The 144,179-nt window shown below is 23.1% G+C and overlaps 10 protein-coding genes across 12 annotated transcripts; 4 read left to right on the top strand and 6 right to left on the bottom strand.

Moving 5' to 3' along the window:
• Positions 1–77,711: 77,711 nt before the first annotated feature.
• LOC128952455 (uncharacterized) lies at positions 77,712–79,207 on the bottom strand. The gene is made up of 2 exons (XM_054297856.1): positions 78,982–79,207; positions 77,712–78,032 (listed from the first exon to the last, which is right to left on the bottom strand). Exons 1-2 carry the CDS (start codon positions 79,018–79,020, stop codon positions 77,742–77,744), a joined length of 330 nt encoding a protein of 109 aa, XP_054153831.1. The 5' UTR covers positions 79,021–79,207; the 3' UTR covers positions 77,712–77,741.
• Positions 79,208–81,396: 2,189 nt separating this feature from the next.
• On the bottom strand, positions 81,397–83,654 carry LOC128951490 (UDP-glucuronosyltransferase 2A2-like). Its single transcript, XM_054296738.1, has 3 exons — positions 83,162–83,654; positions 82,291–83,086; positions 81,397–81,406 (listed from the first exon to the last, which is right to left on the bottom strand). The coding sequence occupies exons 1-3, from the start codon at positions 83,652–83,654 to the stop codon at positions 81,397–81,399; spliced, it is 1,299 nt and encodes a 432-aa protein (XP_054152713.1).
• Positions 83,655–85,348: 1,694 nt separating this feature from the next.
• On the bottom strand, positions 85,349–92,581 carry LOC128951489 (putative glucosylceramidase 4). Its single transcript, XM_054296737.1, has 11 exons — positions 92,578–92,581; positions 90,872–91,398; positions 90,263–90,438; positions 89,715–90,177; positions 88,994–89,398; positions 88,461–88,470; positions 87,757–87,804; positions 86,763–87,274; positions 85,985–86,157; positions 85,404–85,681; positions 85,349–85,356 (listed from the first exon to the last, which is right to left on the bottom strand). Exons 1-11 carry the CDS (start codon positions 92,579–92,581, stop codon positions 85,349–85,351), a joined length of 2,604 nt encoding a protein of 867 aa, XP_054152712.1.
• Positions 92,582–92,791: 210 nt separating this feature from the next.
• On the top strand, positions 92,792–93,773 carry LOC128952273 (uncharacterized; the record flags this gene model as incomplete). The annotated part of the gene is made up of 2 exons (XM_054297633.1): positions 92,792–92,888; positions 92,956–93,773. A coding segment is annotated over exon 2 (804 nt), but the record flags the coding sequence as incomplete, so codon positions are not given.
• A 290-nt stretch (positions 93,774–94,063) lies between these two features.
• LOC128952923 (negative elongation factor D-like) lies at positions 94,064–96,676 on the bottom strand. Its single transcript, XM_054298395.1, has 5 exons — positions 96,271–96,676; positions 95,588–96,199; positions 94,793–95,488; positions 94,348–94,714; positions 94,064–94,223 (listed from the first exon to the last, which is right to left on the bottom strand). The coding sequence occupies exons 1-5, from the start codon at positions 96,439–96,441 to the stop codon at positions 94,189–94,191; spliced, it is 1,881 nt and encodes a 626-aa protein (XP_054154370.1). The 5' UTR covers positions 96,442–96,676; the 3' UTR covers positions 94,064–94,188.
• Positions 96,677–101,602: 4,926 nt separating this feature from the next.
• On the top strand, positions 101,603–106,297 carry LOC128952822 (baculoviral IAP repeat-containing protein 2-like). The gene is made up of 4 exons (XM_054298272.1): positions 101,603–103,045; positions 103,895–104,275; positions 105,097–105,700; positions 105,805–106,297. Exons 1-4 carry the CDS (start codon positions 101,839–101,841, stop codon positions 106,220–106,222), a joined length of 2,610 nt encoding a protein of 869 aa, XP_054154247.1. The 5' UTR covers positions 101,603–101,838; the 3' UTR covers positions 106,223–106,297.
• Positions 106,298–118,545: 12,248 nt separating this feature from the next.
• Positions 118,546–120,382, bottom strand: LOC128952265 (interferon-induced, double-stranded RNA-activated protein kinase-like). Its single transcript, XM_054297625.1, has 4 exons — positions 120,173–120,382; positions 119,726–119,857; positions 119,071–119,656; positions 118,546–118,800 (listed from the first exon to the last, which is right to left on the bottom strand). Exons 3-4 carry the CDS (start codon positions 119,616–119,618, stop codon positions 118,548–118,550), a joined length of 801 nt encoding a protein of 266 aa, XP_054153600.1. The 5' UTR covers positions 119,619–119,656; positions 119,726–119,857; positions 120,173–120,382; the 3' UTR covers positions 118,546–118,547.
• A 152-nt stretch (positions 120,383–120,534) lies between these two features.
• LOC128951488 (RCC1 and BTB domain-containing protein 1-like) lies at positions 120,535–121,433 on the bottom strand. Its single transcript, XM_054296736.1, has 2 exons — positions 120,688–121,433; positions 120,535–120,538 (listed from the first exon to the last, which is right to left on the bottom strand). Exons 1-2 carry the CDS (start codon positions 121,431–121,433, stop codon positions 120,535–120,537), a joined length of 750 nt encoding a protein of 249 aa, XP_054152711.1.
• Positions 121,434–124,058: 2,625 nt separating this feature from the next.
• LOC128952640 (uncharacterized) lies at positions 124,059–126,539 on the top strand. 3 transcript variants are annotated; one of them, XM_054298064.1, is made up of 2 exons: positions 124,059–124,182; positions 124,932–126,539. In XM_054298064.1, exon 2 carries the CDS (start codon positions 124,953–124,955, stop codon positions 126,420–126,422), a length of 1,470 nt encoding a protein of 489 aa, XP_054154039.1. In that variant the 5' UTR covers positions 124,059–124,182; positions 124,932–124,952; the 3' UTR covers positions 126,423–126,539. The 3 variants fall into 3 exon arrangements, with proteins under 3 accessions (XP_054154039.1, XP_054154038.1, XP_054154040.1); XM_054298063.1 differs by having other exon boundaries at positions 124,130–124,182; positions 124,922–126,539; XM_054298065.1 differs by having other exon boundaries at positions 124,142–124,182; positions 124,926–126,539.
• Positions 126,540–141,550: 15,011 nt separating this feature from the next.
• On the top strand, positions 141,551–142,567 carry LOC128951487 (GATA zinc finger domain-containing protein 12-like). Its single transcript, XM_054296735.1, has 3 exons — positions 141,551–141,705; positions 141,779–142,165; positions 142,296–142,567. Exons 1-3 carry the CDS (start codon positions 141,603–141,605, stop codon positions 142,565–142,567), a joined length of 762 nt encoding a protein of 253 aa, XP_054152710.1. The 5' UTR covers positions 141,551–141,602.
• The last annotated feature ends 1,612 nt before the right edge of the window (positions 142,568–144,179 follow it).

The raw sequence follows: 144,179 nt of genomic DNA, 5'->3' as shown, positions 1-144,179 counted from the left end.
TGTATTTAAAAATATTTGTTATACATAATTTTTAATTATATTTTTTAAAATTTATAATATTATAGTAATAAATTATAATAAAAAATTTAGTGTCTATCTAAATATTTATTTTAAAAACAAACTTTTTTTTAATTTTAATTAATTATGTTTTTACATTTATATGTACAATATATATATTGTTTTCAACAACAAAAAATATATACTCAAATAATTTTTATAAAAATACTAATAATAATTATAAATATTAATAAATTTAATACATAAATAATTAATAAGTTATTATAAATACATAAAATAAACATAATAAAAATAATTTAATATGTAATGATTTTTTTTGTTGAAATAACTATTAATATTTACATAATGTATAAAATTTAATTTATATATTGTTTTACTATGTATTTTACATATATTGTTATTAGTTAAATTATATTTACATTTTTACCAAACTAATCTAATAAATATAATTACAAAAAAAAAGATTATAAATATATTTTTATGTTATAGAAAATTATTATTTTTAAAATTTATTTGTTTGTCAATACAGTTAAGTAATAAATAGTAAATTAATTTTTTTTGAATGTGAAACAATACGTATAGTATAGTAAAATAATAATAATAATAATATGCATCAATTAAACGGTTTAAATTATTTAATTAATTTACACAAAATTATGGGAACATCATATATGGGTGCCTCAATTGAGACAGTTAATAGAAAATATTTAAAACTTATCCAGATAATATGGAACATGGTATTTTTTCTAATAAGCGCCAGTAATTCTATAAATAGTTTTATAATAGTATTTAATGGATCAAGTAACAATAACAACAATAATAATAATAATACTAATGGATTAACAAATCAAACTGGCTTAACCAATAGTTCAACAAACAATGTCAACAATCAATTAATTAATTTTATTAACTATGCTTGCTGGTTTATCTATGCTATCGAAACTACCATGATGATTGGCTATATGCTATTTTATGGTAAACGTCTATTGAAATGTATAGTTAAAATTAATCATTGTTGTCCAATTAGTTTGAAACTTGAATGGCAAATTGGTTTTACCATATTCATAATACATTTGTCACAATTGTCAATTTCAGCATTATCATTTTTTACAATATATTTCTATTCCATTATTATAAAAAATAGTTTTTATGTGGCTCAATTAATTCTAGTATTTTATACAGGTACCATTGATTTTACTATTATATCAATAGTTGCCTATACGTGTTTGTTAATATCCAATCAAATAGCAAATGTTTTAAATACATCAAATTTAATCAATGATAAAAATTTGAATAGTATTTATCAAAAAATTTATATTATTTATCGATCAGTTCACAGATTTAATAAATTAATAACAATTTATTTATTATTACATTTAACAATCAAATCAACAATAATTATATCGTGTGTTTGTAATCTAGTGCTGTCTATCTATGGATCTATTTTTGAACCGCTTATGCCATTAATTTACTCGTTATTAGATTTATTTGTAATCTGTTTATTATGTAATCTAATACCTAAAAGTTATGATAAATTTTTGGAAAAATTATCGGATCAGTCGATTGTGAGGACATCGGCCGCCAATCGACAAGTAGTGTCACAAATGCGTGAATTGTCACCAAAAATGTCGTTAACAGCTATGGGTTTGTTTAGCGTTAATAGCAATACATTTGTGTCGTGTTTGGTATATATTGTCACGTATTCAGTGATACTCATACAGACATCGCAACCAAATGTTACAAAATAGTCATTTTTTGTTATATTTCTTTATTATTATTACTAATTTATCAACAATTTTTGTCAAAAATTTATATAATTATTATTATTACTAATTTATCAACAATTTTTGTCAAAAATTTATATAATTGAATAAGTATTTAATTATGTTATAATGTTATAAAATAATAATTTGTATTATACTTTACTATCTTATAAGATAAAATTTAAATAAAAAATAATTATTCATTTATAATTAGTATATATGTATATTTTATACTTAATGTTATTTTAATAAACAATATTTTCAACTTATGTATACCTTAAAATCCACATAAACTGAAAAATAATATTATAATTTATATTTATTTTTAATATTTATTAATTTTAAATATACTTTTATAATAATAATCAAGTTAATAAAATTATTTTTATTTATAATATTGATATTAAAATATAGTTAATATAAATAATTAATGTTTTTTTTTGGTTAAAATGATGTTTGAATAATAACTACACAATAGGAGACAATTAGTGCCAATAATGTAAATATTGTTTGTCTATTAACGACAAACACATTCAATGCTTTCAAAGACAGTTTATCGGACAGTCCAGTGATTAATAGCCAATCAAACGGACAGTTATTAGTATTATTTCCGACAATTTGTTGACTACTCAACCGATACTCTAGACTATCCAGTAATCGTTGATAACTACTGGGTATGTAATCGCAAATCATACACAATATGAAAATTGTCGATAAACTAAATAGCAATATAACATCAGTACCAATAGTATTACTGTCGGGAAATAGTTTCATAACTAGCATACAGATTGACGAAACAATTATAAATGAATTGAATACCAGTGCCACAAACAGATAGATAGATATGTGTTTATTAAACTTTTGAATTTGTTGGCTAACCTTTAATAGTTGTTTATAAATTAATTTTAAATTTATTAGACCAACACTACCAATAGTATTATCAATAATATTGTTTAATTGATTGACAACAGTCAATGAATAATAGGCTATCAGTGTTACGATATGATACTGTGTGGTCATCGATGCATAAATCAATAGGCATAACATTAAACATATAAGCGGTGGCCAACTAACTGTGCTCAACATTATGGCAAATAGTGTCATAAAAAATCCGATAAATACTGTTTGTATGAAAACAATTTTTAGGCCAATTTTACGTTCATTATCGGAGTTAATTGATCTATTAGTACAATGACTGTCCACAATGCATGCTATCAGTGATCTACCCCAACATAATAAATAGATTTCGGTCAGCACTGTTAGGCTTAAATAGGATAACGTTCCCAAATAGTAGACCATAGTTACTAGACCTAAACGATTTGATGATTTTTTAGAAAAATTATTGGTAACACTATCGACACTATTAGCCATTTGTTTTAATACTATATAATTGTTGCCAATTATAATTGTTATCCACAAAATGTTCCAGATTGTTTGAATAAATTGAAATAACCATGATAATTTACCATTTAATCCCAATCCCCAATAGGTCATACCATTAATTTTATGATACATTAAAAGCAACTTTAAGCCAGATAATTGATTTAATTTCATTTTAATTATCTTTTTAATTTAAAACATAAAATATTCTGTAAATATTAACAAAAAATTTATAATAAAACTAAATACAAATCAATATTACTTTTATTACCTTAAATAGTGATAAATAATGTATTAATATATTTTGTACTTATATATATATATATATATATTAATAGTGTATGTTATAACTAAAAAAATATTAATATCAAAATATTAGAAATAAAATATATGTAATAACTAAATATTTACTTTAATACAAATCAATAATGTACTAATAATTATATTTAATAAATGCAATGTTTTTATGTTTGAATTTTATAATAAATTAAATAATTAGTTTAGATATTAAGTAAATAAATCGAAATAAATCGTAAAATATTAAAAATTACTATTAATAAAATAACACACTATAAATCCTATAATTTTTTAATGCTAAAATATTTATTATATAATTTGTGAATCATTTAATAAATACTATTATTAAATAATAAATTTTTAAATAAATTGTTATGTTGTATATGTAATGATATTGTTAGATAAAGGGGTCAATTATTTTGAGTGTGGGTCGGTTTAGTTGACCACCAATGGTTGACTACTAGTGATCACCTGTACAGTCGTTATGATGACATAAAGTGATAATTTTATCTACATTTGTGTCCAAAAAATAATTAAAAGTAAAATAAATGCACTAAAAATACAGTACAATTTATTAGATACAAAATTAATGATAATATTTTAATGAAATACTACTATATAAAACATAACAAAATAATTATATAGAATTTATTAAAATATGTTATAAATATATAATAAAATTTAATGAAAATATAATTTTTTTGAATATGTTATTATTATTTTTTCTTTGTAAATATTTACATATTGTATATAAAAGTTTATTATAATATTTTATACAATTGCATTTGAAATGTTTTTAATGTTTTAATACATATGTAGTGTATATATTAAGTTATATACAGTATACTAAACTAAGTACATACAGTATCTCATAAATATAATCTATAATTTTGATTTTAACTATATTAAGCTTAATATAAAAAATAATATAATTAAATAACATTGTTTATATAAAATTAAATATGTCTCAATTAAGTGGATTAAAATTTTTGATTAATTTTCATAAAATTATTGGTATATCATATATGGGCGCCACTGTTGTAGATACAACAATTACTACTGGGTTAGTTTATAAAAAATTATCTAAATCTATCCAGATAATATGGAACCTGATACTATTACTATCGAGCACCATTAACTTTATATACAGTTTTATAAATGTTATTAATGGTTCATTGACTAATAATAATAATAATCAGTATTATGGATTTAAAAATGAAACTAGCTACAATATTAAAACAACAAACAATGTCAACAATCAATTGATCTATTTTATTAATTATGCTGGCTGGTTTTTTTATACAATAGAAAATACCTTGATGATTGGCTATATGCTATTTTATGGTAAACGTCTATTGAAATGTATAGTTAAAATCAATCATTGTTGTCTAATTAGTTTGAAAATTGAATGGCAAATTGGATTCAATATTTGTCTGATACAATCAATACTATTGTTAGTAACAATGCTAACATTTTCTATACATTATTTTTATTTGACCAATATCAAATATAACTATAATTTAGCTCAGATAATTTTAATATTTTTAACTGGCACCATTGATTTATCGATTATAGCAATTGTTGCCTATACATGTTTGCTACTATCCTATCAAATTGATAATTATATATTCAATTCAACTAATCTGAATAATGATAAAAATCTTAATAATATTTATAAACATATTTATATTGTCTATCAATCTGTCAATAAATTTAATAAATTGATAGAAATTTATCTATTATTACATTTAGCAATCAAATCAACAATAATTATATCGTGTATTTGTAATCTAGTATTGTCTATCTATGGATCTATTTTTGAACAGCTTATACCATTAGTCTACTCGTTATTAGATTTATTTATAATCTGTTTGTTATGTAATCTAATACCGAAAAGTTATGAAAAATTTTTGGACAAATTATCGGATCAGTCGATTGTCATGACATCGGCCGCCAATCGACAAGTAGTGTCACAAATGCGTGAATTATTACCAAAAATGTCGTTAAAAGCTATGGGTTTGTTTTGCATTAATAGCAATACATTTGTGTCGTGTTTGGTATATATTGTCACGTATTCAGTGATACTCATACAGACATCGCAACCAAGTGTTACAAAATAATAATTTATAAATATTTTAAGAAAATCTAATATTTATTTATTCAACACAATTCTAATCCTGTATAATAATCTACAGTATTTCACATTTTATTTAGATATATAGTATATAATATAATACATAAACATTATTATTAAATAATATTTTATTTGTTAATTTATTTCAGTAACTAGCATTTTTGTAACTAAAATATGTTATATATTTTTTTAAAAATAAAATATCCTACAAATAAAAGATATGTTTATATTACCAAGTTTATTACTTTTAATATTATTATTTATTATATATTTACAATTTAATTAATTTTTTACAAAGTTTAATTAATACTAAATAAGCTATAAATTAAATATAATTTATAATATAAGTTATAATATAATTTATAATATAATATAATATCATTTAATTTATAATATTACAATATAATACGCGCGCGTGAATCGACTCGGGTGAGCGGCTCTTGAGTCCGTCTGGGCTGACCAACCAATCATAAACGTAGAGCAACTCGCGGGACGACCGCCGATGACCAGTTGGTTTTCGGACACCTTTTGGGCCGAAACTGAGCCCTTCAGGGCTCGGCGCTACCCTACCGCTAGCACGCGTACGGTTGTAGTTGTTGTTTAAGTTGACACAATTTAAAGTAAATAAACTATTTGTTTTAGTTATATAAGTTTTATTCAAGTGGTTATCTAAAACTAGTCTAATAATACATTAGTGAATATATAGAGTCTGAGACTCAACTAAAAACTAATACAAAATACTGAGAGTCTCAGTAGTCTCAGTCGGACGTGTTATGTGAGTGTCATCTCATCTGTGTCTCCCTGAGTTGGTAACAGTAGGCCTTTATATAGGCTGGTATAGTATGCAGTATATACTATATATGGGCTGTACCTAATAGCCAATAACATGCAACAATATAAGTAAAATATTCATTATACTGTAATATAATGTTAATTATATTATATATATACAGTATATATAATATTAATAAATAAAACGCATAACAATAATACAAAACAATAAAGCGTTAAATTATTTATAAAATTTTTGAATATGTAATGATATTTTTTGTTTATAATTATTTACATATTGTATAGAATTTATTAGTTAATACAATTGTACTAATATTTTATTTTTACAAATTTATTTTGCAATATGTATTGTATATTAAATACAATAGTGCATTATTAGTACACAATCTAATAACATTTATCATAAGTTAAAATAACAAAAATAAATAATTGTTTTTCAAAAAAACAAATTTACCAAGGTAACTAAAAATAGTACAGTTAAATAACATTATATAACAACAACAAAAATATGCGTCAATTAAGTGGATTAAAATTTTTAATTAATTTTCACAAATTAATGGGAACATCATATATGGGTACAACAGTTAATACGGTCGGAGTTAATCGTAAAAAATGTTTGAATTATTTACAAATAATATGGAACCTGCTTATTTTACTAATAAGTGCCTGTAATGGTATATACAGTTTTTGGATAGTTTTTTCAGCCAGATCATTGAATAATTATCATGAGGATAATAATAATAATAATAATGGATCAACAAATCAACCTAGCTACAATATTACAACAATAAACAATGTCAATAAATTGGTATTCAATGCAATGAATAATGCTAGCTGGTTTTTTCATACTATAGAAGCTAGCTTGCTAATTTTCTATATGCTAGTTATTGGTAGCCAATTGATTAAATTTTTAGTAAAAATTAATCTAGCTCATCCTAGAATCAGTTTAAAATTGGAATGGCAAATTGGTTTCATAATATGCCTGATACAATGTTCAATAGTATTAATTTTATCTATATTATTTTTTACAATATTATTCTATTGGAGCAATCAACATTCTAGTTTAGGTTTTTATCTAGCTCAAATAGTTATACTATTTTTTATTGGTAACATTAATTTTACTATTATATCAATTGTTGCCTATACTTGTTTGCTAATATCCTATCAAATTGATAATATTTTAAATTCAAATAATAATAATAATAATAATAATGTTAATAATATATATGATAAAATTTTTTATATCTATCAATCGGTTAGAAAATTTGATAAATTAATATCAATTTATTTATTATCAAATTTATCAATCAATTCAATAATAGTTATATCGAGTGTATGTAATCTAATATTGACTAACTATGACACTGTTTATGAAAAACTATTGGCATTAGTCTACTCGTCAACCGATTTACTTGTAATCTGTTTGTTATGTAATCTAATACCGAAAATTTATGACAAATTTTTGGACAATTTATCCGATCAGTCGTTTGTGAGGACATCGGCCGCCAATCGACAAGTAGTGTCACAAATGCGTGAATTGTCGCCAAAAATGTCGTTAACAGCTATGGGTTTGTTTAGCATTAATAGCAATACATTTGTGTCGTGTTTGGCATTTATTGTCACGTATTCAGTGATACTCATACAGACATCGCAACCAATTGTTACAAAATAATCATATTATATATATAATAACAACTAAATAAATATTAATTTTTTCTTTTTATTTAAAATATATATGAGTTGTAATATTAATAAATTGTTTTATTTTGTATAGTAATATTGAAAATTGATTATATAAAAAATATTTGTTAGTAAATATTTGTTATTTATCTAACTTGTAAGTTAATAGCATTTTTTTTAATTAAAATATATTGCTATGTTTATCTAGTATTGTAAACATAATAATATAAAAGTTTTTAATATATAGTAGAATATTTTTATCACTATTTTAAATATTTATTATATTTATTAAGTAAAAAAATAAATATAAAGAAAGTAAAAAATTCATAGATTATTAAAATAATATTTATATTTATAAAAAAATTTTTAATCATAATATTATTATTAATCAATTAAATATGAATCAACTAAAAGGTTTAAATTTGTTGATAAATGTCTATAAAATATTAGGCATACCTTTTATGGATTGTTTTATTCAAAATAAAAAATCCAATAAATTAATTGTCAAACTAGTATTCATAATATTAAAACTTATTGTTATTATAGTAAATATAATCTATACACTGAAATCTATAACATTTATGTTAAATAACAATAGACTTCATAGTAATAAGTCATCAAAACAATTAAATCAACTAGTTCAATTGTTAAACAATATTGGATGGATATGTCATCTAAATGGTACCAGTTTGATTTTATTATATCAACTATTTTGGGGAAAATATTTATTAAAAAATTTATACAAAGCAAATAATAAACATAAAATGGATTTGGAAATTGAATACAAACTAACCATTATTATTTGTTTAGTACAATTAACATGGACAATTATTATGGTAATAATTTTTACCATACAATATAGTTCATGGGCAAATAATCAATTACAATTTTATAATTTATTATTAATTGTAGTATCTCATTTTGTTAATAAAAACATTGAATTATCATTGACATCATTAATTGCTTATAAATGTTTATTAGTATCCTATCAACTAAAACATAATCTAAATAATAATTTTAATGTATTAAACATTAACAGTGTTTATGAAAATATTTACAATATTTGCAAAAGTATTCAAAAGTTTAACAAATTAATCAAAATTTATTTATTATTTATTTTTGCCTTTCAATCAACAATTGTTATGTCATGTATTTGTTCGTTGGCTTTAAATTTTTATACAACTATTTTAGATCTATTAATACCAATAATTAGTTCACTGATTGAATTATTAGCAATTTGTTTATTATGTAATCAAATACCGAAAAGTTATGAACAATTTTTAGATAAATTATCGGATCAGTCGTTTGTTAGGACTTCGGCCGCCAATCGACAAGTAGTGTCACAAATGCGTGAATTATTACCAAAAATGTCGTTAACAGCTATGGGTTTGTTTAGCATTAATAGCAATACATTTGTGTCGTGTTTGGCATTTATTGTCACGTATTCAGTGATACTCATACAGACATCGCAACCAAATATTAAATAATTAATTACTTATTAATATTTAAAAAAAACATATAAAACTATATTAATTGTATTTCAAAAATATTTATAATATTATATTATAATATGTCTTAATTTATGATAAATTTTACAATAATAAAGAAATCATGAAATCAATATAATTTTATTATATTAAAATTTTTATTTAAAAAACTAATTTTGATTTAATTAATTAGGTAATTAATATATAATTGTTAATTAATCATTTATATATTCAACTGTTATTATTAAAATTATAACAAAAATATTAAAATAAAATTATTTCAAAAATGTAAAATTACAATCATCAATATAATTTTAATTGTAAAATATGTAATTATTATTATTTATTTTTTTTTGGTTAAAATGATGTTTGAATAATAATTACAGAATAGGAGACAATTAGTGCCAATAATGTAAATATTGTTTGTTTATTTACGACAAACACATTCAATGCTTTCAAACATAGTTTATCGGACAGTCCAGTGATTAGTAACCAATCAATCAAATAGTTATTAGTATTATTTGCAGTAATTTGTTGACTACCCAACCGATACTCCAGTCTATTGAGTAATCGTTGATAACTACTGGGTATGTAATCGCAAATCATACACAATATACAAATTGTTGATAAACTAAACAACATTATGATAACAGTGCCCATAATATTGTCGGATAATAGTTTTATAACTAGCATACAGATTGACGATACAGTTATAATTGAATTGAATACCAGTGCCACAAACAGGTACGTCGATATGTATGTATTAAACCTAATCAGTTGTTGACTAACTTGTAATAGTTGTTTATAAATTAGTTTTAAGTTGACAATACCATCAACAGTATTGTTGTCCATAATATTTATTAATTGATTGCAAACAATACATGATTGATAGCCTATTAGATTAATAATATGATATTGAGTGCTTATTGAGGTGAATATCAATAGGCATATTAGTAAACATAGTGACGGTGGCCAACTAACTGTGCTCAACATTATGGCATTTAATGTCATAAAAAATCCGGTAAATACTGTTTGTATTAAAACAATTTTTATGCCAAATTTACGTTCATTAGCAGGGTTAATTGGTCTATTATTATTATTATTAGTACAATGACTGTCCACAATGCATGCTATCAGTGATCTACCCCAACATAATAAATAGATTTCGGTCAGCACTGTTAGACATAAATAGCATACAGTTCCCAGATAGTAGATCATATGTACCAGACCCAAACGATTTGCTGCCGATGACGATGATGATATGGACAGTTGGTTGATAGCATTATCAACATTATTGAGCATTTGTTTTAATATTAGACAATTGTTGACAATTATGTTTGATATCCATAAAGTATTCCAGATAATTTCAATAAACTTAATTAACCATGATGATTTACCATTTAAGCCCAATCCCCAATAGGTCATACCATTAATTTTATGATACATTAGAAGCAACTTTAAACCAGATAAATGTTTTAAATTCATTTTATTATTATTGTTATTATTAAAAAAAAGTAAAATATTATTTATAGTATTAGTTTTCTTAAAATGTTATTTTTTAGATTAATACTTTTAAATAAATAATAACAACTAGTACTAATAAATAATACAGATTCCACTTAAATATAATTAATAAAATATATAATAATTGTAAAACTATTGATTAAATGACTATAAATAAATATTATTGTTGTAGTTGTTAAATATTTACTAAAATGTAAGATTATAATATATTAAAATATATTATAGTATATATAGTATATACAATATTAACAAATCAATATTTACTGTATTTGCATTATCTTGAATTTAAATAACTTATTATTTTAGTTTTACAATTAAATATTAATATTAATAAAATACATTATATAAAAAAACATAATTTTAAAAAAATGTTTATAATAAAATAAACATAAACATAAAACATTAGTGATTTGTTAATAAAAAATAATACAATTTTCATATATTAATATTTTTTGGTTTATTTTTTTTGGTTAAAACGATGTTTGAATAATAATTACAGAATAGGAGACAATTAGTGCCAATAATGTAAATATTGTTTGTTTATTAACGACAAACACATTCAATGCTTTCAAACATAATTTGTCGGACAGTCCAGTGATTAGTAACCAATCAATCAAATAGTTATTAGTATTATTTCCGATAATTTGATGACTACCCAACCGATACTCTAGACTATTCAATAATCGTTGATAACTACTGGGTATGTAATCGCAAATCATACATAATATACAAATTGTTGATAAACTAAACAATAATATAATTACTGAACCAATACTATTGTCGGACATTATTTGCATAACTCGAAAACATATACCCGAAACACTAATAAATGAATTGAATACCAGTGCCACAAACAGATAGATCGATATGTGTGACCTAAACTTATCCAATTGTTGGCTTAGTTGTAATAGTTGTTTGTAAATTAATTTTAAATTTATACTACCACTACCACCAGTACTACTATTATTATTAGTATTATTGTCCATAATATATGACAATTGATTGACAACAAAAAACGATTGATAGGCTATTAGTGTTATAATATGATACTGTGTTGTCATAGATGTGTATAACATTAAAAATATTATTAAACGTATTACTGGCGGCCAATTAACTATGACCGCCATTGTTAACAATAGTGTAGTAAAAAATCCCATAAATATAGTTTGTATGTATAAAACTTTTTGTCCAATTTTGCGTTCATCATTCAAAGTAGACACTAGGCTATATTGATGACAGTCTACCAGGCATGCTATCAGTGATCTACCCCAACATAATAAATAGATTTCAGTGAGGACAGTTATGCTTAAATAGCATAACGTTCCCAAATAGTAGACCATAGTTATTAGATCCAAACGATTTGATGATGTTTTAGAAAAATTATTGATAACAGTATCGACACTATTAGCCATTTGTTTTAATACTATATAATTGTTGACAATTATCAATGATATCCATAAAATGTTCCAGATTATTTGAATAAACTTAATTAACCATGATGATTTGCCATTTAAGTCCAATCCCCAATAGGTCATACCATTAATTTTATGATACATTAGTATTAATTTTAAACCGGATAAATGTTTTAATTTCATTTTATTTATCTTATTAGTATTATTATTATAAAAATTAAAATAATTCATTATTATAATAAAACTACTGTAAAATACAGCTCAATATTGTCTATTATAAGTTTAATTATAATAACTATAATACAAAAAATTAATCATAATATAAATAATATATAAATTTAAAAACATATTTTTGTTTATACATTTTGCACTTTTATATATAAGTAAAATAAAATATTATTATAATAAAATAAACAGTTTATTGGATAAATATTTACTTAAATATAAAAATATAATAAAAAAATTATTATATTAATATAATTATTATAAAATTAAATAAATTAAGTTAGAAATGTTTACTATTCATAATTAACTTTAGTAAATATTTAACAACTAAAACAATAATATTTATTTATAATCATTTAATCAATAGTTTTTCAATTATTATATATTTTATTAATTATATTTAAGTGCAATCTTTATTATTTATTATTTCTAGTTATTAATTGTAAATAATTATCTAATATTAATACTAAACATATGCTCAGTAATGTTGATAATGCTACCATATGATTTTTTGTTGTATAAAATAGATCTAATCAGAAATGTTATTATATTTTATTTATACTATGAAAATAAAAGGATAATATAAAATTATTTTTAAGTTTATTACGGATAAATAATAATCAAAATGTATTTTTATTCATGTCATATATACATTACATATATACTGCCAACTATAATAAAAAATATTTATTTATTTTTGTTTATATTTTTTTATATTGCATATTTTAAATTAGCACGATAGTATGTAATTATAATTAAATTTTAGTTTAAATATAAATCTATTTATAATAGTGTAATAGCAGTTTAAGGTAGGAAATAATTATATTTATTAATTTTTAATAATTATCAATAAGTTTAACTAAAAACAAATAGCATCAAAATTGTTCTCTGTTTTATATTAATCATAATTTTTATTAATTCAAATATCCATTATTTACTAATATTCTCTGATTTATTAAAATTAAATAAATAATTAAATTTGATTAATAATTTTTATTGAATTATATAAAATTATATTATAAATTATTAGAATTTAATTATTTATAATTATATTTGATTATATTATCACATTAATATAAAAAGTACACTTATAGTTATATTTATTACAGTATAATTATAGTTTAATTAGATTCTAGCGTTTTATTTATAAATTAAATATAATAGTAAATGTAATGTACTGCTAAGCAATCATAATAATTAATTAATTATAATTTTTATAAAATTAAATAATTAACTATAAGTGTGTAGTAGTTTTTTCAATATTTTCAAAACATATTTATAATATACAGTATTTATAATTCAATATTATTATTAAAAGTCTTTGTTATATTTTAAGTAAAATATTTATATATTAACAATAATTTATTAAATATTATTTTGAAATTAAGTTGTTTATAGATTAATAAATTATATTTCAATTGTATTTTAACAAATTTATCTTATATTATAAATTAATATATCAAATTTGTTATAAATATAATAATTACTTTATATTTTTGATGTAAATTATTTACTACTTATTTATAGATAAAAATGTTTAGTACTGACAGTTATACTGATATACGACCGGCCATTGAAAGCTGTGAATCAATTCTAAACCGATTTTATATATTATTTTATGAAAATTTTGATAACTATATTAGTAGACAACTAAATAAAAGGCGACTAATTATAGTATTGATAACACAGTTAATAATATTGATATGTAGTTTAAAATTTGCCGCAACAGCTATTGTCAATCAGGTATTTAAATTATTTTATTTATGTTAATAATTTTTTTTTCTAAAGTCTCTTTCTCTCTCTCTCTCTCTCTCTCTCTCTCTCTCTCACTCTGTGACTCTCTGTCTCATCTAATTAAGMTATGGWTATGCGACCTATTGGGTGATCCGACCTATATGTTAGCCAATCAAACAWTAGCATCGTTAGGCCTATCATTGTCCAGTTTGGCCGCATTTACTGTATTTTGTGTAAACAATTATTATGAATGGAAACACCGATGGTATTTAGTGGACATTATTGTTAAAATAAAATACAAACTGTTTGAATATCCATAAAACAATCATCAATGAAACGGTTTGCATTGGTGGGCAACTTATTGCTAATTGTTATAAACAAATTAATTTGGATAACATCTATAATATCAATTAGTCTCATATTATATGCCTACTATTTGGCACTGGTAACTGATTTTYATACCGATTCAACMAATTGGTGGTGGTTGGTTAGATTTATTATAKCTAATTTCATACATTGTATWACAATAATAAGAGGYTWTGCCGGAGGGTTTGCAGGTTTTGCTATTTGGTTAGGTTTTGCCCGATTTAGTCGTTTTAAATATAATGAATTAAACGATAAAATTGCAAATTTTATTTTAAAATCAAACAAATGGCATAAAGTATATCCGCGACGTCTAATTAAACTAATTATAATWCACAATGRTTTTACAAAAATTGTTATGCAATTAAATAATTATTTCCGATATCTGATATTTATCATATATTTTCTWTTAACACCAATTGTATTGTTTTGTATTTACGGTACATTTCATAGAGAGTCTATGCCTATGGCTAAAGGAGTATTTATTTTTTTAATAATATTTGTGATTTCTTTTATACAATTTATATATATTATGAATACATGGATCAGCCAATCAGCGCATTTACCTATAAATCTATTGTATAGTTATTTAGCTAAACATAAGACACTATCTATACGTTTAAAGTTTAAAATACTTATATATATTGAGCGACTGTCGGGTCCGACAATTGGTGTCTATTGTTATGATTTGTTTCCCATTAATAGTAAAGAAGTGTTTCAATACTACTATATTTGCGGTCAATTGTTTTTCACTATAATAGGATTTATTTAATTTTATAATAATGTATATTAATTACATACAACGGCAGTATATTAAATAATAGTGATAAATAAATAAAAGTAAATTTATACATATAGTAGAATATATTATATAATTTTGTACATGTATATTAATCAATAATAATTGTATTTAAAATTTTTATAAGAATAAATTAATTTTAATGTATAATATTATTAGTTAAAATTAATTATTATTAAATTGTTTTTATTATTTTTTTTAATCTTAGTTTATAATTTTAAATTGATTTTGTTTTGATATTTGAATGTACATTATATTTAAGTTTTTAAAAAATAAAACTTTTTATACTTTCAAACACTTTATAAAATTATATTTATTTTAACTATTAACTATTATACATTAAAATATAATTTTATTTTTTATTTATTACTATAATTTATTATACAAATATTTATTTTACTTTAAACTCATCATGTTAATAAGAAATAATAATACTGTTTTTATAAAATAGATCAATTATTTTTATAGTTTATTAAAAAATATTAAACTAAAACCTAAAAATGATTTTTAAGCTCATAACGGATAAATAATAATCATATACACTTTTTTTTATTAATTAAAATTTTCTTCTATAAAATAAAAATTAAAATATATAATATAATTTAGATATTTATTTTGATTAGTTTATTCGATACAATAATAAGTATTGTAATTATAATTGCAGTTAATTATTAATGGTAATTTATTGTAGTTTTTATATAGAATTTTTGGGCAAAATTGTATACCCCCTCTATTGGATATTAGTTTAACTAAAACTATACACTGTGTATGTTATACAGTATAACATATACATAGAAAGCAAGCAATAGTAGTTAAGTAATAGTAAATTAGTGTTACCTAACGTTAGCTAACCTGGTGTACGCCCCGCAACCTAACGTAAATTTTAATGGTATTACACCGTAATTAATAATTTCTAAATAATTAATTATATACACAATTAATAAACTATTAAGTGCTTATTATTGACCAATTAGTGATTTCACTTAACTGTATGCTATACTGTGGATGTACTGTATATTTGTATCAATGTGTAGCTTTAGTAGTGCTAACACTTTAGTTACGTTGCAATCAAATAGAGGGTGCAATCACAGCTCATACTTTAAATTATATCCGAATTTTTTAAAAAGTTTTTATGTCATCTATGGAAAAAACCAGCTAAGAATGCTAGAAAGCATTATCAGAAAAAAACTTTGATGGCATAAAATATTATGTTCGCAGATTAATGATCAGTTCGTTTTAGTCATATAGTCAAATGACTCAATATTAAAAAATAAAGAACAATAGTCATGTAGTGTATCTAATGATTCAGTATGACAAAATAAAATCAATTATAGTTATGTAGATTATCAAATGACTGGGCATGACAAAATAAACAAATATAGTCACATGGGAGATCAAATGATTCAGTATAATAAAATAAACAACTACTCATGTGTGGTATCAAATGTTTTAGTATACAAATTCAATAGCTAAAATCATACTATTGCCGCCATTTTTTTAAATAAAATAATAATTTTTACTTATGTCTTATTTTTGATGCTATATACAATTCTAAGCTTTAAAATTTACCTATTTTTTAGTTTTGGCGCTATTTTTGAAAAAATAAAAAATAATTTTGAGCAATTATTTCTTATTTTTGATGCTCTATACAATTCTAAATTTTTTAAAATTTGGCCGCCATTTTGTCTATGTTCCCGAAAAGATAGATGATTTTTATGCAACTTTTCAATACATTATTAGTAGTCCTCTAACCGAATCTGAAATGAGAATTTCAAAATTCGCAAAAAATATGCTATAATACAAACGTACGCACAGACAGACAGACAGACTCAAAAAGTCTTGTATACATTTCAATAAATAAAACTTTTTAATTTTTTTTTGATAAAACTTTTCCAAGTTTTTTTGAAAATATTTATTTTTTATATAATTATATTGCATATTTTATATTAGCACGATAGTATGTAATTATAATTAAATTTTAGTTTAAATCTAAAATTAGCAATAGTAAACTAGTAGTTTTATTTAGAAATAATTATTTCAATATTATTATTAAAAGTCTATGTTTTATTTTGAGTAAAATATTTATATATTAAATATTATATTAAAATTAAGTTGTTTATAAATTAATAATTTATATTCCAATTATATTTTACCATATATATATTATATTATAAATTAATATATCATATTTGTTATTTTAAACATTAAATTATTTATAAATTTATTATTTATAAACGTAATAATTACTTATATTTTTTATTTAAATTATTTACTTTTTATTTATAGATAAAATGTTTAGTACTGACAGTTATACTGATATACGACCGGCCATTGAAAGCTGTGAATCAATTCTAAACCGATTTTATTTAGTATTATATGAAAACTTTGATAACTATATTAATAGACAACTAAATAAAATGCGATTAATTATAGTATTGATAACAGATTTAATAGTATTGATATTTAGTCTAAAATTTGCCGCAACAGCTATTGTTAATCAAGTATTTAAATTATTATATTTTTGTTAATAATTTTTTTTATAAATAAGATTTTCTAATTTTTATTTTCTAAACTCTCTCTCTCTCTCTCTCTCTCTCTCTCTCTCTCTCTCTCTTTCTCTCATCTAATTAAGCTATGGATATGCGATATATTGGGTGATCCGACCTATACGTTAGCTAATCAAACAATAACATCGTTAGGCCTATCATTGGCCAGTTTGGCCGCATTTACAGCATTTTGTTTAAACAATTATTATGAATGGACACACAGATGGTATTTAGTGGACACTATTGTTAAAATAAAATACAAGCTGTTTGAATATCCAATAAAACAGTCATCAATGAAACGGTTTGCATTAATGGGAAACATATTGCTAATTGTTATAAACAAATTAATTTGGATAACATCTATAATTACAATTAGTTTTTTATTATATGCCTACTATTTAGTACTGGTAACTGATTTTCATACCGACTCAACCAATTGGTGGTGGTTGGTTAGATTTATTATATTTAATTTCATACATTGTATAACCATAATAAAATCCTATGCCGGAGGTTTTGCATGTTTTGCTATTTGGTTAGGTTTTGCCCGATTTAGTCGTTTTAATTATAAAGAATTAAACGATAAAATTAAAAATTTTATTTTAAAATCAAACAAATGGCATAAAGTATATCCGCGACGTCTAATCAAACTAATTATAATACACAATGGTTTTACAAAAATTATTATACAATTAAATAATTATTTCCGATGTCTGATATTTATCGCATATTTTATATTAACACCGCTAAATGTTTTAGTTTACGTTTTCTTATTAAATCAATAGTCATATAATCTGATAAACTAATTAATGGTAGAGTATATATTATATTGTTTGAAAATTGTAAATTATTTTTATCTTTTTTTACATTAAATCTACCGATAAATAATTGTTTTACATGACAATCAACTAATGTATATAAGCTATCAGTAAATTGAAAGCGACAATCAATCAATGGATTAATTAATTGTCTCAATCGTCTATTACTAGTGTTTAACATTTGTAAACCATATCTATTAATATGTTTATAAATATCATCAATATTTCTATCCCTATCATCGATAGACAATTGTTCAGCTAATGGTACGATTGAACCAAATATTAATGAAATCTTTGGTAATCTAATAATGTTTTGAAATTTAATTTGTGTTATTGTCTGATAAGTTTTATAAGTTTGAATTATCGACAATATATGCCAACACATTATTACTAAACATATTAAAAATATTAAATAATTAATTAGTTGCTTAATATAATTAAAATATTCATTAAAAAAATTAGACTTAAGTTTTCTGACTAATCTAATAGTTGTTAACAATTTTTTCAATGAAAACATTTCTAAACATTTAATTAATAATGAATAACAACTGTAACCCCAAAACATTGACATAAGTCCTCCCAATTCACACCAATAACTTATGGCTGATATTTTTGGTGAATATATTATATGTAATTTCAATTGCTTTCTAGTATTAAATAAAACTATTTGTTTAAATAAATCGATAAATTGATTGTTAACTTCCGAAACTGTTATATCATATGTATAATGATTACAATCGGGTTTACATTTTCTGTATAATTTCACTAATTTTATAATCGACAATACAATCGTTGATTGAATTATTATTATTATTATTATTATTAAATCTTAATTTATTATAATGTTTAATTAATGATTGAATTGTTGATTGATTTTTAATGGGATATTGAATCCAATAGTAATTATAATTACATTTTCTATACTCTCTATCAGTCATTATGTTTAACATGCATTCCGTACGGGATTTTGGTTTCAGTACTACTAGTGATCGTCCATCAGATGATTGTTGTTTATCGTCATCGATATTATTGTCATAATATTGGCAATCAGTCTGATAGGGAAACGGTAGGTATTGTTGAAGATTTGTTTCAATTAGATAATTAGTTATCGTTTTATTTTTTAAACTATTCATGTGGTGTTGAAAATGTGTGGGTGTATTGCTAGTTGACAATGCTAGTCTTATATCCGAAACATTATACAAAGCTATAAATAGATTTGTTTCTAATTGATTTTGATTTATTGGCAAATTTGTAAAATTACCATGGTAAAATAATGTTAGACACTGTTTGCCCGTATAGGTATAGCGCATATAGTTTTTATTATAATAATTATGACAAAATTGTTCATTTATTTTACAAAAAAACACATTTATAAACGGATCGTCAATTATTGATAATATATTTATTACCTTATTATTAGTTTTATTGATCCATTGATCACTAGTCAAACACATGGTTATCGATGGCATTGATTTCATATCAAAATAATTATAATTAGATTTATTGAAAAATAATTCATTGTCTGTCTTGTATTTCAAATACTCTGTTGAATGCATTAGTATTTTATAGATAAATAATATCCACAATAATAATATGATAATTATTTTAATTTTCATTATTATTATAATTATTACTATTATTTATTAATTAAATGATTTTTTTAAAAATAAAAATTATATTATTTATATTATATTAATATAATAATAGTATATTATTGTTATTTTTGTTTTGTATAACTATTTAATTTTTTATATTTTTCGCAAAGCAGTTTACCGATAAAAACTATAATAATAATGTATTTTAAATATATATCATATATAAAATACTAATGCTTTAAATACTATAACTATTATTAATAAAATTGTTTTTTTTGTCTCATTTTTATGATATAATAATATAGTTAGTAATCTATTAATTTATTTACTATGTGTAATCTAAAGATATACAATAGAAATAATAATATGTAATAAAAAAATTGTACCAGTTACAAAATAATAATACAATTTATATTTTAATAATCATAGGTATACTAAGTATAATAGATTAATATAATAACTAACTAAACAGTTTAATTAGATATTTTATTTATCTAATGTTTTTTTCTGTAAAAAAATGAAAATAATAAAGTTATTATACAGTATCTAAATGACACTGGTACTAATTGTATTTTTGTTGTTTATTATAAATTAATTATTTAATATAATTAGTAGTAATATTAAAAATTTATAAATTATATAAATATTATAGTTAAATATTTATTATTATTATTAGTATACCAATAGTACCCGTATTTTTAAATAATAAAAATTAATATTATATTTATAATTTATGACAATTAATAATATATAGAAAAAAATAATTTTTGATTTTAAAAAGTATATACAAAAAGTATGTTTTATTATTTAGTAAGTAAAGTATAGTCTAAATTATTAGTTAAATATTAAAATATGATATATATTAACATACATTGCCTGATCAATTAAATCAATTTGTTTGATAAGTAATTAACAATCAATTATAAAAGTTTAATGCGATTATTAAATACACAATTAGTTTGCAATTAATTTATCTGCAAAAAAACTGTATTATTTAACATTTATTTTAAATTTTCAAATTAACTAACTATTATGCGGTTCACATTGTATATTAATAAGATTTTTTTTCTCATTTTTATTATATAATACTAAATATAATCAATAATATTGTTAGTAATCTATTAATTTATTTACTGTGTATTTATCTATAGATATATCTAATAGAAACAATAATATGTCAATAACAAATTTGTACCAGTTACAAAATAATAATAATAATATAGTTTATATTTTAATAATTAATTTATACTATTGTATAATTAAATATATATAATAACTAACTAAATAAGATATTTTGTTTTTTTTGTAAAAAATGAAAACAATAATATATATATATATATATGACATTGGTACTAATTGTATTTTTTTTAATAATAACAAATAAATTATTTATTAACTTTTAATAATTTCATAATACTATACAAAAACCAGTTGAGAATGCTTCAAAAGCATTTCCATACGAATTCCTTAACTTAAAAAATCAAAAAAAATCAAAAAAAAGTTATTGACACTATTTTCTTTATGTTCCTAATAAAATAAACTTAAAAAAATCAAAAAAAAAATTTTAATTAATTATTGGACACCATTTTGTTTATTTTCCTGAAAAATAAACTTAAAAATCAAAAAAATAAAAAACAAATCAAAAAAAAATAAAAAACAAATCAAAAAAATTTAAAAAAATCACAAAAAATGTGTAGCTGAACGTGGATTCGAACCTATGTCCTCGTGGGACAGACAGACAGACAGACTTTTAGAATGCATATACGTATTCCTTTCAGGAATTCGTGAAAAAATGTACATGAAGCTAATAAATAATTAATTTTCTAAATTACTGATAATATTATTAATGTTTTATTCAAATAATACTAATAATACTAATAATAATATAGTTAATATTTAATTTATATTATTATATATGTTTGATCTATAGATACAATGAAATACAAAATTTATATAACAACAAAATTTTATCACTTAATACACAATTAGTTTGCCATAGATTTTTCTATTAAAATTGATATATTTTTTTCAAAATAAATTTTTTTATTATTACTTTTTAAATATAGTATTTAACTAAAACTGTAATCATTTCTTAATAGATTATTAATATAAATATTTTTATAAATTAAAAATTGATATATTAGTATCAGAAGAAAGAAGTTTTTTATTTATTATAACAAATATTAAATGTAAATATTAATAATAATGATTTTAATTATTATTTATTTAAAATAAAAAATATTGTCATTAATTAAATTATTATTTTAAATTTTTAATTATTATTAATAAAATACAAAATAATGTTATTATTAATAAAAAAAATTTCAATAGTAAACAAAAAGATTAAGTATTTAAAAAAATAGTAAACAATATTAAAAGTAGATGTGATTTTAAATACTAAATAATTTTTTTTTATAAATTTATATAATAATCTATAGAAAAAAACAAATAAACTTTTAATTATTTCTATATTTGTTAATTTATCAAAATTGATAACAAATAAAATAATTTTAATAAATTATTTAAATAAAATTTAAACTTCTTTAGTGTATGTTAAACTAAATATTTAAATATTATTTTTTTTGTATATTTTTCATAAGTTTATACTATAAAAAACATTTATATATAATGAATATTATTGTGTTTGACAAACATATATATACAGCATTATAATAAAGTGATATTAATATAAATTAAAAAACATTTATAATCAATGTTTTATAAACTCATATAATTATTTAAAAATAGTTATATAAATTTTTAGTTTATTTAAAATAATAATAATAATAATCATTACAAGTAGAGATGGGCAAATAGAAAGTTTCTCATGAATAAATTTCTATATAAATTTAACTTTAATGTTATTCTATGGGATCTGTTACAAATTACACGGATTCTTGTATTAAATATTGCCATATCTCTAATCTATAAAAATATTCTTAAAAAACATTAATTAATATTAATAAAATAAACAAAATATTTTCCCAAAAATAACAATTATTTTTTATTAACAATAACAAATCTTAAATTACAATTAAATATAAACTTTAATAACTGATTAAAACATTGAAACCCATACTAATGACTAGTGTATTGATTAATAATTTTTTATACTCTATTAAATAGTTGTTATAATAGTTGCTTAAAAAAGTCAAATAGTTTTTAAAATAGTTATTTAAACTGTATTAAATAGTTGTATATAGTTGCTAAAAAAGCCAAATAGTTATTGAAATAGTTATTTATTTTTTTTATAAATATTTCAACTGATATATATTCATTTGTTTGCAGCATATTTACAAAAATGATTTATATAAATAAACTAATTATTTCTATTGTTAAAAAAGTAATATGAGTTGATAACAGTTTACACATTTTATATAATTTATATAATTATTACTTTTTGTTTTTACATATATTTGTACTTAATTTTACAATTTAATGCTTATATTTTTCCAAATCAATGAAATAATTATTTATAAGTTTTTATAGTTGCTAACCCAACAAATAGTTATTTATAGTTATAATAAAATTTCGGAAATAGTGTCCACTGGTCAAGTTCGGTGGACATACTAAGTCCCAGTTATAAGCGTTGAACCGACAAAATAATTTTTTTAGTTGAAAATCAAGACACTACTAATGACAATATGTCTTAATATTACAACTACTTTTATAATAAAATACTGTATACAATAATAAAAATATATATGTTGTACAAACCATGCGTACAACATTTACAATTGTATTAAAATAATAAATAATATTAAAAATATTTATAAAATCTAAGTTGCGTAACAGATCCCCATATCTATAGTTATTGTAATACCAGTATTTTAATAACATATAATACTATACATATAATATCGTACAGTATAGTACAGTACTATACAAAATGGGATACCTATATATAAAATAATTATAATTATTTAATAATAATCAGTTTATTATCATTTTATTCATTTTATTATATAAATCATAGTTTAATATAGTTTAATTAATTAATTTTTTTTTATTTTAATTAATAATTAAAATAATAATAATATTTAATGTATTGTTATATGTTAGCAAATATCGAGATAACAAAATTAATCATGGGGATCCCATAGATAGAAATTTCTTTTAGAAACTTTCTAGAAATTTCTCTATTATTTTATAAATTTCTCCTTTTTGCCAACACTAATTACAAGTTATAATTTTAGATCATTTAATTTACTAAATATTTCATTTTTTTGTATAATTTACATAAGTTTATGCTATTTTTAAAAAACATTTATATATAATGTAAATTAATTAACTGTTTATCAAATTGATAACTAATTTATTTAATTATTTATATAAAACTAAAAAACTATTTATTTTGTCAAAAATTTTAATATTGCAAAAAAAATCAAGTTTCATGCGATTTATTTCTAAAATATAGATTCATCATGATAATAAGTAATAATAATTTGTACTTTTTTATAAAATAGATATATTATTTTTCTATTTATTTAATATAAATAATATGAAATTAAAACATAAAAATTATTATTAAGCTTATAACGGATAAATAATAATTTATTTTTAAAATATAGATTATAAATTATTAAGTTTTATGTTGTCTTCACAATTCATAATAATAAACTTTTTTATTTAAAACTTACAATTGAAGACAGTTTTCGGTGACAATCTGTCACACTTTGCGGAACACTCGAGTGTTTTCGGTCTCAATCTGAGACCATTATCAACGCCGAGTCAGACATCACTACTGTATTGACAGTAACAGTGATATCTGTTTTTTGGTCACTTGAGTATCTCATGGGTGAGAGAGAGGCCTCATATAGTTATCATATATCTTATATTATTATATAATTTGTGTAAAACAATATTCAAAATAAAAATTTTAGTAATAATTAAAATAAACAATTTTTTAAAAAATATTTATTACAATTTGAAACTAGATTTTGATTTAGTAAAAATAAATATATAAAAATTTTTATTTATATAAAATAAACATAATTTAGCTGCCAATTTTTAAAAAATTGTTTATTTTAATTATTACTAAAATTTTTATTTTGAATATTGTTTTACACAAATTATATAATAATATAAGATATATGATAACTATATGAGGCCTCTCTCTCACCCATGAGATACTCAAGTGACCAAAAAACAGATATCACTGTTACTGTCAATACAGTAGTGATGTCTGACTCGGCGTTGATAATGGTCTCAGATTGAGACCGAAAACACTCGAGTGTTCCGCAAAGTGTGACAGATTGTCACCGAAAACTGTCTTCAATTGTAAGTTTTAAATAAAAAAGTTTATTATTATGAATTGTGAAGACAACATAAAACTTAATAATTTAATTAAACAATTTGGCGGTCAAAATGGTCTACGCAAGAGTAAAGATTGGGAAAGAGAGAGAGTTAAGTTAATTAAATTTAAAGAACATTTAACTTTTAACATTAAATGTTTTAATTATAAAATATTACCTAAATCTCTTAAATTAAAACCTATAAATAACTTTTATTTAAGTAAAAAAGCTACATTAAAATGTAGTTATGATTATTTAAAAAGTAGAATAGTTATTATTCGTATGAATATTAATAAAATAGAAAAGAAAATTAATTATATATATTATGATTTAAAATCGTTTTTACCTCAAAATCTAATAGAAATTCTTAATAAAAGAATTCTAAATAATTGTAATATTAAAAAATATATATTTAGAAAAATACAAAAAAATAAATTTGATAAATTAATAAATAATAATAGTTATATAGTGGATTCAAATAAATCCACATTAAAAAATAGTTGGGTAGTTAATCTATCATCCAGATCATTTAATGATTATGAAATGTCAATATTGCAATTAGATTCAAAATTTCAAATAACACCTAAAAAAATACAAACTGAAACTTTTATTGCTTATATTGAAAATAAATTAAGTGATATTATTAGTGATAATTTAGAATTAAGTAATATAAGACACAAAATTGTAAATTTTGTAAAAAATCATAAATTACCTAGCTCAAATTTATGTCCCAAACAATATCAAGCATTAAAAAACTTAAAAAATGATACAAATATTATAATTACTAATTCTGATAAAGGAAACAAAACTTTAATACTAGATAAAAATAATTACATAAATAAAATTGAATCTATTTTAAATGATAAACATATTTATAAATTAATAAATAAAGACAATACTATATGTATTGCTAATAAATTAATAAATATTTTGAAATATTTTCACAAAAATAATTATATAAGTTATTCTCAATATTTGAAATTATATCCTGATATCTATAATATACCTGAAATTTATGCGCTAATAAAAATTCATAAAATTGATAATCCTTGTAGATTGATATGTCCTTATTATACTTATCCATTATCTAAAATATCAAAATTTTTAAGTAATTTTTTAACACCTATATTAAGCAATAGTATATATTCTATAAAAAATTCTAAAGAGTTTTGTGATGCTTTACACAAAACTAAAATATGTGATAATGATATAATGATTTCTCTAGATGTAATTAATTTATTTACTAATATACCATTAGATTTAACAATAGATATTATAAAAGTCAAATTAGAAAATTACAATAATCTAAATAATTTAACAAATATTCCAATTAAAAATATTATAGATATTATAAAATTTTGTATGAATAATAATTCATTTAAATTTAATAATAAATTTTATCTTCAAATATCTGGAGCACCGATGGGCTGTAATCTCAGTCCTATATTAGCTGAAGTTTTAATTAGCGACATTTTTGAAAATATTGTTAATAACTATAATATTAAACCTGTCTTTTTAAAATTTTATGTAGATGACTCGTTTATTATTTTAAATAAATATTTATTTGATGAATTTATAATAAATATTAATAATTATTGTCAAAAATATAATACTATAAAATTTACAATTGAAAAAGAAAATGATCAAGGAATTATATCATTTTTAGATGTTTTAATTAAAAGAGAAAATAACAAATTTTTAACTAGTGTATTTAGAAAACCGACCCAATCTCATAGATATCTAAATTTTAGGTCAAAATAAAAAAGCAGTAATACATACTCAAATTAGTAGAGCATTTTCAATATGTAGCAATAATTGTTTATTAGAAAATGAATTAAAATTTATAACTTATATTTTAAAAGAAAATAATTATCCAATTCAATTAATTAAATCTATTATTAATTATTATAGTGATATATACAATAACCAAATAAACAAAAATAATAATGAAATTGATTTATCTAAAACAATTGTTATTCCTTATTATAAAGGATTAAGTCAGCAAGTAAAACAATTGCTTAAATTACATAATATTAATGTTGTGTATAAATCTAATAAAAATATTAAAAATATGCTTAAATTTCGTGAACCAAAAAATTTTTTCAACAATCATAATGTTGTTTATAATTTACATTGTAGTGATTGTAATTTTATTTATGTTGGTACAACTAAACAAAAATTAATTGATAGAATAAAACAACATAAATATGCTTTAAATAATTTTAATGCTAAATCAAATGTTGCTGATCATGCAATTAATTTTAATCATAATGTAGATTTTAATAATCCCACTATAATTTATAATGAAAATAACTATAAAGCCAGGTTATTTTTAGAAAAATGCAATATTGAACATCATAAAATAAATAAAATACCACTTATGAATGATAGATTGAATGCTTCAACAAATTTACCTAGTGAATATTTATCATTATTTAAATAATTAAAATTAAAATTAATATTTTATAGCCATAGAATCAGCTCACATTGAGCTGGTTCTATGGCAGCTAAATTATGTTTATTTTATATAAATAAAAATTTTTATATATTTATTTTTACTAAATCAAAATCTAGTTTCAAATTGTAATAAATATTTTTTAAAAAATTGTTTATTTTAATTATTACTAAAATTTTTATTTTGAATATTGTTTTACACAAATTATATAATAATATAAGATATATGATAACTATATGAGGCCTCTCTCTCACCCATGAGATACTCAAGTGACCAAAAAACAGATATCACTGTTACTGTCAATACAGTAGTGATGTCTGACTCGGCGTTGATAATGGTCTCAGATTGAGACCGAAAACACTCGAGTGTTCCGCAAAGTGTGACAGATTGTCACCGAAAACTGTCTTCAATTGTAAGTTTTAAATAAAAAAGTTTATAGATTATAAAATTTTGAACTATTTTTTGAACTATTTTTATTTTATATATTTTATTTTATTATACAGTAATATAATAATCAATCAAAAATTATAAGCTATAATTTATCTATTTGTAATGATGGCAATGAAATATTACTATAAATATTATTTTTAATATTTATAAATAGTCCATCATAATGTATTATTTATAAATAATAAAAATAATTTATTAAACAAAACACGACAATTAATAATTTATATATATATATATATATATATATATATATATATTTAAATATAATTTGTATATAATTGCATTTAATAACAATAAATATAATATATAGTAGCTTAACAATTATAATAAATATTGTATTGTAGTATATTTTTAATGTATATAATATAAAGATACATTGTAATTTGTTATATATGACTAACTACTTTTTATTAATATTTATAAATATATCAAAAATATTATTTATAATACTCATAATTTATTTAAACAAACAACGACATTAAATAATTTAAATCCTATTAAATTGTTATTTATATTTTATATATCTATATAAACTGTATAAAATTGCATTAATTATATAATTGATAGTTACTTCAAAATAATATAATATTTAATATTGTATTGAATTGTAGTTAAACTAAGATATTATTATATACTTTAATTTGTTTACTGTATAATCATATAATAAAACTAAGCAAATCTTTAAGCAATAGTAAATCAAAAATAAATTTAAAAGTATTAAAATTTTACTAATTCAAAATTAGCATTAAATATGAATTTTTCAAAAATAAAAAAATCATTAATAAATTTGACGGCCAGTTATACAGACGTACGACTGGGTGTTGAACGGTTTGAATCAATTTGGTGTCGATATTATCTATTTATTTATGAAAATACTGATAATTATGTTAACAAACAGATTAATAAAAAACGATTGTTAATAATAATTATAACACAATTAATACTTTTATTATGTTTTATAAAATTTCTCGTCACAGCTGTTGTTAATGAGGTATAAGTTATATTATAAATAAATAAAAGTTATATTATTAATATATATATATTATTTGTTGCCATTATTCATAAGTTATGGATATACGATCTATTGGTTGATCCGTACTATACGTTAGCCAACCCGACACTGGTATCAACAACAATATCTTTGTGCTGTTTGACTATATTTTGTATTGTTTGTGTCGGTAGTTATCAGGAGTTGACTGACCAACTCTATTGGATGATTACAATCAATAAAATTAAATACAATCGATTTGAGTACCAACTAAAACCATCAACAATGAAACGTATGGCATATAATAGTAATGTATTGGCCAGTATTATAGAAATATTAATTTGGATAACATTTATTTTCTTAATAACTTATTTAATATATGCCAACTATTTGGCACTGGTAGGTGATTTTGATACCGACACCATCAATTGGTTGTGGTTAGCTAAGTTAATTGTACTTAATTTTATTTATTGTATATTAATAATAAAAATCTATGGGTTTCTGTTTGTTGGTTTTGCTTTTTGGTTTACATTTGCAAGATTTACTCAATTAAAATATAATGAATTAAATGCTGAAATTAAACAATTTATTTCACAATCAAACAAATGGCATAAATTATATCCGAGACGTCTAATCAAATTAATTGTAACACACAATAAGTTTACTGAAATTGTTATGCAATTTAACAATTATTTACGTTGTCTGGTATTTCTCGAGTATTTTATTACAACCCCAAGTATGCTGTTTTGTATTTACGGTACATTTCATACAGAGTCTACAATTATGGCTAAAATATATTTTATTTTTATGACACTGTTTGCTGTTTCATTATTAAAATTTATTTATATTATGAATTCATGGATCAGCCGATCAGCGCATTTACCATTAAATTTATTGTATAGTTATTTAGCTAAACATCCGACACTATCTATAGATTTAAAATTTAAAATACTTATATATATTGAGCGACTGTCGGGTCCGACAATTGGTATCTATTGTTATGATTTGTTTCCAATTAATAGTATAGAAGTATTTCAATATTTTTATATTTTTGGTCAATTAATTTTTACTACTATGGCTTTGTTTTAATTTTAATGTTCAAAAATTGTTTTATATTATAATAATATTAATTTAAAATTAGTTTTTAAACTAATTTTAATATTGTATATTAATGATTAAAATTATTAATATATTACTGTATATATTATTTTATATAATTTATTCTAAATTTAAAAAATAGATTAGATTACTGTATGATCTTTAAATTTAAAAATTTAAAATTATTAATATTATATACAATTTAATTATTTATTTATTTTATTAGCATTAAAATATAATGTTATAATAGTATTTAACTATCAATAAAACTACATTTATATTAACAATTAACCAAAAGTTTATTTTATTTATTTTATTACATAACAATATTTTATTTATTATATCTGTAAAGATAATTATATATAACAATATTTAATAAATTCAATCATATTTGTTAAACTAATAATAACTCGTGAATACTAAATATAGTGTATATTAAAATTTGTATATTAGATAATGATATGAAATTTAAATTTTATTATATCTCGTGACGTAGTATTAGTGACAAAGTCACAGAAATTGAATGGTCGCTAACTGCGTAAACTGTGACTTTGTCACAGAATCATGTGACCAAAATCAAATTCATATTAACCAATCAAAATTAATTTAATTGTTTAACCGTTTAATTGTTAGTACAGTGTGTGACTTGATATAGTGATCAATTAACGTAATATTATTAAATATATAAAATTGTATATAAAGAAGTTGAGGAATTGATTCAATTATCATCAAATGGTAAAAATAGCTGAAGAAGTTGAGGAATGGATCCAATTATCATTAGATGGTAAAAATAGCTGAAGAAGTTGAGGAATGGATCCAATTAACATTAGATGGTAAAAATAGCTGAAGAAGTTGAGGAATGGATCCAATTATCATCAAATGGTAAAAATAGCTGAAGAAGTAGAGAAATTAATCCAATTATCATCAAATGGTAAAAATAGCTGAAGAAGTAGAGGAATTGATCCAATTATCATCAAATGGTAAAAATAGCTGAAGAAGTTGAGGAATAGATCCAATTATCATCTAATGGCAAAAATAGCTGAAGAAGTTGAGGAATAGATCCAATTATCATCTAATGGCAAAAATAGCTGAAGATGTTGAGGAATAGGTCCAGTTATCAACTAATGATAAAATAGCTGATATGTTGAGAAAATGGTCCAAAACATTGAATTAACTTTATAAAAGTTTTGTAAATTAAGTTATTACTAGTTATTTAAAAATTGATTGTATTTTTATGTCATTCGACATGTCTGACAATCAACAAATGCATAAGTCATCGTTGTCCTTATCAATCGATTAATTCTGCTGTTTAAATGATAATTACCATTTAAATGTTAATAATTCAACTTTTATTAATTAATATTAAAATGATGATTTACTAAACCAGTTACTACAAATACAATCTATAATAACTGGACAATCAATTAGTACAGATTTAACACCATCACTCAAAACATCAACATCATGTCATTAACTTCTTCAGTTGTTTTTACCATTTGATAACTATACTTATTCCTCAGCTTCTTCATCTATTTTTACCATTTGATGATAATTGGATCTATTACTCAACTTCTTAAGGTATTTTTACCATTTGATGATAATGGGATCTATTCCTCAACTTCTTCATCTATTTTTACCATTTGATGATAATTGGATCTATTACTCAACTTCTTAAGGTATTTTTACCATTTGATGATAATGGGATCTATTCCTCAACTTCTTCATCTATTTTTACCATTTGATGATAATTGGATCTATTCCTCAACTTCTTAAGCTATTTTTACCATTTGATGATAATTAGATATTTAAATTTATAAATTATTTTTTTAGTCACATTATTTTTTGTACACACTGTACATTATATCAATAACAATGAAAATTAGAACTCTATTTTGATTGGTTGATAAACGCGCGTGAATAACCACTGGTCAACAATTCGAACACTTAGCTTAAGTCTAATGTATTATTTTTAAACACTTAGGAGATATATAAAATAGTAAATTTGTTTAACGTTATAGTTTATAAATAGATTATATTTAATTATTTAATAAGTTACTGATTATAACAAAATATTTTTTAAAGATTATAATTAAACATATTTTATTCTAAGAATATATATATATATATAAATTTTTATTAAAATTAAAACATAGTTGCCATTAGTTTAATAACAATATTACATGAAAATTTAAATATTTTATAGAATAAAATAATATATATTTATATTATAATTAGAAATATTAGTTTAATATTTGATTTAAATCAGTTGATCGCAATATAGGATAGGCTAACATATAGGTTAAAATCATCCAATAGATTGCATATCCATAACTTATTGTTAAAACTAAAACAAAAATTAGAAAAACTTATTTATAACAAAATTATTTACAAAAATAAATTAATTTAAATACTTGATTGACAATAGCTGTTGCGGCAAATTTTAGACTACATATCAATGCTATTAACTGTGTTATCAATACTATAATTAGTCGCCTTTTATTTAGTTGTCTACTAATATAGTTATCAAAGTTTTCATATAATGATATATAAAATCGGTTTAAAATTGATTCACAGCTTTCAATGGCCGGTCGTATATCAGTATAACTGTCAGTACTAAACATTTTTATCTATAAATAAGTAGTAAATAATTTACATCAAAAATATAAAGTAATTATTATATTTGTAAATTTATAACAATTACTAGGACTTAATTAACGAAAAGTATTAATATTTACAAATTTGAATTATTATTAATAAATCAATATTTTGCTTATTATATTATTTATATGCTATGAAATATCTTAATATTAAAAAAACTATTATACACTCATATTTATATTTATTATATTATAATTATATTTTGTTAAACTTGCTAAACATACTAAAATTTTAACAAATATGATATATTAATTCTATATTAATATATAATATGATATGATATAATGAATTATTATTAATATATCAATATTTTGCTTGCTATATGTGCTTAATATAAATGTAATTAATTATTATTATTATTGATTTACCTAAATGTTTATCAAAATAAAATAAAATTACATTTACTATTTATATATAATTTATAAATAAAACACAAAAAAACTAATCAAACTGTAATTATATTATTTATAATTATAAACTTCATAACTTAACTTTATATTACTAATATAATTATAAACCAGTTGACAATTCTAGAAAGCATTGTCAGAAATGAACTTTAAGTGCAAATATTTTTTTTGTGTTTGCATTTTACTAAAAGTTTACATTTTCTATTAATATTATATATAATTTATAAAAAAAACGCAAGAAACTAATCAAAATGTAATTATATTGTAATCTATTGACTATTATTATAGAAATATTAATTTGGATAACATATGTATTGTCAATAGTTCGTATGTCGTTAACCGCTTACCCCATCCCCTCCCTCCACCACTAAGAAATTAAATATTTAGGTGCGAACGTAATATGTGAACCAACCCTAGAGCAACATACTGTATTATTTATTAAACAAAACACATAGATTTATATCTATTTATGTTTAATAAATTATTATTATAAATAATACAGTATGTTATTGTATTTATTTACTTCTATAGATAAAACTATTTAATAATATTTTATTGTATTATATTATATTTTAATTGCCTATATTTGAAATTATATAATATTCAAGCAATGTTTATATGATATGTAAGCTTATATGTAACTAATTATTTTCAATACAGTAATATCCAAATTAATTGTAATTATAATTAATATTTATTAATTTGTATTGATGTCAATGAAATATTTTAAGATTTATAATACTAATAATAATTTATTAAATAAACACAAAAATAAATAATTAAAATCCAATTAAAATATTAATATATATATATATATATATATATATATATATCAATTTTATATTTATATCATTTTTTACAATTGCATTTAATTTTGTATTGTATTTATATATTGATATAATTTATAAAAACTACATATAGTATAAAGTAAACATGGTTTTGGGTATTAGGAGGGGAAAATAAAGTGGGTAAAATGACATCAATGATTTCAATGAAAAATTATTATAAAATTTATTTTAATATTTATAAATATTTCAACAAACTGTATTATTTATAAATAATAATTTATTAAACAAAACACGACAATAAATAATTAAAATCAAATTAAATTGTAATTTATATATTATATATATACTGTTTATATAATAATTGCATTAATAACAATATATATAATTTATAGCAGTTGTTTCATAATTATAATTAATATTATATTGTATATAAATTCAGAGACAAAAGCTATTGACACGGTTTTTTTTTGTAGATCTAACTTTAAAAGTAAAATAGTTAAAGTAGTATAAATTTTGTAAAATTTTTAATATAGAAGATACTTTAATTTAAAGATACTATATAAAAAACTTTAATATAGATGTTTCAGGATTTTTTTTAAATAGTTTAGTTTTACTATAGTACTAGTAATAATATAGAAATTGTTTAGTTTTAATATTTTTAATAAAAACCAGTTGAGAATGCTTTAAAAGAATTTCCATACGAACTCCTTAACTTAAAAAAAATCAAAAAAATTTGTTTAGCAGAGCCTTAATTCGATCCTATGTACTCGTGGGACAGACAGACAGACATTTAGAATTCATTTCAGGAGTACGTGAAAATAATTTTATTAATTAATTATATTATTTTTCAAGATATTTAGCAAAAATATATCTTGTACCATTTTCAAAAACTATTAAATAACTTTATTAACCATAATTAGTAATGTAGTGTAGATTGAAAATAAAACAATTGATTATACATTTAGTTTGATTATAATTTTTATTATAAAAATTTTTTTAGCTCAAGTGAATTTTGAATCAAATAAGTTTGGACCAAATAAATGCTAATAGTTTTTTCAAATTATATATTAAATTATAAATTGCCGGAACAAATGACTTTTAAACAAAAACAAAATAAATTAATCAAAAATATACTAAATATATATTTATAGAAATTTTATGATCATTTGATCATTAATTAAATTTTTATTGCCAAACACAGTGGAAAATTTATGCAACAAACAGTTTTATTTATAATAATAATTTATTATAAGTAAACACGAAAATAAATAATTAAAATCCAGTTAAATTGTAATTTATATATATATTTATACTGTATATACATCTAGAGTTGAATAGAAAAATAATATGTAATTTATAGCAGCTTCACAATTATATTTAATATTGTATTTTAGTTACAGTATATCTAGAATTTACAGTAACTATAATAATAACTAATATATAATAATATAAATTTTGATTTATTTATTTAAAAAAATCATATAATAAACTAAATCCGTAATTAAATTAAGTTTTTGTTTAAGTAGTAGTAAATTAATAATAAATTTAAAGTATAAAAAAATTATATTAGATTATACTATCAAATTAACTGCAGTTAATTAGTTATGAAATTTTCAAAAATAAAAAAACCATTAATAAATTTGACGGCCAGTTATACAGACCTACGATTGGCTATTGAACGGTTTGAGTCAATTTGGTGCCGATATTATCTATTTATTATGAAAATACTGATAATTATGTTAACAAACAGATTAATAAAAAACGATTGTTAATAATAATTATAACTAAATAGTTATATTTTATATTGTATTGAATTGTAGTCAATATTTACAATACCTATAATAATAATTAGCATATTATTATATACTTTAATTTATTTAATTTATAATCATATAATAAATTAAATCTCAAAGTAAGCAAATCTTATAGTAAGACAAAAATAAATTTAAAAGTCTTCAAATTTTACTAATTCAAAATTAGCATTATATATGAAAATGTCAAAAATAAAAAAATCATTAATAAATTTGAAGGTGTGAGTCAATTTGGTGCCGATATTATCTATTTATTTATGAAAATACTGATAATTATGTTAACAAAAAGCTTTAATTAGCAAATAAGCAAAAAACTAAAATTAGTTTAATAATTAAACATGTTAAAATATTATTGATGATTTATAAATCGAGAAAGATAATCTATATTTTAAAAATAAATAATTATTTATCAGATATAAGCTTAAAAATAATTTTTATGTTTTAATTTCATATTATTAATAAAATAGTACAAAATTATCATTACTTATTAGCATGATGAGTTCAAAATAAAATAAATATTTGTATAATAAATTATAGTAATAAATTTTATACTTTAATATATAATACAGTATTTAATAATTAAAATAAATAGAATTTATTTAGCAATTATTTTATTTTTTAAAAACTTAAATATAATGTAAATTCAGATGACTAAACAAAGTCAATTTAAAATTATAAACTAAAATACAAAAATAATAACAACAATCTAATAATAATATTAATTTTAATTAATAATATTATAATGACAATTAAATTATTATTATAAAAATTTTTAATACAATTATTATTATAAAGTTTTTAAGTTTTATAGTTATGATTAATTATGTAATTCCGTATTGTATCTTACTATACGAATAAATTTACTTAATTATAATGTTGTAGTAATTAATGTATTAAAAAATTAAATAAATCCTATTAAAATAAAAAACAATTGACCGCAAATATAAAAGTATTGAAACACTTCTAAACTATTAATTGGAAACAAATCATAACAATAGACACCAATTGTCGGATCCGACAGTCGCTCAATATATATAAGTATTTTAAATTTTAAACGTATAGATAGTGTTGGATGTTTAGCTAAATAACTATACAATAGATTTATCGGTAAATGCGCTGATCGGTTGATCCATGTATTTATAATATAAATAAATTGTATAAATGAAAAAACAAAAATTGTTAAAAAAATAAAGAATGCTTTAGATATAGGCATAGACTGTCTATGAAATGTACCGTAAATACAAAACAATACAATTGGTGTTAATAGAAAATATATGATAAATACTAGACATCGATAATAATTATTTAATTGCATAACAATTTTTGTAAAATCATTGTGTGTTATAATTAGTTTGATTAGACGTCGCGGATATACTTTATGCCATTTATTTGATTTTAAAATAAAATTTTCTATTTTTTCGTTTAATTCATTATATTTAAAACGACTAAATCGGGCAAAACCTAACCAAATAGCAAAACATGCAAACCCTCCGGCAAATGCTCTTATTATTGTTATACAATGTATCAAATTAGCTATAATAAATCTAACCAACCACCACCAATTGGTTGTGTCTGTTTGAAAATCAGTTACCAGTGCCAAATAGTAGGCATATAATAAAAAACTAATTGTTATTATAGATGTTATCCAAATTAATTTGTTTATAATAAATAGCAATAAGTTGCCCACCAATGCAAACTGTTTCATTGATGACTGTTTTAGTGGATATTCAAACAGTTTGTATTTGATTTTAACAATAATGTCTACTAAATACCATCTGTGTGTCCATTCATAATAATTGTTTAAACAAAATGTAGTAAATGCGGCCAAACTGGACAATGATATGCCTAACGATGTTAATGTTTGATTGGCTATCGTATAGGTCGGATCACCCAATAGATCGCTTAACCATATCTTAATTAAATGAGAGAAAGAGAGAGTGAGTGAGTGAGAGATTAGAAAATAAAAATTAGAAAATCTTATTCATTAACAAAAATAAAATAATTTTAATACTTGATTAACAATAGCTGTTGCGGCAAATTTTAGACTACATATCAATACTATTAACTGTGTTATCAATACTATAATTAGTCGTCTTTTATTTAGTTGTCTACTAATATAGTTATCAAAGTTTTCATATAATGATATATAAAATCGGTTTAGAATTGATTCACAGCTTTCAATGGCCGGTCGTATATCAGTATAACTGTCAGTACTAAACATTTTTATCTATAAATAAGTAGTAAATAATTTACATCAAAAATATAAAGTAATTATTATAATTATAAATTTATAACAATTACTGTGACTTAATTAACGAAAATTATTTTTTATAACTATTAATATTTACATATATTTCTAATTTTTATAAAATACAAAAGTGCTGCATATCTTACAAGTATTTTATTAATAAATACAATATAATTAACTTTAATTTAATTTTTTAAAGATATCTATGAAAAACAATTAATTAAAAATATGACCAATTAAAATTTTATCCTGTATAAAATTATCTACAAATTGCATTTTGTCATTTTTTTAATTAATTGTATTGTTGATTGTATAATTAATTGACTAAAAATATAAAAATATTTAAAGATTCTTTATTAATGTTAATTTTAACATTTTATTCTGTTATTTAAAAAAAAATAATTAATTAAATTGTAGATAATATTATTAATTAAAAAAATTTTAATATAAAGATCATACAGTAATCTAATCTATTACTATAATTAATACATAATAAAATTTTATAGAATAATAATAAAAATTAAAATCATAATTTGTAATCAATTATTTACTAAAAAAAAGATTTCAAAATCTTGATCTTTGGGGAGTTTTTTTAGACTCACCCCCTCACCCACTCTCCTGCTTAACCCCCCTGTAATTAAGCTAAACATTTGACACACTAACAATACATTTGAAAGTATATAATATAAAGAAATATTGTAATTTATATGACAAACTATTTTTTATAAATATATAAAAATATTATTTCTAATAATTTATTTGAACAAAACACGACAATAAATAATTAAAATCCAATTAAATTGTAATTAATATATATATACCTTTACTTACTAGTATCTTAAATATATATATATATTATTTATAGCATATTCTCAATTATATTTAATATTATATTGTAGTTATATCTAGAATTTATAATAACTATAATAATAACTAATATATAATAAAATAAATGTTAATTTATTTATTATCAAATCTTGTAATAGATTAAAACATAAAGTTTTATTTAAGAAATAGTAAATTAAAAATAAATTTAAAGTATAAAAATTATACTTGAATATACTATTAAATTTAACATTAAATAATGAAATTCACAAAAATTAAAAAAACATTAATTAATTTGACGGCCAGTTATACAGATATACGACTGTCTATTGAACGATTAGAGTCAATTTGGTGTCGATATTATCTATTTATTTATGAAAATAGTGATAATTATGTTAACAAACAGATTAATAAAAAACGATTGTTAATAATAATTATAACACAATTAATGATTTTATTAGGTTTTATAAAATTTCTCGTCACAGCTGTTGTTAATGAGGTATAAGTTATAAATTATATATTATAAGAAACAAAAAATTATATTAATTAATTAATTTTTTGTCATTTTGTCATAAGTTATGGTTATATGATTTATTGGTGGATCCATTCTATACGTTAGCCAACCCGACACTGGTATCAACAACAATATCTATGAGTTTTTTGAGTTCATTTTGTATTGTTTGTGTCGGTAGTTATCAAGAGTTGACAAACCAACTCTATTGGATGATTACAGTCAATAAAATTAAATACAATAGATTTGAATACCAACTAAAACCAACAACAATGAAACGTTTGGCATTTAAGTGTAATCTATTGGCCAGTATTATAGATATATTAATTTGGATAACATTTGTTTTTTCAATGTTTTATTTAATATATGCCAACTATTTAGCACTTGTAGGTGATTTTCATACCGATAACATTACTTGGTTTTGGTTGGCTAAGTTAATTTTAATTAATCTTATAACATGTATATCCACAATAAAAGTCTATGGATACGGGATAGTTGGTTTTGTACTTTGGCTTATTTTTGCAATACTTACTAAAATAAAATATAATGAATTAAATGATGAAATTAAACAATTTATTTCACAATCAAACAAATGGCTTAAAGTATATCCAAGACGTCTAATCAAACTAATTGTAACTCATAATGGGTTTACGAAAATTTTTATGCAATTTAACAATTATTTATGTTATATGATATTTATCATATATTTTATGATAACCCCATGTATGCTATTAAGCACTTACGCTACTTTTCATACGGATTCTACAATTATGGCTAAAATATATTTTATTTTAGTAACACTATCTGTGACTTCATTATTACAATTTGTTTATATAATGAATTCATGGATCAGCAAATCAGCTCATTTGCCATTAAATCTATTGTATAGTTATTTAGCTAAACATCCGACACATGACATACATATGAGACTCAAAATACTTATATATATTGAGCGACTGTCGGGTCCGACAATTGGTATCTATTGTTATGATTTGTTTCCCATTAATAGTATAGAAGTATTTCAATATTTTTATATTTTTGGCAATTACTTTTTACTACTATGGGTTTGTTTTAATTTTAATGTTTTACCAACTATTGGCATTGTAATTAATATTTTCATAATTATTATAAACATTTACAAAAAATATTAAATTATTTAAATATATAAACAATAACCGCATATCTCAATTATATCGCACCCTAACCTTACTAATGGTAAACTTATTGTTATGATATATATATATATATATTTCAATTGACAGCCAGTGCTGCTGATGAAGGAAAGTAGTATATCTTTCCTAAACTTGTGTCTAATATTATTTCGGTTAACTATATGTTTGGCCTAAAAACTAAGTGATTAAATCATATAAATTTATTTAGTTTTTTAGATATTTAGTTCAGATGGTTAGTGTGTGTCAAGTATTTGTATTGTATTTACGCTACATTTCATACAAAATCATACAAAACATATTATTATGAGAATTGTTTAGTTTTAATGTTTAAATTTTTTTAGTTACAGTATATTATATTGGTTACATAAATAATAAAACATAAATAATGAAAATTGTATTAATAAAATTTTAAATGTTTTGACTATTTATAAAAAACAAATGATCTAAATACTTATTTATTTAATTTTAGATAAATCTATTAAAAAATATCATAATGACTATTTAAAAAACATATAATATTCAAGCAATATTTTATATCATAGTTATATATCTATCTATATATACATATATATCTACAGTATATATGTCTATAGTGTTTCAAAATATATTTTTTATTTTTGATTAATTAATTTTAGAACTATAGAAATAGTTTTAATATTTTTAATAAAAAAGTGTTTTATTAATTAATTATCTTATATATTATTTTTTAAAAATATTTAGAAAAATATATCTTGTACCATTTTCTAAAAATAAATAAATAAATATGTAGTGTCGATAAATTCAAAAACAATTGATTGTGCATTTAGTTTGAATACAATTTTTTTTATTATAAAAAATAATTTTTAGCTCAATTGAATTTTGGATTAAATATTTTTTGAATCAAATAAATGCTAACCGTTTTTCAAAATTATATATTAAATTATAAATTGCCGTTTCAAATGACTTTTAGACAAAAAAAATTAATCAAAAAATATTTATAGAAATTTTTCTATCATTTGATCATTAATTAAATTTTTATAGTCAAACAAATCTCTGCAACAAACAGTTTTACTTATACTAATAATAATAATTTATTATAAGTAAACACGAAAATAAATAATTAAAATTAAATTAAATTGTAATTTATATATATATATATACCTCTAGAGTATGGGGTGCACTAACAAGTAAGTAGCAAAATAATATATAATTTAGAGATACAAAATTATATTTAATATTGTATTTTAGTTATATATAGAAATTATAATAACTATAATAATAATAACTAATATATAATACTATAAACTTTGATTTATTTATTTAAAAAATCATATAATAAATTAAAACTTAAAATTAAAGTTTTATTTAAGTAGTAGTAAATTAAAAAATAAGTTTAAAATATAAAATTTATACTATATTATACTATCAAATTTACTGTAGCTTTAGTTATGAAATTTTCAAAAATAAAAAAAGCAAAAATTAATTTGACGGCCAGTTATACAGATATACGACTGTCTATTGAACGGTTTGAGTCAATTTGGTGTCGATATTATCTATTTATTTATGAAAATACTGATAATTATGTTAACAAAAAGCTTAATAAAAAACGATTGTTAATAATAATTATAACACAATTAATGCTTTTATTATGTTTTCTAAAATTTCTTATCGCTGCTGTTGTTAATGAGGTATAAGTTATAAATTATATTATAAATAAAAAAAAATTATATTATTTTTTTTGCCATTTTTCATAAGTTCTGGTTATACGATCTATTGGTTGATCCATACTATACACTAACCAACCCTATACTGGCAACAACTGCACTATCATTGATTTGTTTGACTATGTTTTTTATTATTTGTGTCGGCAATTACCAGGAGTTAACTAACCAACTCTATTGGATGATTACTATTAATAAAATTAAATACAATCGCTATGAATACCAACTAAAACCATCAACAATGAAACGTTTGGGATTCAAGAGTTATCTATTTGCTATTATTATAGAAATATTAATTTGGATAACATTTGTAGAGACAATAGTTTGTTTAATATATACCTACTATTTAGCATTGGTAACAGATTTTGATAACGACACCATCAATTGGTTTTGGTTTATTAAGTTAATTTCAATTAATTTTATTTATTGTTTATTAATAATAAAAGTCTATGGATTCCTGTTTGTTGGTTTTGCTCTTTGGTATTATTTTGCAAGATTTACTCAATTAAAATATAATGAATTAAATGATGAAATTAAACAATTTATTTCACAATCAAACAAATGGCATAAAGTATAATATATCCAAGAGGTCTAATCAAACTAATTGTAACACACAATGGGTTTACTGAAATTGTTATGCAATTTAACAATTATTTATGTTATATGATATTTATACTGTATTTTATTGCAACCCTTGTTATGCTGTTTTGTATTTACGGTACATTTCATACAGAGTCTACAATTATGGCTAAAATATTTTTCATTTTTTTACACTGTTTGCGGTTTCATTAATACATTTAATTTATATAATGAGTACATGGATCAGTCGATCAGCGCATTTGCCATTAAATCTATTGTATAGTTATTTAGCTAAACATCCGACACTTGATATCCATATGAGACTCAAAATACTTATATATATTGAGCGACTGTCGGGTCCGACAATTGGTATCTATTGTTATGATTTGTTTCCCATTAATAGTATAGAAGTATTTCAATATTTTTATATTTTTGGTCGATTACTTTTTACTACTATGGATTTTGTTTAATTTAAATGTTTTACCAACTATACAATAATTAATTTAATTTAAATATATATTTTTTAACTATTATAAACATTCACAAAAATATTAAATTATTAAAATATATAAACAATTATGTATCAGTAACTGTATATAACATGTATATATATATATGTATAACTAATTATTCTCAATACAGTATTATAACATTAAATCATAATTTATTTATTTGTAATTGTAATTAAATATTATTTTAGATATTATTTTAAAAATTTATAAATAGTTCAACATACAAATACTTATTTATAATAATAATTATTTATTTAAACAAAACACGACAATAAATAATTAAAATCAAATTAAATTGTAATTTATATATTATAAAAAAATATAATCTGTATATAATTTGCATTAAATAGTTATAAAAAAATAATGTAATTAATATGACAGATTTATTTGATTAACTATTTTTAATATATATATATATATAATTATATCCGCATATTAATGATAAAAAATTATTTAACAAACGGGACAACAAATAATTAAAAGGTAATTAAATTGTAATTTATATAAATATATACCTATACAGTATATAATTGTAATAAATAACAATTATATTTAATATTGTATTCAAGTTATATTTAGAATTTATAATAACTATTATTGTAATATAATAATAACTAATATATAATAAAATAAATGTTGATTTATTTATTTTCAAATCCTGTAATAGATTAAAACATACAATTTTATTTAAACAATAGGTAAATTAAAAATAAATTTAAAGTATATAAATTATTATAGAATAAACTATCAAATTTAGCATTAAATATGAAATTGACAAAAATAAAAAAAACATTAATTAATTTGATGGCCAGTTATACAGATATACGACAGTCTATTGAACGGTTTGAGTCAATTTGGTGCCGATATTATCTATTTATTTATGAAAATACTGATAATTATGTTAACAAACAGATTAATAAAAAACGATTGTTAATAATAATTATAAAAAATCAGCTCATTTGCCATTAAATCTATTGTATAGTTATTTAGCTAAACATCCGACACTTGATATTCATATGAGACTCAAAGTACTCATATATATTGAGCGACTGTCGGGTCCGACAATTGGTATCTATTGTTATGATTTGTTTCCCATTAATAGTATAGAAGTATTTCAATATTTTTATATTTTTGGTCAATTACTTTTTACTACTATGGGTTTGTTTTAATTTTAATGTTTTACCAAACTATTGGCATTGTATATACATTGTATATTATACAATAATAAAGTTGTCATTTAAATTAATATTTTGCAAACATTGATAAAAATATTCAAATAATTTAAATATATAAACAATAACTGTATATATTATTTTATATAATTTTTAAAAAAAACTTGAAAAGTTTTGTTTTCTGAAATCTATATGAGTCTTTTTAGTCTGTGTCTGTAGCATTTCATTTTGCGAATTTTGAAATTCTAATTTCAGATTCGGTTAGAGGACTACTAATAATGTATTGAAAAGTTGCATCAAAATTTTGATACCATTCACATAACATAGACAAAATGGCAGTCAAATTAAAAAAATTATGTAAAAATTTTAACGTTTAGAATTGTAAAGAGCATCAAAAATATGATATAATATATCAGTATAATTTTTTAAATAGCAGCAAATAAAAAGCAGTATAGATTTGAATATAGCATCAAAAACAAGGATAAAAATATAATTATAAATATAATAAAATAAACCGGCAAAAGTATAATTATAGTTGATTATTTTGTTTTACTAAATCATTTGATACCACACATGACTAAAGTTATGATTATTTTGTCATACTGAATAATTTAATACCATACATGACAATATTTATATTATGTATATTTGACAAGTTTTTATATGTATAGCCGCTATAAGTATACAAACTAATGGTTTTCAATGCTATTCAATTTTTTTCTGAAAATACTTTCTAGCATTCTTAACTGGTTTTATTCTAAAATTTAAAAAATTGATTAGATAACTGTATTATCTTTAAATTTAAAAAATTAAAATTAATAATCATAAATACAATTTAATTATTTATTTATTTATTTAATTAACATTAAAATATAATGATAACATTAACATTAATAAAGATTTATTAGAAATACAAATTAAAAAATAATATGATATATTAATTTATAATAAAAGATATAAATGTCAAAATAAAATTGAAATATAAACTATTAATCTATAAACAACTTAATTTATAATTAATTTTACTAAAAATAAATACAGATTTTTTTTAAATAATATTTTTGAAATATATTATAAAACTTTAATTGTATAGATAGTGTCTATAATATAAATTATTAATTTATAAACAACTTAATTACAAAAATATATTTAATAATCTATTAATATATAATTATATTGAATTATTAATAATATATCAATATTTTGCTCAGTATATGATATCTGAGATCTAAAGAAAAGTTTTAACAATTATTTTATTTTTTAAAAACTTAAATATAATGTACATTAAAATGACAAAACAAAGTCAATTTAAAATTATCAACTAAAATACCAAAATAATAACAACAATCAAATAATAATATTAAATTTAATTAATAATATTACGATGATAATTAAATTATTATTATAAAAAATTTTAATACAATTATTATTAATATAGTTATGATTAATTATTTAATTCCGTATTGTATTTTACTATATGAATAAATTTACTTAATTATTATATTATTTAATATAATGCTAAAGTAATTAATGTATTATAAAATTAAATAAATCCAATTAAAATAAAAAACAATTGACCGCAAATATAATAGTATCGAAACACTTCTAAACTATTAATTGGAAACAAATCATAACAATAGATACCAATTGTTGGACCCGACAGTCGCTCAATATATATAAGTATTTTAAATTTTAAACGTATAGATAGTGTCTTATGTTTAGCTAAATAACTATACAATGGATTTAACGGTAAATGCGCTGATCGACTGATCCATGTACTCATTATATACATAAATTGTATTAATGAAAAAACAAAAATTGTTAAAAAAATAAAGAATGCTTTAGATATAGGCATAGACTGTCTATGAAATGTACCGTAAATACAAAACAATACAATTGGTGTTAATAGAAAATATATGATAAATACTAGACATCGATAATAATTATTTAATTGCATAACAATTTTTGTAAAATCATTGTGTATTATAATTAGTTTGATTAGATGTCGCGGATATACTTTATGCCATTTGTTTGATTTTAAAATAAAATTTGCAATTTTGTCGTTTAATTCATTATATTTAAAACGACTAAACAGTGCAAAACCTAACCAAATAGCAAAACCTGCAAACAATCCGGCAAACCCTCTAATTATTGTTATACAATGTATGCAATTAGCTATAATAAATCTAACCAACCACCAACAATTGATTGAGTTCGTATGAAAATCAGTTAACAGTACTAAATAATAGCCATATAATAAGAAACTAATTGTTATTATAGATGTTATCCAAATTAATTTGTTTATAACAATTAGCAATATATTTGCCATCAATGCAAACCGTTTAATTGATGATTGATTTAGAGGATAATCAAACATTTTGTATTTGATTTTAACAATAATGTCCATTAAATACCATCTGTGTGTCCATTCATAATAATTGTTTAAACAAAATGTAGTAAATGCGGCCAAACTGGACAACGATATGCCTAACGATGTTAATGTTTGATTGGCTATCGTATAGGTCGGATCACCCAATAGATCGCTTAACCATATCTTAATTAAATGAGAGAAAGAGAGAGTGAGTGAGTGAGAGGTTAGAAAATAAAAATTACAAAAAAAAAATTATTTATTAACAAAAATAAAATAATTTAAATACTTGATTAACAATAGATGTTGCGGCAAATTTTAGACTACATATTAATACTATTAACTGTGTTATCAATACTATAATTAGTCGCCTTTTATTTAGTTGTCTACTAATATAGTTATTAAAGTTTTCATATAATGATATATAAAATCGGTTTAGAATTGATTCACAGCTTTCAATGGCCGGTCGTATATCAGTATAACTGTCAGTACTAAACATTTTTATCTATAAATAAGTAGTAAATAATTTACATCAAAAATATAAAGTAATTATTATAATTATAAATTTATAACAATTACTGTGACTTAATTAACGAAAATTATTTTTTATAACTATTAATATTTACATATATTTCTTAAAATATATCAATATTTCTATTATCTTAATACATTTTATGTGTAATATTTTATTAATAATAGATAATACTATAATTTAATAAACTATCATAAATAAGTTAATTTTTAACAAATATTATATAATATGCTATGATATACTGAATTATTATTAATATATCAATATTTTGCTTACTATATGTGCTTAATATAAATGTAATTAATTATTATTATTATTGATTTACCTAAATGTTTATCAAAATAATAGAAAATTACATTTACTATTTATATATAATTTATAAATAAAACACAAAAAACTAATCAAACTGTAATTTTATTGTTTATAATTATAATCTTTATAACTTAACTTTATATTACAAATATAATTATAAACTAGTTGCGAATGCTAGAAAGCATTGACATAAATAAACTTTAAGTGCAAATATTTTTTTTATGTTTGCATTTTAATAGAAGTTTATATTTACTATTATACTGTATATGATTTATAAATAAAACGCAAGAATCTAATCAAACTGTAATTATATTGTAAACTATTGGCTAATATTACAGAAATATTAATTTGGATAACATATGTATTGTCAATAGCCCCCTCCCCTCAACTATATATGAAAAACAATTAATTAAAAATATGACCAATTAAAATTTTATCCTGTATAAAATTATCTACAAATTGCATTTTGTCATTTTTTTAATTAATCGTATTGTTGATTGTATAATTAATTGACTAAAAATATAAAAATATTTAAAGATTCTTTATTAATGTTAATTTTAACATTTTATTTTAATGTTATTTAAAATAAATAATTAATTAAATTGTAGATAATATTATTAAATTTTAATATAAAGATCATACAGTAATCTAATCTATAACTATAATTAATACAGTACATAATAAAATTTTTATAGAATAATAATAAAAATTAAAATTATAATTTTTATTTACTTAAAATAAGATTTCAAAATCTTGATCTTTGGGGAGTTTTTTAGCCTCACCCCCTCACCCACTCTCCTGCTTAACCCTCCTGTAATAAAGCTAAACATCTGACACACTAACAATACATTTGAAAGTATATAATATAAAGAAATATTGTAATTTATATGACAAACTATTTTTTATAAATATATAAAAATATTATTTCTAATAATTTATTTGAACAAAACACGAAAATAAATAATTAAAATCCAATTAATTAGTAATTTATATATTATTAGAAAAAAAACATATAATCTGTATATAATTTGCATTAAAAAAGATATTGAGCAATAATGAAATTAATATGACAGGTTAATGTGATTTACTATTTATTAAATATTTAGAAATATATCTATATATTATTTTTAATAATAATTTATTAAACAAATACGACAATAAATAATTAAAATCAATAAAAATTATACTTGAATATACTATTAAATTTAACATTAAATAATGAAATTCACAAAAATTAAAAAAGCATTTATTAAATTGACGGCCAGTTATACAGATATACGACTGTCTATTGAACGATTAGAGTCAATTTGGTGCCGATATTATCTAGCTATTATTTAGCTAAACATCCGACACTTGATATTCATATGAGACTCAAAATACTTATATATATTGAGCGACTGTCGGGTCCGACAATTGGTATCTATTGTTATGATTTGTTTCCAATTAATAGTTTAGAAGTATTTCAATATTTTTATATTTTTGGTCAATTAATTTTTACTACTATGGGTTTGTTTTAATTTTAATGTTTAACCAACTATTGACATTGTATATACAATAATAAATTTGTCATTTTAATTAATATTTTGCAACTATCATAAACATTCACAAAAATATATACAGTATATAATTGCATAATGTAGTAATTTTATATTTATAGTATATTCATACATATATTTAATATTGTATAGTAGTTTCTATAAAATTTATAAAAGCTGTATATAATAAAACAAGGTTATTAATTATTACTATTTTTAATTAATTATTAATTTAGTTATAAAATTATATTTATAAGTTTATATATTAAGTAAAATATAATAACTATAACTTATACTAATTTAATTATAACCGTATTTTATAATAATAAATAAAAATATGAAAATCAATTTTATAGATTTTAAGCCCACTTTTTACCCCCTTAATATTATTAACGTAATTTATGTAAGATTACGGTTCGGTTCCTAAGTTTTAGCTACGGTTCGGTTACGGTTCAGGATTTTCAGATTTTTCGGTTTCGGTTCGGCTGCGGTTCCTGTCTTTGAGATACGGTTCGGTTGCGGTTCCTGAAAACTCTTCGGTTCCCATCTCTATTGTATTAATATATAAATAATGAGATATACTACCATTAATATACCGTTATACTGTACCCTACTATACAAAATTGGATATTTATATGTAAAATAATTATAATTATTTAATAATAATCAGTTTTTAAAAAATTTAATAATCAGTTTTTAAAAAATTTAATAATCAGTTTTTAAAAAATTTAAAATCATTTTATTATATGTATATATATATATATATAAGAATTTAAGATAATTAAATAAATTAATTGACAAATTTATTATGGTATAAACAATGCAATTGTATATAGTTGGTTAAACATTAAAATTAAAACAAACCCATTATAGTAAAAAGTAATTGACCAAAAATATAAAAATATTGAAATACTTCTAAACTATTAATTGGAAACAAATTATAACAATAGATACCAATTGTCGGACCCGACAGTCGCTCAATATATATAAGTATTTTGAGTCTCATATGAATATCAAGTGTCGGATGTTTAGCTAAATAACTATACAATAGATTTAATGGCAAATGAGCTGATTTACTGATCCATGTATTCATAATATAAATAAATTGTATTAATGAAACCGCAAACAGTGCCATAAAAATAAAAAATATTTTAACCATAATTGTAGACTCCGTATGAAATGTACCGTAAATACAAAACAGCATAACAGGTGTTGCAATAAAATACAGTATAAATATCACATAACAAAAATAATTGTTAAATTGCATAACAATTTCAGTAAACCCATTATGAGCTACAATTAGTTTGATTAGACGTCTTGGATATACTTTATGCCATTTGTTTGATTGTGAAATAAATTGTTTAATTTCAACATTTAATTCATTATATATTAATTGAGTAAATCTTGCAAAACAATACCAAAGGGCAAACCCAACAAACAGGAATCCATAGACTTTTATTATTAATATACAATATATAAAATTAATTGAAATTAACTTAACAAACCACAACCAGCTAATGTTGTCGGTATCAAAATCACCTACCAGTGCCAAATAGTTGATATATATTATATAAATTATTGACAATACATATGTTATCAAAATTAATATTTCAATAATATTAGCCAATAGATTACACTTAAATGTCAAACGTTTCATTGTTGATGGTTTTAGTTGGTATTCAAATCGATTGTATTTAATTTTATTGAGAGTAATCATACTATCCATTTGGTTCGTCCACTCGTAATAATTGCCGACAAAAATACAAACAAATGATGACAAACTACCCAAAGATAATGCAATGGCTGCCAGTGTCGGGTTGGTTACAATATAGTATGGTTCAACCAATAAATCATATAACCATAACTTATGAAAATTTAAAAAAAAAATAATATATAAATATATTTACCTAATAATATGACTTTTATTTTACTTATAATATATAATTCATACCTCATTAACAACAGCTGCGATAAGAAATTTTAGAAAACATAATAAAAGCATTAATTGTGTTAGGCGTGGTTCACATATTACGTTCGCACTTTTTAAGAAATCTAGACCCCTCCCTCCCCTATGTTCGCAATTGTTCGCATGTAGTCATTTAAAAAATTACGTTCGCTTATCCCTAACCGCTACCCCCCCCCCACCACAAGAAATAAGATATTATCTAAATGCGAACGTTCTTAAAGTCTCTACCCCTCCCCTCCCCCTCGTTCGCAAAAGTTCGCTTTGGCTAACCCCCCACTCCTCTCAAGTGCGAACGTAATATGTGAACAACGCCTTATAATTATTATTAACAATCGTTTTTTATTAATCTGTTTGTTAACATAATTATCAGTATTTTCATAAATAAATAGATAATATCGGCACCAAATTGACTCAAACCATTCAATAGCCAGTCGTAGGTCTGTATAACTGGGCGTCAAATTTATTAATGATTTTCTTATATTTGAAAATATCATAACTAATGCTACAATAAATTTGATAGTATATCCTAGTATAATTTTTATAATTTAAATTTATTTTTAATTTACTACTACTTAAATAAAACTTTACGTTTTAATTTAATGTATGATTTTTTAAATAAATAAATATATTAGTTATTATTATTATAGTTATTATAAATTCTAGATATAACTACAATACAATATTAAATATAATTTTGTATCTCTAAATTATATATTATTTTGCTACTTAGTGCACCTACTACTCTAGAGGTATATATATATATATATAAATTACAATTTAATTAAATTTTAATTATTTATTGTCGTGTTTACTTATAATAAATTATTATTATTCATATAAGTAAAACTTTTTGTTGCAGAGATTTGTTTGACAAAAAAAATTTTTTTGTCAAACAATTGATAGAAAAATTTCTATAAATATTTTTTGTTTAATTTATTACCTCCACCAGACCCCCATCAGACCTTTATCAGACCCCCATAAGACCCCATCAGACCCCAATCAGACCTCCATCAGACCCCCATCAGACCTTCATCAGACCTCCATCAGATCCCCATCAGACCCCCATCAGACCTCCACCAGACCTCCATCAGACCCGTAAAAAAATTAATTTAATTTAATTAAATAAACTAAAATAAACCTAAATTAAAAAATAACTTAGTTGAAATGAAATTTAGTTATTTTTAAAATTTAATTTAATGAAATTTAATAAAATTTAATGAAATTTAACTTAATTTAATTTAAATAAATTTTAATGCATTTTAATTGTTAAATTTAATTATTAAAATTAAATTTAAAGATTAATTGTATTAAATTAAATTATGTTAAATTTCATTAAATTTTAACTAAGTTAAATTAAATTTAAAGATTAATTATATTAAATTAAATTAAAAATTAATTAAATTGAATTTAGTTAAATTTAATGAAATTCAATGTAATTAAAATTAATAAAATTTAACTTAATTAATTTTTAAAATTACTGAAATTAAATTAAATTGAATTTAGTTAAATTTAATGAAATTTAATAAAAATTAATTTAATTTAATTTAAAAATTAACTAAATTAAATTAAATTTTTTTCGGGTCTGATGGAGGTCTGATGGGGGTCTGATGGGGTATTATACGAGTCAGATGGAGGTCTGATGGGGTTTTATACGGGTCTGATACAAGTCTGATGCCGATCTAATAAAGGTCTGATACCGGTCTGATAGTCCATCAGACTTCAGACTCTGAAGTCTGAAGTCGATTTTGGTCTGATTTTAAGATAGAGCCAGTTGCGAATGCTAAAAAGCATTGTCAGAAATAAACTTTAAGTACAAATATTTTCTCATTTTAATAAAAGTTGATATATAAAATTATATTACGAATTGCTGAGAGGACAACAATGTAATAAAAGTCCTATTCATTAACTAAGTTATCATATTTAATGCTTACAATGACTGTAAAGCTTAGACTCTAATTGTAAATATGATAACTTAGTTAATGAATAGGACTTTAAAATTAACATGTATTATTATACATTGTTGTCGTCTCAGGATTTGTAAAAAAATTTTACTATTATATATAATTTATAAATAAAACGCAAGAAACTAATCAAACTGTAATTATATTGTAATCTATTGGATAATATTATAGAAATATTTATTTAGATAACATATGTATTGTCAATAGTTCGTATGTCCCTAACCGTTTACCCCCCCCCTCTCTCCACCACTAAGAAATTAAATATTTATGTGCGAACGCTCTTAAAGCCTCTACTCCTCCCTTCCACATCGTTCTCAAAAGTTCACTTTGGCCAACCCCCTCCCCTCAAGTGCGAACGTAATATGTGAACTACCCCTAGATCAACATACTGTAATATTTGTAATAATAATTTATTAAATAAAACATATAGTTTTTTTTTATCTATTTATGTTTAATAAATTATTATTATAAATATTACAGTATGTTATTGTATTTATTTACTTCTAGATAAAACTATTTAATAATATTTTATTGTAATACTTTATTTTTGTTAATAACTTTTTTAAGATTTTCTAATTTTTATTTTTTCATCTCTCTCTCTCTCTCTCTCTCTCTCTCTCTCTCTCTCTCTCTCTCTCTCTCTCTTTAGTATAAATCTAAAATTATCAATAGTAGTGTAGACGTGTAAATGTTTTATATTAATAATTTAAAATTAGTTTTCGAACTAATATTAATATCGTATATTAATGACTAAATTTATTAATATATTATTACTGTATATATTATTTTATATAATTTTATTCTAAAATTTAAAAATTTAATTAGATAACTATATTATCTTTAAATTTAAAAAATTAAAATTAATAATCTTAAATACAATTTAATTATTTATTTATTTATTTAATTAACATTAAAATATAATGTTAACATTAACATTAATAGACATTTTTTTTAGTAATATAAATTAAAAAATAATATGATATACCGATCCCCACAATTATAGTTACAAATCCATAGTATAATCAATGCATTGAAATGTGTTATAGATACAATGCAAACTCATTACATTAGACAATTGAATAAAACTATTGAAATACACATTATTACTGAAATATTAAAATTAATGTCTTAATTATCTAATACTTATTTAATATCTATTGATTAAATGTTTATATTTACTAAAAATAATTTTAAAAAATATTGTATTATGTTGGTAGAGCTATTTAAGGAATTAAAATCACTAACCTATTGGGTTGGTAGAGCTATTTAAGGAATTAAAATCACTAACCTATTGGGTTGGTAGAGCTATTTAAGGAATTAAAATCACTAACCTATTGGGTTGGTAGAGCTATTTAAGGAATTAAAATCACTAACCTATTGGGTTGGTAGAGCTATTTAAGGAATTAAAATCACTAACCTATTGGTTTGTAGAGCTATTTAAGGAATTAAAAATCCTGAATAGTGATAAGATTATACCCCTGAGTATTCCCATATCACACACATAGCTGTCTGTCCTCCGCAATTCGATATATTCAAATTTAAAGTCGATATTTTTACGTTATTTATAAATATGATACATATTTGATTTAATTAAAGATAGTTTTCATATTAATATTTATTATTAAAAATTACAGAAAATTATGACATTAAAGTTAATTATTTTTATTTATAAAACAAATACGTATTGATGTCTAATAAGTTTAATATGAAAGTAGTGATATACTGTATTTTATATATCTGATTAAAATCAGTAAGATAAATGCACTGATTTGTTCTATACAATTGGATGTGTTGTATTCATTTGTTATACTACAGTATTGGGATAAATTAATAGTAAGTAAACTATTGACGGAAATATTACCAGTGCTTATATTATGCATAATTGTCATAAATAACGTAAAACTTTTCGAATATTCGACTAGTCGTACAGCTATGTGGGTGGTATGAAGAGATTGGATGCGATTAGATCTACCATCACTATTCAGGATTTTAAATTCCTTAAATAGCTCTACCAACCCAATAGGTTAGTGATTTTAATTCCTTAAATAGCTCTACCAACCCAATAGGTTAGTGATTTTAATACCTTAAATAGCTCTACCAACCCAATAGGTTAGTGATTTTAATTCCTTAAATAGCTCTACCAACCCAATAGGTTAGTGATTTTAATTCCTTAAATAGCTCTACCAACCCAATAGGTTAGTGATTTTAATTCCTTAAATAGCTCTACCAACCCAATAGGTTAGTGATTTTAATTCCTTAAATAGCTCTACCAACCCAATAGGTTAGTGATTTTAATTCCTTAAATAGCTCTACCAACCCAATAGGTTAGTGATTTTAATTCCTTAAATAGCTCTACCAACCCAATAGGTTAGGTTAGTGATTTTAATTCCTTAAATAGCTCTACCAACCTTTGTATTGAATTATTTGATTATTATTATCTTCTGTTTTTGTGATTTTGAACATTTTAAATGATTATAAATAAAGTTATATTTAAATTAATTATTTATAATTTTTTAAACTTATAAATATGTTGTACTGTACTTTTGTAACTATAATTGTGGGAATCGGTATTAATTTATAATAAAAGATATAAATGTCAAAATAAAATTGAAATATAAATTATTAATTTATAAAATACTTAATTTCAAAAATATATTTAATAATCTATTGAATATTAATATATAATTTTATTGAATTATTATTAAAATATTAATATTTTGCTTAGTATATAATATAAATGCTTTAAAAAATCTTAATATTAAAAAAAACTATTGCACATTATATTAATTTTTTTATTTAATACTAATTATCATTATTTATTATCATTATTTATTTTAGTAAATGTTTATCAAAATAACATAAAATTACATTTACTATTATATATAATTTATAAATAAAACGCAAGAAACTAATCAAACTGTAATTATATTGTTTATAATTATAAACTTTATATCTTAACTTTATATTACAAATATAATTATAAAGCAGTTGACAATGCTAAAAAGTATTGCTAGAAACAAACTTTAAGGGCAAATATTTTTTGTGAAATAAATTTTATTATTAAAAGTTTATAATTAAAAAGAAATAACAAGAAATTATCAATTTTTAAGTTTATTTTAAATATTTTAAATATTAATAAATACAAATTTGATGCTATTAAGTAATATTATCTAGTCAACTATGCGTTGAATTAAAAACTGACCAAGGGCAACAGTGTAGATAACTGGATAAAATTGTAATTGGTCATTTTTTAATTAATTGTATTAATTTGCCAGATAATTGCAGTCGACTATCATTTATAAATTTTTTAAACAGTTACTGTAAAATATAGCTGGCATATAAAACAATAAATAAAAATATAACCAATTAAAATTTTATCCTGTATAAAATTATCTACAACGTTGCAGTTTTCAATTTACTTTAAATTATTTATTTATTGTTTTTTTTTATTCAAATATCATACAGTAATCTAATCTATTACTATAATTAAAAGATAATAAAACTTTATAGAATAATAAAAAAAATAAATCATAATTTTTATTTACTTAACAATAGATCCCAAAAATTTTAGGGGGGGGGTTATTTCTACTTATTTTTAAAGAAACAAATTTTTCAATTTGGTTAAAATAGACTGAGTAAAGTCTCAAAATATTGATCTTAGGGGGAATTTTATTAGCCTCACCCCCTTACCAACCCTCCTGCTTAACCCTGTTATTAAACTAAATGTCTGACACACTAACAATACATTTGAAAGTATATAATATAAAGAAATATTGTAATTTATATGATAAGTTTATATGAATTTTTTTAGTAATATTTATAAATATATTATTTCTGATACTAATAATTTATTTGAACAAAACACGACAATAAATAATTAAAATCCAATTAAATTGTAATTAATATATATATCTTTACATAAGTACAATATCTTATATATATATATAATTTATAGCATATTCTCAATTATATTTAATATTGAATTGTAGTTATATCTAGAATTTATAATAACTATAATAACAACTAATATATAGAAATATAAACGTGGCTTTACTTTACTTATAAAATCATATAATAAATCTTAAAGTTTTATTTAAGCAATATTTAATTAAAAATATATTTAAAGTATAAAAATTATAATAGAATATACTATCAAATTTAATATTAAATAATGAAATTCACAAAAATTAAAAAAGCATTAATTAATTTGACGGCCAGTTATACAGATATACGACTAGCTATTGAACGGTTTGAGTCAATTTGGTGCCGATATTATCTATTTATTTATGAAAATACTGATAATTATGTTAACAAAAAGCTTAATAAAACTCGATTGTTAATAATAATGATAACACAATTAATGATTTTATTAGGTTTTATAAAATTTCTCGTCGCAGCTGTTGTTAATGAGGTATGAGATATAAATTATATTAAAAGTAACAAAATATAATATTATTAATTAATTTATTTTTTGCCATTTTTCATAAGTTATGGCTATACGATCTATTGGTTGATCCATTCTATACAATAGCCAACCCGACACTGGTATCAACAACAATATCTATGAGCTTTTTGGGTTCATTTTGTATTGTTTGTGTCGGTAGTTATCAAGAGTGGACTAACCAACTCTATTGGATGATTACTGTCAATAAAATTAAATACAACCGATTTGAATACCTACTAAAACCATTAACAATGAAACGTATGGCATTTAAGTGTAATCTATTGGCCAGTATTATAGACATATTAATTTGGATAACATTTGTTTTGACAATGATTTATGTAATATATGCCAACTATTTGGTACTAATGGGTGATTTTTATACCGACAATATTACTTGGTTTTGGTTTGTTAAGTTTATTTTAATTATTTTGATAACATGTATAACAACAATAAAAATTTATGGGTGCGGGTTTGTTGGTTTTACCCTTTGGCTTATTTTTGCAATACTTACTAAATTAAAATATAATGAAATAAATAATGAAATTAAACATTTTGTTTCACAATCAAACAAATGGCATAAATTATATCCAAAACATATAATGAAACTAATTGTAACTCATAATGGGTTTACTAAAATTTTTATGCAATTCAACAATTATTTACGTTGTCTGGTATTTATCATATATTTTATGATAACCCCATGTATGCTATTAAGTACTTACGCTACTTTTCATACGGACTCTACAATTATGGCTAAATTATATTTTATTATTGTAACACTATCTGTGACTTCATTATTACAATTTGTTTATATAATGAATTCATGGATCAGCAAATCAGCTCATTTGCCATTAAATCTATTGTATAGTTATTTAGGTAGACATCCGACACTTGATATTCATATGAGACTTAAAATACTTATATATATTGAGCGACTGTCGGGTCCGACAATTGGTATCTATTGTTATGATTTGTTCCCAATTAATAGTTTAGAAGTATTTCAATATTTTTATATTTTTGGTCAATTACTTTTTACTACTATGGGTTTGTTTTAGTTTAATTGTTTAAAAAAAATGTTTTATATTAATAATATTATTTTAAAATTAGTTTATACAATTAAAAATTTATTAGTATATTACTGTATATATTTTTTTATATAATTTTTGTTCTAAAATTTAAAAAATAGTGTAGATTACTGTGTGATTTTTAATTTTAAATAATTTTTGATTAATAATATTATATACAATTCATTTATTTATTTAACATAAAAATATAATGTTAACATAAAAATTAATAAAAAAAATATATTCTAGTCAATCAATACTAATTAAAATGGGATTCATTTAATTTTAATGTTAATTTAAATGTAATCTTAAAAGTTGTATATTATCAATAGTAAATCATAAATAAATTTAAATTTTACTAATTTAACTAATTAGCATTAAATATGAAATTGTCAAAAATATTTTTAAAAAAATCATTAATAAATTATTTAATTAAATTATTTAAAGAAACAAAAAATATTATAAATATATTCATAGATTTTTTTTAGATATTGAGCATTAATTAAATTTTTGATTTTAATTGCCAAATACTGTAAAAATCTCCTATAATTATATAATTAATAACTTTATTTAATTAATACTAACTGTAAATAACATTTATATATATCTAAATATTCTCTATACAGTATTATAATAATAAATAATTAATGATGTCAATGAAATATTATATTAAATACCAAAATACTATATTATTTGTAATAATAATTTAGTAAACAAAACACGCCAATAAATAATTAAAATCCAATTAAATTGTAATTTATATATTATTAGAAAAAAACATATAATCTGTATATAATATGCATTACGTAGATATAAAGCAATTATTGTGTAATTAATATTACAGGTTTATGTAATTAACTATTTTTTTAATATTTATAAATATATCTACATATTATTTATAATAATAATAATTTATTTAAACAAACACGACAATAAATAATTAAAATCCAATTAAATTGTAATTTATATATATATATATATAATATACCTTTACAGTATATAATTGTAACCAGTTGAGAATGCTAGAAAGCATTTCCACACGAATTCCTAATCATAATTAAAAATTAACTTCAGTATGATAAAATAAAATCAACTATAGTTATGTAGAGTATCATACGATTTAGTATGACAAAATAAACAACTATAGTTATGTAGAGTATCAAACGATTTAGTATGACAAAATAAACAACTATAGTCATGTGGGGTATCAAATGATTCAGTATTACAAAATAAACTACTATTTTCCTAAAAAAACTTAAAAACGAAAAAAATAAACTTAAAAACGAAAAAAATAAAAAATCAATATTAAAAAAATTCAAAAAAAAATTCAAAATTTTTTTAATTAATTTTTGGACACCATTTTCTTCAATTTCCTAAAAAATAAACTTAGATAAGAAAAAAAACAAAAAAAAAATTCAAAAAAAATTGTAGCGGATAGTGGATTCGAACCTATGTCCTTTTTTTGGAAGCCTACTGAGCAGTCGTTAACGTAAGTTCAAAACGTATTATGCATCTGAGGTCAAGCCAAACTACAAGTAAAGTTCGACACATATGCATCAAAGTTCATGGAAAACTACAAGAAATGTATGACAATTACTATGACATCAAAGTTCATGGAAAATTACTATAAACGTACTACACTTACTATTACGTCAGAGTTTATGGAAAAGTTCTTGATAAAATAAACTTTAAAAAAATTTAAAAAAAAATTCAAAAAAAAAATTCAAAAAAAATTCAAAAAAAAATTCAAAAAAAATTTAAAAAAAAATTCAAAAAAACATTCAAAAAAACATTTAAAAAAAATTTCAAAAAAAATAAAAAAAAATTCAAAAAAAATTATTTTTATTAATTATTGGACACCATTTTGTTTTTTTTGCTTAAAAATAAACTTAATAAATAAAAAAAAACAAAAAAAAACAAAAAAAAATGCGTAGCTGAGCCTGGATTCGAATGGGACAGACAGACAGACCGACTTATAGAATTCATATACGTATTCCTTTCAGGAATTCGTGAAAAGTACATTAAATATTTATATGTATAATTTCTAGCAGCGTCACAAATATATTTATTATTGAATTGTAGTTATATCTAGAATATATAATAACTAATATACTGTATAGTAATATAAACCTCGATTTACTTTACTTAGTAAATCATATAATAAATTAAATTTTAAAGTTTTATTTAAATAATAGTAATTTAAAAATAAATTAATGTATAAAAATTATACTATTAAATTTAACATTAAGTATGAAATTGACAAAAATTAAAAAAGCATTAATAAATTTAACGGCCAGTTATTCAGATATACGACTGTCTATTGAATGATTTGAGTCAATTTGGTGCCGATATTATCTATTTATTTATGAAAATACTGATAATTATGTTAACAAACAGATTAATAAAAAACGATTGTTAATAATAATTATAACACAATTAATACTTTTATTAGGTTTTATAAAATTTCTCGTCACAGCTGTTGTTAATGAGGTATAAGATCCGACACTTGATATTCATATGAGACTCAAAATACTTATATATATTGAGCGACTGTCGGGTCCGACAATTGGTATCTATTGTTATGATTTGTCTCCAATTAATAGTTTAGAAGTGTTTCAATATTTTTATATTTTTGGTCAATTACTTTTTACTACAATGGGTTTGTTTTAATTTTAATGTTTAACCAACTATTGACATTATATATATAATAATAAATTTGTCATTTTAATTAATATTTTGCAACTATCATAAACATTCACAAAAATATTAAATAATTTAAAAATATAAACAATAACCGCATATCTCAATCATATCCCACCTTAACCTTACTAATGGTAAACTCTTTATTCTAATATATATGTATTTCAATTGAGATCCAGTGCTGCTGATGAAGGAAAGTAGTATATCTTTACTAAAATTTTGTCTAATATTATTGCGGTTAACAACATATTAATAATAAAATAACTATAACTATTATAATTAAACAAAACACGACAATAAGTAATTAAAATCCAATTAAATTGCAATTTATATATTACCTAATAACTTTTAGCAGTTTCACAATTATATTTATTATAATATTGTATTATTAGTTATATTTAGAATTTATAATATCTTTTGTAAGAATTAAATTATTAATATAAATTTTAATTGATTTATTTTGTTTTATTAAAGATTTATTTGCTGTAGAAATAAAATAAATTACTATTTTCAATACAGTATTATCACAATCAATAGTAATTATAAGAAATTCATACTTATTTTTAATGATGTCAATGAAATATTATAGTATTCATAATTATATCAACATATTATTTATAATTATTAATTAAATAAAAACGATAATTAGTAATTAATATCCAATTAAATTGAAACTTATATTATATAAGTTATATATATACAGTATATAATTGCATAATGTAGTAATTTTATATTTATAGTACAGCTAGGCAAAGTAAGAAAGTTATGACAAAAATTATTTATTTCATATATACAATATAAGTAGATTTTAAGTATACAAAAATTTGTTATATTTGTAATTTTATGATAATAATTGTTATAATTGTTATTATTATTACTATTAGTACTATTAGTACTATTACTAATCAGGGGATTTAGTATAGAAGTGTGAAAATTTTATCCACATATAATATGTGACATATTGTATTATTACTAATAATTTATTAGTGTTGTATTAATACAATTTTTTTTGTTATAAATTTAAATAAAAGTTATTTGATATAAAATCTTTGTATGTAAATAATAATCCATTTATCTGTATATATTTACTTAATTATTTAATTTTTTTCTTACTTACAAATGCCCAGCTTTAATTTATAGTATATTCATACATATATTTAATATTGTATAGTAGTTTCTATAAAATTTATAAAAGCTGTATATAATAAAACAAGGTTAATCATGGTTTTGGGTTTTAGAGGGGTGTCCATTAGAGTAAGTTAAATGTTAATAATATCGAAAAATCTAGGGGTGGGGTATAAAGTTAATAGAAGCAGTTTCTAAAAAAACTATATCAGATAACATAAATAATTGTTAAATTGCATAAAAATTTCAGTAAACCCATTGTGAGTTACAATTAGTTTCATTAGATGTCTGGGATATACTTTAATTGGATATTAATTACTAATTATCGTTTTTATTTAATTAATAATTATAAATAATATGTGGGAATAAATTTTTAAGTTTCTCAGGAATAAATTTCTATAGACTTTATCGTTATACTATGGGATCCCCATTAGAGGGAGGAACCGAAACGGCTCGGTTTCATAAAACCGAATGAAACCGGAACCGAAACGGTTTTTTCACTGTTTTGGTTTTTGTGTTTCGGTTCCTGTCTTTCAGGTCCGGTTTGGTTGCGGTTCTTGTTTTTAGCTTTAGGTTTTAAAACGGTTTCGGTTTTAGAGACGGTTCCGGTTTAAGAAACGGTTTTAATTAAAAAGTGAATTGAGTTTAAATTAATTAAATAAAATAATAAATAAATTAATAATAAATTAAATAAAATTATCTTTAGAAATACTGTTGTAAATATTGTTAAAAACTTTTATTTAACTATTATTACTTTATATTAATATTATAATTGCATTTAAAAAATAGTTATTTATTAACTTTTAATTATTACTATTAATTATTACTATTTTTAATTAATTATTAATTTAGTTATAAAATTATATTTATAAGTTTATATATTAGTAAAATATAATAACTATAACTTATACTAATTTAATTATAACCGTATTTTATAATTATAAATAAAAATATGAAAATCAATTTTTTAGATTTTAAGCCCACTTTTTACCCCCTTAATATTATTAACGTAATTTATGTAAGATTACGGTTCGGTTCCTAAGTTTTAGCTACGGTTCTGTTACGGTTCAGGATTTTCAGATTTTTCGGTTTCGGTTCGGCTGCGGTTCCTGTCTTTGAGATACGGTTCGGTTGCGGTTCCTGAAAACTCTTCGGTTCCCCTCTCTATTGTAATAATATATAAATAATGAGACATACTACTATTAATATAACGTTATACTGTACCCTACTATACAAAATTGGATATTTATATGTAAAATAATTATAATTATTTAATAATGATCAGTTTTTAAAAAATTTAATAATCAGTTTTTAAAAAATTTAATAATCATTTTTTAAAAAATTTAATAATCATTTTATTATATGTATATATATATATAAGAATTTAAGATAATTAAATAAATTAATTGTTACTTTAATTAATAATTAAAATATTAATACTAATATTTAATTATTATTTGTAAAAACAATGTATTATTACATGATAATATATATATCGAGAAAAACAAAATTAACATGGGAATCCTATATATAGAAATTTCTTTTAGAAACTTTCTAGAAATTTCTCTATTATTTTATAAATTTCTCTTTTTTGCCAACAAATTATCATAATACTGTATTGAAAATAGTAATTTATTGTATTTCTACAGCAAATAAATCTTTAATAAAACAAAATAAATCAATTAATGTTTAGAATAATAGTTATTATATTTATTTAATTTAATTATAAATTCTAGATATACCTACAATACAATATTATAATAAATATAATTGTGAAACTTCTATAAGTTATTAGGTTATATATAAATAGCAATTTAATTGGATTTTAATTATTTATTGTCGTGTTTTGTTTAATTAGTTATTTTTATTATTAATATGTTGTTAACCGCAATAATATTAGACAAAAGTTTAGGAAAGATATACTACTTTCCTTCATCAGCAGCACTGGCTGTCAATTGAATAGAGATATGCGGTTATTGTTTATATATATATATATAAATAATTTAATATTTTATGTGAATGTTTATGTTAGTTGCAAAATATTAATTTAAATGACAAATTTATTATTGTATATACAATGCCAATAGTTGGTAAAACAATTCAAATTAAAACAAACCCATTGTAGTAAAAAGTAATTGACCAAAAATATAAAAATATTGAAATACTTCTATACTATTAATTGGAAACAAATCATAACAATAGATACCAATTGTCGGACCCGACAGTCGCTCAATATATATAAGTACTTTAAGTCTCATATGAATATCAAGTGTCGGATGTCTACCTAAATAACTATACAATAGATTTAATGGTAAATGAGCCGATTTGCTGATCCATGAATTCATTATATAAACAAATTGTAATAATGAAGTCACAGATTGTGTTACAATAATATAATATAATTTAGCCATAATTGTAGAGTCCGTATGAAATGTCCCGTAAGTACATAACAGCATACATGGGGTTATCATAAAATATATGATAAATACCAGACAACGTAAATAATTGTTAAATTGCATAAAAATTTCAGTAAACCCATTGTGAGTTACAATTAGTTTGATTAGACATCTTGGATATAATTTATGCCATTTGTTTGATTGTAAAATAAATTGTTTAATTTCATCATTTAATTCATTATATTTTAATTGAGTAAATCTTGCAAAAATAAGCCAAAGTGAAAAACCAACAAACCCGTAGCCATAGATATTTATTGTTGTTATACATGTTATAAAAATAATTAAAATAAACTTAATAAACCAAAACCAAGCAATGTTGTCGATATTGTCTACAAATGCCAAATAGTTGGCATATATTATATAAATCATTGTCAAAACAAATGTTATCCAAATTAATTTTTCTATAATACTGGCCAATAGATTACACTTAATTGCCAAACGTTTCATTGTTGATGGTTTTAGTTGGTATTCAAATCGATTGTATTTAATTTTATTGAGAGTAATCATCCAATAGAGTTGGTTAGTCCACTCTTGATAAATACCGACACAAACCATACAAAATGAACCCAAACAGCTCATAGATATTGTTGTCGATACCATAGTCGGATTGGCTAACGTATAGAATGGATCAAATAATAGATCGTATAGCCATAACTTATGAAAAATGGCAAATAAAAAATAATTAATATTATAATATAATTTTTTGTTACTTATAATATAATTTATAACTTATACCTCATTAACAACAGCTGTGACGAGAAATTTTATAAAACCTAAAAAAATCATTAATTGTGTTATCATTATTATTAATAATCGTTTTTTATTAATCTGTTTGTTAACATAATTATCAGTATTTTCATAAATAAATAGATAATATCGGCACCAAATTGACTCAAACCGTTCAATAGACAGTCGTATATCTGTATAACTGGCCTTCAAATTAATTAATGCTTTTTTAATTTTTATCAATTTCATACTTAATGTTAAATTTAATAGTATAATCTAGTATAATTTTTATACTTTAAATTTATATTTAATTTACTATTATTTAAATAAAACTTTATTATATGATTTGATAAGTAAAGTAAATCTACGTTTATATTACTATATATTAGTTATTACAGTATTATAGTTATTATAAATTCTAGATATAACTACAATACACTATTAAATATAATTGTGAAACTGCTATAAATTATATATATATTTAATATACTTTTTTACAATTATATACTGTAAAGGTATATATATATATATATAAATTACAATTTAATTGGATTTTAATTATTTATTGTCGTGTTTGTTTAATAAATTATTATTATTATAAATAATATTAAGATATCTTTATAAATATTTAAAAAAATAGTTAATTACATAAACCTGTCATATTAATTTCACAATTGCTTTATATTTACGTAATGCTAAATATATATAGATTATATATTTTTTTCTAATAATATACAAATTACAATTTAATTGGATTTTAATTATTTATTGGCGTGTTTTGTTTACTAAATTATTATAACAAATAATACAGTATTTCTGTATTTGAAATAATATTTCATTGACATCATTAAATTAGATTAATTATTGCTAAATATCTAAAAAATTCTATATATATATATTTATAAAATTTTTTGTTTTTTTAAATAATTTATTTTATTAATTTATTAATGATTTTTTTTATTTTTGACAATTTCATATTTAATGCTAATATTTGTATTAGTAAAATTTAAATTAATTTATGATTTAAAATTGCTAATATATAAATTTGAAATTACTTTTTAAATTAACATTTAAATTAAATGAATCCCACTTTAATTATTATTGATTGACTAGAATATGAAAATATTGAAAAAATTCTTTATTAATTTTAATGTTAAATAAATAAATGAATTGCATATAATATTATTAATGACAAAGTAATCAAAAATTTCTTAAATTTTAGAAAAAAATTATATAAAAACATATACAGTAATATATTTATAAATTTATAATTTTATAAACTAATTTTAAAATAATATTATTAATATAAACAATTTTTTTAACAATAAAATTAAAACAAATCTATAGTAGTAAAAAATAATTGACCAAAAATATTGAAATACTTCTATACTATTAATTGGAAACAAATCATAAAAATAGATACCAATTGTCGGTCCCGACAGTCGCTCAATATATATATAAGTACTTTAAGTCTCATATGAATATCAAGTGTCTGATGTTTAGCTAAATAACTATACAATAAATTTAATGGCAAATGAGCTGATTTGCTGATCCATGAATTCATTATATAAACAAATTGTATTAATGAAGTCACAGATTGTGTTACAATAATAAAATATAATTTAGCCATAATTGTAGAGTCCGTATGAAATGTACTGTAAATACATAACAGCATACATGGGGTTATCATAAAATATATGATAAATACCAGACAACGTAAATAATTGTTAAATTGTATAAAAATTGTATATATATATATAGTTTAATATTTTTGTGAATTTTTATGATAGTTGCAAAATATTAATTTAAATAACAAATTTATTATTGTATATAAAATGCCAATAATTGATATAACATTAAAATTAAAACAAACCCGTAGTAGTAAAAAGTAATTGACCAAAAATATAAAAATATTGAAATACTTCTATACTATTCATTGGAAACAAATCATAACAATAGACACCAATTGTCGGACCCGACAGTCGCTCAATATATATAAGTATTTTGAGTCTCATATGAATATCAAGTGTCTTATGTTTAGCTAAATAAATATACAATAGATTTAATGACAAATGCGCTGATCGGCTGATCCATGTACTCATTATATACATTAATTGTATTAATGAAATCGCAAACAGTGTAATAAAAAGTAAAAATATTTTAGCCATAATTGTAGAGTCTGTATGAAATGTACCGTAAATACAAAACAGCATAACAGGTGTTCCAATAAAATACAGTATAAATATCAGATAACATAAATAATTGTTAAATTGCATAACAATTTTAGTAAACCCATTATGAGTTACAATTAGTTTGATTAGACGTCTTGGATATAATTTATGCCATTTGTTTGATTGTGAAACAAAATGTTTAATTTCATCATTTAATTCATTATATTTTAATTGAGTAAATCTTGCAAAACAAAACCAAAGGGCAAAACCAAAAAACAGGAATACATAAATTTTTATTAGTAATATACAATAAATAAAATTAATTAAAATAAACTTAATAAACCAAAACCAATTGATGGTGTCGTTATCAAAATCTGTTACCAGTGCCAAATAGTAGGTATATATTAAACAAACTATTGTCAATACATATGTTATCCAAATTAATATTTCTATAATACTGGCCAATAGATTACACTTAAATGCCATACGTGTCATTTTTAATGGTTTTAGTTGATATTCAAATTGATTATATTTAATTTTATTGACAGTAATCATCCAATAGAGTTGGTTAGTTAACTCCTGATAATTGCCGATAAAACTAATAAAAAACATACTCAAACTACTCAATGATAGTGCAGTTGTTGCCAGTGTCGGGTTGGTTACTGTATAGTATGGATCAACCAATAGATCATATAACCAGAACTTATGAAAAAATGGCAAAAAAATTAATATAACTTTTTTTATATTTAAAATATAATTTATAACTCATACCTCATTAACAACAGCTGCGATAAGAAATTTTAGAAAACATAATAAAAGCATTAATTGTGTTATCATTATTATTAACAATCGGTTTTTATTCATCTGTTTGTTAACATAATTATCAGTATTTTCATAAATAAATAGATAATATCGGCACCAAATTGACTCAAACCTTTCAATAGACAGTCGTATATCTGTATAACTGGCCGTCAAATTAATCAATGCTTTTTTAATATTTGTCAATTTCATACTTAATGCTAATATTTATAATATATCCTGGTATAATTTTTATACAATAAACTTATTTAATAATTTACTATTGCTTAAAAACGACTTTAAGATTTAAATTATTATATGATTCTGAAATAAATTAATATATTAGTTATTAGTATAGTTATTATAAATTCTAGATAAAACTATTAAATGCAATACAATATTACTAAAAAAAATATAATTGTAAACCTGCTATAAATGATATTTATTGCAACTCAATTCAATTATATAACCTATAAATAAATTACAATTTAATTGGATTTTAATTATGTTTATTGTCGTGTTTTGATTAATAAATTATTACTACTAAGTCAGATGTTTAGGTCAATCATATGATTAAGCAGTAGGGTTGGTGAGGGGGGGGGTGAGACAAAAAATACTCATTAAAAGATTTATATTATATGTTATAAATTAAAATATTGTTAAACATAATAAAAATAATTAAAATAATTTATAGTTATCTTAAAATTATAAGTAGAATTGAAGTAATTTATTTATTTAAATGAAAAAAATTGGGAAAGTATGGAATTTATTGAGAAAATTTTACTATTTTTATGTGAATTTTCGGAAATTTTTTATTTTTTTAGAAAAATTTCTTGATTTTATATTTTTAAAAAACTGCACTGTTAAAAAAAAGTCTATACCCCACCCCTATAAACTCAAGATATTTTCGACATTATTAGTATTTTACTTACCCTATGACACCCCTCTAAAACCCAAGACCATGCTTAACCTTGTTTTATTATATACAGCTTTATTATATTACGTATATTACAATATTAGATATAAGTATGAATAAACCATAAATAAAAACTTTATGCAATTATTTACTGTAATTATAACTTGTATAATATAAGTTTCAATTTAATTGGATATTAATTACTAATTATCGTTTTTATTTAATTAATTATTATAAATAATATGTTGACATAATTATAAATATTATTATATTTCATTGACATCATTAAAAATAAAGAATAAATTTCTTATAATTACTAAATATTTTAGACAATTTAATATATTAAGCTATCATTCTATAGTAAATATATAAATATTTGTTTTTTATAATATAGTCTAATCAAACAAATCATATTAATAGAAAATATTGTTAAACAGCTTAAAGATATTGTTGTCGATACCAGTGTCGGGTTGGCTAACGTATAGTACGGATCAACCAATAAATCATATATCCATAACTTATGAATAATGGCAACAAAAAATAATTTAATTAATTAATAAATAAAATAATTATTTTGAACATTTAAATTAAACAATTCCCATAATAGTAAAAATTAATTGACCAAAAATATAAAGATATTAAAACACTTCTATACTATTAATTGGAAACAAATCATAACAATAGACACCAATTGTCGGACCCGACAGTCGCTCAATATATATATAAGTATTTTGAGTCTCATATATATATCAAGTGTCGAATGTTTAGCTAAATAACTATACAATAGATTTAATGGCAAATCTGTTGGCAAAAAAGAGAAATTTATAAAATAATAGAGAAATTTCTAGAAAGTTTCTAAAAGAAATTTCTATTTATTGGATCCCCATGGTTAATTTTGTTTTCTCGATATTTGTTATCTTTAACGTTGTTGTTATAAGTAATATTTAAATATTATTATTAGTATTTTAATTATTAATTAAAGTAAAAAATTAATTTATTTAATTATATTAAACTATGTTATAATAAAATGGTGAATAAAATTTTACAAAACTGATTATTATTAAATAATTATAATTATTTATATAGGTATCCCATTTGTATAATAGTATTATACAGTAATCTACATTATATAGTATAATATTATATGTATAGTAGTATTGTCTCATTAATATATTTATAGTTTTACAATATGGGATCCCATAGTATAAGAAAAAAGTAAAATTTCTTTAGAAATTTATTACTGAGAAACTTTCTAGAAACTTTCTCAGGGAAATTTATTAGAAACTTTCTATTTGCCCATCTCTATTGCCAATAGCTTTCAATGATTTTTAACAAAATTATATATAATTGTTAAGCTGTTATAAAATTATATTTATTGGCACCAAATTGATTCATACCGTTCAATAGCCAGTCGTACGTATGCATAACTGGCCGTCAAATTTATTAATGATTTTTTTTTAATTTTTGACAATTTCATATTTAATGCTAATTTTGAATTAGTAAAATTTTAATACTTTTAAATTTATTTTTCATTTACTAAAGTTTAAGGTCACATTTAAATATAGACATTTCTGAATTTTACCCCAGACTTTATTTTGTGATCAAAATAAAAAAATTGTCGCTAAAAACGTTAATAAATTATGTAATATTTTTTTAAGAAATAATTAAAATACTAAAAATAACTAATAATGAATATATTAGTATATATGTTTTTAATTAATGTTTTTTAATTTAAATACAATTACTAATTATTTTACTAATTAAACAAATATCTTGTGAAATTAATTTGGAATATTTTTAGAGTAATTTTCAGAAATTTAAGAAATTTTTAGAGTATATTTTTATTTACATATATATAGACATTTATATATATATATATATAATTATATATATACTTTATATATATATATAATTTAATATTTTTGTGAATTTTTATAATAGTTGCAAAATATTAATTTAAATGACAAATTTATTATTGTATATACAATGCTAATAGTTGGTAAAAAACAATTAAAACAAACCCATAGTAGTAAAAATTAATTGACCAAAAATATAAAAATATTGAAATACTTCTATACCATTCATTATTCCTATAAGTAAAACTTTTTGTTGCAGAGATTTGTTTGACAATAAAAATTTAATTAATGATCAAATGATAGAAAAATTTCTATAAATATTTTTTGTTTAATTTATTTTTTTTTGTCTAAAAGTCATTTGAAACGGCTATTTATAATTTAATATATGGTAAAAACGGTAATTTATTAATAAAACATTTTTTTATTTAAAAAAATAAAATTATTTCTATAGTTGTAAAATTAATTGACAATTGCAAATGTTATCCAAATTAATATTTCTATAATATTATCCAATAGATTACAATATAATTACAGTTTGATTAGTTTCTTGCGTTTTATTTACAAACTTTTAGTAAAATGCAAACACAAAAAAAAATATTTGCATTTAAAGTTTATTTCTAACAATGCTTTCTAGCATTGTCAACTGGTTTATAATTATATTTGTAATATAAAGTTAAGTTATAAAGTTTAAAAACAATATAATTAAAATTTAATTTGTTTCTTGTGTTTTATTTATACAAATTTGTGTAAATTATATATAAATAGTTTTAATGTTATTTTATGTTATTTTGATAAACATTTAGGTAAATCAATAATGATAATAATAAATTAAATTAAATAAAATGTATAAATATAAGAGTTTAGTAGTTTTTTTCAATATTTTCAAAACATATATATATAATATAAAGTATAATATTAAGATTTATCAAAACATTTATATCATATACTAAGCAAAATATTGATATATTAATAATAACTCAATATAATTATATATTAATAGATTATTAAATATATTTTTGAAATTAAGTTGTTTATAAATTAATAATTTATATTTCAGTTTATATTTATTTAAATTAAAAGTAATATATCATATTTTTTGGTATAAATTAACTTATTTATGATAGTTTACTTATGTCATAACTATTATTAAAAAAATATTATACTTAAAATATATTAAGATAATATTTACAGTAATATTAATATATTTGAAGAAATTTACGTGAAAAAATAATCATCGTTAAGTCCCAGTAATTGTTATAAATTTACAAATATAATAATTACTTTATATTTTTGATGTAAATTATTTACTACTTATTTATAGATAAAAATGTTTAGTACTGACAGTTATACTGATATACGACCGGCCATTGAAAGCTGTGAATCAATTCTAAACCGATTTTATATAGTATTATATGAAAACTTTGATAACTACTGTATATTAGTAGACAATTAAATAAAATGCGATTAATTATAGTATTGATAACACAGTTAGTAGTATTGATATGTAGTTTAAAATTTGCCGCAACAGCTATTGTTAATCAAGTACTGTATTTAAATTATTTTATTTTAGTTAATATTATTTAGTAGTATACATAGGGCTATATCTGGAAAGTTACGTAATAACTACATAATTATGTTTAAAAATAAGTTACTTAATATAATAACTTATAAATCAACTATTTTGGCGATCATGCGTACTGTTAAACATTTTATAAATTTTAATTACTATCATTATCGGTAAAGTTAATTTGTTTTGTTCATTTTTGTTTAGTCTTTACTTTTGAGTTCATTTTTCATATTTTGCTATTGATTTTATTTTATCAGTTTTTGATCATTATCGTTTTTATATTCATTTGACTTTTTTTAGTTACTATTTTTTACTTTTAGTTTCAGTTTTTATATATGTAATTATGGCAAAGAATTTAATGAGTAACTTTTGATAAGTTTTTTGGTAATCCTTTTTACAAAGAGAATTTCGTTAAGTATTTTGAGAACTGGCAAACTCAAAATCAAAAGGATTTTTCAAAAGAGATATTTAAAAAATAGGATGGTTTAGCCACAAAAAACCTTAAATGGTTTGAAAAGAGTTTTGGAGACCTTGGCAAATGGGTTATACTTTAGGTCGTCTTCAAAAGATCAAAAGCGACCACAGTTTTATCTTAAACTGTCAAAGGCAAGAAAAAGTATGAAAGGACAAGTGTTGGAATCACGTATTTCAACAAAGATTTCTATGCGGACTCGGTACTTATACCAGCCCATAGCGACGAACAATGATTTGCCACAACATTTGTTCAAGTGTTATGTCATGTTCATGGCATTTTCAACTAATGACATTCAAGGTTGCGCTGATGGGCACGATACCTTCTTTATGATAACATTAAGAAATGCCTTCAAATACTTCAAAGAAGATTTTAAATTGTCTTTATCTGACCAAACTTGTGTTCCAGATTTTGAAGCATTTCGAATTAAACCGGCAAAAAAATTAAAGATCGATGCAACCACAGCCGACAGTTCAATCAAACGTAATTTTGAAGATTTTGATTTAAAACGTCTTAAATTTATGAGTAAGACTTTGACAGCTAAAATATTAGAGTTACTGGCCCAAGTAGCCGAGGCCTAAAATTAATGGGATAAGTGGTTTATAGCGAACCTCTACCTAAAGAGGTTACTATTCAAATTGATAGTAACATGAAGTCAATCGAAACAGAAAATTCTGCAGAAGTTGTTTCTATTTGTGTGCAGCATTGTACATTTATGGTCAATAGCACATCTCAAACTTACGACAATCCAGAAGATGACGATGATTGCCTTCAATGGATTACTTTCAATGGAATATAATTGAGAAGTAAAATTAGACCTATCTGTAAGGTGACTCAAACTACATCTACACATATTCAAATCGATTCAATTCTTATTAAACTTAAATTTTTTTATTAAATTATGTATAAATATTTAATAAAATATGATAAAATTAAAAAATCTAAAAAAGTAGTTATATATATGTAAATATTTTGGGGCGAGTGTACAAAACCTTCTCGCGGTTGACCCTGTGTAATGACAATAGTGTACATTAACTTATACATAAACTTATACATAAGCCTATATATACACATTCATACACATCGTTGTTTTCATCACTGTTATACTAATAATTAAATCAATAATAATAATAACTCTCTTATCCTCTCTGGATCCATCGGTGATGATGTTGTTGTCGTTAATAGTTATCAATCAATCAAACAAACAATCAATCAAAACAAAAAAAGATATCAAATCAACAATAAAATACTTAATTAATCAATCTGTCTATCAATTACTCAATGAAACAAACAAACTAAAAAACAATTGTTTCAAATATCTGGTAAACACATTACTCAATACTAATCAAATGTTATACACATTCAAAGCACGTGATTATACTATGCAATATAGTGATGATCAAGAATGGATAAAAATTCAACTCTTACTAAACTCATAAATTTAAAAAGTGGACCGGGATAATTTATCCTAGTTGGATAAATGGCACATACACCATAAAAAATTTTATGTGTGTAAGATATGTTATAAAAAAATGAAAATGATATGATTATATTAGATCATATTAATGATGATCACAAAATAATTTATCTAAAAAATGCTTATAAATATATCGAAAAAATATGGTTTTTCCAACCTTTTTCAATAAAATAGGTAAGATTTTTATTTATAAATTATATATTTTATTATATAATAAATCAATTGGCTTAAACTATAAACAACAGATCTATTAATTAGCAAATTTTTAATAAATTAATAAACAGATATAAAGTATAAAAATATTACTAATACTAAAATATAGAATTAAATATGAAATTGTAAAAAATAAAAAAAAATGTATATATTAATAAATTTGACGACACAGACGTACGACTGGCCATTGAACAGTTTGATCGTCAATTTGGTCTAGTCAATTTTAATTAATTTTATATATTCTATATTAATAATAAAAGTCTATGGATTCCTGTTTTTTGGTTTTGCTCTTTGGTTTAGTTTTGCAAGATTTACTCAATTAAAATATAATGAATTAAATTATGAAAATATAAAATTTATTTCACAATCAAACAAATGGCAGAAATTATATCCAAGACGTCTAATCAAACTAATTATATCTAACAATAAGTTTACTGAAATTGTTATGCAATTTAACAATTATTTACGTTGTCTGGTATTTCTCGAGTATTTTATTGCAACCCCTGTTATGCTGTTTTGTATTTACTGTACATTTCATACGGAGTCTACAATTATGGCTAAAATATTTTTCATTTTTATGACACTGTTTGCGGTTTCATTAATACAATTTATTTATATAATGAATTCATGGATCAGCAAATCAGCTCATTTGCCATTAAATCTATTGTATAGTTATTTAGGTAGACATTCGACACTTGATATTCATATGAAACTCAAAGTACTTATATATATTGAGCGACTGTCGGGTCCGACAATTGGTATCTATTGTTATGATTTGTTTCCAATTAATAGTTTAGAAGTTTTTCAATATTTTTATATTTTTGGTCAATTGATTTTTACTATTATGGGAATTGTTTAATTTTATTGTTCAAAAAAATTGTTTTATATTAATTATATTATTTTAAGATTAGTTATAAAATTAATATTAATATTGTATATTAATGTCTAAATTTTAAATTAATAAAGAATTTTTTCAATATTTTTATATTTCTGGTCAATTAGTTATAATTAAATTTGGATTTACTTAATTTTATTAAAGATTTTTAATAATAATAAATTTATTAGTATATTAAGTTTTTTTCTAATAATTATTATACAATGTATGAAAAATTTTTAAATAATAGTATTTAATTATCATTAAAATTACATTTATATAAACAATCAATCAAAAGTTTATTTTATTAATTTTATTACATAACAATATTTTATATATTATATCTTTTAACAAATAAAAAACTTAATTATATATAACAATATTTAATAAATTCAATCATATTTTTTAAACTAATAATAACTTGTGAACACTAATAACTAAATTATACTGTATATCAAAATTTGTAGATTAGATAATTTTATGACATTTAATTTTTTTAAGTTAAAATATTATTATTGACATATTATATATAATATTTATCTATTAATTTATTTAATTATTATGATAGTTTATTTATTTATTTAGTAATTTAGTTGCAGACATTAAAATCTAAATAATTTTTTAAAATTAATAATAATAATAATGTTTATGCAGGTATAAAAACAAATGAGTTAAATATTATTTTTTTGTTGTTGAAAACATTTTACAATAATACCGTAGTGTTTATTATACATTATATTTTCAATCAAAATCTTGAAAGTCTATATATATATATATAAATGCATTTATAAGTTTATATTCTGTGTATATATAATATATAATATTATATGTTTAAAATACAAATTTGATTTTTTTTAAAAACATAAATGATTTAATGAAATAAAAAAATCTTAATATTATAATATAATTATAATAATGAAAAATATGTGTTAATAACAATAACAACAACAACAACAATATTAAACAATAGTTTTCATTATTCTTCAATCATTTGATTTCTTTGTTTTTGTCGGCGACTCCTCAGCCGTACATAATAGCAGACAGCAATCATGACTACTACAACCAGTACAGCGGCCAACACCAGCAATACGATACCCCAGACAGGGAACCGACATTTTGCACCGTTATATCGATATTCGCGGCACTGGTGTTCCTCTTGGCTGTCGATGTATTCGCGTTGGCGTTTCCAATAGGGTTTGTAGTCGTTGTCGTACTGCCAACGATCGCACAGTGCGTATATGGACTTATCCTGACAGTCCATTAGATCCTATGGTTTGATTGATTGATTGATTGAAAATAATGCATGTTTTTATTAAATTATTATTTTTTGTGCAAAAATAAATATATAATTTGTTATTTTAACAAACTAATTATAATTTATTTGTAATTTTTAAAATTATTTTTTTTTTAAATATTTTTAGCATAATTGTAGGCATTGAATTCTAATTCTAGTGTATATTTTAAATTAGATATCAATACCTACATAAATATAAGTAATTATTTTCAAAATATATATTTATTATTTAATAATATGTTAGAGTTTACAGTTATTTAAATTTTTTTTCACAATATATTGTATTCTACTATACAGTATATGTTATACTAATAATATTTTAGTGCTAAATACAAAAGTAATAAACTGTAAACTAATATCTTATAATTTATTTTTTATTAAATAAATATTTTTGTTTATATATTTGGATTGTCGTATTAATAAAATGTAAAAAATTTTATGTTAATAATAGTTAATTTTTTATAAAAATATTTTTTCTTTTAATTTATCATTAGAAAAATATATTATTAAACTAGTTAATAATGCATATTATTATATATAGTAACTTTTAGTTTTTTAAAATTTTTTAAATCTAAGTGTTTTAAATGTCTTTAAGATTTTTAATGTTAAAATTAAAAAAATATATATTTTTAGTTAACTACAATATATCAACCAATTTATAAATAATAAAAATTAACTATTAATTTCAGTTATTAAAAAATATTCATTGGCATTTTATAGAATTTTTATTATAAATTTACTAAATAAATTATATTTTAGCTAATCTAATAGGACTTTATGATATAATATTTTAGTAACTATTATTAATTATTTTTTTTAAAAAAATAACAATTAATTTAAGCAATTAAATTGAATAAAACATTAATTATTAATATTTATAATAATAATATAAATATAAAATATATAATAATCCTATGCCTACCCATTCAAAACAACACTCGTATTTGTGTCGTTGTGTCATATCATAGGTAAGCCAATCGGTTTGTGCCCGACGTTTGCAGGTCTCGAACTCGTGATCATTGCTAACCCGTAGGTCACACTCGTTGCCCAATCGTATAGGTATTTGACGGTTAGATTCCAGATCTAAATACCCGTTAACACCATTATTACTGTCCGTTAAAAATATTAAACCAATTAAAATAAATATAATCATTTTGTATATATTTATATAATGATTTTTTTATAGATTGCAATTATTATTCAACAATTTTAACAGTAATATATAATAATAATAGATGAGTATAATTGAGTTTTTTAGTATTTAATAAAACAAATTAAAATATTTATTATTATAATTATACAAAATTTAATGATATTTGGGATATCATTTAAAATTGTTTTTGAATAGAAATTAGCATAGTCTATGTTTGCTAATTAGTTAAAATGTTATTTTATTTTTATTATTATTATTATTATTAAATTTTGTTTTTATATCAAAACGTGTTTGTTCATCATAATGTTAATGATGAAAAAAATTATATAACATTTATATATAGCAACTAAAACACATATATATTTAGTAAATGTATTTTAAAAATAAATGACAATATTATACAAACACATAAAAATACAGTTGCATTGAAATATTTTTTTTGATCACTAATATTTATTATAATCAAATAATTATTGCAAAAATACACTCTATTTTAGTTATACAAAATATTTATCATATATATCAATATATTTTGTATTACAACTAAAAAATTACTAATAATATTAACAAACTAAACAATAAATTTAAAAAATAGGTTATTTATTGCATTCACTTATGTAGTCAATTATATATATATAGAAAGTATCAAACTATGCAATATTTATCAATAATAATAATTATTATTATTATGAAAAATGTTTAATAAATAATAGATTTTGTATTATTGTATTTTATTTCATTTATTATGTGATGGCAAACATTTGGACAAATAATGCTAAAAAAAACATTTGTCACATAAAACTATATACTGTACACAACACACACACAATCAAATGACAGGTATTTTATTATACAATATATTATTTCCTACAATATAATGAAAATAATATTATTGATATATATTTATAGATTTTTTATTTCAGTGTTGTACTCTGTAGTTGTAATATTAATCACTAGATTTTACAAATAAAAAATATTTTTTTATATATGTATGCATATATAAAACTCATTTAAAACACACACATTTTTGTTATGATAAACAACTTTATACAAACATATGTTAGCGTATTATTTAATTAATTATTTTTTTTAAATATGCAAACAAAAATGTAAAATAAATTATTTATTATTATTAGTGCTAACTTTACTAATTATAAAATAGTACTACTAATTCAATTAATAGTAATATAATGATTTTAATGATTATTATTAGATGAGTATAACTAGTTATTAGTGGTTATAATTATTAATAAAACAAATCAATTAAACAAACATCAAAAATCTAAAATAACAAGAATTACACCATTTTTTAAATATATAAAAAAACTTTATACTATTTTGTCTATTGATTAACAGATATACAGGTATATCCTTGAAATATAAAACACGACTTATTATAATAATATTCAATATTTTTTTTGTATTGTTGTTGTTGTTGTTGTTATGTTGTATTCATTTATAAAATTTTATAATTAATGACATCTATTAATATATATATATATATATATATTCTGTATATAATATGTATAACTCTCCCGAGTATTTTTCTATAGCATTTGAATTATACCTGTTTTTTAATATTAATAATGCTATAATTTTTTTCAATAATAATTATAATAACTAACTATTTATTATACGGTAAACAAGTTTTCCTTCAAATACATATAAAATATATAAATAAATAAAGTTATATTTGTTTACAACACTTTATATTATTATTATTATTAGCATAACATTCTCTAACTATTTAATTATCTATTTATCTAACTGTCCAATTCATTAGCATACTTTCCTATTATTATTATTATTATAGCTATTTACAATTAATCAATATATTATATTATTATGTATAATAATTATATGATGATTTATGCATATGCACACTCATATGCCAAACACTTACAATTGTTAGTATATAATATTGTATGTATGTATGTGTGTATGTATGTGTGTATTTGTGTGTGTGTGTGTGTGTGTGTGTGTGTGTGTGTGTGTGTGTGTGTCTATGTGTGTGTGTGATCAGCAGTATTTGTTATGATTTATTGATATATTAGTGACACAGTTAGCTGTTAAAACTATTATGTAATAGTAAATAATATAAAACTACTATTTAAATGACACTATTTGTTTGTAATGAAAAGTGAAGTCATAGTAACACACATACACTGTTAGAAAATATATTTATTAATATGACCTTCAATTTCATCAATTTAGAAATTTTTTAAAAAATTTATTAAAATAATAATTTTTTTAAAAATAATATTATAAAGTAATTTGAACTTCATATATATATATATTATAATTATTATAAAAAATATTTTAAAATTTAAGTAATCTACTTTAAAATATAACTTTGTTTTAGATAAATGTTTTAGACAATAACTTTTGTTTAAATCTAACAAATTTATTATTAATATTAGCAATAAAAATAATAATCTATTGACAATTAACTTAACTTATACATAATATCATAATTAAAAACAATTTATTTTTTAAAATTTATTTACTATAATATTACAATATTATTGTTAATAACTTTTAATAACTAATTTTTTTGGTTAGTTTTTTATGAACTTATAATATATATACAGTATATATATTATAATAGTTTGTTGACTTCTCTAAACATTTTCAATAACAAGTGTTTTATGATTTTTATTAAAAATACAATTAATAATTCAAATTTCTACAATATCATAATTGTCTAGTACAGGTATTATTATTATTACAATTGATTAGTTTATTAAATTTGTAATTATTAAATACTAAATATATTAGTAATGGCATAATTATATAAGTAACTATGAAATGCATTTTCATAATAAAAAAATAATATTTGAATTTATTAACTAAATATTAACATATATTAAACAATTTGCCAATTAATTTGATATGAAAACAAAAAATAATATTTAGTATATTTGTATATATATTTAAGATATCATTTTATTTAATAAAATTAATTATTTTACAAAATATTAAACACACATATATAGGAATTATAATCACTAATAAATAATTAATTTTATTTTCAGTTATTTAATAACTTTTATTTATTTATTTTTGTCAAAACAAAACTTTTCAAACAATAGCGGTATGTCTTTAATAGTATTATCTGTTTGAATGCGTTGCGATATTTTCAGTAATTTCCTCTGCATTTCCCGATTGTTCAAAACATTTTCAATAGCCGTCAATAGTTGCCATTCCGTACAGTTATAGACATCCAATCGTAGGCCCAATCCTTGGTCGGCCAGTCGCTGGGCATTGTCGTACTGATCCAAAAACATTGGCAACACTATCATAGGTTTACCAAAATACATGGTCTCGGCCACTGTATTGTTGCCGCCGTGAGTTATGACCAGATCAACTATAGGCAGCACCTGTATCTGCGAAACTGTTGACAGACCCCACATATTGTCGGGCAAATCAAACTCACGGTGCAGTAAGCCTTTTGCTACAATAAATCTATGCGCAGATTTGGCTAATATACTGATCAAACGTTTCATAATTACCAAATTGATTGCACCCATAGATCCCAGTGAAAAATATATCAATTTTCCCGGTTTATCACTTAATGGCTCCGGTATCTCAAACTGTTGTTTATCTACGGTTGTCAATTCATGTCTCATAAAATTATCTAAACCTCTATAGTTTTCAGGTAACGGTCGATACTCCTGGTAGTTCAGTTCCCGAGGATAGACATATAGATTGAGATACGGTGACGGATAGAAATACTGATATTCGGGTAACGATTCATTACAACCCTGAGCCAGACAGTAGTTATTAAATTGATGCCACAGATCACTGGTCGAGTCATTGATGGCTGTCCTGAAGGCTGACCACTCGCTTTTGTCGCTTATCAATGATGATAAACCTATTAATATTAGAAAAATAAATTATTTTTATTACCAATTACTATAAATTTATTGAAAAAAACATCATTAAATACCTGATCCGGGAGGCGGCACTCTATTGTCGTCGAACAGAAACAATGGACTAACACTGGATATCCAAACCCACGGTATGCCCGACGCCACTACTGACGGTACGGTATGAAAGTGATCCAAAACTATACAATCGGGTCGCTGCTGGTCATCATCATCATCATTGATGATACGTTTGATAATTGGATCCATAAGCTTGAGATCATCAAACCAGGCTTTCATACGCATAGTTTTCACTGATATCATCTTATCAAGTGGTGATCGATCAGTAAAATAGCCTTCATCTATACATACCTGTGCCCATATTTTGCCGGGATCTTCATCCACATTATTATTATTATTATTGGCTCTAATACTATATTGAATTACTTGAAAACCGTACGACTCTATTATTGGCGCCCATTGACTCGTTATAAGGAACGATACTTTGTGTCCAGCACTGGCCAACTGTTGGCCAATACCTATAGCCGAGTTTACGTGTCCGACGGCATCGATCATATAAAATAATATATGTTTTGACATAATTTTGTTGTTGTCATTAAATACGATTTTTTTTCTCTCTGTATTATTAGTAATCAATGAAAATTATTAACAATAAAACACTTTTAATATGTTTTTAAATAGTGATAAACTAATATAAATTACTAATTATTGTTTAAATTATAATATATGCAAAAATTAATGCAAGTTGTAATAACACTGCATTTATGCTAAATATTTATTATTTCCACAATAACTTTATGCTTAATTAAAATAAATAATTGTATAAATAATATAATTTAAAAATGTATTGAATGTACTACAAAAAAAAACAATTTATTAATTAGTTATTTTTATTATAATTAATTTGTAATTTTTTTTAGTGTCTACAAACATTATTTACGTATATATTTATGTAGTTATTTTAATTTTAAATTTAGATTTACTAAGTATTTGCAAAATACAAAATAGATTTTACTTAAAAAAAATTACTTAAATTATCTTTTTATTATTATTATTTGTGAAATGACTTTGCATTGAATTGTATAAATTTTTTATATAATAAAATAATAGACACTAAGTTGAATTATATACTATTAAAATTGATTTTTTTATATAAAAATTACTGTATAAAACATATTTAGAATATATTCAATAAATTCATAAAAAAATTAATTATTTTGTATAAAGATTATTAAAAAAGTAAATGTAAATGTTTTATATTATCAAATTTATATCAACAAAAAAAATAAAAATATATATATCTATGAAATATTTTTCAAAAAAAAAATAAAATAAAATCAATTATAATAGATAATAGACTGCAATGATTTAGGCGGTACACGCAATTCAAACCATAGTTGATCACCGTTTTGTTTATCCATTACTCTCATATCTACCGAATCGTTGCCCAAATTCAATACAATGACAACCACACCGGTATCGGGACGTATGAAAGTGGTCGCATAGATTGTATCCATTGGCTGATCAATGGTATGACTAACTCGTACTGAGTTTGGTACTAAAAATTTACTAAAATGTGCCAAACAGTAATAGGCCGGCTGTTTGTAGTACTCGTTGCCTGTTTTGTTGATAATAATGGGTGCGTCGGCAAACCCGTTGAAATAATTGGGACCACCCTGTACATTCAATGCCATATTCCAGTCAACCCAACCAACTGACCAGTGGTTTAGATCCTAATATACATATATATATATATATATATATATATATATATATATACAGGTATAGTATACAATAGTTTAGTGTTAGATAGTATAGTTGATACTGGGTATATATTTTTAATAATAATAATAATAATAATATATTAGTAGAATTATATAATATATATATTTACAATAAACTAATATTATCAATAAAAAAATTTAAAACATATTGCATAACAAGTTAAGTCAAACTTATATAAGATTTATATTATTTTTTTAGTTTTGAAATTATTAATATTATTTTTTAATAGTAATAATTTCAAAACTAATTATTAAATAATTATAATATACTATAAATTTAGATTATTATTATTATTATTAGTTTTAAGTACATAAAATAAATTAATATTTCTAACCTTGATAATATCTTTGGCATACAATTCAAACCCTTCCCAACCGCCTAAATGTACTCTTTTGGGATCACCATCTCTGGCCAAACACAGTTCAGTAGGCAATAGAAACTTATGGGGAAATCTTGCGTGCAATTCATTGAACTGATTAAAATCGGTAATATTGTTGAAATATCCGTGAAATGCTATACCATCGACCAAACGGTTAGCTCTGGGATCCGATAGTACTATCTGTGCAAACTCTTTAATCCACAGGGACTGGTCGTCGTAGATCATAATCTTAACGTCCTTATTGCCCGATTGAAACAGTGCCGGACCCAGATCTTTTTTAATAAAATCACGTTGAAGCTCCGGGGTGAACTGGACATTGTTGAACGGGTAGAAACCTTTTTTTATTTTAAAATAGGCCTCGTTTTGCGGTGTCACTCCCCAAATGGGCACACCATTAGATTTGTAGCTATCGATGAATCTTAGTTTGTTTTTTGTTGTTGTTTAAAAAAGTAGATTAAATTTAAAGTTATTTTTTATACATTAAGTATATTGCCATATATTATATGATTTTTTGTTTGTTTGTTAGATATTATTATTAGTAAAAAAAAAACATTTTGTAGTAAAATTAGTTTTTTTTGAAATATACTAAATCTTTTTTAGAAAAATACTACTAAAAGTTAAAAAAAAGTATTTACAATATATATTGTTCAAGAAATTTTTTTTATTTGTTTTTGTGTATATTATATTTTTATATATCATTAACATTATTTATATAACTTACTTGACAATATAGTTGGCAAATGTTTTGTAATATTTGCCCCCCGGTTGATCTTTGATGAACCCACCACCATTAAACGTTGTACTGTTTTTCATCCATACGGGCGGTGACCAAGTGGTGGCAAAAAATTTCAATACATTAGGACTGTTAGCAATTGCTTTTTTAAGAAACGGTATCTAACAGACAGTTTTTTTGGTAATCATAAGTAAAAGTAATGTTAATAATGTGTAAATAAATAAAAACAACGAATTAATTGAAAATTAGTTATTATTATACATATAATACATACATATGTATATTGATGTAATAAGATAGATAGATAGATAGATAGATAGATAGATGTTAGCAATTGCTTTTTTAAGAAACGGTATCTAACAGACAGTTTTTTTGGTAATCATAAGTAAAAGTAATGTTAATAATGTGTAAATAAATAAAAACAACGAATTAATTGAAAATTAGTTATTATTATACATATAATACATACATATGTATATTGATGTAATAAGATAGATAGATAGATAGATAGATAGATAGATAGATAGATAGATAGATAGATAGATAGATAGATAGATAGATAGATAGATAGATAGATAGATAGATAGATAGATAGATAGATAGATAGATAGATAGATAGATAGATAGATAGATAGATAGATAGATAGATAGATAGATAGATAGATAGATAGATAGATAGATAGATAGATAGATAGATAGATAGATAGATAGAGAGAGAGAGAGAGAGAGAGAGAGAGAGAGAGAGAGAGAGAGAGAGAGAATATACCTTATATTTTGTGTCTTCAATCGTCAGATTCCAAAATTTGAGGTCAAAGTCATCGATGTGGTCGTCATCGTAGGTATAGCCGTGAGTGGAGAAATCAGATCCGCCAATAGGTATGCGACTAAATATATACTCCAAACCATCGGCTGAATAATAATCTTTTATGAGTCTAGTCTGCAGGTCATCAGACAAAGCGCCTACAGTAATACCGGTCGCATCGGTAACCGCTCCGCCAAACCCGACAATCGACTGATGTTTTTGACTACTATCAACAGTTAGTGTCAGTTTTGTTGCCCTCTGATCTCCAAACACCAATGAGTTAGCTATGGTATGACCGAAATTAAATTTCGTCTCCCGGAGCCGATCACCGTCTACAGTGGTCACATAGACACTGACTTTCTGGCCACGTGTACGCTGTATGTTAGGTAAACCGGTATCGCACTGACTGGTAGTGCACACGCATACTGTCGAGGCGTACCCATAGTTTCGCGGTATACATGACTCGCGGTTTTGATCTGATTTTGTAGTTTTTTTTGTTGATAATTAATATGTTTTGTTTTTTAAAAATAACAATTGATTTTTATACGAAAATCATTAAAAAATCATTAAAACTTAATTAACATATTGTTTTTTTTTAAATAAATTATACATTTAATTTTATTTAAATTATTATATATTATTTAATAATAATACTAATTAATAAAATTTATAGAGTATTTTACTAATATATACAGTTTATATATTTTAATTATTAAAAAGTTTTCTAAATTAAATTTATTGAATATAAAAACTTTTTTTTAGTTAATCTATTATTATTTTTTTCAAAGTTTTGATATTATGGTAGTTATTAATAGCAAACATAACTTAATATAAAATGTTTTTTATACAGTATATAAATATATAATTATATTTTCTTATATATTTCTAGGAATATTTTTTTTTGTTCAAATTATTTTCAAAAAATAACTACTACTGGTATTTAAAAAAAATCACTTACTATTATGCCATGGATTGTTTGAGCCATCAAAATGTGGAAAATGTATATCTTGGTGATGATGATGATGTAATTTATCATTATTATCTTTATTATTAGCATTATTATTATCAATAGATTCGCTATAAACTAATAATAAATTGATTAAAAAAATCGATACAATTATTTTCAAAGTCATTATCAAATTATTATTTTAGTAAAAAACTTCAAATAAAATTAGACTATAATTTATACTAATTTTTTATTTTAGAGAAAAGAGTTAATTTTATTTTTATACATTTTATGAAAAGTTTTATATTGTTTTTATTATTATTATTATTTAATTTATAACGTTAATAGAATTATTTTATATTACATTTACAATTTAATTTGTTTTTTTTTAAATTACAATATATAATAGCAATAATATTATAAATTTGTTTAAAACATATTTTTTGATAATATGTTTTTTTTGTAAAAAAATGTTATATAATAGAAATTTAATTTGCACTTGATAAAATATAGACTAAAATTTTTAAAAAACAAAGATTTCAATTGTTTTATTATTTATTAAATTTTAATAAATTTGAAAACATATTTCAATTTCAATAAAATAAATTTTAAAAACATTTATTTATTTTAACAATTAAAGGTTAAGATATATTGTTTTAATTTTTTTTAAAAAAAAGTTCAATATTTTCCCTGATCTCTGGAAATTTCCAGTAAACTTAGCTCTAACTCAAACAATAAATTATTATGTTTTGAATAACACATGTTATATAATATATCAAATTGCAATACTATTGAATAGTATTACCGTTTATTAAAAAGATTATAATATTGAAAATTATTTTTTCAAAAAACCTTAAATTTGATTATGTTTATTTCCAAATTTTAATAATTTTGTAAATATATTTTAATTAAATAAAATAAACTCTAAAATAATATATATTACAATAAATACAGTTTATATAGTATTATAGATGATATTATTGGCAATATTACTATATATTTATAAAACAAACAAATATACAAAACATATTATTAACTGATATTATTGACTAAATATTAATAAAATAAAATGATAATTATATTATTATATATAAATTTGTATATACTATATATATTAATATAAATAAGTAAAATTAATATAATTAAATTAATATATATATATATATATATATATAGTATATTTATAAAAAAAAATTTATTTATTTAATAATTTTTGAATAACAATTTTTTTAAATTACTTATAATAAACTATAGACTGTAATGATTTAGGCGGTGCCCGCCATTCAAACCAAATGTCCGCACGATTTTGTTTATCAACTATTTTCAAGTCTACGGCTTCGCTGCCCGTATTCAAAACAATAACAACTATTCCAGTGTCGGGACGTATAAAACTAGTCGACTTAATCTGCGTATCGACGATCAACTGATCGGTTACTGCGGCCGCCGTCCTTTGGTGGCCAATCCTTACCGAATCGGGCGGTAAAAATTTACTAAAATGTGCCAAACAGTAATACATGGGCTGTTTGTAGTACTCGTTGCCAGTAGTATTGATAATAATGGGTGAGTCGACAAACCCATTGAACCAATTGGGACCACCCTGTTCATCCAATGCCAGATTCCAGTCAACCCAACCATTAACCCAATAGTTTAGATCCTGAAATTTATTTCCCATTAGTAGTAGTTGTAGTAGTTTAGTAACAAAAAAAAATCAGGGTTGCTAAAAGTTTTCGATTTCAGGGAGGTATAAGGGGGGGGTAAAATGGCAAAAATCTTGGGGGTATAGGGAGTGAACATTTTTTATTGCATTTTTAAACGACAATTTTTGCCAAATTTGAGTTAATTCCCAATATATTCTCATTAAATTCCCATTAAGTTAAATAGTAGAGTAAGAAGTCTTACCCTACCCCCCCCTTTAGCAACCCTGAAAAAATATACCGGTATACTTTAAATAATAATAATAATAATAATACCTTAATAATATTGTAGGCGTACTTATCAAAGGCATCCCAAGCGCCCAAATGGACGCGTTTAGTCTCAAGAAACCGGAGGACACAGGACTCGGTACTCAATATAAATTTCATTGGATACGACTGGTGTAACCAATCGAAATCGGAATAATCGGTTAAAGGATTTGTATACCAATGATAGGCCATACCGGCTACCAATCTACTAGTTTGCCGATCGTCAAATATTACCTGGGCAAACTGCCTGAGCCAGCGTGACTGGTCATCGTAGGCAATAATATTGACCGCTTGGTTACCCGATTTGTGTAGGGCTGGTGCCAGATCTAGGCGTATAAAATCGCTTTCCAGTTCCGGACTGAGCTGTAAATTGTTTATCGGATTAAAGTTTACCCTAATTTTCAGGTACGGCTCGTTTTGCGGTGAAATCGCCCAAATGGGTACCCCCTCGGCTTTGTAGGCATTGATAAATCTAAATTAACAACAAACAAAAACACCATGATAAATTCTAGATCTAGTAGTGTTAACCCCAGCCCCAGCACCACCCCCACCCCTACTTGACAATATAATTAGCAAATGTTTTGTAATATTTGCCTCCCGGTTGACCAATGAGAAACCCACCATCGGTTAACATTGAATTGTTTTTCATCCAAGCGGGCGGTGACCACGTGGCGGCCAAAAGTTTCAAATTTCGGCCACTACTGATCGACATGGCTTTACGTATAAACGGTATCTAATGGTTATACAAAAAAAACTAAATAAATAAATAATGCATTTGTTGTGTGTGTGTGTGTGTGTGTGTGTGTGTGTGTGTGTGAGTAAGTAAGTGATTGGAGAGACAGAGAGACAGAGAGACAGAGAGACAGAGAGACAGAGAGACAGAGAGACAGAGAGACAGAGAGACAGAGAGACAGAGAGACAGAGAGACAGAGAGACAGAGAGACAGAGAGACAGAGAGACAGAGAGACAGAGAGACAGAGAGACAGAGAGACAGAGAGACAGAGAGACAGAGAGACAGAGAGACAGAGAGACAGAGAGACAGAGAGACAGAGAGACAGAGAGACAGAGAGACAGAGAGACAGAGAGACAGAGAGACAGAGAGACAGAGAGAGAGAGACAGAGAGACAGAGAGACAGAGAGACAGAGAGACAGAGAAGAGGGTAAACCTTATATTTTGTGTCTTCAACCGTCAGATTCCAGAAATTGAGCTCAAAGTCATCGATGTGGTCGTCATCATAGGTATAGCGATGAGTGGAAAAGTCAGTTCCGCCAATAGGTATGCGACCCATAGTATACTCTAAACCATCGGTTGAATAATAGTCTCTAATAAGTCTAAACTGTAATTTTGGCGACAGTTTGTCAATGTTGATACCGACGGCATCGGTAAACGAACCGCCGAATCCGATAATTGATTGATATTTTTTACTACTGTCCACAGTTATGGTCAGTTTCGGTACAGTTCGCTTAGCAAACAACTCGTTTGACAGGGTATGACCAAAATCAATATGACTTTCCTGTAGACGATCGCCTGATTTGGTGGTCAAGTATGCGACAACTTTACCGTACGGTGTCCTCTGTATCGGTGGTAAACCGTTATCGCATTTCCAATTACTACACACACATACGGTAGAGTCGTATCCATAGTTTCGGTGTTGACATAACTTTCTTTCATTAAAAACTGTTGATTTGTTATCTGAAAAATTAATGACATTATCTTAAAACTCAACTCATTTCAACTGATAGACTATTGATATACAGTATATATATTGTATATATTATGTATATATATTAAATACTTTATAAACCATACTTTAAATGTAAAAAATGACCAAGATCATAATTATAGATAAAATTACACTGAACATAATTGCAATTGGTTATTTTTTGAGATTAATTAACAAAAATTAAATAACATACATTAACAAAAATAATAAACTTTTTTTTATACCTAGCAGTCGATGCCTATTATCAAGTTAGTTTTAAAATTAATCTAAAAAAATGACCAATTGCAATTATGTTAAGTGTAATTTTATTTATAATTATGACCTTGGTAATTTTTTACATTTAAAGTATGGTTTCATCATATATATATAATATAAACTATCAATAGTCTAGCAGTCAAAATCAATCGAGTTTTAAAATACTCTCAAAATTAATTGCATAAAACTTGAATTTTAATATATATAATATACAGTATATTGTAATTTAATTTATATTTAATTTTTCAATTAACTTACTAATTGATTCGGGATAATGTGAAACAACAACAACATTAACTAAAATACACAATTGAATTGTTAACAAACAAATTAGCCAAAGAATAAATGAAAAATTCATTTTAAATATATTTTATATAATTTGTTTTTTATAATTTTAAAAAATTCAATTGCAATACTTAAATATACTTATTGTATATACAGTCTAAATTTATATATATATATATATATATATATATATATTTATTTTGCAATACAATTTATTTTTTTTATAATAATATATAGTTTAATTTATATTTAACAACAACAATAAGCTATTATATTATTAGTTTTATTAACAAAATTAATAAAACAATTATATAATAATAATGTATGGATTTTATCATTTTTTTCAAACATGTTATACAATTTTACATATACTGTTATAATAATACAAAATTAATATTGAAAAAAACTATTATTTTATTTTGTAATATTTAATTTACAATTAATAAAAAAAATGCATTCAATTATTTTATTTTCAATTACTATGTATATGTATAATAATAGAAAACATATTTATATAAATAGAAAACAAAATAATAATAATCATTAAAGTTTTTATTGATTTTTTATAAAAATTATTGAAATTCATAAAACGCGCAAAACATAATTACGCATGCTAATATTTTTATATAAACACAAATACAAAAATATATATTTACAATATATGAAATTAATAAAAAAAAACTTTTTTTTGTTGAATTATTATCATTAAATCATATCGTAATTGATAAATAGTTTATATATTTATCAAAATTTTTAAAACTATATTAATAAAAAATATTCACTTTATGTTACTGTATTTTTTTAAAAAATTTTATTGCAACCTATATTAGCATTTTTTTTCAACACCGGTATTAGTGCTTATATTATACATTGATATATCACTGTCCATAAAAAATAGTTTTTTACAACATTTAGCAAGGTAATTTTTAATTAAATACCTTAATAATAATATACTAAATATAATTTAGTGTACAATCAATTTCCAGTGTCCAACAACAAAATGTCGTCCAACCGTACCGTTTCGTACATACCCGACCACAAACACTTGTCCGCCGGCGGTGTACTCGTCGACGAACTCAACGATCGGGTGCTGATCCTATGGGAACCGACACTACAGGAATATCTGCTACCTAAAGGCCATAAAGATCCGGATGAAAGCATAGAAGAAACGGCTGTCCGGGAGGTCTACGAGGAAACTGGTTATCGCAATGAATTGGTGGCCACATCGGCAACCAATTGTAGCAAACAACTGTTGGCCGTACAGATTAGGCCTACCAGCAGTGTCGGCAATCCGGGTATTAAAGTAATCTATTGGTTTTATAGCCGATTGGCCGACAGTCGGCAGGACAGCCATACACAGGAAAGCTATGAAAACTTTGTTAGCGAATGGCATACTGTCGATGAAGCTGTCAAACGGTTGTCCTATGAAGAGGACCGACAGCTAGTATGGAAAGCGTGGTGTTTGTCGCCGGCGGGTGTCTCGGCAGCTGCTGGTGGTGTTGTTGTTAGACAGACACCCGTCACCATCAACAACAACAACAATATGTATGATGTGGTCAGGGATGCGTCTGATGGTACGACCAGTCGTTTAATGATATTCAACGATTGTTTACATCAAATAAAACAGTCGTTGATTGTTATCGATAGTAATATGAAGAAAATTTTGTTGAATAAGTCACTGAAAGATAACAGTTGTGTGATTTATGATGAGTTCCCCGTCTATACTGATCCTCAGTTTGATGGTTTGATCAATAAAACGGATAGTCCAGTCATTTATCAATTGACAGCCAATAATAATAATAATAATAGTAATGATAATTATATTGATTTTATAGAATATTATTATCTAGATTTAAGTAATAATTTAACTAAAATTGATAATTTAGTTAATAATAATACTAATAATAATTTGTTTAATATTTCCAATGCCATTGAATTGCTGGATGAAAATTGTAAACTAGCTATACTAAAAATTCTAAATATAAAACACATTGATATATAATTATTATAAATTTTTATATAAATTTCTTAAACAAATAATAAAAATTATTATTATTATTATTAACTATAAAATTACGCTTTTATTATAACGGTATATAATTTATTATTTAATAAAAACAACTCCAAAAAAATATCAGTTATTTAAATGAAAAAATATTTACAATGAATATGAAAAAATAATTTCAAAATTTTATGAGTGTTTTATTATTATTATTTTTTTAGACAAACGACTTGTAATTTTGTCGACAATGAGCTAAAAATAGAGATAAAAACCAAATTAATAAATCAAATTTAATTGACTACTAGTCCTCAACACAACACTACTACTACCGGTGCTGAGTATGTGTGTGTGTAAGGACTGTACTGTATATACTAACTGAGAAACTGTTGTACAAGTTGTTGTTCAGTGTCCGACCTGAGACTACCGGTAACATCGGTATTGTTGACAACTGGATAAAACAATTGGACAAACTCTGTACTGAATGGCGGTGTTATTACATCCAATACTTCGCACACAAAATAGCGGATCAGCGACATATCGGTCTCTCCCCTATCGATACACTGTTTAATATAGTTTATGACGGGTACGACACACCCGCGTGACAACAGATGTACCATACGATCCAATAGCATCTTCTTGACCTCCAATTGGGCCAATACTTCAAGTTCTTCTTGTTGTTCTTCGAAGATCTGTATATAAAGATCGAGTACCCGGGAGTGTAGTGTCGTATGGCATGTCGTCACCTATTATGGCGGAAAAGGTTACGTCAATATTACTGTAAATACCGGTAATACTAGGGGGACAGTCGTCTAGTCTCTAACCTCATCTAACAGTGCCAAATGCAATGGCGTGTGTTCAGTGCTGAGCTGAAAGTAGGTCCGTTCCGACACAACATTCCTGACCCATTGACATAAGCCGAGACCGCACACTGGATAACGTATACACTGGAACAGTGAGTTCAGTTCCGGTAACAACTCTGATGAACCTTTGTTTTCCGTACAAATTGTCGACACTTTTTCAATGGCCTGAACGGTACCTTTGAGTTCGTCGCGATTCAGTGTTCGCCGAACAGATTTCTTACCGCCCGTATAGGTCTCGTAGACTGAGGCTCCGTAGGCCAACAAATAGATATACTTGGGTTTGTGTTCCGGATGTAGTTTGCATTGGGGTTTAAATAGGGCGTCCAACAGTAGCTCCAGTAGCTGAGGTACTCTAAGCAGTTCGACTGGTGGCGGCGAATCTTGGGCCTGATATGACTTGTAGAGGACAGTTATGTCGGCCGGATTCAAGGCATTCTTCGACAGCATAGCAGTCAGTGCTTGGCTGACACGCGGATGAGCCGATGCACCGTTCAGTGACAGTAGTATAGGTGTAGCGTCGTGTCCGTGTTTTGATGCACAGTTAGATATCTCCTGCGACAGTCGTTTAATACTTTGGCCACCTTTAGCCTCCTGTGACAGTACGTTCATCATGGCCTGGGAGTAGAGAAATGTATGTTCGCCGTGACAAACCATTTTCTATTAGGATAGGGAGGAGGAAAGAGAGAGGACAGGTAGTTAATAATTAGTTAAATAACTAAAATTAATTTTAATTAATTAATTAATTAAAAGTCTAACAATAAATTCATTAATATTCGTGTCCAACGTTTCTTCGCCTTTTTCCAAGAAATTATTAGTCGATGTCTTCAATATTCTTGAAAATACTTCCAACTGTTGGCTGGCAGTCGATATGGATGTAATCTCTCCTTGAAATCCGGCATCAGATATCAGTTTAACCGTAAACGTCAACATCAGACAATCGGGATAATCTTCGGCCAACTTATAGATCAACGATCGCCACGTTTGGTGTTCAATCATTTCGGTTAACCATTGAGGTGTACCCGTAGTTTCGAAAATAGTGTCCGCCTTTTTCGGATCAAAATGTTTGATAATCATATGTTTCAGATGATCTTCAACCAGTGATTGGACTTCGGATATCTTCAAATCGGTCATTATTAGCCATTCGGCCAATAGGTTGGCCGTCTGGGCGATAGCGTGATAGTTATCCGATAGTAGTTCGACAACTTGTTCGGGTGTACCGCCCGATTGGAAATACTGGATCAGCGACTCTTTGATTCCCGGTTCCATTATATAGTCTTCGGCGGCAAACTGTCGAAGACAGTCATCGAGGGTTTGGTCTTTGTTTTGGACGTCCATCGGTTCGTCGTCATCGTCGTTGTCGTCGTCGGCCTATCGGTTGATTGATTATAACATGTAGTCAAACACGAGTCAAGACACTACTGACTACTACTACTACTGACCTCTTCGACATCGGTCTGGTCGTCATCTTTGTCCTCTTCAGCGGCGCCGCTGCCGTCGTTGTTGTTGTCCTCGTCATCGACGGCAACTCCTCCTCCTCTGATGTCCAATGTTTCCCGTGCTTCTGACCACTGATCCTCGTCTTCTTCATCGTAATCGGTGTCCGAATCCATGGATTGATTGGTTCAGTCAATAACCCGATAATAATAATAATAATAAACTAATGTTTTATTTATTTATTTATTGAATACTTTTTTTTTGAAAAAAATAACTCAAATATAAATACAATGTTTACAAACAATACATTAGTTGTGTTCAAATAGACACTAGAGATGTTTGCCCGGAATATTCAATAGTTTTTTATTTTTTAGGTTTGGTTTTTATATTTGTTGATATGATTTGGGTTGGGTTAGTACAGCTCTAACATCTAGTGTCCCAAAAAAATACTAACTTTTTATATTTGAGGTGACGGTTAGTTTCTATTGTGTATGTATGTGTGTGTGTGTGTATGTGTGTGTGTATGTGTATGTGTATGTGTATGTGTGTGTGTGTGTWTGTGTGTGTATGTGTGTGTGTGTGTATGTGTATGTGTATGTGTATGTGTGTATGTGTGTATGTGTGTATGTGTGTATGTGTGTGTATGTGTATGTGTATGTGTATGTGTATGTGTATGTGTATGTGTGTGTGTGTGTGTGTATGTGTGTGTATGTGTGTGTGTGTGTGTGTATGTGTGTGTATGTATGTATGTGTGTGTGTATGTGTGTGTGTGTATTATGTAGTGATGTAATAACGTATTTTTTAATAATTACCGGTAATAATTAAAAAACAAATAAATATCAAGTATAGTGTATTTTTTGAAAATTTAAAAATGTTATTAACAACAACAACAACAAAAACTAATTGATACTAGCTACATAATAATTTTTAATAATAGTAGTTTTTATTAATTAAAAATAAAACTATGTAACATAACTTTTATAATATTTTAGTTTTTATCTTAAAAATTTAACTAATTAATTATCTTGTTAGTAAAGTTAATCTAGGTTGCTTACAAAAAAATTAATATTTTAATGTAATTTTAATGGTATTTCATTTACCATGGAACATTTAACATGGTAAATTTAACATGGAATATTTCATGTTTTTATAAAATTAACAAACATTCCATGTTTAAAAATTCCATTGACCAACCAATAGGATGGCAAAAATAATAATAGGAAAAAAATTGCACATTAGATTGCAATCATATATTGTAGTAGTAGTACTGCAATTGCACATATGCACAAATTTTTTATTTTAACAATTTTCAACACATCTAATCATACCGTATTACTGTATATTTATATAAAAGTTACATAAAACTGCACATGTAGGAAATGACTATAACCATATATATAATTATCATTGATACAAAAAGACGCTAAAGCTTTCTATATGTACAGTAAATACTATACACTATATACGGTATATATATACATATAAATTCATAGATTATATATATATATAGTATACTACAGTATATAATAGATAACACTATACTACATAATATAGTATAATAAAACTACATTCATTGATATAAATAACACAATGCGCATGCTACAATCATAAACAATGTTAGTTAGCATAATTTGTCCCCCACCCATCCCTAAACATTTTATATATCATGTTAAATTTATTATACATACCACATACATATATATATATATATATACCTAACCCCCCCCCCACTACAACATTATTTATGGTATGCAAAAAAATATAATGGGGGCACAAACATCTGTCTATTTCCCCATTCATACATTTGTATTATAATATACAGTATACACTAATATAACTAACTTAACTATACGTGGATGATATAGTTATAAAAAAATAAATAATTAATAAAATATATTTTAAAATAAATAATTTGTAACTTTGTTTATTTTAATAATACTAATAAAAATACTAATATTTTTTTTATCAATCAATTGTTTGAACTAATTATCTTTTAGTATGTAATATATTAATTAGTATTTTTTTTAATCATGCTAATCTAATTTTAATTTTAATTTTTTTTGTTGATAAAACAGTGCAAATAATTGTGTGTGTGTGTGTTATTGTGTACATGATTAAATATCTTATTTATTAGTTAATAATAATAATAATAATAATTGTGTGGTAAGTTAACATTTTAATTTTTAAACATGTTTATATTTATCAATTTCAATATTATCATATTATTATTATTATTATACTATGATATGATATATTATATACATTTACATTGGAATTTACATTGAACAAATAATTAAAAAAAAATAAATAAAATAAAATAATATATTATAGTGTTTACTGAGTTTGTTTTATTAAAAAATTATTATTATTATTTATATGCATGTTTACTGTTGCATATTTGGCATAACTTTATCAATGACATTTATCTAATTATTATTATTATTATTATATTATTAATACTATATTTTTATTTGATTTATAAAAATAATTTTATGAATGAAATAACTTTTTGCAATAATTGGAATTTTACAATAAAAAAATACAAATAAATAAATAAATAAAAATAATTTATTATTTTCACATAACTATTATTATTATTATTATTTAAATTTATTTGCTATATATTTGTTTGAAATATTGCCAATAATAAAAGATATTAAATATAAATTACATGTATATATATAATATTATAAAATTTACTTAATATTATAATTGTTTATTAAATTTTAGAAAAAATGTTGTTTTAATGCCAAAATATACACTTATATGATAATATTAGGTCATTATAATAAACAATATTTACTTTAAAAATTTTTATTCAATTAGCTAATTATTTTTAAAAAATGTATTTTTCCTGGAACTTGTTAAAAATATCTAACAATTTTTAAAATAATTATTTATCAAAAAAATAAATAAATAACAATAACCAATAATATAGCCAATTAACTAAACATACATTTATTATTATTAGTTAAAATGGAGTTTCCCTTATATCAATAGTTTTTTATTAAATAAGGTTTTATCTATAATTTATTTAAATAGAAATAATATAAAACTGTATAAATAAGGAAATATAATAGTAATAATAATAAAAACCATGATATGGCATAAATTATTTCTAACTGTTAAATTAAAACTGTTAAAGTTATTTGATATAAAACATGTATATAACTGTTATTTAATATTATTATTATTATTTTACAGTATTATAAAAAATTTCATAAATATTTCTTTATGAATTATCATTTTATTTTATTTTTGTTGTAAACAAAATTACTACATGTCTTACCAATAGTTTTTAGTTTATTTGAAATTTTAAACCTCAAAAATTTTGAAGTAAAGTACAGTACTATGCAATGTATTGCAATTTATTTTTGCTATCTTACATATATTTATCACGTGATGATAATGATATATATATATATATATATATAGATAAATATATAATATAAACGGTAAAAATTTTACTTTTAATTTGTACTTGATGACTTGCAATTTGCTAATTTAGTTTTAACATGTAGAGTGTGCATGCTGTAGTACATTAGTATAAATTGTGAATCATCAACGATATTATAATGAAATTTTCCGAGAAATTTTCACCGGAAAAAAAATTTCTTAAGTAGGAAAACAACAACAAATAAACAATTATTGTGTGAAACACTCCCTAATTTTATCATTTGATTGTATAGTATTTACTATTTACTACTATTTTTATGATAATATTATTAATTTTAAGTGAATTTATGATTATATTGACGCCAATTTTTTTTAAAAAATAAAAGTACATTTATAAATTAAGCCGATATATAATAAATATTAATTAAAATATTATATATTACTTATAAACATTTATTAATTATACGGTATGTGTTGTACTTATTATCATTGAGATTACTTTTACTATAGTTGATAACATATATATTATATATATTAATATATAATAAAATTATAAACATCTAAGTCATTTATAAATATTTATATATAAATATAAATAATTTAGTAAATAATATATATTTGTTAGTTTGCAAATTTATTTATTATATTTGTTTTATTTATGAAATTATTATTATTATTAATAATTATACAGTACATTATCACAATTGTGTTTCTCTCAATTATATTTTATTTAATATATTAAACTTGTGTTTTCTACTTACATTACAATTATTTTGTTTGCTGAATAATTTTAACATATGTTTATTCATATATTTTTTTTTATAAAAAAAATCTGTAAGTACTCTAAATTGGCATAAAATTAACTAAATTTTACTAATAATATCCATCTATTTATTTTCTACTAAAATAACTATTTTTGTTAAGTAAAATTAAATTTTTCATATATATATATATATATTTGTATTTTAAAACTATGATAAATATATTTATTATTATTTTCTTTTGAAAAAAACCCACGTTTTATTTTGATTTTATTTAATTATTTATTTATTTTGATTTTAATACTTAACATTTCATGATTCATGTATTATTATTATTCTATTGTTATATTGATTTACAGCCAATAATTAATTATAACAGTAAAAAATTAAATCACATTTAAATTTTTATTTATTTTTATCCATAAACTATCCATATTAGTCCATAGAAATATCCATATATAGCACCCAATTCAATGATAATATTGAAAAAAGCAGTTAAAAATTTTTGTTTTTATCTTGTTTTACTTATTTAAATTTTTATATGTATATGTTTACTAATGTTAAGCATAAATGGATGGGTGGGTGAGTGAGTGTAAAATATTAGAGAGAGAGAGAGAGAGAGAGAGAGAGAGATGAAAGTCACACAAAATTTTAATAACATATTATCATTAAAAAAAATTATGATTACAATAATTGTAATGATTTTTAAATACCTATACACTTGTCATGCATTTTGCATTTCATTTCCTATTTTGCATACAATATATAAATTTCTATATAATAATAATAATAATAATACATAACTGTATAATTTAATTGCATTAAAATATTTTATTTTTGTTGTTGTTTTTTTTACTTTCTATTATTTTGCAAACATAATAACGTTTTTTTTTAATTTTTTTATTTGTTTTTTTTTCTATTCATTCATTTAATTTTTTTGTTTATTTTTTTGTATTTTACAGATATTTTGCATTTAATAATAATATAAAAAAATCATTGCATAAAAACTAATAATATTATTATTATATATATTGCACGGCATTTATTTTTTTTTGGTGTGAATATATAACGACTACACGATTGCTATTGAATTTATTAGTTATTTTTTATGCTTCAAAATAGTTTATTATTTATATATATATAAATAAAATATATTTAAATATATTTATTCAACAAAAAACAAAAAATAACATTTGAATGACAAACACGACTGAAACAACACGACAACAACAACAGTCCCAACCCATCGCTTAAAAAAATTTAATGATTCAAAAAAAAACTTTATATTAATATAACTGAAAAATAATTTGCTTATAATATATATAAAAAACAAACAAAAAGAGTTAACAACAAAAAAATATTTATTGTCACATAAAAAATATTATTATTAATAAAAAGTTTATTATATGTGATGTCATGCCTGTAGAGGACGGACCCAATCGTTACCAAAGATCAGCCGCAGCAGCAGCTATCAGTTTAGTACAGGGAGATACCAGTGCTAGTACTACTAATACTACCAGTCCTACTCAACCACAACAACTACCAGTGCTTAACATTAACAACAAACAACTACTAAGACAAGTATCCAATAGATTAAATACGTTTAAACAATGGCCCGATCGGGACAGTCAACCAATAGCCAAACAGTTGGCTGCTACGGGTTTCTATTATACGGGCACTGGCACTAATCTCAAGTGCATCGAGTGTAACGGACAGCTCCGGGCGCCCGGCGATCGGACAATCGTTTATTGCACGGATGATCGACAACAGCAACAGTTGTCCATCGATAGGCACCGGCAGTTGTTTCCCAATTGTCGTCAAAACTTTCTAACAAATAATCACCACTTGAACAGTGGTCACTATAATCACCCCCAGATCAACAACAATCTAGTCTTACCCAACAATTATAGCACTACTACTACTCATACACGCAATAATACAATCCCCACATCATTAAATATTAACGGCACCGGTATTACTACTACTGTACAGTCATTATTATCATTATCACAACCACTGACATTATCATCAACAAAGCCATCAACTCTATTATCTTCGGCGGCACCCAATGGTCATCATCAGCTGGTTGTGGTGTCTTCGGCTAAAAGAAACTCAGATTCAGACGACTCGGGCAACAATAGCGACAGTTCCTCACTATTAAGTAGCTCTCCGTCATCTGACGATATGTCTAGCAGTGGCAGCTCCTCCTCCTCAACAACTAGTGGCAACCCATCGACTACTGGATCTGGAACCGGATCGATGAGTCCCAGTCCTACTGATGAGTTTAGCGATGATCATACATCAAGACATCATCAACAACAACAACATAACAATATTGATGACCATCAAAATATACCAACAATTATGAGAAACAATATACCAATTAGTCCAACGGCGACAACAAACACAAACACTGTTGTCAGTGATATGACATTAGCTGAGCTCCGGGAGACTATGAAATCCGAACGAAACCGACGAAACAGTTACTATGTAAACGGTTTGTCTCTATGGACAGTACCCCAGGTGTTGCCGACAGATCTGGCCAGAGCTGGCTTCTACATGTTAGACAACGATCGGGTGCAGTGTGCATTTTGTACGGGCATTGTTAGCAACTGGGCTCCGGGTAGGTTATATTTTATTTAAAATTAATTTAAAATTAATTATTAATATAATTATGATTTTCTAATATATAAGTTATGAATAAAATTAAATAATTAATTGCAAATTAATTGCTACTATTAATACCATATTTTAGGAAATGTACAGTAATTATTGACAAATGTTTTTTTTTTGAAAAAAAACATTTTCTTAAAACTGTAAAGTTTTGAAAACATTTACTTAATTATTGATCATATAAATTATTATTAAATTATATAGTCAATGAGATTAATCAATTTATTTAAAAGTATTTTTTAAGCAATATTTAAGTAACAAAAATTTTTGACTAATTTTTATGCTAAAGTAATAAAAAATAAGTAAATATTTTGAGTTAATTATGTAAACAAATTTGTTTTTAAATAGATAAAAAAATTTAGTATTATTTAATTATTAAATAAATATATATGTTTTTGCAATTATAAAATTGTTATCATTATTTGTGTTGATATAGATAGAGAAAATAAATAATTTATAAATATTACTGTAATATAAAAATAGACATTCATTAAAAAATATTGTATATAAATAAAATTAGTTAACTATCATATTTATTTATAAAGTTTTATATTTATTGCAATATTTTAAAATAATTATTTCATTATTATAGTTGTATAGTAATATATATTTTTTATAAAAATAATTTCGAAATTTTTAATTACCTAATATTTTTTTTAGAAAAAATCAACTAAATTTAGTTTATTGTTAATTTAATGTTTATTATTATTATTATTATTTAATTATATGAATCATTATTTTTTAAAATCAGAAGTTTTAATAAATTTATAATTAACTTTTAACTATCGGTTTTCATTAGGTCTGCGACCACTTGACGAACACTCAAAACACTTCCCGTTGTGTCCGTTCATAATGGAAGAGGATGTAGGAAACCAACCGATCGGTTTCGACCCGATTCGCGATCCGCAACCAGTGATCGGTCACGACGTTTGCGGTTCGGGTCATACGTCGCCGGCCGAACAAATTGTCGGCGATGTTATCGTCACACCAACCGGTCAGCCACCGCTTCGTGTACCGCCTGATGTCGAATCGTTGGGCGTTCACTTGTATTCCGGACCCAAATGTTCCGAAATGGGTCCACTGGACAGCCGTAAGACAACCTTTGCGACAGTCAACGGCTGGGATCTGTCTATACCGGTCAGCACCGATAGGTTAGCCGAAGCTGGCTTTTACTATATCGGTAAGTGTTTTATTATTATTATTTTAATTTTTAAATTATTTCTAATTATTAGTTAGTTTTATAATTAAAGGTAATGTAGGGTTTATTTTAGTTTTTTTTTAAAATAATACAATAATTTACGGTAAATGTTATGTTATCTATTACGGTATATTTTGTATATGTTAGTCAAGTGATTATTATTATTATTATATGCAAATAAATTAATAAGTAGTCATATAAATGATAAATCATATATTTTTTGTTGTCTAAAACTTTTATTATTATTATATTTAATTGATTTGTCACATGTTGTGTGTACTTGTCTTGTCATTTGATTGCAACAGTTATTGACATTTTAATTACCTATTGTTTTATTTGTTTGTTTACCAGTCTGTATATATATATATATACCTGTAATTGATAAGCGATGAGCAATAATAGCAACAAAAAATAACTGATAAGTTACTGCTAATTATAAAAAACAATGACTTATTTTATTTTTGGGTGATAATCAATAATTGGTGATCAATGAACTTTTATTTTGATAATTTTTAAAAAATTTATAATCTATGAAATTTAAGATTTTAAATATTTATTAAATAATTTTTTTTCAAAAAAAAAATATAATCAATAATCTTAATAATAATATAGTTGTAAAATAACTATAAAAAATAACATAATTATAATAATACAATATCCAAAAAAATATGTTAATAATATCATTGACAACAAAAATAGTAAATTTATTTTTTATAAACTATAGATTAAAATTTTTAATATTTTAAAACAAACATAACTTATATATAATAAAGTTAATTATTTATTTATTACCAATTCAATAGGTTACGCCGATGCGGTCAAATGTTTTCATTGCGGGGGCGGTTTAGCTGAATGGGCACCGGGCGATGATCCCTGGATCGAGCATGCCAAAAAATTTCCTAACTGTTCCTTTCTTAAGCTAAACAAATCGCAAACATTTATACAGGAATGTCACCGTTTGGATCAGGTAGCACAGGGAGCTGCTGCTAATAACAATGACATTGTTAATAATAATAATAGCATCAGTAACACAACGACTACCACTCCCACCGCCAACACAACAACAACCGGTAGCGGCTCCAGTAGTATCGGTAATACTAATAGAGAAGCTGAACTCGCCTGTCAAATGGTCGACCAATGGCTGGCCAACAATCCGGTTGTCCGACAACTGATGGATCTGAATCTCTACTCAGTGGACGTACTGAGGGCTACACTTAACCAAAGGTATTATCAGTGTCGACGACCGTACGACTCGTTTGCCCAGTTGTACGATGCGGTCAGCACTCAGGCGGCCAATCATCGTTTGTTTGGCTCTGTGTCTGCGGTAGCGTCGGCGGCGGCCAATTGTCCGCATATTGTTGTCCATAATAATAATAATAATTTGCCGCTAATTAATAGTCAAACAAGGTATGCAAATATTATAATTTTTATAAATTTTGTTTAATATTCAATTTTTACTATAATTTTAATAGAAATTAAAATTATTAATTAATTGTTTTTTTTAATTACAGAGATAATACAGCAACAAATCAGCTAAATGTTAACAACATTACATCACCACAACCACCACCACAACAGCCAAAATCCCAGTCCATGTCTTCCATAAACAGTGAACCCAACGATACAACCGCCACCACCAAAACAGCACCAACATTGACAACACAGTTGTCTGGGTCGTCATCGACCGGTTCACTACTGGTGGCCAATCAGAACCAAATTTCAATGTCCACTACCAATGCCGGCGGCAGCGGCGGCGGTTCGGACACTAATAACCGATTGCTTTGCAAAATATGTCTATTGAAAGAAATAGAGATTGTATTTCTTCCGTGCGGTCATCAGTTGGCGTGTATTGAATGCGCCGAACGTTTAACCGATTGTCCCGTTTGTCGGCAGACCATCAAAGGTCTTGTCCGCACATTTTTTTCATAGATATATATATATATAATAGCATAGGATATACCAAAAAAAATAAAAATAAACATTTTTTTAATTTTTTATAATAATTTACACACAAATATATATATATATAATAAATATTTATAAATATATTAATAATAGATTATATATGTATTTAAAATATAGATTAATATACACTGTTATTATTATATAACCTATAAATGTCTTTTTATCAATTAATATGTTACTAATTGTTTTTATAATAATATTTAGTTCACTTTAAATTTTGTAATTTCCATATTTTTACATTAATTATGTATTATTTTTTCGTCAATAATTATAACTTATAAAATATTTAGATATTTATTTCAATTAATGTCGTTTAAATAAATAAAACATTTATTTTAGATCACTAATATATATATATATTTTAAATAAAATAAAATAACACATTTTAAATACAACAACAAAAAAAGATAATCAATTAAAAATAAACAATTATTTTTTAATCAATTAGTTTTTTTTGTTATTGTCTAATAACAATAGTCTTATAGTCTAAACTTTTAGATAAACTATAGATTAAAAATAGTTTTATTTTATTTTTTAATTTGATTCAAACAATTTCAATGTTTTCCACAAAAAAAATCAATGCAAACACAACTGTTGTTTATTAATAGTTTTCAAAAACTTTTGTATATTCAAAGTCAATACAAAACAGCTATCAATTGGATCTGCAATTAAATAATATAGGTATAAGAAAAAGACATTAATTTATTATTATATTTACTAAATTTATTTTCAGTATTTAAAACCTGTAAAACAAATATATATTTATATTCATTAGTGTATAAATTCAAATTAAATAAAAAACACAAAAATAATTGAATAATAAGTGAGAAAAAATAGACAATTTTTTTAATAATCGATTGAAGTAATAATCCAATAATTTTAAGTGTAATATTTGATTAAATTATATATATTTTTACAATTAGAAAGTATATATTAAAATAATAAAATAGTTTATTTAACTAAATTTTAAACACAAGTGTAAAGTACTACTACTACTACTACTACTACTACTACTACTACTACTACTACTACTACTACTACTACTACTACTACTACTACTACTACTACCTAAATGTTAATTAATTGTGGATAAAAAATAATGTTTTATTTCTATCGATATTTCAATAAATATTTTTTGCCATAAAATGTTTCCAAACATTTCAGTTGTTGTTTGGATGATATATTGTTTGGCCAACAATCGGGTCAATAGTATTGTAAAGCATTACATCAACTAATATTATAGCGCATGACTTACTGTCTATTAGACTAATAGTATTAGACAAATATCAGTGTTTAAAATGTATTAAAATGTATTAAAATGTATTAAAATGTATTAACATTATTGTTGATGCAATACTACTGTATTAATGCAATATTATTAATACACATTTACTTCAATATACAGTAAATTTTTTATTAATATCATATTGTAATTGACTTTTGATTAAAAAAATTGAAAAACAATTGTTAAACACACTTATCATACAATATGTAAAATATAAGATAAGATAAGTATATAATATATATATATTATAAGTATTTAAATTAACTTATGATTAGATGAAAGTATTTAATTGTTAGTAATTGTTTGACTAAATAAACTCATCAAACAATATGAATGACGAACGGAAAAGATTACCACCGATGATGAAGAAGAATAAGAAGAAGAAGTTTAGTAGTGATAGTCAACAACAACAACAACAACAAGTTGTCGGACAAACTAGAAGTAGTTCAAGACTTAGGAACAGTTGGCGGAAAAGTTTCGACCGATTTGGCGATGATCTGACACAACTGTTGTTGTCGTATCTGTCAGTTCGGCAGCGATTCCAATACGAATGTCTGTGCCGTCAATGGCATCGAGTTATCTACCGGTCAGTCATCATACTGGACATCGACTACTTATATAATGTAAAAGATGGTCAAAAAAATCTAACCGCAAAACAGTTGGACACCATTAAGACAATTGTCAGGAAGTGTTCGAACATATCATTTGTTTTCATTACTATTAGTAAACCATTTGTCGGTAAAGTTGTCGAAATGATTGCCGAAATGTGTCCAAATGTGACCAAATTGTCAATATCTAGTATGACTGGCTATAAATCAGATTTGTCTGTCTATACTATGGATCAGTTTTTCGACAAATATCGCCAACAATTGAAAAGCTTATCATATTTTGGATTAACTAAACAGTTTGATGGATGTGTTTGCAGACATTTTAGACAATCATTGAAACAATTGACTGAATTGAATATAATTAACTATGAAGACGACAACAACATTTTTGCGGCACTTTTTGCTGACCAAACTAACCGTGAGTTTGGTCGCCAACTAAAGACAATTCAATTTATATGCAAGTCGTCGACAGATTTGAAAAGTTACGATAATTTTGTGGATATCTGTGCCAATAGTCTGACCAAAGTTTATGTTGTGATCAAAGAAAATCTTGATTTACTATCGCTGAAGACATTGATAACCGGTTTGTCACGACTGACCCAATTGAATGATTTGATGATAACACAAGAGTGGTATATTTTGCAAGATCTAGACTATCCATTGCCATCGGTTAGAGTATTTGTCGATCATCTTAAGCTAATAGGCTTTAAGTGCCGACAACTTCGTAAACTATCATTAGGTGTGACACTACTGCCCGAAGACACACACATACTGTTTGACACAATTAACAATCATTTCAGACATTTACGACGTCTGGAGATTCCTTGTTCGTCGACAAACTTTGACATCCAGTCGTTGAATCAGATGAAACTGTTAAGGCATTTGGCACTCGACGGTTGTAATTGGGAACTGCAGGACAACTATTTTTTTGTAATACTTGTCCATCAATTACCGCAATTGGTTTGTCTATCAAATATGGTAATTCCGTGGACACCGACCGACTCTATTAATCCGTTTCGTCGACAATACTTTCTGTCGGACGACAATAGTAGAGACGATCGACAAACGATTGATGTCGACATACGTGTGGATCAATTGAGCCAATTGTTGGCCAACATATCATCCAAACAACAACTCAGATGTTTGCAGACATATTACGGCAAAAGATATTTATTGAAATATCGTTAATAACAACAATAAACTATTTATTTTATTTTATTTTATTTTATTACCGGTAATTATATTTTTTAATTTAATCAATAATACTAAATAATATACTGTTTTTTTTTTCATGTAATAACCGGTAATTTTTATCTATCATATAAAACACTTAATGTTAATGTAAAAATTGAATTTACCTAAAATGATCCAAGGGCTTTTACTTTATTTTAGATTTTATTATTATAAGTACAAATTTATAACCATTTCATTATTTTTGTGTGTCTGTATATCATTTATAAATGTTAAAAACCTGTATTACTATATCATTGTATTATTAAATATAGCACATAATTTGAAAATATAATATAAATTAAGTTACAAATTACCGGTAATTTTTTTTATCTATCATAAATATAACAATTACCTGTTAATGTATATTGGATTTACCTAAAATGATCCAAGGCGTGGTTCACATATTATGTTCGCACTTGAGGGGAGGGGGTTAGCTAAAGCGAACTTTTGCGAACGAGGGGGAGGGGAGGGGTAGAGACTTTAAGAACGTTCGTATTTTGATATCCTATTTCTTGTGGTGGGGGGGGGTAGCGGTTAGGGCGAACGTAATTTTTTAAAAATGACTACATGCGAACATAGGGGAGGGAGGGATCTAGATTTCTTTAAAAAATGCGAACGTAATATGTGAACCACGCCCAAGGGCTTTTATTTTATTTTAGATATTATTATTATTTATTATTATTATAAGTAAAAATTTATAACCAGTTCATTTCATTATTTTTTTTGTGTGTATATATCATTTATAATTGTTAAAAACCTGTATTACTATATCACATGTATTATTAAATATAGCACATAATTTGAAAATATAATTATAAATTAGGTTACAAATTACCTGTAATACCTGTATATGTGTTGTTGTAATTCAATGAAAACAACATTATTTTTTGTTGTTATAATATAAGCATTACATCAATATTATTACATAAGGTTTTATTAACAGCGCAGATGTTTGTGTGTATTATAATAGTAGTAGTATTAGTATAAGTATTAGTATTTAAATGTTTATATATTAATAACTTTTATTTTTTAAATGTATGTCATTATTGTTGTTGCTATTGATGTGTGTATAAATATTTTGTAATTCAATATATGAATATATAAATTCAGTTTTCATTATAAAAAAAAGTTTTATTTTAAAAAGTTTTTAAACACATCATATAAAATATAAGTTAAATACAGTATATACTGTATATCTATAATAATATTATAAGTTTTTTTTAAAGTAACTTATGATAAGAGAAAGTATTGTTAGTAATAATTATTGTTTAACTCATATTAAACAACTCCTAAACAATATGAATGACCGGAAAAACTCATCACCGATGAAGAAGAAGTGTAGTATTGATGTTCAGCAACGACAACAACAACAACAACAAGTTGTCCGACAAACTAGAAGTAAAAACAGTTGGCGCAAGAGTTTCGACAGATTTGGCGATGATCTGACACAACTCGTGTTGTCGTATCTGTCAGTCAGACAGCGGTTCCAATATGAATGTCTGTGCCGTCAATGGCATCGAGTTATCTATCGGTCAGTCACTGCACTGAACATCGAATACTTATATACTGTAAAAGATGGTCAACAAAAACTGACCGTAAAACAGATGGACACCATTAAGACAATACTGAAGAAGTGTCCGAACATATCATTTGTTTTTATTCCCATAAATAAGCCATTTATCGGTAAAGTTATTGAATTGATGGCCAAAATATGTCCAAATGTGACCAAATTGTCATTAGATGGTAGCCCTGTGCAGACATCATCGTCAGATGTGCTATCCGTCTATACTATGGATCTGTTGATTGATAGATATCACCAACAATTGAAAAGTCTAACATTTTATGGATTGACTGAACAGTTGGATGCGTGTGTTTGCAGACATATTAGACAAGGATTGAAACAATTGACTGAATTAAATCTGACAACAATTAGTAGTATTAATAATAATAATAATCCCGTAAATAGTTTTGCACTACTTTTTGCTGATCAAACAAATCTGGATTTTTGTCGTCGACTAAAAACATTTCATTTTATATATGAGTCGACAGTTAGTTTGGACGACAGTTATGACAATTTTGTTGATATGTGTGCCCAAAGTCTCCGTAAAGTTGATGTTGTGATCAACGAAAATATTAATTTATTATCAATGAAGAAATTGATGACCAGTTTGTCACGACTGACCCGATTGAATGATTTGATGATAACACACAATAGTTATGATTTGTATGATAGAGACTATCGATTGCCATCGATAGTAGTATTTGCCGATCAACTGAATCGGATCGGCCAACAGTGCCGACAACTTCATAGACTAGCAATTGGTGTGAAAATAATGTCCAACGAAATAGACATACTATTGGTAACAATTAACAAACATTTTAGACAACTAAGATGTTTGGAGATTCCTTGTTCTTCGTCGACAAACTTTGACATCCAGTCGTTGAATCAGATGAAACAATTGACACATTTGGGTCTCGAAGGCTGTAATTGGGAACTACAAGACTATGAGTTTTTCCAAAAACTTGTCCATCACTTACCACAACTGATTTGTCTATCAAATAGCATAAATCGATTGACAACAGTCTTCTTTGACACTATTAATCCATTTTATTACAATTACTTTGTGTCTGACTATAGTAGACACTATCGACAACAGATTAATATCGATGAAAAAGTGGATCAATTAAGCAAACAATTGTTGGCTAATAACAACATATCTATGAAACAATTGAAATGTTTGCAAACATCTAGGGGTAAAAAATATTTATTAAAATATCGATAGCAATTAATAATAAATTTATCAATAGGTCTATAAATATAACAAAAAAGTATATAAATATATAGTATAAATTATACTGTATAATGTAATCAATTTAATTATAAAATACTACTGTAGCTGCATATAGATTGGATATCATATATTAATTTTATTTAAAACTAATATTTAAAAAAAATAAATTTTTATATTTATACATAATCAAATAATATTACAAACATCACACTGAAAATTGTATACTCAATAATATTTCATATTAAACATAATAAAATTCATGTATAAATAAATTATTTGAAAAACTTTTCAGTACTATAGTTATTAAAGTAGACGCAAAAAAAAGTTTTTTTTGTGTGTTCATTACATCAACTAATATTACATAAGGTTTTATTATTAATAATATTGATAAAAGATAGCGCATTGACTATCCTATTAGTAAACAAATATTAGTGTTTAAAATGTAATTAACATTATTTTTGATGCAATACAATGTCTATTATTAATAAAATATTTATTAATAATTAAAAATATATTACAGTCTGATAATAAGTTAATAAGTTAACTATAATAACTTTTTTAAAAATGTTAATTAACTATTCAAAATATAATAAAATTATAATAATTTTTATCTAATTGAACTAAATAAAATAAAATAGCAATAATTGTAAAAATAATTAATATTTGGTAACTTTTCTATAGAAAATATATAATAAACTTTTAAAAAATAAATTGATTATTACTAATTAATTGTTTTATAAATTATTTATTTATATTAAATATTATTAATATAATTCAATCTATTTATTTAAAATAAAAGAAATTACATATATATTTTTTATCATTTATTAACATTGATGTTGTTGTTTATTGTTAATTATTTATCAAGGTTAATCAATATATATTGTGTTTTTTAAGCAAAAATTTTTTATTATATACAGTACTGTTTAATCAAATAAATGGTTATGATTATACGAATGGCCCATTACACAACTATACAGTAAAACCTAAATTTGTATATTATTACGTATTATTCGTAATATTATAAAAATGTTAGATTATATTCAAAACCAAAACAATAATGGCCAACCACAAACATAGTAGTGTATGTATATGCGCACAATATTAGTGTTTAATGCTTATGGAGCGGACTTTTTACTAAGCATAGACGAGTGATAAAAATTACAAATACTAAAATAATATTTTTATTTTAATTTATGTAATGATCCTGGATAAAATTAAAACATACACTTAAACTAGTACAAAATCATGATAACACTTATTTTTATCACTGGCATAGACTATATGTTACATAGTTATTATACACACTATTTTATTTGTATGTATATATTTTATGTAATCTATGTGTTTGTGGTGCGTCTGTTTTTGTTTTGGTTTTGTTTATAATGAGATTTTTATAGTTGAGTTTTTATAACAATAAATTTAAAAATGATATTTTATTGGAGGCGTGCATACACATGCGCAATAAATATTTTTGTGATGTCAGAGCTTTGCTTTAATTTAACAGTTCTGTATATATTTAACTATTATATTAGAAAATAATAATAATAATAATAATAATAATAATAATAATAATAATAATAATAATAATAATAATAATAATAATAATAATAATAATAATAATAATAATAATAATAATAATAATAATAATAATAATAATAATAATAATAATAATAATAATAATAATAATAATAATAATAATAATAATAATAATAATAATAATAATAATAATAATAATAATAATAATAATAATAATAATAATAATAATAATAATAATAATAATAATAATAATAATAATAATAATAATAATAATAATAATAATAATAATAATAATAATAATAATAATAATAATAATAATAATAATAATAATAATAATAATAATAATAATAATAATAATAATAATAATAATAATAATAAAAGAGGAGGCACAGTGGTGTAGTGGTTAGTGTGTAGGGCTATGTAGTGTAATGGAGAGTAAGATCTATAGTTCGAGCCCCGATGTGGTAAAGCAATTTTTCTGAGAAAAAAAAATTGTTTTAACTGTGCTTCCCGTCCCTGCCCAACCAACGCTGTTTAGGACGGCCAACTTAAGTAGTATGGGGAAAGCGGGGTGCTAAGTGAGGACGAGTTTCTGCCCGACCCGGGTATCGGTACTTCGGTATCGGTGCCCACCTGAGAGTACCCGCAAGGGTGCTCCCACCCGGGGGTGCCTGTAAAAAGGTGCCCCCACCCCGAAGGGATGTCCGCAAGGATGTCCCTTCACCCTTCGAGTAGTTACTCGTCCTCACACGCAATGGCCACTTTTGTTTCAAAAAAATAAAAATCCTATTTCAACAAACACATGTTAGTGGTGAGAAATGGGTGGCAATAGACACATGTTAGTGTTGAGCTTTCTCTAGGGACCGGGACCCCGTAAAAAGGCCACAAAAATATATAAATATGATTACACGTAGTCGTAGGAATAACGGGGGGTGTTCGGGAGGTACCCTCTCAAATAAATCCCGCGTTCAGCAGGTAGGCATTGACTGCAGTTCGTTAAGTATGCATCATATCCCACGCAGTGATGTGCTATGCGGGCAAAGCTGTGATGTAATGCGACCGCAGACTAGTCAACAAAATCAGACTAACCTCCAAAATGTTTCAGTTCAAGCTGGTTCTCAGCAACAACTGACCAATTTGGTTGACAAATCGCAAAAGCGCATGAGATGGACACATGAGATGAATACCTTGATAATGCGCGAATACTACAGATCAACTCGACTCGAATCAAATATGACTGATTACAGAAACCAAATATACTTAGCATTCAAACAAAAATATCCAGAACTAAATGTAACGGAACAAAGGATTGCAGACCAACGGCGATTCTTAGCAAAGAATAATAAAATATCCCCGATTGAATTACAAGAAATCAAACAACAAGTGGCACATGAACTATCATTAAATGAAACAACTGAATTAAATATTACAGTAGAAGTAGTGCCAGAAATAGAAGAGACACCTACAACAACAGATAACAGAAACAATACAAATGATGAAACAAACAGAATAACAGCAGAAAATGAACTAAAAACATCTTTAGAACAATATAAAGACTTTGAAATAGAATTCAGACCTAAATTACCAAAAATAAGAAGTGGCATTAAAACAAGATCTACTATAATAACAATAAATGATATACTTAAAGATTACATCGAAGAAAATATGTCGTTGAGCGCAATTAATACAATAACGTATTGTGCAGCAGTAGCAGTATCGAGACTCTTAGGCTACAAAATAGATCCCATGTCAACAACAAAACCAAATCAAGAAAATGTAATACCTAAATGGCAAAAGCGAATAGAGACACGAATCGAAGGGAAAAGAAAAATAATTGGAAGAATAACGCAAGTGTTAAATGGAAACAAATCAAAAAGAATTAACCAATCATTAAAAGATATATACAGATCATTACAGACAAAACCTGGAAATCCTGAATTTGAATCCATAATCCGAAATTACAACGACACATTAAAACAAACAGTTCAAGCACTATCACAAAGAATCAGAAGATATAAACAACAAAGCGAAAGACGAAAACAAAATACAATGTTCTATAATAACGAAAAAATGTTCTATAGAAATCAAAATAAAATAAATTCAAGCAATATTAACAATACATCACAAATAGATGAAATAGAAAACTACTGGAAAGAAATCTGGAGTAACCCAAAAGAATATAAAGAATCAAATTGGATAAATGATATTGTAGATGAAAATAAAGAAATACCACATATGACTTCAGTAAATATAATTAAAGATGACTTAACCGAAGCCCTCAAGAAATCCCACAATTGGAAAAGCCCAGGACAAGACAAAATACAAAACTTCTGGTACAAACACTTTACAACAGTACATCAACCAATGGCAATAGCAATGGATAAAATAATACAAACAGGACAAACCGATGACTTCCTCACTTCTGGAATAACATATCTACTCCCAAAAACAGAAAATACATCAGATCCCAGTAAATATAGACCCATCACTTGCCTAACAACAATGTATAAAATCTTAACATCCATAATATCAACAAAAATATATAATCATTTAAGCAACAACAACATAATAGCTGAAGAACAAAAAGGCTGTATAAAACACTCTATGGGCTGTAAAGAGCAATTAACAATAGACAATATCATAACAATAAGAGCTCGTCAAAAACATAGAAATCTTGAAATGGCATACATAGACTATAAGAAAGCATTCGATTCAGTCCCTCATAAATGGTTATTAAGAGTGTTAAAACTATATAAAATTGACAACACACTGATAAACACATTAGAAAATATGATGAAAAAATGGAATACTAAATTGTGTGTCAATACAAATAATGGAACAAAAATAAGTACAGAAATAAAAATAAATAGAGGAATATTTCAAGGAGATTCACTCAGTCCTCTGTGGTTCTGCTTAGCCATAAACCCACTGTCATCATTACTTAAAAAGCTAAAAGGCGTAAATCTAAAATCAAGTGATACAAAATATAATCTAACACATCTACTATATATGGACGACTTAAAACTATATGCCGAAAAAGAATCTGATTTAAATGCAATGCTAAAAACAACAGAAACTTTCTCCAATGATATAAATATGGAATTCGGATTAGATAAATGTGCTATAATGAAACTGAAAAGAGGAGTCTATTCTGAAAGAAATCAATACGAAACTGAAAATGGATATATAAAGGCACTAGAAAATGGAGATATATATAAGTACTTAGGAATTAAGCAAATGCATAAATCTAAAATGACAGAAGTTAAAGAAGAAATAAAGAAAACATTAAACCAAAGAATAATAAAAATACTAAAATCTCAACTAAACTCAAACAACAAATTCAAAGCCATAAACACTTGGGCTATACCTGTACTGACATACTCGTTCGGAATAATAAAATGGAGTAAAACAGAACTTGAGACCATTGAAAGACATATAAGGCGACAACTTACAATGTTTGGACTACACCACCCTAGAAGTTCTGTAGCACGACTGTGTGTTAGTAGAAAGCATGGGGGTAGAGGGTTACTAAACATTGTAAGCCTTGAAGCCAAACAGCGAGAATTGCTGAGAAAATACCATCAACAAAAATGCAATGTCTCAGAGCTCCACAAAATAACATCAACACTTGATTACAACTACACACCTCTAAATCTCAGCAATAATGAACATCAAATAGAAATACAAAATGAAAAAGAGAGGATTAACACATGGGCCTCAAAAGAACTCCACGGTAGATACAGAGCAGAACTCAACCAAACACACGTAGACGAAGAAATGTCTACAAAATGGTTGAAGTACGCCGGTCTTCATGGAGAGACAGAGGGGTTCATGATGGCAATACAAGATCGAGTGATTCCGACACGAAACCATCAGAAATACATCCAAAAGCTAAATATACCAACAGACAAGTGCAGGATGTGTCATATGGAGCCCGAAACAATAGAACATATACTAAACGGGTGTAAAGTACTCACAAACACCGAGTACCTAAGCCGTCACAACCAAGTAGCCAAAATCATACATCAGGAATTGGCAATAAGATTCGGACTAATCAAAGAACCATTACCATACTATAGATACGAACCACAAAGTGTAATGGAAAGCAACAGAGCCAAGCTCTACTGGGATAAAGAAATAAGAACAGATAAGACTGTGGCCCACAACCGCCCAGATATAGTACTAGTAGACAAACATCAAGATAAGGCGTACATAATAGACATAGCGGTCCCACTAACACACAAACTACAGGACACGCATAGTGAGAAACGCCGAAAATATACAGACTTGGCCTATGAGATCAATAAGATGTGGCGCATTAAGAAAGTTGAAATCATACCTATAATCCTGTCATCAATGGCCGTAATACCGAAAAATCTGGCCCTAAGTTTGGAATCACTGGAAATCAGAAAAACTAAGATCTATGAAATGCAAAAAGCAGTGATACTTCAGAGTTGTAGAACAGTCAGAAAAGTACTAGACTTGAGTTGAGTCTAACCAGTCGTGTCTCTGCCACCAAAAGTGGCCGACACAACTGTGATCACACCGGAACAACCGTGATATACAAAAACAATAATAATAATAATAATAATAATAATAATAATAATAATAATAATAATACAATATAATTGTAAAAATTATATTAATAAACAAAAAAATATTATCCGAATTTAAATTATTATAAAATAATTTTTTAATACCTTATGCTATAGAAAAATAATTTTAGGTTAAAATCTAAAATTTTATTAATATTTTTTTGTTTACTATTGTTAACTATTTTTATTATTTATTAATAAATTTTTAAAAAATTATTTTTTCTACAGTCAACCGTTTTAGACATTGATTTTAATTAATTCATAAAACAATTTATAATCATTTAGTTTAAGCATATTTAGGTCGTTATGAAAATTTTCTGCATTAAAAATTTCGTCAAATGTTATTAACCATCCATCAGTATCGTCAATAATTTGTGAACAATTAGGTCTATCGATTGGTTTTGTTGATGTAATTAATCGTAATTGTTTAGCTAGATGATTTATTTTATCGTATAAATTGTGTCCAAAGTAGCTGTCAATTGTTTCGGGTCTAAAATACAAAATAAAAATAAATAATAATTTATTACAAATAATTACAAATAATTTCATCTATAATTTTTATGTTTATCAATGTCAATTAATTTATTGTTAATTAATTATTTAATTTATTGTAAATTAATTATTTAATTTATTTTAAATTAATTATTTAATTTATTGTAAATTAATTATTTAATTAATTTTTTACAAAAATAAATTACTCAAAATTAAATCTATAATATGTTATCTACAGTTTAAACCTACTTATATTTAGTATACTTACTCTGGTATACATATATTGAATAATTGTTCGCCAATAATACCCAGACTGTAGACATCGGATTTTTGGCTATACTGTCCACCGCAACGAACTTCAGGTGCCATATAAGATGGTGTACCTTTGAAACAACATATATCGTTATTATCATTGCAAACAGTGGCCAGTCCTAGATCGGCCAGTTTTAGCCGATAGTCAATAAAACTATTGTTTGCCAATTGTTTTTTGTAGCCAACAATCAGTATGTTATCCGGTTTCAAATCCGTATGTATGAATGGTTTAGGTTTTAGTTGATGTATATGTTGTACACATTCTACTAATTGATAGTATAGTAGACCGGATATATAATATTCCAAACTAGACATTAGACGTTTAGTTTTAAGCGGTTTGGTTTCGATTGGATAATTATTATTGAAAATTTCGTTTTTCTTGTCTATAATTGTTTTCAAATTATCCAGGCAATATTCCATCTGGATGAAATAGGTTTGATTTTCAAACCACGAAAATATATGGTCGACAACATATGGTGAACGGCATCTAATCAACGATTGCATCTCTTTTTGATAGTTTAAGTAATCAGTTATTTGTTTTTCTATTTTTTTAAAAATAACAAATAAATAATTTATTTAACTAAAAATTAATTATATAATAATGATAATACCATTAAATTTTATCGATTTAATAGCATATATAATGCCATTAGATTTATTTTTGACACGATAAACATTACCAAATGCACCATGGCCAATTGTTTCCAAAACCTGAAAATCTCTATCTAGTTTTAATTGTCGACCTAAATTTTAATAAATATAGTTAATTATTATTAATTATTATTAATTATTATTAATTATTATTAATTATTATTAATTATTATTAATTATTATTAATTATTATTAATTATTATTAATTATTATTAATTATTATTAATTATTATTAATTATTATTAATTATTATTAATTATTATTAATTATTATTAATTATTATTAATTATTATTAATTATTATTAATTATTATTAATTATTATTAATTATTATTAATTATTATTAATTATTATTAATTATTATTAATTATTATTAATTATTAAATGTAAAATTAATGTTTAGTTTACCTGCTGTTTTACAGTAATTATTAGCATAATTTGTGACTATTGAAAAATTTTGCAACAATTTATTAATTGTTATCTTATCTAGATTATTGTCATCATTCAATTGATGAAAATTATAGGTTTTATAGGTTAAACCTAATTCATGGGCGTAGTAGTCGAAAAAAAATCTATAAACTGTTTGCTTAAATTGATTACTATCTGTTAATTGATAAACATTATTATCATTTTCAAGCATAACCAACAATATAGCATTATTATTATTATTATTATTATTATTATTATTATTATTATTATTATTATTATTATTATTATTATTAGTAGTAGTAGTAGTAGTAGTAGTAGTAGTAGTAGTAGTAGTAGTATTTTCAACTTTATAATAATGTGTAGATAAATGTTCAATAGCCAATATTTTAGCAGGTACATTGTCTACTAAAATAGGTTGTATTTGAAATTTATGATCAGCAGTAGCAGCATCAGCACCGTTAGCTGTAGCAGTGGACAGTTCACCGCAATAGTACAATTGGCCGCTAACGGATAGGAAATGTGATTTACTATCGGCCAAACATATCGATTGGATACGAATATTAGCTAAACTTTGTATCAGTTGTGGCCGATAAACATCATCGCAGTGCCGATGACCTAGATAATAATTATAATTACGACCCCAACTGTATACCTGGCCCGTACTGGTTAGGGCATAGGATGACCAATCGCAACAGTATATGTCCACAATTGGCTCCTGGATGTCTACTTTGGCAAGCATATGCATTTTAATATTGTTGTCCAGGCTATTGTTGCCCAATTGACCGTACAAGTTTGCCCCAATACCGTATAATTGCCCTGTTGTGGCCAAAATCAGGGCATGCTGTATGGCCAGGCTAATTTTCAGGACCTTAAAAGGAAACTCCAGTGCCCTGGGTCGTTTGATAAAATCAACATCAGTTGGTTCAAAACCGGGATGTAGTATACGATCGAAACGGCCCCACATTAGTACAACATTGAAGTCCGGTCCGCCAATGGCTACCGTATAGTAATCTTCAACCAATAGCTCATGTATGTTACGATTGCATAGGTCATCGATTAGTACAGGTGTTTCAACTGGTTCCGTATGACCCAGTCCCAATTTATACCAATAGTTTGAACCGTAACCGTAAACATGGTCAGGGTGATCCAGGGCAAATATAACATTATAACCATTACGATCGCTGAATACATGAAACCATTTTAGTTTTGTGTTTTGATAAATAACTGTCATAACCGACATTATATTTAATTATAATTTTTAATTATAATTAATTCATTAAAATAATAATTAAATTATTAATTAAATTATAACTAACAATATGAATTTTACACTAACCATAGCTCTACAGTACTGTACTGTATATTAACTAAACTATATGTACTAAACTAAACTAAAAGTATGAAATAAATTTTTTTTAACTTAAATAGAACTAAAATTATTATTTTATAAAAAATAAATATTTCTCTAACTGGTTGTAATAATATTATTTTTTTTTAATTTTAAGTACAACTTTATATCAGTTATAGTCACTTTAAATAACTATATTATATATATATATATATATATTAAAATATAAATAAAATACTTCAACTTAATTGTTTTAGATAAAATCTATTATTTTAATAATATATCGTATATATGAATAAATTCACATATATTTTTATTTTAGTTGTTAACCTTATTATATCTAAATTTATCAATTATTTAATTATATTCAATGGTGTGGAAAATGATTAATTTATTGAAACTAATTAATTAAACACAATAATATTTATATTACTCTTATATATTTATATCTAATAATATAAAATATTTTCTATTTAATAATAATAATTTCTTAATTAGTATATATATTAGACATAGATATAATTATATTACTATCTACAATAAATAAATTAGACATTATATATATATATTATCAAATAAGTAATAGTCGATTTGATGATAATATTAATTAATTAATATTGATAGATAAAAAAATATTTATTTTATAATGAATTTTAATAAATTTTATATAAATTTTTGTTACCTAGCTAAAATAAAATAATAATAATAATAATAATATACATATAGATATAATAATAAATTTTGATAAAATTAGTAAATTTTATATATTAATATATATAAACAGTATTTTGTTGTTACTATAAAGTTTTATTATTAATTAATAATTTTTTAAATAAATATATACTAATTTATCTATTTTTATACTAAATAAATAATAGTGATAATAAAAGTAATATTTTTTTTTGTAAATGTAAAATTAATTAAATTACATTTACAGCGTTTAAAAACAATTGTAAAAAAATACCTGTATACCTGGTGTGCATGCAATCTAATTGTTTTCAATTTTTATTATTTAATAATACTACAATGTATGCAATACAATGTATTTACTAAAATATACTTAGTTATTACTATTAAAATACAATTATCTAAAGTTTTATTTGTTATAAACATATTATATACCTGTAATTTATTTATCGATAAAATTATTACCTGATTTTAATAAATTTGATAAAATTGTATATTTTTTGATGAATATCATGTCTTGTTTTGCATTTTTTAATTATTTAAAAACTTTTAATTAATTTTTGTAAAACATTCACGAACATACATACATATTTAGTTATAAAATGTTAAATGTTACTGTATATTAATTATAGTAAATTTAAAGTAATATTCCTATAAACTATACTAATGACTCTATTATTGTATTAAAAAAATACTATGAAATAATATATAAATGTTAAAAAAATATACAGAATATTTCCATAATATTTAATATAAGTTTCACAAATTATTACATTTTATGATATCATTTATAATCCAGTGAATCACTTTTTTTTGTATATAATATTATAAATTACAAATTGTAATTTACAATAGTATTAATAACCTTATTATAAACTTTTACTATAATAATACTTATGTTAAATGTTGAAAATATTTAATCAATTAATATTTAATATTATATTTTATTATATTATAAATGTATGGAAAAAAACTAGTCATATATTATTTATCACCAGTTTTTTTTGGGAGGTAATAGTTTGTTGACAAATATAGTAAATTCCCAGTTATTTATTAAAAATAAATATTTCAATTTAAATAATTTAATATATTTAAACAATAAAAGCTAATCTCTAGTGACGTCAAGTGTTTAATTAATTGTAAAAATAATTTATATAAAGTTTAACATAATATGTATTTTTTTATACAAACACATACATAATTAGTTATAAAATGTTATAAATTTATTGTATATTAATTAATTAATAATATTAATATAAACTATTGTAACGGTATTGCCAGTCAACTAATTAGTAGAATTGTAATTTGTCTCTAAACTTGTATATATATTTTTAGTCATAAGTAAAACATTACTATCTATTAATGTTTTATATGTTTTTTGATAATTACTGTATATATGTTTTTTTAAAAAAATATTTTTTCTACAATAGTTTTGACTAATGTTTTTACTAACTCATGAAAGAAGTATCCCGTATCTGAATTCTATATGTCATTCTGTCTGCATCTTAATTGAATTCAGATTTGTATTAAGCATCAAAAAATAAGGTATAGGAGATTAGTATAAAAAAATTTTGATATCTATTCAGGAACATTCAGATAAAATGGCGGCCAAAGTACAAAATTTTTTTTTATTGTTATACAGAATCATTTGATACCTTACATGACTAAAGTTGCGTTTATTTTGTCATTTGATTTTAATTTCGTATTTACTTTTTGTATAAGTAGTTCGTATGGAGAAATACTTTCTAGCATTCTCAACTGGTTTTTTTTTAAATATTATTTTTGTTGTTGGTATAAATGTCTACATTTTTGAAATTTTAGTTTAGACTCTAAGCAGACGGCAAGTGAGTCAGTCAGTCGTATACTGAAAGTATTATAATATAATAATAATAATATGATTTAATTAATTAATTAATGTTGTGTTGTTTGCTAAGTGTTTGGTATCGCCTATTGGGTGAGTGTTTGGATGTGCCGACGGTTAGGTTACCGATTGGCCCGAAAAAAATCTTTATTGGGAGGAGGGGTAGAGATCTTAAGAAAGTTCGCATTTAGATATTTTATTTTTTAGTGGTGGTAGTGGGGGGGGGTAGCGGTTAGGGACATTTGAACAATTGCGAACATTGGGGTTAGGGAGGGGGTCTAGATTTCTTTAAAAAATGCGAACGTAATATGTAAACATCTTCATAACATAATTTTTTTTAACACCCATTCAATTACTAAACTGTCGTCAAATCTAATGATACAAGTTGTATCATACAACCCCCCCTCAACCGCTATAATATTATCAATAGATTAGTCATTATACAGTTTACGACACTTAAAAGTTTAAATTTGAGTAATATTATATAATGCTTTAGCCAGGGTACTTTATATAATTTACCTAATATAAGGTAACTGTACAGTATATTAAGTTACCTTGCTTAGTGTAAAGTTAACTGTTCAGGATATTACTCAAATTTAAACTTTTAATTGGCAGTATCTGTATAATGTAATGATTTAGCAAGGTACTGTACTTTATATATAACTTACCTAATATTATGGTAATTGATATACTAAGTTACCTTGCTTGTTAGCCAAAAGTTAAATTTAGACGATATTTAATTAAAATTTAAACTTAATTGACATTATCTGTATATACGGTATACTGTATTAATTGCTTATTGTATGACAAGATTATTGTATTTAAATAATAGTTAGTATCAGTTAATTAAGATAAATACCGATATGAGTGAACAGTCATCAACATCGATGAAGAAGTCGAAAAAGACTAATAATGTCCAACAAGTTGTCCGAAAAACAACGACAGAAATTGGTGTCGAAGAAGAAGATGAAGAAGTAGTAGACAACAGTTGGCGAAAAAGTTTCGACAGATTTGGCGACGATTTGGCACAACTTCTGTTGTCTTATCTGTCAATCTGTCAGCGATTCCGCTGCGAATGTGTATCGAAACAATGGCAACAAGTTATCTATGAGTTGCAGACTTTATTGGATACCAATGATGACGAACTCTTTGGTGGACAACAACAACTGATGGCAACAAACCATCACCGAAAACAACCGATTGAGACAATAGAGACCGTACTGAACAAGTGTCCGAACATAACCTATATATACATTGATATGAGTAAACCATTTGTTGGTAAACTTATTGAACTAATTGCCGCTAAAAACTGTCAAAATTTAGACAAATTATATACAATAACTAATTACTATCACTTGAGATCTGATCCAATGATTCCATCAGTCAATACTTTGGATAACATTGTCTTCGATAGTCAGTATTATCCACCGTTTAGACCAATGCACGGGTCATTTTATGGCAACAAAGCTGATAAATTTAGTCAACAATTATCTATACAACCAATTAATAGTTATCTAAATACTGTTACGTATGTCAAACAAAATAATTTATTTTCAATTATTTTTGCTAACCATCGACAACACGATTACTATTATCTCAGACAATTGAAATCAATTTATTTCAACTATAGTTTATTAAGTGGAAAAAATTACGATAACTTTGTCGATAATTGTGCCAATAGTTTACTGAAATTGCATGTCGTTATCAATGCATACACTAATGTGGTGTCATTGAAGAGATTGATGACGGGTTTGTCACGGATGACACTAATGAATGATTTGCTAATTGAAAACAAAGGATTACCGATAATAGGATTCGGTGATCAACTGAAACTGATTGGCCAACACTGTCGACAACTACGTAGACTAGCTTTAGATATGAATATAGGATCCGTTGTCAATGCCGACAATAACACCAACAATAACAACATATTGACCACAATTAACCAACACTTTGGTAGTCATCTCCGGTGTCTGGAGTTTGCATACAATCCCAGTGAACACAATAGTTTCGATTGTCTAACACTGGATCAGATGAAACAGTTGAGACGTTTATCGTATTATCGATATGATTGGCATTTACGTGACAATAGTTTTTTCGTTAAACTTGTCCATCAGTTACCACGTCTTGTCTGTCTATCGAATACCAGAAGAAATGGATTAATGTCTTCATCGACGACAACAACAACAACAACACCTAAATTCAAGAAATCTTATTTGTTTTCATATTTCGATAAAAAAGTGACTCAATTAAGCCAATTGTTGGACAATAAATCGCAACTTAAATGTATTGAATACAATGGTAACAGATATTTGTTGAAATATCGGCCATAAATACATATAGTGTAGTGTAGTGTTGGTAAAAAAAATAAGTGAGAAATTTCTGGAAAGTTTCTATTGAATTTTTTTTTGTCTAATGGGATCCCAAATGTGTTTAATTTTGTTTTCTCGATAGTTGTTAAATTGTAACAATACATTGCTTTTACAATTAACTATTAAGTATTAGTATTTTAATTATTAATTACATGAAAATATTAATTTATTTAATTACATTAAACTAATATAAATATATAAATAAAATGATAAATAAAGTTGTTTTAATTTAACTTTACATTATTATATTATTATTACTAATAATCATAACTTATAATAAAAATTATTATATTTAAATATTTTTTGAAATATATACAAAATGTATACTGCACTGTGTATGAAATTTATGTAATTTTCTTACATTAAAAATAATTTATATAAAATATAATTAATATTAATAAGTGATTAATTATTTAATTTATTTAATTAATATTATATTACGAATTAGCAAAAAAAAGTTTATAACAAATATAGTAAATTCTCAGTTATTCATTGGAAATCTCTGTTTTTAAACAAGTATTGAATAATTTTACAATAATTTTAATTTATATTTTTTAATAGCATAGGTTTGTGATCTTAAGTTTATACAGTATCCAAATAGACTATTGATATATAAAATCTAGAGTTGGGATCAAAATATGTCTAAATCATTATATAAATGTTGTTGAATAATAAAAAAATGTTTGTATAAAAATACCTTCAATTTATTAGCAATATATTGATTATCTATTAATTATTATTTATATACAGTATATAAATTTATAATTGTATAATCCATAACAATTTCTATGATTTTTTTCTAGCATAAATAGAAAGTTATTTATTTTAATATATAATATTTATTTAATTTATTAAATTACTATACTATATTATTTGTTAATTATGGGTATAAAAAATATATATAATAAAAACAATTAAATAATATACAATTAATTTTTAACATTAATTTAATTATTAATATACTAGTATATTATGTGAAATAATTATTAAAATTTAGATTTATATTTTTAATTAAGTATGTTAATTGTTATACGAAAAAACTTTTAATAACTAAAAAACAATTTAATAGTAGTTTTTATTATTTAGATAAAAACTAAAAATCATTAATATGTAATATTTTTAATAAAAATATTTATATATTGAGTTAGTTAATGACTAATTTAATGAAATCCACATAATTTTTTCAGTTTTTCTTATAATTTAAAAAATAACAATAATAATGATTTACTTTAATTATCACAAATAAATATATAGGTTAAACAAGACTACTATTTAATAAAAAATAATGTTTAAATACACTTTAAATAATATTTGAATAAAATTAAATATATTGTGTATGCATTTGTTTGATCCAATTTATAATTTTTATATAATAATAAATTGTATTAAAAAATATTGTTATTAAATGGCAAATCAATATATTTCTAATAAAATGGAAACATTTTTATTGAAACATTTTGTTATACATCGGACTATTGATGATTACGTTAATCATCGAAAACATAGGAAACGTTATATTTATAATTATATTATGAAATTATCGATATTATTGATTATCTTTAGATATACTATATCGGCTATTGCTAACCGTCCTCATGTTCGAGCACTGGTAGTCGATGTTAGCTATATAATGGGTAATCCAATATTATTATCATCTTTATTCAGCGATTGTACATTAGTTATATATATTGTTGGACTTATCTATCAATACCATGAATGGACAAATCGATGGTATTTTCTGGACTTTCTAAACGATTACAAACAAAATAAACTGAGACTACCGTTAAATACAACTAATAATAATAAGTTTAGTAAATATTTGAAATTTTTGGCCAAACACTATATAATTCAAACCTATTGGGCTCAAGTTTTACTAATTAATGTCTATTTTATATATGCAATGATAAAGGTATATATGGATACCGATTCCGGATTCAATATATTAATGATATTGATTGCTATAGTAGACAACTATTACTGTATTGAACAGTTAGCTGCATTGGCCAACACTTGTTTGATCACATTTTTTATGATTAGTTATTATTTGAAATTAAAATTTTTGGAAATTCATACAAATCTAGTAATTGGTATAAATAGATCAGATTATCGATTAATAAATCGGTCAATTAATAAACATAACTCGTTATATATAATTGTACGAAAATCTAATCATACATTTCAATATATATTATTTCTAATGTATTATCTAGCAGTGCCAGGTTTTGAACTATTCCTATATTTTATAGGCCGTCCCGATACGGCACCTGTATCCCGGTACATATTTGGTTTGATATTTGTACTATTATTTAGTATACTATTTATGATGAATTTGATGTCCACTTGGATATCCACTTACGCTCACAAACCATACGCTATACTCTATAAAGCAATTATTGCTAATAATAATTCAAATTCATTACAATTCAAATTAAAATTATTGAAATTTATTGAACACTTAACGGCACCGGAGATCGGGTTTTATTGTTTGAATATATTTCCAATGAATAACTGGGAGTTTACTATATTTGTTATCAACTTTTTTGCTAATCATTTATTGATATTATTAAATTTTAAATAAATATTTTGTTTTGTAAAATAATATAATATATAATTAATTAATTTTTATTTATTGTTTGCAACATTTATTCTATATTTATATATATAATTAATTGTGTTCATGAATTTTTTTGTTATTTTTTTTATTTTAAATATAAATCATTATTTATTATTATTTTCAAAACATTTTTAATAGTCTTTTATTTTATAATAAATTATTATGAAATAAAATTTTATAAATTATTATTTACAGTTGTATTAAGGTATTATTTATAATAATATTATATAAATAATATATAATAATTATTTTTTTAATTTATAGTCCATTAGTAAAGAAAATTTAAATTTTATAAAAATAAAAACTAAAATACAAAAAAAAAATCATTAATAATAAAAGTTTGATACAACTTATTATGAATGAAAAGTTTTTAAATAAAACTTATAATAAATTAAAATAAATTTATATACTTTTATAGAAATTAAAAATTTATTTAAATATAAATATTTTTATAAAATTTAATGATAATTTAGACATATTATTAACAAAATCATTTCTTAATGATTCATTAATTGTCAAAAGCAAATGTTGTTTTTTTTTGAAAAAATATTTATAAAATTCTATATATATATTTATTAATGTAAATAATTTATCTAATGTTTAAAAAATTTTAAAATAGACTAAAAAATATGCTCTCTCTCTCTCTCTCTCTCTCTCTCTCTCTCTCTCTCTCTCTAAATCTAATTTATAAATTTTATATAATATAAAATGTTTCATTAAATAAATATTATTAACATTTATTTAAATGGCAAATCAATATATTGCTAACAAATTGGAAACATTTTTGTTCAAACACTATGTTATCCATCGGACTATTGATGACTATGTCGATCATCGCAAACATAGGAAACGACATCTAATTAATTGTATTATTAAACTATCGATACTATTGGCTTCTCTACGCTATTGTATTTCGGTAATAGCTAACCGTCCACAAATCCGAGCACTGGTAGTCGATGCAACCTACATAATGGGTAATACAAGATTGCTAGCATCGTTATTAAGTGCCAGTATATTAGTAATGTTTTTAATGGGACTTATCTTTCAATATCACGAATGCACTAATCAATGGTATTTTCTAGACTTTCTAAATGATTATAAAAACAATAAACTGAGACTACAGTTAAAAACAAGTAATAATAATAATAATAATAATAAGTTTAGTAAATATTTGAAATTTTTGGTCAAATACTATATAAATCAGACTTATTGGGCTAATGTTATACTAATTAATGGCTATTTTCTGTACGCAATGCTAGAGGTATATATGGATCCAGATTCTGGATTCAATATATTAATGATATTGATTGCTATTGTAAACAATTATTCATGTATTGAACAATTGGCTGCACTGGCCAACAGTTGCTTGATATCATTTTTTATGATAAGTTATTATTTGAAATTAAAATTTTTGGAAATTAATAATAATCTAGTAATTGGTATAAATAGATCAGATTATAGACTTATAAATCGGGCTATTAATAAACATAGCCTATTATATAAAATTGTCCAAAAATGTAATCATACATATAAATTAATATTTTTTGTATTATATTATTTGGCAACACCAACTTTTGAACTATTTATATATTTTATATGCCATCCCGATACGGCACCTGTATCCCGATATATTTTTAGCTGTATATTTCTAATATTTTTTATTGTACTATTTATGATGAATTTGATGTCTACTTGGATATCCACTTATGCTCACAAACCATACTCTATAATCTATAAATCAATAATTGTTAAAAATAGACATTCAGTTAAACAAAAATTAAAATTATTGAAATTTATTGAACACTTAACGGCACCAGAGATTGGCATTTATTGTTTGAATTTATTTCCAATGAATAATTTGGAGTTTACTTTATTTGTTATTAATTTTGTTGCAAATCATTTATTAATACTAATTAACTTTACATAATTAAAATAATATATTCAAAACAATAAATTTGAGTAATAATTTTATTTTTAAAATTATATTTTTGTTATCTATTATTTGTATTAGTTTGTGTTTTTAAAATAATTGCCTAATGTTTTCACAAAACATATATTTATATAGTTTAAATATTAATAATTTATTTAATAATGTAATCAATATATTATAATTATATTTTCTAGATTTAAATTAGTATAAATATAATACAATATATAAGTTTTAATTCAAAATAATAATACATTAGTTGTTTAGTATAATAATTTACATTATTATTATTATATAATAATTTAACAATAATACAACTAATAAATAAATAATAATAAAATATATTTATTATCATTATATTCATTATCACTGATATAATTATGTTATTATTTTAGTTAATAAGAAAATTAATTGTTTTTTTTAAATTAACATAACTATAAATATGACTATTAAATACTGTATGAAATAATATTATTTTTTTCTTCTAATAAAATACATAATAATTAAAATGTACTAAAAATACTAAGAAATAAATAAGTAAACATATCAATAAACAATTTAATTAATGATTAAATTAATAAAAAAATACATTGTGTTATCAAATGTACTTAAAATACATTTTTATTTTATTTTTATAAATAACAATTAATACTATAATAGTACAGTAAAAATGTAATAATATTATAATATAAACATACATATGTATTAAAAATAAACAACAAAATAAATTTATTGAATTATTTCAATAAATAATATTTTTTTAAAAAAACTATATACACATACAATAACAATATAATCTAAAATTAATTTATATTGTTGTTGTTTTAATAACATTTTTTTTTATTATACTATATATATTAAATGGCAAATCAATATATTGCTAACAAATTGGAAATATTTTTATACAAAAAATATGTTATTCATCGCAATTTGGATGACTATGTGGATCATCGCAAACATAGGAAACGTCTGATTTATACTAGTATTAGGAAACTAATGATACTATTGCTTTGCCTACGCTATAGTATTTCGTCAATTGCTAACCGTCCTCGAGTACGGGCACTGGTAGTCGATGGACTCTATACAATGGGCAATCCTAGACTGTTGGCAGCTGTCTATGTTGATAGTACACTGGTTATACTGATTATTGGTCTGATCTATCAATACCATGAATGGACAAATCAATGGTATTTTCTGGACTTTCTAAACGATTACAAACACAACAAACTGAGACTACCGTTAAATATCAATAATAATAATAATCAACATAAATATGATAATAGATTTACAATGTATTTGAAATTTTTGGTTGACTACTATCTGAATCAGGCGTATTGGACTAATGTTATATTACTTAATTTTTTTAACAATTATGTACTGTATTTGGCATATTTGGATCCAGAGTCTGGATTTTCAATACTATCGATAATAATAGCTTCAATAAACACCTATTTATGTATTGAACAGTTGGCCGCACTGGCCATCACTTGTTTGGTTGTATTTTTTATGATAACTTTGTATCTGAAATTAAAGTTTAGTGAAATCAATAATCGTATTAGAATTGGTATCAAAAGTGATAATTATTATCAATTAAATTTGGCAATCAATAAACATAACATACTCTATCTAATTGTAAAACAATTTAATCATACATTTCAATATGTATTGTTTTTATTGTATTATTTAGCGGTACCGGGTTTTGAGATAGCTTTATATTATATAAGCCGTCCCAATACGGCACCGGTAGCCCGATATATTTTTGGTTGTATTTTTCTACTATTATTTAGTATATTATTTATGATGAATATGATGTCCACTTGGATATCCAGTTACGCTCACAAACCATACGCTATGCTCTATAAATCAATTATTAAAAATAGACATTCAGTTAAACAAAAATTAAAATTATTGAAATTTATTGAACACTTAACGGCACCGGAGATCGGGTTTTATTGTTTGAATATATTTCCAATGAATAACTGGGAGTTTACTATATTTGTTATCAACTTTTTTGCTAATCATTTATTGATATTATTAAATTTTAAATAAATATTTTGTTTTGTAAAATAATATAATATATAATTAATTAATTTTTATTTATTGTTTGCAACATTTATTCTATATTTATATATATAATTAATTGTGTTCATGAATTTTTTTGTTATTTTTTTTATTTTAAATATAAATCATTATTTATTATTATTTTCAAAACATTTTTAATAGTCTTTTATTTTATAATAAATTATTATGAAATAAAATTTTATAAATTATTATTTACAGTTGTATTAAGGTATTATTTATAATAATATTATATAAATAATATATAATAATTATTTTTTTAATTTATAGTCCATTAGTAAAGAAAATTTAAATTTTATAAAAATAAAAACTAAAATACAAAAAAAAAATCATTAATAATAAAAGTTTGATACAACTTATTATGAATGAAAAGTTTTTAAATAAAACTTATAATAAATTAAAATAAATTTATATACTTTTATAGAAATTAAAAATTTATTTAAATATAAATATTTTTATAAAATTTAATGATAATTTAGACATATTATTAACAAAATCATTTCTTAATGATTCATTAATTGTCAAAAGCAAATGTTGTTTTTTTTTGAAAAAATATTTATAAAATTCTATATATATATTTATTAATGTAAATAATTTATCTAATGTTTAAAAAATTTTAAAATAGACTAAAAAATATGCTCTCTCTCTCTCTCTCTCTCTCTCTCTCTCTCTCTCTCTCTCTCTCTCTCTAAATCTAATTTATAAATTTTATATAATATAAAATGTTTCATTAAATAAATATTATTAACATTTATTTAAATGGCAAATCAATATATTGCTAACAAATTGGAAACATTTTTGTTCAAACACTATGTTATCCATCGGACTATTGATGACTATGTCGATCATCGCAAACATAGGAAACGACATCTAATTAATTGTATTATTAAACTATCGATACTATTGGCTTCTCTACGCTATTGTATTTCGGTAATAGCTAACCGTCCACAAATCCGAGCACTGGTAGTCGATGCAACCTACATAATGGGTAATACAAGATTGCTAGCATCGTTATTAAGTGCCAGTATATTAGTAATGTTTTTAATGGGACTTATCTTTCAATATCACGAATGCACTAATCAATGGTATTTTCTAGACTTTCTAAATGATTATAAAAACAATAAACTGAGACTACAGTTAAAAACAAGTAATAATAATAATAATAATAATAAGTTTAGTAAATATTTGAAATTTTTGGTCAAATACTATATAAATCAGACTTATTGGGCTAATGTTATACTAATTAATGGCTATTTTCTGTACGCAATGCTAGAGGTATATATGGATCCAGATTCTGGATTCAATATATTAATGATATTGATTGCTATTGTAAACAATTATTCATGTATTGAACAATTGGCTGCACTGGCCAACAGTTGCTTGATATCATTTTTTATGATAAGTTATTATTTGAAATTAAAATTTTTGGAAATTAATAATAATCTAGTAATTGGTATAAATAGATCAGATTATAGACTTATAAATCGGGCTATTAATAAACATAGCCTATTATATAAAATTGTCCAAAAATGTAATCATACATATAAATTAATATTTTTTGTATTATATTATTTGGCAACACCAACTTTTGAACTATTTATATATTTTATATGCCATCCCGATACGGCACCTGTATCCCGATATATTTTTAGCTGTATATTTCTAATATTTTTTATTGTACTATTTATGATGAATTTGATGTCTACTTGGATATCCACTTATGCTCACAAACCATACTCTATAATCTATAAATCAATAATTGTTAAAAATAGACATTCAGTTAAACAAAAATTAAAATTATTGAAATTTATTGAACACTTAACGGCACCAGAGATTGGCATTTATTGTTTGAATTTATTTCCAATGAATAATTTGGAGTTTACTTTATTTGTTATTAATTTTGTTGCAAATCATTTATTAATACTAATTAACTTTACATAATTAAAATAATATATTCAAAACAATAAATTTGAGTAATAATTTTATTTTTAAAATTATATTTTTGTTATCTATTATTTGTATTAGTTTGTGTTTTTAAAATAATTGCCTAATGTTTTCACAAAACATATATTTATATAGTTTAAATATTAATAATTTATTTAATAATGTAATCAATATATTATAATTATATTTTCTAGATTTAAATTAGTATAAATATAATACAATATATAAGTTTTAATTCAAAATAATAATACATTAGTTGTTTAGTATAATAATTTACATTATTATTATTATATAATAATTTAACAATAATACAACTAATAAATAAATAATAATAAAATATATTTATTATCATTATATTCATTATCACTGATATAATTATGTTATTATTTTAGTTAATAAGAAAATTAATTGTTTTTTTTAAATTAACATAACTATAAATATGACTATTAAATACTGTATGAAATAATATTATTTTTTTCTTCTAATAAAATACATAATAATTAAAATGTACTAAAAATACTAAGAAATAAATAAGTAAACATATCAATAAACAATTTAATTAATGATTAAATTAATAAAAAAATACATTGTGTTATCAAATGTACTTAAAATACATTTTTATTTTATTTTTATAAATAACAATTAATACTATAATAGTACAGTAAAAATGTAATAATATTATAATATAAACATACATATGTATTAAAAATAAACAACAAAATAAATTTATTGAATTATTTCAATAAATAATATTTTTTTAAAAAAACTATATACACATACAATAACAATATAATCTAAAATTAATTTATATTGTTGTTGTTTTAATAACATTTTTTTTTATTATACTATATATATTAAATGGCAAATCAATATATTGCTAACAAATTGGAAATATTTTTATACAAAAAATATGTTATTCATCGCAATTTGGATGACTATGTGGATCATCGCAAACATAGGAAACGTCTGATTTATACTAGTATTAGGAAACTAATGATACTATTGCTTTGCCTACGCTATAGTATTTCGTCAATTGCTAACCGTCCTCGAGTACGGGCACTGGTAGTCGATGGACTCTATACAATGGGCAATCCTAGACTGTTGGCAGCTGTCTATGTTGATAGTACACTGGTTATACTGATTATTGGTCTGATCTATCAATACCATGAATGGACAAATCAATGGTATTTTCTGGACTTTCTAAACGATTACAAACACAACAAACTGAGACTACCGTTAAATATCAATAATAATAATAATCAACATAAATATGATAATAGATTTACAATGTATTTGAAATTTTTGGTTGACTACTATCTGAATCAGGCGTATTGGACTAATGTTATATTACTTAATTTTTTTAACAATTATGTACTGTATTTGGCATATTTGGATCCAGAGTCTGGATTTTCAATACTATCGATAATAATAGCTTCAATAAACACCTATTTATGTATTGAACAGTTGGCCGCACTGGCCATCACTTGTTTGGTTGTATTTTTTATGATAACTTTGTATCTGAAATTAAAGTTTAGTGAAATCAATAATCGTATTAGAATTGGTATCAAAAGTGATAATTATTATCAATTAAATTTGGCAATCAATAAACATAACATACTCTATCTAATTGTAAAACAATTTAATCATACATTTCAATATGTATTGTTTTTATTGTATTATTTAGCGGTACCGGGTTTTGAGATAGCTTTATATTATATAAGCCGTCCCAATACGGCACCGGTAGCCCGATATATTTTTGGTTGTATTTTTCTACTATTATTTAGTATATTATTTATGATGAATATGATGTCCACTTGGATATCCAGTTACGCTCACAAACCATACGCTATGCTCTATAAATCAATTATTAAAAATAGACATTCAGTTAAACAAAAATTAAAATTATTGAAATTTATTGAACACTTGACGGCACCAGAGATCGGCTTTTATTGTTTGAATATATTTCCAATGAATAACTGGGAATTTACTATATTTGTTATTAACTTTTTTGCTAATCATCTATTAATTTTAATTAATTTTGCTTAGTTTAGTTAAATAATAATTAAAAAAAATATTTTTTTTATAATTACATTTCTACTTTTAAAGCAATAGAAAAGTAATTTATGATTATAACCAATAAAGTCTCAGTTTAATTCATTATAAGTTAATATAATTATGTAATGTATTATGAAAATTTTATTATTTTTTAATTTAAAAATTTTTTATCCTCTATTGAAATCAGTATTAGTTGTAAAGAGATATCCACTATAAATATACAGTTATAAAATTGAATTTAAATTATAAAAAGTTTATAGTAATTATCAGAAGTTATTTTTCAAATTATTTATTAATATTAAGTAATTTTATATAAATACAAAAATAACTAACTATTGTAATAAATAAGTTTAGTATACTATAAGTTAATTTTTAAGTGCAATAAAATTTATATGATATTATTATAATTAAACATATTATTAATTATGTTTTATGTGACATTTTAATAGTTATTTTGATTATGCAAACTTTAATCAATGTCATTATTTAAATTAATTGTCTACATGTCTAATATAATAGTTTTTTTTAATACAATACTCTTATATTAATTATTATATTAAATAAAATATTCACATATAAATTTAATACAATTATCTATTCTAATTTTAAGTATTAAATATATAAATAGAAATATTTAATAATTTATTATAAAACATATACAATTTAATGATTACTTTAAGGTTATTAACAAAATTTATTGTTAATTTAATTTTAATAATTAATAAGTCCTTTAAATATACGGCATATTTTTTATATATAGTTAAGATATAATATTAACTTACTTTTAGTTTATAATTATATATATAAATATAGTCTGAGGTAAAAATCATTAGTATTTTTATATAAATTATTCAACAATATAGTGAATTTTATTTTATTTAAAAAAAAGTTTATTATTTTATCTTATATTTTATTGACTATTTATTGTATTATTATCTTAAGTTAAAATATTTATTTTATATTTTAGTTAATTTAATTAAATTTTTGTCTAAATTAATTATTATATGCAAACTATATTTAAATGGCTAATGAATATATTGTTAATAAATTGGAGATATTTTTATACAAACATTTTGTTATCCATCGGTCTATCGACGACTATGTCAATCATCGCAAACATAGGAAACGCCAGTTTTTCAATTGTATTATCAAACTACTGGTATTAATGGCATTCATTCAATTTGCCAGTTCATCGATTGCTAACCGTCCACAAGTTCGGGCACTGTTAGCCGATCCGACCTATATAATAGGTAATCCTAAATATTTGTCGGCAGTATTCAGCGATTGTTCAATGGTTATGCTTATCATTGGTCTGATCTATCAATACCATGAATGGACAAATCAATTGTATTTTTTGGATTTTCTTAATGATTATAAACAAAATAAACTTCAGCTGCCGTTGAATGCAAAACATGATAAACTATTTGCTAAGTATTTGACATTTTTAGTCCAATACTATATCAATCAGACCTATTGGGCTATTGTTATACTGGAAATGTTGAACATTTTGTATGCATCAGTTCAGGCCTACAGGGATCCCGATTCTGGTTTTCAAATATTTAATATAATCATAAGTATAATAGTCTATTACTATTATACACAACAATTATCATCACTGGCTACTACTTGTTTGATTGCATTTTTTATGATAAGCTTTTATCTGAAACTTAAATTTATTGAAATTAATGAAACAATTGTAATTGGCATTAAAACTGGTAGCTATCAACTAATCAAACTGGCTATTGATAGACATAACATGTTATACAAGATTATCTTGAAATTTAATCATACATTTAAATTAATATTATTTGTATTGTATTATATATCGGTACCTGGCTTTGAATTATTCCTATATTTTATATGCCGTCCCGATACGGCACCGGTATCCCGGTATACTTTTAGTTGTATTTTTGTACTACTATTTAGTATACTATTTATGATGAATATGTTGTCCACTTGGATATCCACTTACGCTCACAAACCATACGCTATAATCTATACGGCAATTGTTTCAAATAATTCAACCAATACATTGCAACAAAAATTAAATTTAATACATTTTATTGAACACTTGACGGCACCAGAGATCGGGTTTTATTGTTTGAATATATTTCCAATGAATAACTGGGAATTTACTATATTTGTTATCAACTTTTTTGCTAATCATCTATTAATATTAATTAATTTTGCTTAGTTTAGTTAAATAATTTTTTTTAAAAAAATAATTTTTATAATTATATTTTCTAATTTTTTTATAGCAATAGAAAAGTAATTTATGATTATAACCAATAAAGTCTCAGTTTAATTAATTATAAGTTAATATAATTATGTAATGTATTATTAAATTTTTCTTATTTTTTAATAAATGTTAACCTCTATTGAAATCAGTATTAATAATAATATATTTTACATAAATTATTTTACTTAAAAAATAACTATAATTAATTTATTTAAATTATTAGTCAATTTACAACAATTAATCACAATGGTCATTTTACATTTTAATATAAATAAACTTTTATCAAACTTGAAAAATGAATATTATTTTTTATCAAATTTATATTTATTTATAGTAAACTTAATTTTACTTTAATAAATATATATATATAATAATATAACTTTTTTCATTTAAAACAATGAGAACAATATTTAAATATTTATTGAAATATAAATTTATAATTAATGATTATTTTTTTTATTTGATAAAAAATTTGAATATCTATTTATAAATTATATTAATAGTTTTTATGTTGTTTAGCTTTAATCTAAAAAAATATAAATAATAACTTTTTTGTGTTTATTATAAAATTAATAGAATAAAAATTACAGTCACAAAAATTAAAAAATTAATTAGTTTCAATATTTTTCAAATTTTTTTTAAATAACTAAAAAATTCTATAAAATATTTTATTAACTAAACAATTTATATTTAAAAAAAAAATAATTATACAGTTTCCATACAAATATATTAAAACCATTGTAAATTAATATTTTTTAATAAATATAACAAAATAATATAATTGACACTTTTTTGATTATGTTTATATAAATTACCTGTAAATTATATAACATAAATAACAAATATATATTTAAAAAAATAATATTACTAAATGATTCAAGTTACTTCAATTATAATATTTTATATTATTTTAATAATATATTTTATTAAATAAAAAAATACTTTATCTCTACAAATCAGTTTAGATTTGTTCACAGAAAAATAATATCTTTAAAAACTATAATCACAAGTTTATCCATATTTTTAATATATAATATATATACTCACATCCAAAATCATAATATCTAATTTAAAATATCCAAAATAAAAATCTCTAAAATAATAATATCCAAACTTATAATATAAAAATAATGAATTAATTTAAATAAAAATATCCAAAATTAGTGTAATTATAATTTACAGTAATAATTTTATCTATTATTATAAATATTTATTGAAAATAAATAAATTTGGATATTTTGATTTATATAAAATAATTTTGGATATTTTTATTAGTATTATTTAAGTTGGATAAAATGTTTTTTGAAGTTTAGATATTATTATTTTGGAGATTTTAATTTTGAATTAGATATTATGATTTGGATATTTTAAACGAGACCCATATATTTATATATATATATTTAAAAATCATGGTTAAGATTTTTTTTTAAATTTTTCAATACCGTATGATTCATACTAAATGAATTAATTATTTTCTTATTTAATTAAATATAAAATCTGATTGCTATCAGATTAATATATTACCTATTGATTTAGTAAAGTTTATTAACATAATTATTATGTTGTGAAAAACAATATCATATTATATTAATTATTATCACCATAATCATGCAACACATCAACAATTATTATTGTATATATATATATATATATATATATATATATACTGTATATACACAATATACCGGTATATGATATAATAGTTAAAATGAAAAAAAAACAGAAATAATATATTTTTGTTTACATATTAATGAAAATTATTTCCAATATCATTATATGATTGCCTATTATGAGTTAAATCTGTAAAAATGTCTTTAAATTAATAATGAATGAGTAAATACAACTAAAAAAATTTCTAAACTATAATCCAAGGTTTTATTGTAGTATATTTAATACTGTATAAAGTATTAGTAATTTTGATTTTTACATTAAAAGTCGCAACATTAATACAATATAATTACTGTATATTTTGTATAATATTGATTGATATTAATATTAATAGCTGTATAGTTTATATAATTTGATATTATAATATATAATTGATTGAGACATTAAATAATAATAATAATAAATAAATAAATTATTTATTACACAATGGGAAATGAAATAACCATTATTTTCTATTAAGAGATAATATTATTTCAGTCTCAAAGAATTTATTGTCTAAAAAAATATTTAATATATATATATAAGAAGTTTTAACTCAACAAAAAAATTATTGTTTCATTTTGTTTAATTAAGTTTAAAACAAAGTTAGTTTTTATTTAGTGATACAAAATAAAAATGTTTTACAATTTTAAAAAATTAAATCAATTTTTTATAATATGTTTGATTACAATAACAACATCATTGATAACATTATCACTGGGACAGGACAGCCAACGAAGTAAATTATTAATTATTATTTTTTTAAATTAAATTAATAAAATATTTATAATAACTATTATAATATTTTCCAGATTATCGTTTCCGCGACTATCAGCCCGAACTGCCACAATCGCGGTCATCATTTAATGGCAACAAAAATAATAGTGGGGTTTCGGGAAATCGGGAGACACTGACACCGGCAAATGTTGGCCAATTGATGCCTATTTTGTTTCCCAATTCACCACAATTGGCTGAAAGATCGTCGTCATCCTCATCATCAGCATCATCGTGGTCGTGGTCATCGGGATCGGGATGTTCGTGCAGTCAAAATACTAACTGTAACGGTAGACCAGGCAATTGTTATACCAACTCTCATAATAAAACATCATCAAAGCCCGGCAACAACAACACCAACAACACTAACTGTGTTCCCATTTACTATCCAAACAACCCGTGCTGTCCTATTGACTATCATTGCCGTAAGTAGTATTAATGCTGTTCCAGCCTAACCTATTCAGACTCTATGTCCAAATCAATCCCTGTCCCATAACTATTCAACTCACCAGTAATACTTTACCCTCTACTTTACTAACCCTGGCATTTATATAGCGCCACCAAATAATGGCCAGTATTGTGTGTTTGGCCAACAAAAATATCCGATCAGCCAAACAACTGTAGTGAACATCGGTCGCAACAATCGTACCGATTGTCGATGTCTTAAGCCGCCACAGTTGACATGTATTGAACGACCAACGGGTAACTGTACGATAAACAGGTGCCCTCAGGGCTGCCCTCGTCCTCCTGCTGTCCACAAGCCGTGTAAGCCGTACGACTGCTATACTTCTGGTGGTCCAAAGTGTTCAAACTGTAGGTGCAATTGACAAAAAAAATAAAACTCATATTTTTTAATCTGCAATCTTATTGATTACTAACAAAAAAATATTTTGTTCAATAAATATGATTTATGAAAATACAGTTTTTTAATCAATTATTTATATTTGTTTTTTGCTTTACATTATTTGCTAAAAACATAATTAAGTTTTTTAATGGAAATATAATTTAATTTAATTATTAATAGAAAAAAATAATTTATGATTGAGTTATTATTTTTGATATAAATGTATGATTTGATTGTGTTATAACAAGTTTCTTAATAAATAATAGTTAAATTTATAACTATACAGTTTTATTTATTAATATATTTAATAAATTATTTTTTTTATTGTGTTATTTTTATAAATAATAAAATAAATTCGGATTTTTTTTATTAACTAAACTTAAAATTATTAACTTTTATATTATTAATATTAACAAAAAAATAATTTATTTATTACTATACGATTTTTTATTTATTTAATGATTTATAATTATATACAGAATATTTATATATATATATAAATTAAAGTAAGAGTTTTATCATGAGTGTCATCATTCTAATTAAATAATTAATTAAAAAATATGATTATAAAAATTTAAATATAATAAAATAAATTACAGTCACAGTAATTATTAGTTATATTAAATAGTATTTATTTTTTTGTTCAAAATATAATTTTTTTTAATAATACATATATAAAAACTGAATAAACATAAAATTAATCACAATTATTACCTATACTTTCCGTACACATACTGTATACAGTATATATCGAAACCAATTTCACAGGTAATCTCAAATACCAATATATTTTTACATGTTTGGGCCCAAACTGTAAACATAGTTCATTGCATCATTGGTACCTTTTATTAGTGTCTACAGTATTAGCGCTTGTAAGTTGAAAAAGCACCAAAAAAAACTTCTAATATATTACTTTGATTAGCTATCGGACGGCGCGCTTTAGATTTTTTTTCCGCCGTATTATCGCACTATCGTGTGTCACAAATGGCCGGACATATAACTAGAAGACACGGTATGCCAAATACTAGACACGATAGTAACAGTTGTAGACCGAGCCATACGAGCAAAGGTGGCGGTAGTTTACTGGTCGGTAGGGCCGGTGCGTTGGCCGCCACCACCAACAACATTAGCAACAGTATTGTCCATGCGATGAGACACGCGTTGAGAAATACTTGGACACGTGTTCGCATAAATTGAACATTTAGTCGGTTGCGCACTAGTAGGCAGAAAAGTCGGACAAAGTAGAGTAGGTGTGTGCCGGCCAGCAATAGAAATATTATGCCCAGTATTGTAGGCAACAGTATGTAGCCGACTAGGATAAACGTACCGGGAGTGACTAACAGTAGTATTAATAGTAGAAATAGTGGTAACCGATGACAGAGACCACCGGTGATGATGGTTGTGGTGGTGGTAGGTATGGTTGGTTGGCTAACGATGGATGCACTGGTAGTAGTAATAGTAGTGGTGGTAATATTGCTGTTATCTTCAATGCCGTCAAATGGCTGACAATTTATAACTGAATCCATGATTACTTGTTTAGCAAAAGTAAGAGAGAGAGAGAGAGAGAGAGAGAGAGAGAGAGAGAKAAAGAGAAA

This window comes from Oppia nitens, unplaced genomic scaffold (assembly GCF_028296485.1).
Source record: "Oppia nitens isolate AA-2021 unplaced genomic scaffold, nextdenovo-longstitch-racon4-pilon3 scaffold1_pilon_pilon_pilon, whole genome shotgun sequence".
NCBI lineage: Eukaryota > Metazoa > Arthropoda > Arachnida > Sarcoptiformes > Oppiidae > Oppia > Oppia nitens.
Note: the sequence above shows the minus strand (reverse complement) of the source record. Positions and strands in the feature narration are given on the sequence as shown.

What these genes read in the sequence shown, in the direction of transcription:
- LOC128952455 (XM_054297856.1), bottom strand. Translation starts at nt 79,020, where the DNA reads ATGACACAACGACACAAATACGAGTGTTGTTTTGAATGG. An exon ending in ACGAGTGTTGTTTTGAATGG is followed by an intron (nt 78,033 to 78,981) that starts GTAGGCATAGGA and finishes ATCAAACCATAG; the next exon opens with GATCTAATGGACTGTCAGGA.
- LOC128951490 (XM_054296738.1), bottom strand. Translation starts at nt 83,654, where the DNA reads ATGATCGATGCCGTCGGACACGTAAACTCGGCTATAGGTATTGGCCAA. An exon ending in AGTGCCGCCTCCCGGATCAG is followed by an intron (nt 83,087 to 83,161) that starts GTATTTAATGAT and finishes TAATATTAATAG; the next exon opens with GTTTATCATCATTGATAAGC.
- LOC128951489 (XM_054296737.1), bottom strand. An exon ending in TTTGCTAATTATATTGTCAA is followed by an intron (nt 90,178 to 90,262) that starts GTAGGGGTGGGG and finishes TTGTTAATTTAG; the next exon opens with ATTTATCAATGCCTACAAAG. An exon ending in TTGAAGACACAAAATATAAG is followed by an intron (nt 86,158 to 86,762) that starts GTATATTCTCTC and finishes ACTGTCTGTTAG; the next exon opens with ATACCGTTTCTTAAAAAAGC.
- LOC128952923 (XM_054298395.1), bottom strand. Translation starts at nt 96,441, where the DNA reads ATGGATTCGGACACCGATTACGATGAAGAAGACGAGGATCAGTGGTCA. An exon ending in CGAATATTAATGAATTTATT is followed by an intron (nt 95,489 to 95,587) that starts GTTAGACTTTTA and finishes CTATCCTAATAG; the next exon opens with AAAATGGTTTGTCACGGCGA. An exon ending in ACTTGTACAACAGTTTCTCA is followed by an intron (nt 94,224 to 94,347) that starts GTTAGTATATAC and finishes CTCTATTTTTAG; the next exon opens with CTCATTGTCGACAAAATTAC.
- LOC128952822 (XM_054298272.1), top strand. Translation starts at nt 101,839, where the DNA reads ATGCCTGTAGAGGACGGACCCAATCGTTACCAAAGATCAGCCGCAGCA. An exon ending in TGTTAGCAACTGGGCTCCGG is followed by an intron (nt 103,046 to 103,894) that starts GTAGGTTATATT and finishes GGTTTTCATTAG; the next exon opens with GTCTGCGACCACTTGACGAA. An exon ending in CTAATTAATAGTCAAACAAG is followed by an intron (nt 105,701 to 105,804) that starts GTATGCAAATAT and finishes TTTTAATTACAG; the next exon opens with AGATAATACAGCAACAAATC.
- LOC128952265 (XM_054297625.1), bottom strand. Translation starts at nt 119,618, where the DNA reads ATGCAATCGTTGATTAGATGCCGTTCACCATATGTTGTCGACCATATA. An exon ending in TTCAATATATGTATACCAGA is followed by an intron (nt 118,801 to 119,070) that starts GTAAGTATACTA and finishes TTTGTATTTTAG; the next exon opens with ACCCGAAACAATTGACAGCT.
- LOC128951488 (XM_054296736.1), bottom strand. Translation starts at nt 121,433, where the DNA reads ATGTCGGTTATGACAGTTATTTATCAAAACACAAAACTAAAATGGTTT.
- LOC128952640 (XM_054298064.1), top strand. Translation starts at nt 124,953, where the DNA reads ATGAGTGAACAGTCATCAACATCGATGAAGAAGTCGAAAAAGACTAAT.
- LOC128951487 (XM_054296735.1), top strand. Translation starts at nt 141,603, where the DNA reads ATGTTTTACAATTTTAAAAAATTAAATCAATTTTTTATAATATGTTTG. An exon ending in GGGACAGGACAGCCAACGAA is followed by an intron (nt 141,706 to 141,778) that starts GTAAATTATTAA and finishes AATATTTTCCAG; the next exon opens with ATTATCGTTTCCGCGACTAT. An exon ending in TCCTATTGACTATCATTGCC is followed by an intron (nt 142,166 to 142,295) that starts GTAAGTAGTATT and finishes GCATTTATATAG; the next exon opens with CGCCACCAAATAATGGCCAG.